We start from the raw sequence: 140,883 nt of genomic DNA on the forward strand, positions 1-140,883 counted from the left end.
AAAAAAGAATAAAAGAACTGAGAGAGAGACAAGGAGAGACGTGTGGTGTGTGAGAAAACGCATAAGAATTGTTGGCTCTGACGAACCTGGTCACCGCCCCACTGTTCTTCCTGTTCTTCTTTCCCTACACTGGTGCCAAAACCCAGGACGGAAAGCAGGAGACATCGCCATGGAGGCACCAGACATTGCAATTTCCTACTCATACTTCACAGTTATTAAATGTAAGCTGTACTGAGTGACGCAGGACACTCGTACCAGATTGTGTGTAGATTGTGTGAACCCGCCGGCCATCCCAAAAGCGCCTTTGTGCCCAATACCCTTAATTATTAATTACCCTTAAAACCCTAAAAATTAATGGACCCTGTCGGGCCATTAGAGTACATCACTTTGGGTTAGTTTTGGTGGACTACGCAACGTGATAACCGGAAGCAGTGCCTCACGTCAACATCTCAGCACATAGTGTTGCGGAGGCACTCTTCTGTGTATTGTACATACCTTAGGCCAACTAACACATGACAGGGGCACGCAGCTGCAAAACCTTTCACCAGGAGATAAAGTCTTCACATTATTCTAAACTACTTGCAAAGTGGCAAGGACCCTTTGAGGTTTCAGGGCAAGTTAATGTCGATGCACAGATAAAAGCAATGTCCTTCAAGTGTACCACATCGACCTCCTGAAACCATGGAGGGGGCAGTGCCTGTGTCTCTAGTAATAGTGGTTCCCGAGAGGGAGGAGCTGGGATCGGGGTTAAGGCCAAAATCCACGTCAGATTTTATCCCAGTCCCCTGTGAAGACCACCTCTCGCTGTTGCAGAATGTACAGGTGGGGAGGTTGCAAAAACAGTTTGCAGATGTATTTTTGCACACTGTGGTGGATCGCTTTTGCATTCTCCTGACTTCTCTCTCCCCTTTGTTTTGCAGACAGATGAATCGGACAGAGGGCTAGGGGCCGTGTTGTCCCAGGTGGTGGAGGGGGAGGAGCACCCCGGGAAAAGCCAGTACATCACCATAGAAAACGAGTGCCAGGCCATCAGGGGGGCGGTCCTCACTCTCCGATACTATATGTTGGAACGGGCCTTCACTCTATGTTTTGACCATGCCCCACTCCAATTGCTCCATCACATGAAAGACACCAATGGGCAAATCACTCTGTGGTATCTGGCATTTCAGCCGTTTAAATTCTAGGTGGTCCACAGATGGCTGTGTCCGATTTCCTCTCATGCCGGGGGGTGGGAGTCAGTTGCAGGCCGGATGGCTTTCTGGCCTGAGTCAGGCTTTGGGGGTATGTGGCAGCGGGGGCGTGGCCAAACCCCGGCTTGCAAATGGAGGGCAAGGCTGGAGGAGACAAGTGGTAAAAATCAAAAACCTGGTGTAATTTGTCTAATCGAGATAGAGAGACATGAACAGACATTTGGTTTGTGTATGTGAGAAAGCGCATAAGAATAAAGTAATAAAGTTGCCTCTGCCAAACCTGGTCGCCAACCCACTGTTCTACCTTATTTGCATTATAATAAACATCAGAGACATATTAATTAGCATTAGAGATGTATTCAGAAATTAATTGCTTTAATGAGCGACTAGCATACTACTAGTACAGAAAACCGACTTTCTTAGAATATGAGTGGTTAAAAATATGACAGTATTGTGTGCCAGGTATGATGAGAGAGTTTACTATAAAACTTTGTACAGTATATAGCAGCAATAGTATATAGAAGCAATAGTGTGTGCAACATATACAGATAATGTGATGACTGAATGAATGTGATGACTGACAGTTCTGTGCAGTACTCATAGATGTGAACAGGGAATATAATTATAGTCAGTTGTTAGTGAGGGTGATTGCTTGGGGAAAGAAACTGTTCCGGTGTCTGGCAGTTTTAGTGAACAAAGTTCTGTAGCGCCTGCCAGAAGGGAGGAGCTGAAAGATGTTGTGTCCAGGGTGTGAAGGGTCATTAATGATTTTTCCTGCCTGGTTTCTGGTTCTTGTATGGTACAAGTCCTGGAGAGTGGGCAGGGGGGCACCAATGATTTTTTCTGCTGTTTTAACAGTTTTCTGCAGTCTGTTTCTGTCCTGTTTTGTTGCTGCTCCAAACCAGATGGTGATTGATGAGCACAGGACAGATTCAATGACTGCAGTGTAGAACTGTATCAACAGCTCCTGTGGCAGACTGTACTTCCTTAATTGCCTTAGAAAGTACATCCTCTGCTGGGCCTTTTTCAGAATCAAGTTTATGTTTGATTCCCATTTCAGGTCTTGGGAAATGGTAGTGCCCAGAAACTTGAAGTTCTCCACAGGTGACACAGGGATGTTGGATATTGTGAGGGGGAGTAGTGTTGAAGGATGTTTCCTAAAGTCCACTATCATCTCCACAGTTTTGAGTGTGTTTAGCTCAAGGTTGTTCTGACTGCACCATAGCACCAGCTGCTTCACCTCCTGCTTATATGCAGACTCATCACTATCTTGGATTAGTCCAATGAGCGTGGTGTCATCTGCAAATTTCAGGAGTTTGACAGTTGGGTCACTTGATATGCAGTCATTCGTATAAAGGGAGAATAGCAGTGGGGAAAGGACACACCCCTGAGGAGCACCAGTGCTGACTGTCCGAATACCGGAGGTAACACCTCCCAGTCTCACCTGTTGTTTCCTGCCTGTCAGGAAGCTGGTGATCCATTGACAGATGGCAGGGGGTATAGTAAGGTTTAGGAGTTTGGAGTGGAATATTATTGGAAGTTTGGAATATTATATTTGGTTTAGATCTGAATTTGTGTAAAGTTGTTTTGGGATGTCAAAAGCTCTATCTATTGTAGGCTACATAAAACTAAATTTAATTGAATCATCTGCACTGCCTCCCTCTAATAACGTCACAACCACAGTATCCTCAAATCTTCTCTTGCAACAGAACAGGAAAACTTGTTAAGGAAAATTTAATGATGTGTTGATTAACCTAATCATTAATTATGTATCAACTAGAGAAACTTTATGCAAATATATATTTAGCTGTTAAACTGTAGGTACGTTTATATTTTGTCCACCAATTTATGTTTCCAATGTTTATGTTATTGTCCATGATTTTTGTCATGCTATCTTCTATTTAGTATATGGTATAATGTATTTTTACTCATCTAGCATGTCTATCATGTCTCCAGACAGTAAAAAGCATTTCATTGTATATCAATTCAATTCAGTTAAAATCAGTTATTTTTAATTCAATTCAATTCATTTTATTTGTATAGCACTTTTAACAGTAGACATTGTCTCAAGGCAGCTTTACACAGATAAAGCAGTAATAAAATAATGTTTGTTTGTTATTTATAATTGGAAGTTTGTCTCTAATGAGCAAGACAATGGCGATTGTGGCAAGGAAAAACTCCCTGAGATGACATGAGGAAAAAACTCTAAGAGGCACTGGACTCCAAAGCAGAGGTGGCAAAAGCATACACATCGTTTATACAGATATGTTGTGTGTTCAGGAGACCAAGTGGAAAGGGAGTAAGGCCAGGAACATTTGAGGTGGGTTCAAACTGTTCTTTCATGGTGTGGATGGAAAGAGAAATGGTGTAGGGGTGATTCTGAAGGAAGAGTACAATAAGAGTGTGGTGGAGGTGAAAAAAGTTTCTGATAGAGTGATGATCGTGAAGCTGGAAGTTAAAGGGGTGATGATAAATGTCATCGGTGCTTATGCTCCACAAGTTGGTTGTGAGATGGAGGAGAAGGAAAAAAGTTCATGTGAGTTGGATGAAGTGGTAGAAGGTGTACCTAGGAATGAAAGATTGCTGATTGGGGCGGATTTCAATGGGCATGTAGGTGAAGGGAACAGAGGTGATGAGGAGGTGATGGGTAAGAATGGCTTTAAGGAGATTAATGTGGAAGGGCAGATGGTGGTAGATTTTGCTAAAAGGATGGAAATGGCAGTGATGAACACTTATTTTAAGAAGAAGGAGGATCATAGGGTGACATAAAGGAGTGGAGGAAGATGCACACAGGTGGACTATGTTCTATGTAGGAGATGCAACCTGAAGGACATTGGAGACTGTAAGGTGTTAGCAGGGGAAACCATCAGAGACAGAGAGAGAGAGAGAGAGAGAGAGAGAGAGAGAGAGAGAGAGAGAGAGCTAAACAGCATCTGATGGTGGTCTGTAGGATGGTTTTGGAGGTGAAGAAGAAGAGAAGGAGAGTGAGGACTGAAAGAAGAATAAGATGGTGGAAACTGAAGGAGGAAGACTGTAGTGTGAGGTTCAGGGAAGAGGTCAGACAGGGGCTTGGTGGTGGTGAAGAGGTGCTGGATGATTGGGCAACTACTGCAGAAGTGATAAGGGAGGCTGCTAGAAAGGTACTTGGTTTAACATCTGGAAATAGTAAGAAAGACAAAGAGACATGGTTGTGGAATGAGGAAGTGCAGGAGAGCATAAGGGAAAAAAAAGTTGGCAAAGCATAATTGGGATCAACAGAGTGATGAGAAAAGTAGGCAGGAGTACAAGGATATGCGACAGCAGGTGAAGAGGGATGTGGCAAAAGACAAGGAAAAGGCATATGAGCTCCTCATATGCCTTTTCCTTCTCTTTGTATGTATAAAAGTTGGACACTAAGGAAGGAGAAGCCTTGGCCAGGCAGAGGGACCGAGCTGGGAAGGATGTACTGCAAGTTAGAGCAATAAATGATGGAGATGGAAATGTGTTGACTCGTGAGGAGAGTTGAGAAGGTGGAGGGAGTATTTTGAGCAGCTGATGAATGAGGAAAATGACAGAGAGAGAAGGTTGAATGGTGCGGAGATGGTGAAGCTGGAGGTGGATAGGATTAGTAAGGAGGAAGTGAGAGCAGTGATTAAGAGGATGAAGAGTAAAAAGTCAGTTGGACAAGATGACATACCGGTAGAAGAATGGAGATGTTTAGGAGAAATGGCAATGAAGTTTAAGGAGGATTTTGGAAGGTGAAAGGATGCCTGAGGAATGAAGAAGGAGTGTGCTGGTACCAATCTTTAAGAACAAGTGCAGGTAGTTGGGTTGAAAGAGGCAGATATAAAGGACAGAGGGGTAGAAATAATAAATAATACTAAAAGTAACGAGGCTGGTTTGAAAATGTAAGAAGTAGAAAGTACAGATATCTGTGTAAAAATGTAATGAATGAAAGTCCAAAGTTGTCCAAAAAATGAATAGTGGAGTAAAGTACTGATACCAGACAAATCAACTTAAGTACAGTAACAAAGTATTTGTACAGTGGAACCTTGGGTTACGAATTTAATTCGTTCCAGTACTTTATTCGTAACCTGAAAAGTTCGTATCCCGATACAAATTTCCCCATAATAATGAACAGAAACTTCGGTAATTCGTTCTGGACAACCAAAAATATTACTTAAATAAAAATAAAGCCAATATTCACTAATATTATTTACTTTTAACATGTTATATTAAAATCATACCACATAAAAACATACAAAAGAGGAAAAGATCTTTACCGGTACTTTCCTTTGAGAAGACTCGCTGCAGGAGACGACGTCAGAGAAGGGGAGGAGGGAGAGTTATTGTTTGAAGGAGAATCTTATTATATTATATTATTTATATATTATTATATATTATATTATAGAATATTAAAGACAGTGTTATTAACACGAACGCTGAGACAATTGTTGCATTAGAGGAAAATGAGAGCTGTTTCTTTAAGGCTACTATCAGTTGGTATTGAAGTCCAGAGTGAAATTCATTATGGGTATTGTACTGGAAAAGACTGTAACCCTGCTAATCTATCTTCATAAAAACAAGTAAAGTGGTTATGCATCGGCTAATGTTGTCCATCTCATCATTCCACGAGCATCAACTAACGAGTTGTTACGCTGCTGCCGGGAAAAGTTCAAGCGGATAAGTAACACGATGCTCTCGCTAGGGACACAGGACGCTAACTGATGTGACGAGCTGCGTGGATAGAGCAAAAACAACCAACTTGCCTGCGATTTTTTGGTGAGCGACGTTCGTATCCCGATATATTGTTCGTAACCAGGGGCAAAAATTTTGATGAACTGCGATTCGTAACCTGAATTATACGTATGCCGGGGCGTTCGTAACCCGAGGTTCCACTGTACTTCATTACTTTCCACCTCTGCTCCAAAGGGAACCTATCCTCATCTGGGTGGCACCAAATGTCCATACATTACAGTTTATTGTTATTAAGGTATGAAGTGATAGGTGATTAAATGCAACTTGTGGTCCTGAGCCATTGTAGTAGACTGTTTAACTACATTAACTACAGTCTAAATCTATCCTTGAAGCTCCCATCTTGCTCCGTAATTTCATAGATCCCCAGGCCGTAGATGCAAAACCATCTCCAGCTACACATAGTGGGCGGGAGGAAAGGAAAAGGTACCTCAGGAACACGTTTAACTCGACAGAGAGATAGATAGATAGAGAGAGAGAGAGAGAGAGAGAGAGAGAGAGAGAGAGAGAGAGAGAGAGAGAGAGAGAGAGAGAGACTCAAGCAGAAATAGCCATGGCAGAATAACTAAAAGGGAGAACCAAAGGCATAACAAAGACATAAGGGATCTCTGGGACAAGTGAATATGTCCTACCTACTGTGTATGGTTATATGACCAATAAGAACTTGTGTTCTTTTTAGCTAGATAGAGCGATACATACATATAGAGCACTCACTGTTCCCAAAAATATTACAATTTAGACACAAATGTCTTTTATAATTTATCTATGAATTTTGTTGCATATGAAAACACTAGCTTACAGTAGCTCACAAAATCCCTGGTGGTCTAGTGGTTAGGATTCGGTGCTCTCACCGCTGCAGCCCGCATTCGATTCCCGGTCAGGGAACCGAACCCAGCCCTTAGGGTTGCACAGGCCAGTGCACTCTTAGTGCTGGTCCCAAGCCCGGATAAATGGGGAGGGTTGCGTTAGGAAGGGCATCCAGCGTAAAACATGCCAAATAGAACATGTGGATCACGAATGCGGATGATCCGCTGTGGCGACCCCTAATGGGAGAAGCCGAAAGAAAGTTCTACAGTAGCTCACAAAAGTGAGGACCCCCCTCACTTTGCAGAAACTATTTTATTATATGTTCTCATTGGACAATACAATAGAAATGTGCAGCTTGTATGGCAGTACAGATTTACTGTCCTATCAAAGTAACTCAACATACAGCCATTAGTGTCTAAATAATGGCCATGGTTTCCCGCAACGAACAGCAGCCCCAGACCATGACGCTACCGCCACCATGCTTGACTGTAGGCAAGACAAAATTTCCTTGAAAATCCTTGCCAGGGAGTCGCCACACATGGTGAACACCATCTGAGCCAGGTGGTTTATTTTATGGTTTATTTCGGTTATCTCATTAGACCACAGGACATGGTTCTAGTAATTCATGCTCTTGGACAGGTCGTCTTCAGCAAACTGTTTAAAGTCTTTCTTGTGAGCCAGCTTCAGAAAAGGCTTCCTTCTGGGACAATGGCCATGCAAACCGACTTGTTGCAGTGTGCAGCGTATGGTCTGAGCACTGACAAGCAAACCTTCCACTTCTGCAACCTATAAAACAGTGCTGGCAGCACTTATGCATCTGTTTTTTGAAGCCAGCTTTTGCACCTGGCACACAGCTCGAGGATTCAACTTCTTTGATCAACCCTTGTGAGGCCTGTTTCGAGAGAAATCCGTCTTGGAAAACCTCTGTATGACCCTGGCCATTGTATTGTAACTTAGTTTCTTCTTATATCCGAGGCCATTATCGTAGAGAGCAAAAATTTAAATTCTCAAATCCTCAAAATCCTCCAGTGGTCAGTATAAAAGAATTGTACTCAAAGCACCAAGTTTTAACTGCTTTAATAAAAGATACACAAATTTGGATGGTCCTGTGAACCAGACAAAAACATGAACATGATGAATAGGACATGTGGCTTTGCATTGTAAAATTATGTAGAGTTGTTTTTACTTATGGTGTACTCATTTTATTTGGCAGATTTTGACAATAATGGCTGTATGTTCAGTTATTTTCAGAGGACAGTGAATCTATACTGCTATAGTAGTAGTTTATTTTCATTTCTATAGTATTGTCCCTTGAAAAAAATATATTAAAATGGTTGCCTAAATGTGAGGGGTGTACTTACTTTTGTGAGATACTGTATATGTAACTAACATGATAAATGCGCTTTGTCTTTGCATGAATTTAAAAGCAAAAACATTAATGTTAATTTGCTTGTTAGGATAAGAGTGGAATTGTATTATGTTTATGCTGTAGTCTGGTTGTCACAGGTATTTTCTTAACAACTGCTGCACCAGTAGGCATTAACAGCTGCCCGGTGTCAGGCCTGTCATATACAGTGTGTATAGCTGCATGGACCAGCTGAGGGCTTAAGATGACACCTTTTTTGCTCCAAAACAAGGGTTTTGAAATACAAATAACACCTTATTTCTTCCATGGGCTGTGTTTCAGCCCCCACTATTTTTTAAGTGTACTGTGATAAGCATCTCAAGCATGATAGCCTGCAACAGAAACTGATAAAAACATAGATAGCATATTAGCTTTATACTATTCATGCTGTTTATGTAGATGGTGGTTCTAATAATATGTTTTTATTTTTTACATTCCTTTTTATTGGGCCTCTCAATGTAGCGACAATGTAGGAGACCCATACGCTAATATGTGGTTGTGAATATTAACATGTGGTAAACTGTAATTCTTCAAAAGATGCACTAATACTGACAATAAATGAATTGCCTTCGCTCAAAATGTGAGCAAGTTAAAAAAAAAGTAATACTTGTCCGCAGTACTTTTCTCTTAAAAACTTAATATAATGCATTTACAGAGGATAAATGAATTTTTTTTTTATTTTGGATTTTTTTTATATTACAATGATTAGAAGAGAATTAATCTCAGACTGGGTCACCAGTCCATCACAGGGCATGCATACACACATTTGTTTAATCAGCAAAAGGAAACCACGCAAACATGAGGAGAACTAGACTCCACGGAACCTGACAATAACCTGAGTTCAGGATCGAAACAGGGATGGAGCTGTGAGGCGGAATATAGTCACGAGATGTAATCTATTGATTCGTGTTAATAGACATGAATTTTTTTCTCTTTTTTCATGTCCGTGTGTATGACTTTCTATGTAATGTATTTCAATAGGAAGCATTTTTGGTGTCTCTGCCAAGGTTTACTTTCTGCCACTGGATACCACAGATGCTGTGTTGTTTTATCTGATTTGTTATTGATTTTTTATCCTGCAAGCACTATTCCCCAAAATTAAGCAGTAGATTTTATCCTTGTTTTTGTTGCTTTATATTCTGTAAGCTTATTGCTATTATAAACCATCGTCAGTGGTTTCTTCCAGTCAAAATACTGTCAATATATTCTCCTGGTTAATTAAGGAGCCTGTGTTAATTAGAGACACACACATTTATTACAGTATAACCCTAACTGTATATTGTCTGCATTATTCTCGGATAGAGATTAGGCATAAATTAGGCATTTCTGTCAGCATTTCCCATGATCCTTTGCCTCCATTGCTGAGACAGTCATGCTAAGTGACATGAAAAAATAGGAAAATGTGTGTCCATGAACACGAATCAATAGATTAAAGTTTGTGACAATATCACAAAATGCTGTGAGACTGTGTTGGGCAGTAAAACAGTAAACTCTCTATTTTAGTGTAGAGAACACAATAATGCAGACAAACAAGGTACTACGTTTCATACTGTATGTGCTGGAGATTTTAATAATCCATTAGGATATGTGGATTATACCAGCAGAGGGTAAAAAAACCACACACACACCCTTAAGTCCACTAAAAAATCTATATTTAAGAGTAGTTTAAATGAAAAAAAAAATCTAAGCAAAGACTAAAACATGCAGAGGTCATTCAAGAACACTCTTTTTACAAAGGCAAGAACTCACATATTGTGCAAAGATATCAGTGACAGTAAAACATGGAGTGGCAGTTATTACTCAGGGGAGGGTCCTCTGCTGGCCTGGGTATGTCATCACACTAGTTGATGTTACATATAAAATGAATAAGTACTGTATATTTGTTCAGCGCTACTCTCTTCTCTCAGCTATTTATTAATGGATTGCTGATGCATGTTTTAAGTGCATAATGCTGCCTAGTCTATCTAAGAGCTTGAACCTGTGTTTTATTGGCACATTTTTCGTGCCACATAAATGGTGAATTGCAAGCTGTAAAAAAAAACAAAAAAACGGTTGTTTCTTTTGGTAAATTTCACACATGGTTTATGCATCTTCTAGACCTGGTCAGTATTAATTTATAATCGTAGCATTTCTGCAACCTTCTATTTGTTAAAAGTTTGTGAACACTTGCCCATAAGATCCATATGTGCTTTTTGAACATTCGATTCCACATTTAGCTTCCTTCTGCTGTTATAATAACCTCCTCTCTTCTGGGAAGATGTTCCTCTAGATTTAGGAATGTGCCATTCAATATCTTGTACATGTAGAGTAAAGCATATCTTCATGGAGTTCACATTGTGCACAGGGGCACTGTCATGCTGGAATACTGCTGTCATGCTGCAAAATGCAAATTAAGACTACATAAACTGTACCAATTGTGCTCTTACCTTGAGCAGCTTGAATTAAATCTCAGTGCAAAATTGTGGTTGTTATGTACATGAAGGATGATTCTCTGCTAGATGATGAAAATCTTATTCAGGATAGAGAAAGAACCTTCACACAATGAAGAAACTCATAGTGTTTATTATCCTGCACAAGTGATGGCATTTGCCATTGTTTGCATGTATATTTGCAACTGGACATTGTTTTTGTCATTTTCTGATACTGATGCACTGATACTGATTAGTATGAATAAATTAGTCAGTGAAATCTATTTTTACCATTAAAAAAGCTTCCCAGGTCTGCCCAGTGGCACTGAATTTTGTTAAATTGCACTGAGCTAGCTTGTATGTCCAGTTCTTCAAACATGCTTCCAGTATCAAAAAAAATAATTGTACAGGTTAGACTTGATGAGGCTTGTCCACTTTTACTGAAATTAAAGCTAAAAGCAGCACAGGCAATCACCGAATATTCCATTTTGCTCTCCTTGTAACACAAATTAACTGTATCTTTCCAGAACAATTTGACTGCGTTTTTCCAAGACCAACTACAGCTGTTTTTTTCATCTGCAAGAATGCCATATTTAACACGAATGTTAGTTGTGCTATCTAATATCAATATAAAACTTTATTATTAAATTTTTTTGTGTTCCCAGTCTGGCCCAACAGGTCATGCTTTAACAATGCATAGACATGCATTGAACTCTAAATGCTATGAAATTGTCATGTCAAACAGAGCAGTTTGTTTCTCAAGCTGCAAAAATGTTACTGTTTATTAATCAGTGGCATTAACAATGATTATACATTGAGAGGATACACATTATGCATAAATGTGCATCATTAAGGGCGACACATGGTCATTTTATGCAGTTTCTGTGTGGATTTTTCTTTTATTTACGGTCATTCTGTAAAATGTCATAGCATTGTTTTCTGTATTATGTAAAGATCATTTTAACATAAACAGTCATAATGAGAACATTTCTGTAGCATGTGTTGACAATGAAATCGTAATGACTATTGGAGGAATATGGCTAACCTTCTGCATTGTTTATAGACACGATATAATTCCTTAAGGATTTCTGAGAAAGAAAGAAAATACTACTGGGGTTAAAGGGGAAATGGAACCTATGGAACAATTTTGAGAATGAATTTAGAGTACAGGGTGTCTTCGTACTCAGAGGGAACTAACACTTTTTAGCTAAATGGCACTTTTTAGCACTTTTGGCTGGAATTGGGAAGCTGATGCAAGGTTTCAATAAACTTTAACAGGGAATGTGGCAAGCACATCACACACAACTTTGCTGCCAAACTGGGAGCCAAAGTTTTGTAGAAACGACTCTGTGGGTGTCAACAAAGAAATAGCAATCACATAGAGGATGTTTTGTAAATAAAGTTACATTTTGTTAAAAAATGTTAATTTTCACTGTGTGGACACTTGTGGTGTATATATATATATATATATGCGCATATAAAGAGTCAAGAGAGTCAAGAGGCTTTTTTATACACAGTGGTACACAGTACACAGTAAAAACAAGACAACATTCCTCCAGAACCCTGGTGCTACACTAAACAACATAGAGCTACAACACACAACATAAAGCTACATAAAGTGCAATCGAGTGCAAACAGTGCAGACAAAAAACAGTACAGACAGACAACACAAGACAGTGTGGGACAATACACATAACACAAAATAGTGCCGACCAGTAAACCTACTGTATACTCTAACCATACAGTACTGTGCAAAGATGACTATAAAGACTATAAAAACTATAACCAAAAGTATATGTAAACAAACACAATGCAGTGCAAAAACAGCAGCAGCAGCAGTCAAGAGGTGCAAAAAACTGCATGTAAACGGTATAATATGGTTAAGTATAAATAATAAATACATGGTGGTGGAATGGATTGAGATGGGTAATGAGTGTGTGTTGAGTGTGTGTTAAGTTCAGGTTGTACAGTTCAGTAAGACACAGTTGGGTGAGTGTGTGTGTCTATGAGTTTCAGTTTAGTTCTGTGTATTGAGGAGCCTGATGGCTTGAGGGAAAAACCTGTTGCACAGTCTGGATGTGACGGCCTGAATGCTTCGGGAACTGCTTTTCTGATGGCAGGAGGGTGAAGAGTGTGTGTGAGGGGTGTGTGGGGTCATCCACAATGCTGTTGTCTTTGCGGATGTAGCGTGTCATGTAAATGTCCATGAGGTGAGAGAGACTCTGATGATCTTCTCAGCTGTCCTCACTATCCTCTGTATCCTGTGTCTTGCAATCCGAAATAGTAGTCACTAAATAAAAATCTGAGAGACCTGATTTTAGGCTGCAAAGACTAAAATATGAACCTACAAACTAAGAACAGCATTAAAACTAGTTCATTAGTTTAAGATTCACATTCTACTGTCTGTTTCATTAGAAATAAATTTACACTATACATCTGCTTACAATATTAGCACACCAAAAACAACCATTGAAAATACTTTAGACACATTTGTTTGTGTTTACCGTAGTATGTTTGACTTCTCTTTATTTATTCCCAGTTTTTCCAAGATGCCTTCAATGTTCTTGAAACTGGCCTTGGCTTGTAAACAGAAACCCCTTTGTGCACCATTGGCAAGCCCCTTGCTCCTAATAGCTGCCATTGTGACCTTCAAATTAAAATTGTAAAAAGCAAATTCTTAAGTTAACAACGTATCCAAATGTAAAGTGAAAATGAGGTGTGTGATTAGTAATAGGTTAATTTTGAGATTCATTTGGATGGCCAACTATAGTGACAGTCCAGTGCAAAAGGAACTTTTAGAAGGACAGTGGCCAGCTCCCTCCATATTTAAAGTTTCAGGATAGAAGCCTGTCTTCAATTCATTTTTGCCATTTGGTTTCAGTTGTCTTTTGGTCAGGACCAAATATACAACTCTACTATTTTGCCTTTGTTTATTCACAGTTTGGAGATGGCTTGCATTTTCTTCGTTTTTTTTATTGTATTTTGTTCTGTATTCCACAATGAACATTAGAGGATAAATGTGATAGATGCAGGATTTGGGTAATAGTGCTGAAATAAGAGCCAGTCTGAAGAAGCCAGATGCAGACACAAAGAGTTATATTAGTGGTTTGCGTGTGAGGAATGAGACGGGGTGGGTGGGGGTGGGGGGATGTAGAGTGTCAGAGATAAATGATTTTGAGGGTTAGAGATCCATCACAATTGGAGAGCCTCAGTTTAATCACACTCACAGTTTTTTTTTTTGCACTACTAAATACTTGTTATATCTTGTGGATTACTTTCTACTAAAAAACAGCTTTTAAAATATGTTTTAAATATGTTGTATTTAAAAAGAAGTGAGGTGGAATGTGTACATTTTTGAGGAGACTACAATCTTTCAGATGAAAACCTGTATATCAACTTCATATATGTGTGAACTGGGGAAAGTACTTGGGTTGTCACTTTCAGTATGAACTGTATCATCACCCCCCTCAGGGCTCTGTACTCTCCAGGAAGGTTGAATTAGTGAGAGGATAACAACATGTGGCCTGTTCTGAATTAGCTGGTGTGAAAACAAGACCCATTTTCAGGAGTTTTCCTTCAGTATGTGAGCTCTGTGTGTGGGTGTGTGTGTGTGGGTGTGTGAGAGGCAGATGAAACTTTAAATAAGTATATTTCTGATTAATGATCATATAACGAATAATGATAATTACAACACAGTATTTTGTGCTATCTTGGCATTTTGTTTAGTTTGACAGAATAAACTGTAACGGTTTAATAAAATGTAATTAATATGAAATATTATTACATTTTAATAATAATACAAATATTTGAGTATAAGAAGTATGTTTAAAAAATGTTCTGTTAATGCATGTGTCAGGAAGAGTAGACAGAAGCAGATTTTTAGAAAAAAAAATATTCCCAAACTGATCTAAAATGTAACTAAAGGATGTAAACAGGAAACTGGCAACATATCAGGTGATTAGCAAACCAACAAACAAACAAACAACCAATAAACAGGTAGAAAGACACGAGGAAAAACCTCTCTGTTAGCAGGAAAACAACAAGAACAGTTGTTTTATCCAGGGTGTGTACCATATTTGAACACATTATTGTGTAAGTAAGGTACAAGCCTTCGGTATAAAGATGAAAACAAAGCACATTGAGGTGGAAAAAGGGACAAAGCAGCAAATAATGTGCTCTAATGCAGTACAGCACATTCATATATAATAAAAATATTCATATATAAAAAAATAACAATGTTTAAGAAACATCAGTCAATCAAGCATTTTTTTAAATAGTAATTTATGAAATGTTGTTGCACCAACGCACAAATAAAAATATTTTTTTAATTAAATTATGTTAGCAAAACAAGGGCTAACAATGAGGTCCGAGATTGCAAAAACTGAAAAATCTAAAAGTAACTTTCTATTATCATATTTTGATAACACAGGGATTTTGCTCATCTGCCCAAAAATCAGTACACAGAATTTTAACCTCCGTTTAGAAGGCTGTACTGTAAATACTAGTTCAACAGTAAAAGACCTGGGAGTGATTTTAGACAGCGACTTGTCTTTTGAAAATCATATCAACCATATTACAAAAACAACCTTCTTCCACCTTAGAAATATTTCTAAGCTAAGAAACATGTTGTCTATATCTGATGCAGAGAAGCTCATCCATGCATTCATGACCTCCAGACTGGATGCATCACTAGCTGGTTGTCCTGCATCATTAGGGCATTAGTTTCTCATCAAAGCCTTGGGGTTCCATGAAATTACTCAGGACTACAGTTTGCTTCTGATCACCGTCACTGCACCCCGCAACATTGTTTATCTCTAATAAATGGACATTTGGTGCACCTCAGATGGGGATGGGTTCCCTCTTGAGTCTGATTTCTCATAAGGTTTCTTCTCTTTGCCATCTCAGTTAATTTTTCCTTGCCACAGTCGCCACCGGTTCGCTCATTAGGGACAAACCAACACTTATAAAAAAACATCTTAGTCATTCTTAATCACCACATTATCAGTGTAAAGCGGCTTGGATGACAATGTTCATTGTTAAAAGTGCTATACAAATTAAAATGTATTTAATTCAATTGAAATAATAAACAAGCTACAGTTAGTCCAGAATGGAGCAGCCAGAGTTCTTACAAGGTCGAGAAAATAAGACCATATAACCCCAATCTTATTATCCCTTTTAAGCTACCTGTTAAGTTTCAACTCGACTACAAACTGTTGCTACTTACTTACAAAACACTAAATGGTTTATCTCCCATGTATCTATCCAGTCTTCTAACACACTACAATTCATCACGCTCCCTGAAATCTCAAAACTCCAGACTTCTAGTGGTTTCTAGAATAGCAAAGTCCACTAAAGGTGGTAAAACATTCTGACATTTAGCTCATAAACTTTGCAATAGTTTTCCTGACAGTGTTCAGAGCTCAGACAAACTCTCCCAGTTTAAGTGCAGATAACACATATCACATCATGACCTTGTGCTTCAGTACATCTGATCAAATGCACATTATCAACTTGTGCTTGTTAATATCATGAACAGCAGCTATGCTAATTCCTCTCCACTGCTTCTCTTTCTCTCCGCATCCCATCCATAACCTCAAATGACTGTATAAGACTGTAGAAAGGACATTACTCACAATCACACACACATGTTAGTTCTCACTCTCTGGTGTTTGTATTGTTTTAAAGATTTATAATCACACTCTTGATATCACCAAATGAGGATGGATTCCTCTTTTGAGTTTGGTTTCTCTCAAGGTTTCTTCCTCATAACATCTAAGGGAGATTTTCCTTGCCAATGGTCACACCAGGCTGCTCATGAGGGTTAAACAGACATCATTCACCTTAATTCTTAAATTCTGTAACGCTGCTTTGAGACAATGTCCATTGTAAAAAGCGCTATAAAACAAACTTAACTTAAATGCACCAGGTTTGTGTACAAATAACATTCGATTAAATACTAACATTTGGATTTGATACAAAAAAATAGTCAGAATTCCACAGTTTAAAGCTATTTTAGATCATTAACTTTTCTCTTTTAAAATCTGCCTCAGTCATTGCATAAGTACATCGCTGCTTTACCGTGTTAAGTGTACATTCATGTCAACTACTGCAGGGAGTTTTATCAATAATCTTCCGACATAAATCGCCCGTAATTAGATCTCCGTCGGACCCCACAGAGCTCGAGTGGGACTCCGAATGCCTGGATTCAATGTTCTAATATACTCTAGATGTAGCTAAACTAAAAATGCTTAAACAAAAATGATTAAGACATCAAACCAAATTCACAGTATTTCAAATAGCATGGAAGGAGAGCCTCCTGAGTTATAAAAAAGCTCTTAGTGCTGCTAGATCAGCATATTTCTTAACCCTGATAGAAAATAACAAGCAGAATCCAAGATTCTTATACAATACGATAGCAAAATTAATAGAAAAACTAAAATACTGCACTTACATGCACAGTATCTATAGTTAATAATGATTTCATGAACTTTTTCAATAATAAAATTGCAAACATCACACTGTAAAAAAATTTTTCTTGTAAATTAACAGTAAAATACTGTCAGCTCTTAAACTGACTGCACTTAAATTGGCCAATAGCCATTTGTTTAAAAACTAAAATCTAAGAAATGTGAGCATAATTAAGTCCATGACAAAAAGTTGCAGAATTACAGTATGTAAAATCACTGAAAGTATCAATTCAACACACAAATTGATTCAATTGTAGTTGGTGAAGAGATTGTCACCACATCAGTAACCACACCGCTACTGCTTTAATATAAAGCGACATACAGAATAACTTTAATAGCACTCTGTCTGCCCTTGACTTAAACTGAGGCTCTACTCTCCTACACAATGGTGACCCACAAAAAAACCAAAACTAAACATTTTGACTGTTTGGTTTTCAGTATTTAGCTGTTTCTAGATTTTATGGTAAAATACTGGCAGCAGGGTTACCAGTAATCTACTCTTTGTTTACAGTTTCTTCTTTTTTCGGCTGCTCCCATTAGGGGTCGCCACAGCGGATCATCCGTCTCCATACCACCCTGTCCTCTACATCTGCCTCTTTTACACCAACTACCTGCATGTCTTCCCTCACCACATCCATGAACCTCCTCCTTGGCCTTCCTCTTTTCCTCCTACCTGGTGGCTCCATCCTCAGCATTCTTCTACTAATATAATTCATGTCCCTTCTCTGCACATGTCCAAACCATCTCAATCTCACCTCCCTCACCTTGTCACCAAAACATCCTACATGCGCTGTCCCTCTAATAAACTCATTTCTAATCTTATCCATCCTCGTGACTCCCAACGAAAACCTCAACATCTTCAGCTCTGCTACCTCCAGCTCCACCTCCTGTCTTTTACTCAATGCCACTGTCTCTAAACCATACAACATCGCAGGTCTCACCACAGTCCTATAAACTTTCCCTTTCATTTTGCAGATACCCTACTATCACAAATCACTCCTGTCACTCTTCTCCACCCACTCCACCCTGCCTGCACTCTTTTCTTCACTTCTCTAACACACTCTCCATTACTTTGCACTGTTGACCCCAGGTACCTGAATTCCTCCACCTTCTCCAGCTCTTCTCCTGCAACTGCACCACTCCACTGCCCTCTCTCTCATTCACACACATGTATTCTGTCTTACTCCTAGTGAGTTTCATTCCCCTTCTCTCCAGTGCATATCTCCACCTCTCCAGGCTCTTCTCAACCTGCTCCCTACTCACAACAAATCACAATATCATCCGCAAACATCATAGTCCAGGAGACTCCTGTCTGACCTCGTCCGTCAACCTGTCCATCACCACTGCAAACAGGAAAGGGCTCAGGGCCGATCCTTGATGCAGCCCAACCTTCACCCTGAACCAGTCTGTCGTACCTACTGCACACTTCACTGCCGTCACACTGTCCTCATACATGTCCTGCACCACCCTTACATACTTCTCTGACACACCAGACTTCCTCATACAATACCACAACTCCTCTCTTGGCACTTTGTCGTACGCTTTCTGTAAATCCACAAATACACAATGCAATTCCTTCTGTCCTTCTCTATACTTCTCCATCAACATTCTCAAAGCAAATAAGGCATCTGTGGTGCTCTTCCTCGGCATGAAACCATACTGTTGCTCACAGATGGTCACCTCTTCTCTCAGCCTGGCTTCCACTACTCTTCCCATAACTTCATGGTGTGACTGATCAACTTAATTCCCCTGTAGTTACTGCAGGTCTGCACATCTCCTTTATGCTTAAAGATCGGTACCAGCACACTTCTTCTCCATTCCTCAGGCATCTTCTCACCTTCCAAAATCCTGTTAAACAATCTGGTCAAAAACTCCACTGCCATCTCTCCTAAACATCTCCACATACCGGTATGTCATCTGGTCCAACCGACTTTCCACTCTTCATCCTCTTAATCGCTGCTCTCACTTCCTCCTTACTAATCCTATCTACATCCTGCTTCACCAACTCCACATCATCCAACCTTCTCTCTCTGATTTTCCTCATTCATCAGCTGCTCAAAATACTCCTCCACCTTCTCAACACACTCTCCTCACTAGTCAACACATTTCCTCTCCATCCTTTACTGCTCTAACTTGCAGTACATCCTTCCCAGCTCGGTCCCTCTGTCTGGCCAATCGGTATAAATCCTTTTCTCCTTCCTTAGTGTCCAACCTCTCATACAGCTCCTCATATGCCTTTTCCTTGGCTTTCGCCACATCCTCTTAACCTGCTGCCGCATCTCCTTGTACTCCTGCCTACTTTTCTCATCACTCTGTCTATCCCACTTCTGTTTTGCCAACCTCTTTCTCCTTATGCTCTCCTGCACTTCCTCATTCCACCACCACGTCTCCTTGTCTTGCTTTCTATTTCCAGATGTCACACCAAGTACTTTTCTAGCTGCCTCCTCATCACTCCTGCAGTAGTTGCCCAATCATCCAACACCTCCTTAACACCACTGAGCCTCTGTCTGACCTCTTCCCTGAACCTCACGCTACACTCTTCCTCCTTCAGTTTCCACAATCTTATTCTTCTTTCAGTCCTCACTCTCCTCCTCTTCCTCTTCGCCTCCAAAACCATCCTACAGACCACCATCCGATGCTGTCTAGCTACACTGTCCCCTGCCAACACGTTACAGTCTCCAATCTCCTTCAGGTTGCATCTCCTGCATAGCACATTGTCCACCTGTGTGCACCTACCTCCACTCTTATACGTCACCCTATGATCCTCCTTCTACTTAAAATAAGTATTCACCACTGCCATTTCCATCTTTTTAGCAAAATCTACCACCATCTGCCCTTCCACATTCCTCTCCTTAAAACCATACCTACCCATCACCTCCTCATCACCTCTGTTCCCTTCACCTACATGCCCATTAAAGTCTGCCCCAATCACCAATCGTTCTTTCCTAGGTACACCATCTACCACTTCATCTAATTCACTCCAGAATCTTTCCTTCTCCTCCATCTCACAGCCAACTTGTGGAGCATAGGCACTGATGACATTTATCATCATCCCTTCAACTCTCTTCACCTCCACTACACTCTTCCTTCAGAATCACCCCTACACCATTTCTCTTTCCATCCACACCATGATAAAACAGTTTAAATCCACCTCCAATGTTCCTGGCCTTACTCCTTTCCACTTGGTCTCCTGAACACACAGCATATCTACCTTTCTCCTCTCCATCATATCAGCTACCTCTCTCCCTTTACCCGTCATAGTACCAACATTTAAAGTACCAACCCGAACCTCCACTCTCCTGCACTGCTCCTTTCCCTGCCGTCTCTGTAGACGTCTTCCTCCTCTCCTTCTCCTCCTTCGGCCAACAGTAGCCCAATTTCCACGGTACCCTGTCGGCTAACGATACCTGTGGCGGTCGTTGTTAACCCGGGCCTCGACCGATCCGGTATGAAATTCTTATTTGTGATCCGCATATTTGATTTGGCACATGTTTTACGCTGGATGCCCTTCCTAACGCAACCCTCCCTATTTACCCGGCACTAAGAGTGCACTGGCTTGTGCATCCATAATGGCTGGGTTATTTGTTTACAGTTTGCTTCTGTAAATTACATTTTACAGTGGATTACTGTTAAACTACATTTCATATTGTTTTTTTTATTTCACACATTTAAACTTTTTATCCCACAGCAAAAAATTTTTTTAAAAGCACTTATGTGTGTCCACACAACAGAGTATTGAAGTAACAGTGAAGCAGTGATGAAAATACTGAGATAATGAAGTGACTATTTAAATGAGGATTGCGTGTTAGTGATAAACACCTGTGAACAAGCAGGGTCACTAAAAGAAAAAAAAACAAGAGCAAACACAACTTACAGCCAAAAGATGAAATAAACTGAAAATGAAACACATTTAATCTCTCAAAATTTCAGCAGAGGATGATTAAACACCCCCAAAACAGCTTTACCAGCTTCACTTATTATTAAACATTGTAACTTTATTTATGTCATATGTGTCCAAAAGCTCTGATTTAATTTTTTAGCTGTTTAGGTGTACTTTCATTTGAAGTCACCATAATGGAGATCAGTGTTTACTTTAGTGTTGCTATTGAACCTTGACCTTTTACAATTTGTTTTTTTAAACAATAGTATTGAACAAAACAAAACAAACAGCAACAAACAAACAAACAAAAAGATGAACTGTGATCACCCTGAAACAATCCAGTAAAAAATCATAAATCAAGTAAAATCAGAATAAAACCAAGTGTAGAAAGTAGTAAGACTATTCAACTGGATAATTTGTTTGTGCTCCAATGCATTTTGGGAGTTTTGTACTATTCTGGCACCCAGCATGCATTGCAGCATGAAAGTTTGTTAATCGCCATTCTTGAGTTTCATGTGCTGATTATTGATGTCTGTGTATCTAAATAGAGGTATAGCTCTAAATGTTTTGTGCAAAAGATGTTTTAATCCTTTTATTAAATTAAAACAGTTTGTCACATTATCTTGAGATCATAAAAAATAGATTACTTAATAAAAAACAAGATAAGTGCATTAGGTGATAGCATATCAAAATCAAATTATGACTTTTCTTGTAATAATAAATATGCATTACAAGCACAGTTATACCTGCCAAAGAAAAGCTAATGTTAAAGAGCCGAGGGCCAAGAGCCTACCTAAAGCAACCACTGATCTTAAAAATGGTGAGGTCAAACATAACAGTTTGAGTGTGTGGACAGGTGTCTTTTTTTTTTTTTACAGGTTAACGAGTTAAAATAGGTGGAATTAATATATGTGATGAGTGGAGGATAGGAGGGATTCTTAAAGACAAACTACAGGTGTGTGAGACATAGTATTCTTGCTGGTTGGTAGGTGATCAAATACATATTTCATGCAATAAAAAGGAAATTAATTATTTAAAAAACAAACAATGTGATTTTCTGGATTTCTGTTTAGATTCTGTCTCTCACAGTTGAGAAGTACCTACAATAAAAATTGCAGATCTCTCCGTTCTTTGTAAGTGGGAAAACTTGAAAAATCGTCAGTGTATCGAATACTTATTTGCCCCACTGTATTTAGACTGCCACACGCTTTTCACTATACTTTGCTTTCACCTTATAATTTTTGCTCAACGCTTCTAACAGATCTATTGTAATTCAGTCAGGTTTGCATGTTAAATTTAAGTTAAACTTCAGTCTTCCTTTTTTGTGCTGGTCTTGGAGTATGAACTTCTTGCTTGCATGACTTCTAGGCCACCACATCATGGTATTCTCTTCATGGTGGACATACATACTTTGGTGCATGATGCTTCCAGATCCATCACCAGTTCAAGTGTTGGGGTCATAGGGTTCAATAAAAGCTTTCAAAGTTTATTGGTGGTAGGTAACCTCTTTGTGTCTGTTTTGTGAATGCACAGTCTGTGTGGTTCCAATTCTTTTTTTTATTTTTACCGACAGGAAATTGACAATCTTTCTGGGGTGGCTGAGTTGGCATCAAGGTACCAACAAAACACTTTCTTTAAAGTAGACACTTTTACAGCCACAGTTGCACTCTCATTTAACCTTAAATTATTAAAATTGGCCTAACAATTATTACATAAATTCTGGAATCTACCAGGTTTAAAGAGTCAGTCAACTTGGTGTATGTCAATTAAAATTTACTGATTTAAAGCAACAATGTAAATTAAATTTAGTTAAAGTATGTCTCTAAACGATTGTATTACATCTCCCCAAACAGTACAGCTAGGGCCAAAAGTTTATTTCATTTACTATATCATGAAAATGTTTGGTATAATGCAAATTTCATCTATAAATGCATATTAAGTTTTCTAGAGGTCTAACAAGATTGAACACTTGTGGCACTACTTGTTATCTGGCTTGGCTTACTGTCTGTTTTATTAGTCTGCTCCTGAAACTGCTCCTTGACAATCACATCAACCACCTTATGTGATTACTGTTTACTGTACATAAGCATACCTTGTATCCATAAGCATACCCTGTATATACACATTTTTTTCATATATATCTTTATATCTTTATTTATTTTATATTTTACACAGTTTATTCTCTTTATTTATCTGCCTTCTTTTTTCTTTGTTTTATTTCTTCTCCCCATCCTATTCCCTCATGCCGGACAGTCGTACAAAGCATTTCACTGCATGTCGTACTCTGTATGTATGTGTATGTGACAAATAAAATTTGATTTGACACTTTTTTTTTTGCAAGGCTGGATATATGGCAGGAAGTGTAACATTTGGTGTAGTGCAGTAGAGATTTTGTAAACCTGAACGAAACTCTGGCAATCCCACTTTATTCCACTGCACATTCTGTCACATTGATGATAATCTCTAAACCAAATGTTTAGGGCAAATGATTAATGATTTTTTTTTTATATAATTTATTAGTCAGATATACATTAGAGCATAGGGAAGTTCTTTAAATTCCAGCTTGCTCAGAAGCTGGGGTCAGAGGGTCAAGGGCCTTGCTCAAGGGCCCAAGAGTGGCAGCATGGCAATACCGGGGCTTGAACCCCAGACCTTTTGATCAGTAACCCAGCACCTTAATCACTGAGCTACCACTCCTCAGGATGATTAATGATTAATTTCAGGGCTTCTGTCACAGTGTAATTTACTAAGTAAATGTTTCTGCTTTTATTTTTTCTGATTGTTACTTGGTTTTTGTGACTTAAAACGTTAGATATTTCTATTTAAATGGCCATGACAGCTGCTTTTTAAAGTGAAGGAGAAGACTCACAGACATTGTTGATGCAGAAGAACATGAAGGAGAAGATAATAACTGGATAATTTGTCTGTCCACTCTATTCATTTATGATGTTATTTCACAGCAAATTCTCTCCCTGACAGTGCTATGCTTTTAGATAAGAAGTTGTAAATAAAACAGCTGGAAACAAATAGGGATTAAATCATTGTATCATCTACCTAGAGGATAGAAAAAAAGCATATAAGGGCCTTTCAGGTACAAACTACTCCTTTTCATTGTTTTAAAAAGAAATGCCATGTTATTTATTTATTTATTGATTCATTAATTTTTAGTGACAGCTTTGTTTGCGGTGGATCTGGAGTATATGCTGAGAACAATTTGTACAAAGAAAGCACATTAGATGTCCCAGCCTGTCACTACGCATCACACACACTTATACACTATTAAAATTATATTCCCATAGGCGACTGTAAATGTAATGTAACCCTTTATATATTGACTTTTGGGAGAGAATAAATAAACAGAGATAAGAAAACTAACCACTTAGACAGTAACCGGAGTTCCAGACAGAGCTCTGGTCCTTGGAATAATTATCTGATTGTTTGATCATGCTACTGTACCTCATGTAATTTCTACATGCATCAAAACATGATTAAGTGCCAACTTTATTTAAGATATCAGCCATAGTAACCAAGGTACTCTAGCATTGCTTCTATTTGTTGTGCAAATTCATGGGCATATGCAATCTACTAGAGATCTAAATACACATTACTGTAGTCTTTTCCCCTATGCATATGACATGGCATAGAATGTGAAGATACACCGATCAGGCAAAACATTATAACATTATGACATTATATCATTATGACCGGTGAAGTGAATAACACTGATTATCTTTTCATCATGGCACCTGTTAGTGTGTAGGACATATTAGGCAGAAAGTGAACAATTAGTCCTCATAGTTGATGTGTTACAAGCAGGAAAAATGGGCATGCGTAAGGATTTGAGCGAATTTGACAAAGACCAAATTGTGATGGGTATGCTGAAGAAGTTAATGCTGTTAATGTACGACAGGTCAGGATGTTTTGGCAGCAAAAGAGGGACCAACACAATATTAGGCATGTGGTCATAATGTTATGTCTGATCAGTGGCCATAAAGTTATGCCTGGTCGGTGTATTTTGTCATTAGCTTAATAATAGTAATTCTAGGCAATCATATTTATATGCAAAATGGGGTCTAATATATCTGAGAATATGTTCAGTATATACAGTACTGTACAATGACTAGAATGTTTTTTCTGAAATGTTTAATGTATACGATGACAGAAATTGTGCAATAGTTTAGTTTGTTATAGACCAGTCATACAGCATTACTAATAAAGAAAAAAATAGAATATGATTTCATGGCACAACTGCTTGCTCATAATAAGCCCTGGAAAGCTTGAAAATTTGTAGCTGATGAAGTAACACAACATGAATAAGCGCAACATTAATCCTGACATGAAAATTTAGACAAAACAGAGAAATGCTTTAAACATGGTTTAAAGTTGTTGCCTTTATTAAATTCACTTAAAAAATAGCTTATTAAATCATCAGTAATTATGAAGAAAGAAAATAAATCAATGAATAATTAATATTTATTTTTCATTGTTTTCTTTCTTGGTTTCAAAACAGCTGAAAGATTTTATCAATACATGCAAATATTAATTAATGGCATCATGAATAATTTCCTATAAACCAGTGTGAGTTTTTGTTTGTAATGACAGGTAAAAACAGGATTTGGAAGTAAAGTAGTAAATAAATCCACTTGGCAAAAATCTCATGGTCACAAAAGAATATTCAATTTAATTTATCCCAGTGATGCAATATCTCACTTACTGCATGAAAACTACTAGATTATGACTTTCTTACTAACTACACATTGTCAAGTTATTTATTTTTGCAATCTGGATACAGTAGATGGCTTTACATATAAGGTAGATAAAAAATAACTGAAATACATCAGTTATGAGTATTCATAATCAATATTTATACAATTATTTATACACAATATGAACCAAAAGGAGAACCAATTAATAAGTACATGTTTTAATGACTTTGCTGAAAGATGTTATTTATTTAGCTTATGATGTTTAGACAGGATGATGAATACATAATATAAAATATACAGATTGGATCTATGGCATCTAAACTTTCTTAGTTTCATACAATATAATGACCTTTTTTTCATTAATTAAAAATTCACCTTGCCTAAAAAGGTGTGAATGATCTTTAAATATTAAATATACAATAATGGTTAATGTTTGTTTATTAATACTCACTCTTATGTGGAATATATTTGAAAATGTATCAGTCCTTCATTGTTTTGATTCATAAAACTTGCTGCAAAGTCATTCTTTAATTTATGCTGGCGACACAAGGCCAAGGAGTTTCCCTCTTAGATTGGCAGCAACTGTAAATTTGACAGGCTTCAGTGCTAATCCGTATGAGCAGTCCATAGTAAGAGTCTGTGAGGGGTTGCTCTTGAATGTGCACTGATGCAAAAGAATGGCTAAGAACAAGAAGATCTCTGTCTTGGCAATCTGGTCACCAATACACCTTCTTTTACCTGTGGAGAAGATCATTACACTGTTGGTCAGGTCCTTGTTAAGGGCTCCATTTTCATCCAAAAACCTTGAGGGATTGAAGATGTGGGGGTCCTGCCACTTCTGTGGGTCATGGTTCACCGACCACTGGTTGATGAACACCACTGTGTCTTTGGGGATGTGGAAACCCTCAATGGTGACGTCTGTGGTAGTTGAGTGGGGGATAGTGACAGGCACAAAGCTGGTGTAGCGCATGGTCTCATAGATGAAGGCTTCCAGGTAGGCCAGGTTGATCTTGTCCTCAATTGATGGCAGTCTGTCACGGCCAACCACTTTATCAATCTGCTCCTGGAGCTTGGTCTGCATAGCTGGATGCTTCACTAACAGTAGCAACATCCACTGCATAACTGTTGATACAGTGTCCTGTCCTGCTCCGATGAGATCTGTCACAGTTCCCTCCACAAAATCTTTAGACAACATGTTATTTTTTCCATGTTCAATCACACCAATGATTGCATCGCTCATGTCTCGAGTTACATCCGGGTCATATGTGTCTCTGTGCTGCACTACTTTGTCTTTCACATAAGCGAAGAACTCCTTATTGATAGTCTTAAAGTTCTGGTAAACGCTTCGCACTGGGTTAGGGAAAGACTGAAGCCAAGGCATGACATCTACTAAGCTCCCAGCACCCACTGTCTCTCCAAACTTATCTACCCTACCCAGAAGTGTCCTGAACTCAGGGTCATCATGCCCATAACGTTTTCCAAAGCAAAGCGCACAAATGACGTTAGCAGCAGCGACTGTAAATTCATGTGAAGGATTAAAATAACATCTATCTGCACTCAGCCTGAGAAAGTTCTGAATCATATCCATGGCCTCTGCCACAATGTGTTGTTCAAAGGCCTTCTTGGTCTGGCTGTTTGCAGATGAGAAAGCTCTTAAGGTAGATTGAGCTACTCTTCGGTGTGCCTTCCACTGTTCACTGTAACTGCTGAATGTCATACTTTTCCCCCCAGATATAATTTGAAAAGAGTTGAAGTTTGGTCTCCCTGCAAACTCTGTGCTATGTTGAATAAGAGCTTGTCGTATGGCTGTGTATCCGTTCAGCACCACAATGTCATTGCAGCCCAGTCGGATCTGGTAGACATTGCCATACTTCTTTGCAAGTCTGGAGAAGGTAATGTGCGGCATTTGGCCTAGCTGCATGGCATTTCCAACCAGCGGCCATGCAAAAGGGCCTGGAAGCCTTTTCTTGAGAGCAAGGTTGCGGATCCACAGACAGGCCTCCAGGCAGAAGAGAAAAATGAAGGAAATAATGAGGGCTGGTTGGACTTGTCCACTCCATTCTTTTATTACGCTGCTTCCCTTCATGCCAAACTCACTCTCTGATAATGCCATCTCTTGTCTCTAGTGTAAAGATCCAACACTTATTTGAACAACCGAAAATCAAATGTATGTTTCAAAACATTATTCCTCAGTAGATTGTTTAGGAAAGCAGTCAGTTCAAAAAAAAGGTACATGTAAAAACAAACAAACAAACAAACAAAAAATCCCAATGGATGAAATCTCTCCTTCTTCGTCCCTTTCCAAGTAAAAAGGTCCAGTCTAACAAAACTAGACAAATCTTGCTAATATTCAAAACAATTTAATGAATATGCCTTGTGTTTTAATGTCTAGTCAATGAAAGTTACTCTGTCCGAGCTGGAAAACCAGCGTGTATTTATATATACTTCCAGCACAGGGGCCGGGCTCCATGCGGTTCTCTTCACTCCTCCCTCAATACGCATGGAGAGCTGCCTGTGTTACCTTTGCGCACAAGTAAACTCCCAACACTAGAGAAGAGGAGATACCGAGCAGATAAGTGATGCTCTTTGTGGAACGCTCTGGAATATTTTAATATACAAAACTCTACATGTCTTTGGATAGTTTTAGAGTTTTTTTTGGCCAAAAACAATTCGGACCTGGTGGAAGTTCTCCTTTCGTATGAAATGCGCACACGGTTTGTTTCGGTCATTCGCACCTTTTAGTACTTCATACATTTTACAGATATATAATAAAAAATCTTCTTGCCACAAAATGTTTACATTTTTAAAAGCTATTTTGTTTTAAAAAGAAGTAAAAAAAAACCCCTGACCAATCCGACTGAATAAACTGTACAATTTCTACAATATATGCGCATATTTTTTTTCTCAATCGCTATAAATCGATATTAATTTCTCTATACCTACAGTACTACTTGTGATCATCCTCAGTGACATTTTTTTCCATCTGAGCAAATTGAATTACAGATTTCCCAATATGTGTATAAGTTCGATGTTAAGGGCTCAGAGAAAAAAAAAGGAAAAAAGAAAAAGATTTGTGGTGGGTATGACATAATTCAGAATGTGCCTCATGGGCAATAAACTGTCCTGAGCTGAATGCCTATTTGTAATAAACACGCAAAAAGTATTTACTCTCGTTTTCCCCTATAATCATTTGGGCATTTTACTAGTTGGACGTATTTAACTGCACGATGTTGCACGCGCAACCAAAGAAAAATGATTCACTGATCAAGTTTGACATTTTATCATCTGCTTAATTACACGAATGTCCTGTATATACCCCAAAAACATATTTGTTACAATATAAAAAAAAATAAACAGCATAAATAAAGAGCATAAAAGCAAAATAAACTGATGCATTAAATCCAGTGCACGGAGAGGAAGTCAAATCTAGGAGTTGTATTAAAAGATTGAATGTACAGTATATACTTCATATTCTGCATCAATCCATGTCCTGATGTTTACTAAGGTTTCTCTAGAACCCTTTATGTTATTTTTTGTAAAGGTTGTTTTTGCCCTGTGTTCATCCCTGTTAAGACATAAGCCTGCCATGTTTTTTTGTTTCTCCCCAGATGTTGAGTTTATATTTGTATGTAGTCAATAGCTGTAATTGTGGATACTAAAACATTAACAGAGTGGGCCAGTAAGTTAATTGAAGACATCTAAGAAACTTGGTTCCTAAACCATAAACATAGTATTTAAACTAATCTGTTTTAGAGAGCTATGACAAACAGAGCACCAATTTGTTCATAACTAAAGTGCAGTTGTAACCATACACCAGAAACAGCACGTCTCATTTTCCTAAAAGCATCACTGGGTAAAATCTCATCATTTTGTTAGTTTTCAAGTGGAATTTGCTAGAATGGCCTGCATTAAATGTTATGTACATGTACTTACAAAACTTGATCTAAGGTTTGTTACATTATCAGATGATTGAGAAGCTTTTGATAAGCTGCTTGAGAAGCATTGTAGTAAGTTATGTAAGTTAGTAAGTTATGCATGAACACATCACACACACACACACACACACACACACACACACACACACACACACACACAGATTTTACTTCTGTGAAATAGTATAAATAATGATATATAAATATAAACATAAAATATTGTGGTATTCTCTTTTTTTTCTACTACATAAGATAGATAGATAGATAGATGATAGATAGATAGATAGATAGATAGATAGATAGATAGATAGATAGATAGATAGATAGATAGATAGATAGATAGATAGATGTTGCTTCATACAGTGTTTCCTTCTGGCACAAGTCCCTTTTCTAGGGAATCCTCAATGTAGCATAACACTCTTCTGCTCCATTCCCATTCTGTGCACACATGGCCTCTCATGTTGTCATTGAGACTAATGAGTGCCAGACATGCCGTGCGTGAATGTGTGCATATGCATCCATATATCTTCCATGTGGCTGCCATGCTTGCCTTTTCCCCTGTAACCTGGCTGTGAACAACGGGTACTAACCCCAGGCTGACTCTCCTAAGGAAGCGGGAAGGAGGGCAAAAATCTTGATGTGTTCAGACAGGTTGCATGGTGGACACAGCCGGTCCAGCTCTGGAGCTAATTATGGTTTACTAGTCTCATTTCCACTTCCCAGTGAGTTACTGTCTAAAAGAAAGCTGTTTTAAACTTGAATTTTAATCTTTATGTTTAGATCTTTTTTGATACAATCAAAGCAATTATAAAACAATTTCCATTATTAGTGAGACTTTGGCTTTATATGTTTTAAATAAGTCTGCACATAATGTCATGTGTGGTGATATACAATATACTATGAATTCTTATCAACAATAAAAAAAAAACAATGCTAATTGTGCTTATAGTTATTATGCATATCTCTTCTGATCCTGGTTTAAACAAATCAACTGCTTTATTTTTTAGCTAGTGCTACTCAGATTATGCTATCTGAAATAAAGTTTGGTTTAAACAAGTTTGAAATGAAATTTAAAGGCAGAATAATTTTAAATAGTAAAAGTGGTTTCATATGTGCATATGGATAGGATATAATTTCCTTCCATTTCACACTACTGGAAATCATTTGCCCATAGTGGTAGAAAAATGTGTAATTATGTATTCATGGCTAAATTGATTTGTTCCTATCACACTTGTGACCCTACAGATCATATTGGTGTTCTGCCACATATTTTAGATTTATTTATTTATTTATTTATTTTCAGATTTATTTTTGAAGGCAGATTTTATATTTACAAATCATGAACCAAATAAACACACATCAAGCATTCACATCACACATTTTATTTACCAATAGGTAAGGTTAAAAGATAAACATAATGATGATTTTTTTTCCAAAAATTGGAATAGTAATAATAGAAAATTTGCATACTGGCAGTTCTTATGCACAAATTTATAAATTCTATTCACTTTTGGTTTGACTCTGAGGTTGGGTTAGCCTTGATTTCAACATCTTCAAGCAAGTCAGAGATGCTTCATGAGCACTGCCTTCATATACACTAGGGGGCAGTGTCACACGTACCAAGACAAAATGACAAAATAACATTAAAATAGATCATTAAAAACAAAACAAAACAAAACAAAACACACACACACACACACACACACACACACACACACACACACACACACACACAGAAAAATAGTTCTGTGTTTTGCTATAGGAATGAGAGATTGAAGACTGTATTGGTGGTTTGTAAAGAACTGGGTATAAAAATGATGGAGCAAAAAAGAGGCAAAAGATTTTCTAAATTATTTTTTTTATCAGTAAAAAATCTTCACTGGCCAGGACGTTTGATGGTTCGTACATCCAGAGAAATAGCAGAGGTTGGAAGCCTAGCACGCACTGGAATCTTAATTAGATACTCACAGCAGTGCTCAGCAACAGTAATTGTGTAAGATGTGGTGATTAGGATTACTTGCTGATGTTTACTAATATACAGTCTCTTGTATATAGGTTTTGCTCTTTCACAGTCGTAATAGTCAATCATAATAATGTGAAAAAAAAGTTATTTTATGTTTGGACAAAACAGCCTGTTTAGTAACACACTAAACAATAATAAAAACTAGTTAGTATGCATTGTTGCTTTGGGAAACCTGGAATTCATACTTCATTCTTAGCTGGGATAAATCTCTGTGGTGAAGTACCTCAACATGTTAGAAAATATAACGTTTTTTTGGCATTTCCATATGGTTAAGAAGCTGCTAAAAAATAACTGCATGGTGCATGTTCTAACATTTAAACTTACTTCATAAATGTAATAATAATGTATTCATGTTTCATGATCAAATCCAATCTTAGTGTTTGTTTAAAAAAATCTATTTGTATGTGTTGTTTCTTTTTCCAAATTATTGACTTACTATTCTACTATACTACCAACCAGATGCTGCAATAGAGAACAATGTGGTGCCCACATCTGTGCAGAACAATTACATTAAAACATTATTTTAATTACAAGAAATGTCTTTAGTTGGGGTTTCTCACTTTCTCTATATAGTCTATTTTCTTCTTTTCAGCCTCTGTAACATTTCTATATGGTATGATGCACTGCAGAAGCATCCTGCCTCAGTATCTATACATACTCTCCTGTTGGTGCTGAGAGCTGTTCTCGCGTGCAGGGCTGAATTTGCGTGCCATGGAGGTCTATAGCGTGTACAGCTCCCGTTCACTGCGCTCCGACCTCCCTGGGGAGCTTCAGGGAGGAGATTCTGCCAAGAGATTAAAATGGGATGGAGAGACAAGGGGGGGAACAAACACTACCCAGTGAAATGGCTTCCAGATGACCCTGATTTAACTGAGTTTAACTCATTTTGGAAGCTGCGCAAGCAACAATCAGAAATATACAAACCTTATTAAATAGTCAGAATTGAGGTTTACACAAAATAACAAGTGATCCTAAAGCCAGTGACCTCCAGGAAAAATGCTCCCCTTTAAACTTTCACTTCTTTTATTAAGGCTTTAATGTTCCTATTATAATCCGTAAATCATTCAGGCTGTTTTTATCAACGATATTTATTGAAATTAAGTGACTTGAAAGATTCATTATTACAACAATCTAATTATTATTACTACAACACTAAACTAGATAAACAGGGAACATAAATCACCTTTTTTTTTTACTTTCTGATTTTCTCCTGAGCTGCTCTGTGGAGCCTCACGCACGCGCAGTAGTTTCCAGGGCGCAAATTATTTTCTCCTTGCATTATTTATTTTTTTATTTTTTTATTTTTTTTACTCAGTAATGTGATTTGAAATGTACCAAAGTACAATACCTCAAACAAAACATACTTAAGTAAAACTAAAATTACAGATTTTAAAAACAACTTTCAAAAGTAGAAGTGCATAAAAATCTACTCTTTTACAGAAACACAAGTAAATGTAATTCATTACTTTCCACCTTTACTCAGTACTTAGGTAACAATTAACACTTTTGGTAACAATAACAGCCTCGGTATGACACAACAAGCTTGGATTGGGGGTTTTCCTTTTGGCAAATCCTCTTTTATCATGATTGGTTTGGGCAGATGATGAGGGGTGCCTGATTTGCTCCAAACATAATGTTTAGAATTAAGGGCAGTTTAATATTGGTTTAATCTGACCAGAAGGTTTTGTTCCACACAGACTGGGAGCCCTTCAGGTACCAGTTGGCAAACTCCAAGACACTTGACCATGGGTTTTGCACTGAGGAGAGGCTAGCCAAGGCCTGTATCAGTGGAGCACTGCAGTGAAGGTAGTCTTCTGGAACTTTGTCCCATCTCCACACAGGATCTCTGGAGCTCAGTCAGGGTGACCATCAGGTTCTTGGTCACCTCTTTTACTAATGCCTTTCTCTCCCAATTGCTGAGTTTGGCTGGCCGACATGCTCTTGAAAGAGTCTTGGTTGTATCACACTTCCTCAGACTTCTGTTTGAGAAATATGGATGCCACTGTGATCTTCAGCGCAGCTACAATTTTTTGTAGACTTACCTAGATCAGTGCCTCAGAACAATCCTGTCTCTGGGCTCTGCAGGCAGTTCCTTTGACCTCATAGCTTAGTTTTTGCTCTAATATTCAGTGTCAGCTGTGAGGTGTGTGCCTTTTCTCCTGTCAAGGAACATCTCATAAACATTCAAGAGAATTAAGAGGCACCTGATCTAATTTTCAAGTATTGGTGCAAAGGGTCAGAATACTTATGTCCATGTGATATAATTTTTTTTTTTCAATAATAAAAAAGAAATTACAGACTTTTCTAGATCTTAACTTTGTCATTATGTAGTACTGATTGTAGTGAGGAAAGAAAAAACGAACCACTGTAGATTTAAACTGCAACATAACAAAATTGAAAAAAAAAGTGAAGGGGGTCTGAATAATTTCGGAATGTTATGCACATAAAAATGTCTTTACATAGACAGGTTGGGCATTGTTTTACAGCTTCTTAATTAATGTTAAAGTATATGGACAACTGTTTATTTGTGCTTTGCTTGAGCTGTTAAAATGAACCATTTGTGGTATTTGTGTTGTCTTCTCAAATCATTAACAGTGTGGAGAGAAAAATGTGGTGAGTGACATCATGGGCCATTGAATGTGAGGCAAAAACTTTACAGAAATAATATGGCACAAACACAGCACAAATGAACAGAAATGCTCTGTTTATTGTCTCCTCTAAAAGTACACCAACTTCTGAGGTATTTGTTGGCCCCTATGGCCTTAACTACCTGTTAAAAAAAAATCAAAATGAATTTACAGGGAATATACAAAAGAGAAGTCATCAACTGCCAACTAGAATCTAGCATTTACACTAACAAAGTCTCTCACATGAACAAGATTTCACAACACTCCACCACTTTACTCGTCTCAACATTTTCCTTCTGCTTCAGTGATTGGGCTTTAACTCTAAAAGCTTTGCCTTTTCTTAGGACATCAGAATCAGATTGGCGTCTGTAAACTGCACCTGTAATTAGGAAAGAGAACACATGAGGGAGAAAGAGAGAGCAAAAAAGAAATAAGACTGCATGCTTCTGCCACACCTAATACATAATTCACATGAAACATTTTCAAATCAGTGTTGCACTGTGTTTTTTGCATTGCACTGTCGGAAAAACACAGATATCTTTACCACCACATCTTTACCACCAGCACATTTGAAGAATATACAACAATTTAAGAATATAGAGTAAATTATTTACCTGGGCAACATAAAAACATTAATTTGAGGACATGTCAAGCAAATAAAGCAGCACATGGCAGCATTGCATGATGCTTGTGATGTGAAAGATAGAATATTGGATTGCAAGCGTTAAGATAAACAGTTTAAAAAGAAAAATAATCAGTAAAGCACATATGTGCACATGACAGACCGACTTATAATCACAATTATACCAGTATATAGTATGGAATCATCTGTTATGTTAACTATTTCTTTAACTGAATCACCATGAACTTTTGTTACCTACTGCAGTGAACTTTTGTAGACTGGGTAGACTGGGGAGGATCAAAGTATGCAAAACTCCTCAAATTAGCACAGTGGCCAGAGGAAACCAAAATATGGTCATGCCAAGTGGAATTACAACACTGTTCGAAATTCACACCAGTGACACTATGCATAGCTTGTTCAAAATGACAGTTGATGAACTGCCAACAATAGTACACCAACTGGAATTAAAATGATAATTTCCCTTGCATTCATAGCCTACATCATTTCCCCTGCTCTTGATGGTTAAGTAAAAACAAGATTTTTCTGAATGGACTGCTAGCCAATGGCCAGAGCACCAACAGAGTGCCAAGGGTTCTCTCAGTTGGTTTTTTGATTTTTTGGAAGGGCAGTGCAGTACTTAACTCATCACTCAAGTAACAGTGATTTTCCAAACAGAGGCTGGAAACAATTTAGAAATGAAATATGTTTTTATGTACAGCATTTAAAGACAACAACCTTAAAATGGATATCTTGCCAATGTCAGGAAAATTTTAGTTACTCTGTGCATGATGTAATAACCTGATTTATTAAGTGATGCTGTATAGCAGGGGTGGCCAACCCGCGGCTCGCGAGCCGCATGCGGCTCTTTGGCCGGTTTCATGCGGCTCTTACGTTCATATCGATTTTTGTGTGTTTGATTTTTAATGTGCGTGTTCGCTTTGCTTAAGTTCAATACGGTATTTTTAAGACTTAAATGAGCTTGCCCCTACTGGGAAACTTTGCGGTATATCAGACCTTGGCATGAGGCCAATCATAAATTACAGGGATGCACCGAGAATTTTCGGAAATACCTAAATCACCGAAACACCACGGCAGAAACATAATTGTAATGACGCAATAAAAAAGCGCAGCCAGCAGACGGTTATCTGGATAAGAGCAACATGTCTGCGGTGTGCGGATAGCGATTTGCAAAATATGCAATGCTGAAATTTCAAGAGGGGGTGTATCTGCAAAGAGTTTCCCCAAGTCGGGTTTAATTTATCACCTGTAATCCAAACATCCAGATTGCCTGGATATGAGAAGAACGCGGCGCAGAAAAGTAGTCAATCCGAGCATGCGCACTCCGTCTGTAGTGGACGTTTTTGAAAAGGCAGGACAGTTTTCCAGTGATGGTGCCAAGGCAAAAGGTATAACACAAAAAATTATGGATTTCATTGCCATTTGAATTGAATTTTCATTTCGGTGCATCCCTAAATTATTATCGTTGGTGTGGCCCTCTGACACAATTCAGGTTTCTCGTGTGGCCCCTTGTAAAAATTAATTGCCACCCCTGCGGTATATTCATCTCACGCATATGCGCATTTGACAAAAATACCGTATTGAACTCAGGCGAAGTGAACACACGCATAAAAAAAACCCCACCAAGTCCTTGTTTTCTACCCTGAAACACGTGAAATCAAAGCATCTGTTCTGACTGACACCCATGTGAAAGAATTGCTTCGAGTGGCAACAACGGAATACGAGGCAGATTTGAAGGGGCTTGTTCAAGGCAAGGAATGCCAAAAGTCCCACCAAGTAACATGCATAGTAAAAGAAAAACGCTATTGTAAATTATTATATTTTTGTTTGTGGACTTGGTTAAACTAAGAGTTTGTGTGTGTGAGACAGTGCACACAATGTTCTTTGTTGAAAATGACTGGCCTGTCCTGAACTGTAGCAGTCAATTTCTGTCATTATGTTGGTGTGTGACATTTACAATAAATCTGGCTGAGCAGAGGTGTGTGTGTGTGTGTGTGTGTGTGTGTGTGTGTGTGTGTGTGTGTATGTGAGAGGAAGGGATGGGTGATGTTCATGTGTGCCCATGTGTATGATGTGGCTCTTTGCAGTAACACGGTCAAAAATGTGGCTCTCGGTCTCTGACTGGTTGGCCACCCCTGCTGTATAGCTTCCCCAACTCCCTCTGCTTCTTGCCTATAGATTGAAAGGTTTATTATTATGATTCTTTTTTAACACTACCTTTAGTAAGCATTATGGTTTTGTCCACAGCAAGGCATTAACAGCATTATACTGCACCAGTAATGCATGTAATACAACAGAATAAAAAATGTCTATTGTACCACAATGATCTATACGTCTGGCCAAAACGCAGAATCATGGCATATTTGGTCAGAATGTGACTGTTTGCTTACTCTCATTGTGCTACAGTAGCACATAAATGTTGTAGTTGTTGATATATATTGACTATAGTGTAGTAACATCTCCAGGCCCAAACCGTCTGTCTTATTTTTGTCTGTGAAAAACACTGAACAATGATTTGTCTGTTCACCCGAGGTGGAAAAGTACACAGATCCTTTACTCAAATAGAAGTACAGAAACTCATGTTTTAAAAAGTAAAAGTTGTTACCACAGTAAATTTCTGCTTGGGGCACCCATTTGGCCAGCAGCAGCATGGTCCTAGTGCTTCAACATGTAGGATCAAGAAGTGTGTCTGGTGCAACACCTTCTGGGATTGTGCTAACAACACATATTTGACCAGATATAGAAGTAAATAAACACCCTGGATGTTAAAGCTAAGTCAGAGAGCTGACGCTATTCATCCACTGCAAATGATACATAACACAGCTGCATCATTTGGACAATCTGTCCTCCCACACCACCACACTGCTGCACTTCCTTCACTGGCTTCCTGTAGTTGCACACATAGGATTCCAAACACTGATGCTTGCCTACAAAGGCAAAAACGGACGAGCACCCTCTTTCCTCGTAGACCTGATCACTCCTCACACTGCACCATGGTACCTGAGATCTTCTAGCGCTGCTTGACTGGTCCCACCTTCTTTCATGGGTAGAGGTGGATATACATCAATATCTGCTAAATGCCTTCGATAAAAATGTAAAGAGAAGTACCCTACACTGGTATGTCAGTGTAAAAACAGAGAAATTGTCTGTTTCAAAAAACATTAAGATTAGGATTTTTTTGTACATTTACATAAATGCAATTTGGCAGATGCCCTTATCCAGAGTGACTTACAACCAAGTAGTTAAGTAACCACTTAACTACTTGGTTGTAAGTCACTCTGGATAAGGGCATCTGCCAAACAAATCTGTTGAGCTACCACATCCTGTATTTTCTAATTCTATGTGCATTTTTGTTTGATCACCACAAACTTTGTAGCTGTTATGCATAGCACATGAAATGACAGCTGCTTTAAAATGGCATTTCAATTTCATAGATCAAAATTGAGGATTCTGTCTCTTTTTGTGTATTTGCTGTTTCCTGTTTTTCTTGATGCAATGATGTATGACCAGTTGGCATGGCTCTCTCACCTTCACTGGTGGACTCATGTTTGTTTGTGATTGATGGTAAAATTGTAAATGAAACCTCACATACAGTGCACTCTGCTAATAAATAAAAAAAATATATACAATTATTAAGTCAAAATTAAATCAAATCAAAGATGGAGAGAGGGATAGTACTAGATCCTGTGTGTTTCCTGGTTTAAACTCCGAAAGGCCTGCAGGAAGAAGCTCCTCCTCATTCTCTCCGTGTTTGCTTTCAAGGAGTGGAAGCGCTTCCCTGAAAGCAACAATGAAAAGAGTCCATTGTTTGGATGGCTGAGGTCCTTCACAATCTTCCTGGCCCTGGTCTGGCACCACGTGCTGTAGATGTCCTGCAGGTCAGGGAGCTTGGTGTGGATGGTACGTTCAGCTGACCGCACCACCCTCTGGAGGGCTCGCCTGTCCTGCATAGTGCTGTTCCTGAACCAGGAAGTGGTGCTACCCTTCAGGATGCCCTTAATGCTGTAGTTGTAGAAGGGAGAGGAAAGTTTAAAATCCTTTAAGCGTCTCAGATGGTACAGATGCTGCCGGGCCTTCTTCACCAACTCCTTAGTCTTGCTGAAGTTCAGGAGAAGGTTATTCTCCTGGCACCATCTTTCCAGGTTTTTAGACTCTGTAGGTAGGCCATCTCGTCATTGTTGGAGATCAGCAAACTTGATGGTGGTGGAGTTGGAAGTGGTCACACAGTCATATGTGTAAAGTGAGTACAGCAGGGGGCTCAGAACACAACCCTGGGGAGCTCCAGGGCTGAGGGTGAGGGTGGATGAGGTGCGGTACGCGAACTGTAGAGGATCCAGTTTGTCTAGTAGTGTCGCATTGATGAAGTCTCTGACCAGTCTTTCAAAGCACTTCATCACTACTGAGGTCAGGGCTACAGGGCGGTGGTCTAAGTAAATTTACATGTAAATTTTGTCTTCCTAGGCTTGATAGCAGTTATAAAACTAAGTAAATTTACATGTTCAATTTAACAGGTTATTGAATATCTCCAATATGAGTAAATTTAAAAAGTAAATTTACTTAGTTTTATAACTGCTATCAAGCCTAGGAGGACATAATATTTCCATTTAGATTTAGATTTTGTACCTCAGTTCTTTATGAGAGAGCAATTTACTCTTACTATAATAGGCTTATTGGGAGAATAAATCAGGCAAATCATTGTTAAAGTGAATAAAATTGTCTGAATATCACATAATGGTCTTTGTTGGAATAGGTTCAGATAAAAAGAAAAAACTCTAGACTCCTGCGTGACACATCTTGAACCAGTTGTGGAAGCCGATGTGTTTGGGTTACTGAGTCCCTCCCTTTTGTCACCTCCTGGTCTCCTCCTACTGTGCTAATCCCTGACCATTTACAGTACATGCCTTTAAGCTGCATGCTGCTGGTTTAATTGTTTTGGCTCACTGCCCACATGTGAGCTGTTTTTAAACAACCAAGGAGCAACTTGGGGCACAAGGCAGTTTGAAAGACACAAGGAAATAATAAGGTAGTAATAAAAATAGAAGCTGGAGGGGAACACAAAAGTACAGTGCTGGTCAAAATTTTGGACACACCTTCTCTTGTTTTATTTATTTTTTTTATGATTCCCAACATTAAATTAATAATGATGACAAAAAAAAAAACACATATGGAATTATGTAGTTAACAAAAAAGTGTTAAACAACTCAAAATATGTTTTAGATTGTCCAAAGTAGCTACATTCAACTTTGATGAAGCTTGCAACACTCATACATTCTCTCATCAGATTCATGAGGTTGTCCAATTAAATTGTCTTCATTTCACAGTTGTGCCTTTTCAAGAGTTAATTTGAAATAATAATTTTCTTCTTAATGTGCTTTTGACCATCTGTTGTCTTGTGCAGAAGAAGGGTGAGTATAGATTCAATAGCCCTATGATAGTCATTAACTCTGTCCTGTGCTCATCAATCACCATCTGGTTTGGAGCAGTAACAAAACGGGACAGAGACTAGGGCTGGGACGATTCACTAATCTGGCGATTCAAACTATCCCGATACTTTTGTGCTGATTCAATACATATTGCAATTCTGTAGCTATTGCGATTCATTGTTTAAATTGTGATTTTTGTTTGCTTAATAAAGATAAGACAATGGCAAATACTTGATCATACCCTTAAAAAGACTGTATATGAGTTATATTAACAAAAATAATGCATCACATCTTTCTGAATTTTTATTTCAGGAGCATACACATACATAGTGCATAAAGAACCTTAAACCATAAAACTTTCAAGTACCAAAAACTTGAATATAATATTCAAATGTGCAACAAATAACTAAAAACAATACTCTCTAAAATAAAATAAAAGTGCCGTTAAACTGTTCCAATGTCCAACTCAGTCAAGGTGCTAATATACTTCTTTCTCTTCCTCACCTCAGGTGAGAGCTATTATGCCATCTCGTTGAAACGTCTGTTATAAGTTTGTGCACAGGGAGCTCCAGTAACTTTTGTTTTTCCTGCAAAACATGAAGTCCTGCAGCACTTCTATGGAAATATCCAGTGATGCGTCGTAATCATCCGAGTAACTTCGCGACGGAGGGCAGCTTCAGGGCGCGCTGTGAGGCCAGATTATGAGTGTGCGCCTAGCACTTAATATGGAGAAAGCCTTTTAATTATGCAGCGATAACCATATTAGACACATTGTCTGTGACTAAAGCAGGATCTTTATCCGTTAAACAATTCTCAAAGAGGTTTGCTCCCCTGACTTAGCCTTGGTTTTGCTTTCTCGCACCAACTTAAAACGGAAACAACGTCATCTAATAAAGACAATGACAAAATACGTTTCGCCCTCTGTTGGAATAAAAGCGGTAACATCTTCCTACCACCTCTCTAGAAAAGTAAAATAATTAAATATATATCGATTCTGAGGTAAACAAATCGATCTCAAAATCGTTTTAAAAAAGAATCGCAATAGTTTGGTGAATCCATTTTTTCTCCCACCCCTAACAGAGACAGACTGCAGAAAACAGTTAAAACAGCAGAAAAAATCATTGGTGCTCCCCTGCCCACTCTCCAGGACTTGTACCATACAAGAACCAGAAACCGGGCAGAAAAAATCATTAATGACCCTTCACACACTGGACACAACATCTTTCAGCTCCTCCCTTCTGGCAGGCGCTACAGAACTTTGTTCACTAAAACTGCCAGACACAGGAACAGTTTCTTTTCCCAAGCAATCACCCTCACTAACAACTGACCATAATTATAGTCCCTGCTCATATCTATTTAAGTACTGCACAGAGCTGTCAGTTATCACATTATCTGTATATGTTGCACACACTATGGCTGCTATATATTGTACAAAGTTCTATAGTAAACTCTCTATTCATACCTGGCACACAATACTATCATTTGCACTACCATGCACTCTTACACTTTATGTACATTACTGATCTGTATCCCTATTTATTACCCACACTGTCTATACTGTCTCATATTGTTTGTATTGTCTTGTATTGTCTTGTATAGTCTGTTTTTGTCTTGTCTGTTTTGTCATGTATAGGTTTTATTTATGTCTGTACTTTTGAGAGTCACAAACAGCTGGAACCAAATTCCTTGTATGTGTCAACACACTTGGCCAATAAACCTGATTCTGAATCTGATGATTGCTACTACTGTACAAATTGATATCATGGCAAGAAAAACTTAAGTTAAGAAAAAAGACAGTCCATCATTACATTAAGAAATACAGATCAGCCATTACAAAAAATCCCAAGAACTTTAAATGTATCCCTAAATGCAGTTTCAGAACTTCGGGATTTACGAGAGTGGTAGCTCAGTGGTTAAGGTGTTGGATTACTGATCATAATGTCGAGGGTTCAAGCCAAGGTATTGCCAAGCTACCACCCTTGGGCCCTTTAACAAGCCCCTTAACCCTCTGTACTCTAGGGTGTATATCATGACCCTGTGCTCTGTGAAGAAATAATTTCTCTGTGCAGTAATGTCTGTATATACGACAAATAAAGTCTATACTATTCTATTCAAAAGTGACAAACACTATAATGGTACAGGCTTTTTGAGGACTTCCCCAGAAAAGGAAAACCAAGAGCTGCTCTACTGCAGAAGATAACTTTAATAAAATTGGCAGTCTAAAAAACTCTGAGTTCTATATATTATTACCAAATTCTATATATTATAGAATTAGAGTTCTATTATTAAGAAATATATTATTTTCTATTGAAAGTTTCTGACTTGTCCTATTTGCATTGAGTGATGATTAAAGGATATTACTTTATTTAGGTATGTGTGATGTTGAATGTGCATTTCCATGATCATCTTTAGGGCTTCAGCAGTACATACTTAATTAACTATCAGCAACCACAAATCACATGGAGTTCCCAAAACCATTTTTTGCGCCGCATGACTGCATGCTTAAGGACAATGATTTACAACTTTTTCGTAGCCACATTAAAATTACATTGTTAAATGACAAACGAGAGGCTACTATAATAGAATAAAACCACTACTAGGCTATGCTCCATCCCCCCACTTCCTCCTTCTTCCTTCTTTAACAAATTGACTCTAATCACTAACCTCAGTGGTGGTCTTTCAAACAAGCTTTTAACTCTGAATCTCAACAAACTAGAAACAGCACTTGGATATTGGTAAAAAAAAATGGATAGCTTGTTAAAAAAAGGGAATCATTTAGTGTCTAATTTGATTTAAGTTTGATTGACTTCACACAAAAATGCTGTTCAGCTATCATGTGAAACATATTGGGTCTGTCAAAATTAATGCAAATTCATTGTAATGGCACAAATTTTATTAATGAGTGATTATTGTAACTTGCATTACTAGTATAGTCCACTTGACAAAGTGAATGAAAACAAATGAGTAAATTCAGATACTGATGAACACTGCTGTTAACAAGCAGAATCATGATTTGACAATCTTGATTTAAAAAACAAGAAACAAAACTACAATTGACATACAGTTACAGCCTAAGCAACTAATTTACAACTGGATTATTAAACTCCAAAAATGGCATTACCAGCATTTATTTCTGTCAAATATACAAAAATAGACTTAACAGGACTTTATATTTTATTGAAAATGTTTTGTTTGACCTCACCATTTTGGAGATCAGTTGTTGCTTAAGTTGGGCCTTGACTTTTAAATTTTATTTTATTTTTTTTAGTTTTTTCTCTGACTGTTATAACTGTGTTTGTGAAACACAGTTTTGATTAAAAAAAAAAGTAATGAGAAATTGTAATTCAGTGTTTTTTTATTAGCTATACATGGTAATGTACTCATCACCTAATGACATATTTTGTGGTTGATTTATTGATTATATATATTAGATATGATAGTAATATTAAGAGAACTTGGAAACTTATTACTAAGAACTAAGAAAACCTTTTATGCACAAACCTTTAAAGCGACAGCACTATTTAGACACACACAAAGAATCAGCACATGAAACTCAACAATAGCAGATATTAACAAGCTTTAATGCTGCAATGCATGCTGGGTGCCAGAATAGAACAAAAGTCCCAACATGCATTGCCACATGAATTATTTACCCTGCTGAACATCTTTACTATTTTCTTTTTTTTATTTTATTTTGGAGTTGTGTGGATTGCTGTGACACTTCACTAGACTGTTTTGCAGTGTTAATCTGTGTTTTTTTCTTTCTAAACTTTTTTTTTTATGTCAAGGTTCAAGAGCCAAGCAAACACTGATCTCTATTATGGTGACTTCAAATTAAAGTACAACACCTAAAATCTCAGTTAGAGCTTTTGGACACATATGACAGAAATAAAGTCAAACCAGTTAGTAATAAGTGATGCTGGCAATGCCGTTTTTAATCATCCTCTGCGTTCATGAGAGATTTAATGTGTTTTATTTTTAGTTTATTTAATCTTTGGCTTTGGCCGGAAGTTTCTCTGCTCTTGTTTCTCGTTCCTTTAGTGATCCTGCTTGATTACAGGTGCTCATCCTCTTCTTCTTCTTCTTCTTCTTTCAGCTTCTCCCATTAGGGGTCGCCACATCATCTGTCTCCATAACCCCCACTGTCCTCTACATCTGCCTCTTTTAAACCAACTGCCTGCAAGTCTTCACTCACCACATCCATAAACCTCATTCTTTGCCTTCCTCTTTTCCTTCTTCCTGGTGGTTCCATTCACAGCATTCTCCTACCGATATACGCCATGTCCCTCCTCTGCACATGTCCAAATCATCTCAATCGGGCCTCTTCCACTTTGTCCCCAATATGTCCTACATGCGCGGTTCCTCTAATAAATTCGTTTCTAATCCTGTCCATCCTCATCACTCCTAATGAAAATCTCAACATCTTCAACTTTGCTACCTCCAGCTCCATCTCCTGTCTTTTACTCAACGCCACTGTCTCTAAACCATACAACATAGCAGGCCTCACCACAGTCCTATAAAATTTCCTTTTACTCTTGCAGATACCATTCTATCACACATCACTCCTGCTATCACTGTTCTCCACCCACTCCACCCTGCCTGTACTCTTTTCTTCACTTTTTTAACACACTCTTCATTACTTTCCACTGTTGACCCCAGATACCTGAACTCATCCACCTTCTCCTCCTCTTCTCCCTGTAACCGCACCACTCCACTGTCCTCCCTCTCATTCACACACATGTACTCTGTCTTACTCCTACTGACTTTAATTCCCCTTCTCTCCAGCACATACCTCCACCTCTCCAGGCTCTTCTCAACCTGCTCCCTACTCTCACCACAAATCACAATATCATCACCAAACATCATAGTCCATGGAGGCTCCTGTCTGACCTCATCCGCCAACCTGTCCATCACCACTGCAAACAGGAAAGAACTCAGAGCCGATCCTTGATGCAGTCAAACTTCTACCTTGAACCAGTCTGTGGTTCCTACTGCACACTTCACTGCTGTCACACTGTCCTCATACATGTCCTGCACCACCCTCACATACTTCTCTGACACACCTGACTTTCCTCATACAATACCACAATGCCTCTCTCAGCACCCTGTCATACCTTTTCTCTAAATCCACAAACACACAATGCAACTCTTTCTGACCATTACTGTAGTCCACAATATCATTCTTCTTTTAGTCCTTACTTTCCTCATCTTTTTTTACCACCAAAACCATTTTACAGACCACCATCTGATGCTGTCTAGTTACACTGTCCCCTGCCGACACTTTACAGTCTCCAATCTCCTACAGGTTGCATCTCCTACATAGAACATAGTCCACCTGTGTGCACCTTTCTCCACTCTTATTCGTCACCCTATGCTCCTCCTTCTTCTTAAAATAAGTGTTCACCACTGCCATTTCAATCCTTTTAGCAAAATCTACCACCATCTGCCCTTCCACACTCCTCTCCATTAAAGCCATACCTACCCATCACCTTCTCATCACCTCTGTTTCTTTCACCTACATGCCCATTGACGTCTGCCCCAATCACCAATCGTTCTTTCCTAGGTACACCATCTACCACTTCATCTAATTCACTCCAGAATCTTTCCTTCTCCTCCATCTCACAGCCCACTTGTGGAGCATAGGCACTGATGACATTTATCATCATCCCTTCAACTTCCACCTTCACGATCATCACTCTATCAGAAACTCTCTGCACCTCCACTACACTCTTACTGTACTCTTCCTTCAGGATCACCACTACACCATTTCTCTTTCCATCCACACCATGAACGAACAGTTTAAACCCACCTCCAATGTTCCTCGCCTTACTCCCTTTCCACTTGGTCTCCTGAACACACAACATATCTACCTTTCTCCTCTGCATCAAATCAGCTACCTCTCTTATGTGAGGTTAAAGTGCCCACCCAAACCTCCACTCTCCTCCACTTCTCCTTTTTCTGCTGTCTCTGTAGTCATCTTCTTCCTCTCCTTATCCTGCTTCGGTTAAAAGTAGCCCAATTTCCACCAGTACCATGTTGGATTAACAATACCTTTGGCGGTCGTTGATTATCTGGGCCTCAATCGATCCGGTATGAATTTCTGATTCGTTATCCACATATTTGATTTGGCACATGTTTTACGCTGGATGCCCTTCCTAACGAAACCCTCCCCATTTATCTGGGACTGTATCTGGGACTGTGACTGTGTAGCTACTGATTCAGTGAGAATCTTCACTAATTTCAATTGCACATGAATTTGTGCTGCTATTATCTGCAAGAGATTTAACTTGAGTTAATAATTTTAATGAATTCGCATAATTTTTTGTTATTTGTCATGAACTTAAATAAAATACATTCTCAGAACTAATACGCTCACATTACTTTATTATTATAAATATTAGTTTATAAACAAATGGCTGTTGGCCAATTTAAATGCATTCAGTTTCTGCAAATAAAATGAGTTGACAGTATTTTACCATTAATTTACAGGACAATCCTTTACACTGTAACATACCAGTTAAATACCATTTTCTATGCTAGATTTTTGGCGACCACAGCTGCCAATTTTTTACCGTAAATTTTACAGGAGTTTTTTTTATAATGTAGCAAAAGTTCTGTTTCTTCGTGTCCTAATGATTTACGTAATTTAAACCACCAGAATTACATTTAAACATTTGCAAGAATATTGTGTCATGTTCTATGTTGAATTTGGTTTCACTAATAACATTTGAATAAAGCATCCATATTTGTCCATGTCCATGTTGATTAGAGTATTAAAAAACTTAATAGAACAGATTAAAATGTTCGATTGAGTTGCGATTATTTACGTGTTTACTCATGACAATCATGCGATTAATCGTGATTAAATATTTTAATCGATCGACATCCCTAATATATATATATACACAAATTTCAATATTAGACAGCCACTTTTTGCCACAGCAAACCCAAATATACTGGACATAAGGGGGTTTATCTCCTGAATTAGAAATAGAGCCACGAAAGATATGATAATTAGGAAGTAACTGCAATTAAAATGCTTTAATGGTAATATCACAGATGTTTTTTAAAAGACGAATAAACATTTGACATACTGTATCTTTAACAATGAAAGCCTTAGCTTCAAGACCATCATTAAAAGCTCTATACTGTCATTGTTGGGGTGCTGGACTATGATGATGATCGGGATCATCTTGTTGCAATTCATTGAATTATTATAGACAGTGGCACATTTGCTCAGGTGTGTGTAAGTGCAAGGTTTTAAAGTGGTAGTATGAATATACATTCAGTTCTTTTTGTATAGGGGTCTGAACTTTAAATGAATGGACAGGAAAAAAAATTTCATTCATACACACACGCACGCACGGCAGGAATACCTTACTCTCCAAAGGGTTCAAGATCTGCATCAATTTCATGAGTATAGTTACTGGGGAATAAATCTTTTCAGAAATTAGAGAAGGAAACTGAGGGGAAGGTCATGTGGGTCCTGAAAAAGCTGGAGAACAGGACTGCTTTGGCCTGCTTCTGATTATCATATTTCTGTTATTGATAGAGATGGGATGGGAGATTTTGACTTCTATGTCTAATTTAATTCACACAAAAATATTGTAAATTGGTTAGATAAGTTTGAAGCAGTGCACCGATGTATGCAATTTCTCTGAAATGATAAATATAGAGATTTATCCTATTAAAGTCTAAATAAGTCTAAATAAGATATGGAGGATATATATGAGGTTTTTATTACCTTTCACTTGTTATCATTTTTTATACTTGGAACCCCATGGAATATGGTCATCTGACATTGTTTTATTAAAAATACATTGATTCTGGATCAGCAATAACATTAAAACCACCTGCCAAATATTGTGCAGGCCTCCCTTGTGCTGCCAAAACAGTTCGGACCCATTGAGGCATAAACTCCAGAGCTCAGAAGGTGTGACGTTGTTTCTTCAAGATGTTAGCAGCAGATCCTTTAAGTATGGTATGTTGTGAGGCTAGGACCCTATGGAATGGACTTTTTGCCCATCACTTCCCACAGATATTTGATTAAATTGTATTTAAGGAATGTAAAACCAAAGCTGACACATTTAACTTTTTGTCATTTTCCTTAAACCATTCCTGACATTCTTTGCAGTGTGGCAGGAAGCATAATCCTGCTGAAAGTGGCCAAAAAGGAATGCCATTAGGGAATACTGTTGCCCTGAAGGTCTGTACATGGTTGGAAACAGTGTTTAATTACTTGGTTTAACATATACTTTGTGTCTGCCAGTGTCCAGAGAAGAATGCACTTCAATCACTCCCCAAGGTCATAGCAACAAGTTTATGTCCCACTAAAACTTAGTACCTGAAAGGAATGATTATTCCTACCCATGATAACATTACGTGACCCATATACGTATTTAGTATATTATCATATCCAGATATGTTAAACTTCATTTAAAAATAGAGTGACCACAACAGAATAGAATAGAAGAAAGCATCACACTATCTTCTGCTGGCTTGTCATCTTCCCATAGTACCCTTTATTAATCTCTTCCTTAAGGTAGCAATAGCATGATGTAAAAGAAATCGTCATCAGAAAAGACTACCCGCTTCCATTGCTCCATGGTCCAGTTCTAATGCTCAAATGTCCATTAGTGGTGCTTTTAATAGTGGACCGACAGTGTGTGACTAAGCAGTCCCATATGTAACAAGCTGTGATGCACTGCATGTTCTGACACCTGTTTCTCTTCAGGGCACAGCAAGTCTTATTAGTTGTAACAGCTGTTATACTGCCATGATTTCACAATTTAACTAAAATATTTTTCAAACACACAGTGGCATTGATACATGACTCAAGACTAGAGCCATGAGATGCATCACTAATTATGTCTCTTAACTAAGAATTACTGTATACATTATTATTTTTAAAGAATCTCTGAAAGACATAAATAGAAGTCCACTAAAAGGAAGATCGTACCAGAATACATGAGATTCTGCAACAGATGCTATGATGTGACATTGGCAAATACTTTTGCACAACACCATTTAGTTTAATGGTGTTAGACTAGCAGAATAATTTGAGATTATTACCATTACTGAATGGTTGAGTCTTTCAGCTAGCCTGCAATGCACATGGCTCCACCCACCATGGCTTCACCAGAGTACTGGAAATTAACATGGTTTGCATGCCCATCATGTGTTTTGGATTCAGTAAAATAGAGCTTAGCCAATGCTGCATCAATTATCCAATGACTAAACAAAACAAAAAAGGAATAGCTAATGAGACAATGGATATGGACCTGTGGTTGTACTGTGAAGACCTTATGCACAAGCAAAAGCTAGTGTTTTGCATAGTCTAACCTATATGCCATTCATCAAAAGGCAGTTGTCAGTCGATGCACAAACATATAAAGTCTCATTATTAAATGTATATTTTAACATACAATATAATTTAGCAGCTCCATAATTTATTCCTTAAAATGGGTGCATGTCATTACTATGAACAATAGGCAGCTGTAAAATACAGTATTGGAAAAGAACTCATTTGTGAGAATATGGGGTTAAAACTGCTGAAATAATTTGGTTGGAATTAAACAATTATAATCAATTAAGCCTGCAAAATTATTTTGATTGCTCTTTTGTTAAGTAGCTTTGTTCTTTCTTTTGGCGATTTATAGAGCATTTAGTGTTTACTTCATCACACAAAATGCTTGCTCAAGATCGACCGTTACCTTTAATACCTATGATAAAATCAGTGCTGTACTACGCTGGGTAAACATATTAGTAGAGACAATAATTTTTTTTTAAAAGCCATTTTTTTTTTCATCTAATGAGGCACATTCTCTTCAATTCTGAATTATTATATATATATATATATATATATATATATATATATATATATATATATATATATATATATAAATCTGTAATCATACAAATAAGAACACATAAAAGCCTATTTCATGTTTTTAATTTATTTTATGAGTTGAAAGACATTACAACCCAATAGCTCATTGTATGTCTATTTCTTTTGCAGCTGAATAGATGAGGTTAGAGTCCTTCATTGTTCAGAGTGTAAAATTGTATTTAGACACAGCATATCTAAAGCTAGTCAGAAAAAAAATGGTGCTCTGTATTGTTCCTTAAGGATTCACACCTTTCCTTATTCTGAGTTTTGATTTTAACATTAATAGAAGCTCTTGACTCATATCTTCTTATTTCTATGTGTCACTCCTGTCATATAATTGCATATTTTCATAAATCTCCAGATGTAGAGGCACTCCTAATAAATAAGTAGTAATTTACATTGATTTGTATACTTAACTTATTTTGCTTGTTTTTAATTATCTACAGAAAAAGTATGATTTCCCTTCAGGCAACTTAGCACCACAGGTAACCATGAGATCATCTTCTAGAAGCTTGTTAACACACACTAGCCTGAAGGCAATTATATGTAGACACGCCAGCTCTTCGCGCGCGTGTGTGTGTGTGTGTGTGTGTGTGTGTGTGTGTGTTGGCTTCAGGTCTATTCAGCTGTGCATCAGAATGGCTCACTATACATCAACTAGTGTAGACATTATTCATTTTGATTCTCCGACACCTATTTGCCACTTCTTCAGTGGTGCATATCTTGCATAAGTATCATCTATGGGGAAATTAAGATAAACTGACTCACTGCGAATTAGAGCCACACAATGAGGAAACACTAAATCATTTAAGATGGTTGAAATGAATCAGGCTACTTTGTCATTATAAATCATTGCCACACATGGTACTCACATTTTGTAATTTATAAAAGCTTTCTCGCTTCTTCTTTCTTCTAGAGAAAACTTACACTGCCCTCTGGTGCTCATTTAAAACTTAAACGTCGAAACAATTGACTTTTAACAACTGATGACATAATCACAATTCTTTCATTAAATTGAAACCTTATACACCTTTAAACAGCTTAGACTTACCCCATAATATACCCACACATATCATATACAGTGTCTGTCAAAAGTTTGGAAACACATTTGTATGGTTTTTGAGATTAATGCATGTTAATTTTGTTTATATGCAGCAAATTAGGTGAAAGACTAGACATTCCAAATTATAAATTTTTTGCAGAAGTAAGAACAGAAGAACTAAGATCATGTAAGATGTAAAACAGGAGATATGTTACTAGACTACCTCACCAAAGATGGAGATGGAAGCTTAATGGGTTGAGGTTGTTTTGGAGCAGGGAAGGTTGGTGACTTATTCTGAGTCAAAGGAATATAGAACCAACATGGCTTGTGCCTATATTATATTTCCATACTGCGATGTTTGACAGGCATAGATAATGATAGATAGCTCAGACCTCCAGGATATGTGGAACACCTCTGCTAAGGCTAACACTTCAGAAGAAGGCCTCAGAGAGCTGGAGGTCCAGTGAGAGGAGATCCGTGGAAAAATATCCACCAAATGTTTTTTGAGATATCATTTTATCAGACCGACAGACAGACAGACAGACAGACAGACAGACAGACAGATTTCTTTATTGCCATTGCACAGGGTACAATGAAATTAAGTTTCAGTCTTTAAAGTCCATAAAATAGAACATAATAAATTATTACAAATGGAAACATTAGTGATCTGTTATAATATGAAGGTACTGCACGTTCAATAGGGTATTGCACATTTAAATATTAAGGTATTGCACATTCAAAGTCTTTATGCAGATTGTGGTTGGAAATAAATAACTACGAGGTAGAAGTTTGTGAAGTGTATAAATGCACTGATGGACTTGGTGCACTTGGTGTTCAGCTCTCTAAAGGCTCTGGGGTAAAAATTGTTCCTGAGTCTGTTTGTGTGTGATGTGATGGACCTAAAGCGTCTACCCAAGTATAAAAGGTCAAACAGATGGTGTCCCCAGGGTCCTTCAGTGGTTTTCTTTACTTTTTATTTTCAACATTGTACATTAATACGGAAGGCATTCAAACCAAACGATAAAAGAATGTGGAATTATGTAGCAAACAAAAAAATTTAAACAACCCTTAATAGGCTTCATATTTTTAATTTTCAAAAGTATCTACCTTAAACTTTGATGACAACAAAATTGAAGGCACACTTAACCAGCGCGGGCACAGCACAGCACAGCATTTTGCAGTGGCATGCCACCACATCTGGTTTGTACTTGAGACCAGTGAGACCGTCATTTGTTTTACAACAGGACAATGACCCCAAACACACTGCTAGGTTATGTAAGAGATATTTGTTTTTACTGTTGTTGTAAAAGCAATGGAGTGCTGCATCAGATGACCTCACCTGGCCTCCACAATCACCTGATCTAAATCCAAGTTAAAAGGTTTGGAATGAGTTGGACTGGAGAGTAAAGAAAAAGCCAGCCAACAAGCACTTAACAATTTTGGGAACTGTTTAAGATTGTTGGAAACCATTCCAGGTGACTACCTGAGGTTGACTGAGAGAATGCCAAGAGTGTGCAAACGGTCATAAAATTAAAAAGGTCACTACTTTGAAGACTCAAAAATACAAAACATATTTTGGGTTTAACAATGTTTTGTTTACTATACAATAAAAAAAAAAAAAAAAAACGCTGATGGAGAAGGTGTTTCCAAAGTTTTGACTAGTCCTGTATGTCATCACACAAACAAATTAGCAAACAAGCCAAAAGATTTTTATTACAAAGTTTTTTTATATTCTAAAACTGAAAGTTGCTGTACAACAGGCCTACAACAGCAAACATACAAACATGTTATATAACAGAAGAGAAAGTAGATTAAAGTTTATGAGATTATTTTTTATTGAGAAATGGGAAGTATTTTGAAATAACATGAAACATTTGTATTTGTTGTAATAAAAAGCCATCTGTACAGTGTTATTTTATTTGTCATCAAACATGAAATGTTTATAAATAATTAATTAATTCTTCTGAATTTGGTTCTGTTTTCATGCTTCTCTTTAATAGCAGTTAAGTTACATAACAAGATTCCCAGAACTCTCTGTTAACCAGGGCTGCAAAAACTAATCGCTAAAATTGATAATAATCGATAATGAAAATCGTTGTCAACGAATTTCGTTATCCATTAGTTGGGCTGCTTAAGTTACAGGTTAATGTGATGGCATTTTGAATGAAGGCGAAACATCAGCACTGTAAACAAAAAATCCACAGTTTAATGAAGTGCTATTGTGTGAATTGTAACTTCGGGACAGTCACTGTATCTGTTCTGTCGTGACTCGGGAGCATCAGGTTGCGCAATCAACTCGCTCGTGACATAGTGATGAATTCAATTAAAACGGTGCAAACTAACACTAAATCTAATAGCAGCAAATAACAGCAGCAGTAAACAATTACATTTTTAGTCACTGTTGTGGTTTTCAGTGAATGCTTATGCATTTGTACACCAATGCATATATTTTCCTTTCTTTTTAAGCCCGTTAGCTCGCTGTGTTTCTCCGTTCCATTCTCTTTTTTATAGCATTTGTTTACAACAGTAACTTCTCTGTTTTCAAACATGATTTATACAAAATGTCTGTGTATTATTTAAAGCATGGTTCTCAACTTGCCATCTGCAATACAAATGTTTATTTACACAATTTACACTTTGCATACTCAAATGCCTTTTTTACAGAAAGAAACAACCCAGCATGAGTGAATTTGTTTGAAGGAGAAATGCGCTCCTCAACAAGCTTTAAGCTTTAAAATTGTCACAATTTAAGATAGTTAAACTCAATATCTGGATTTTGCATTTTCTAAAGTACTCTTTAATACATAAATACCCTCAATTATTGTTCTATATAGTTATAATAAACAAAACAAGCTTATTTATTTTTGTTTATCTGATCAATGGATTGATTGAAGAAAAAATAAGCAGATTATCAAAATAATCGTTATTTGCAGCCCAACTGTTAACCAATCATACATTATGTCAGAGTTAGTTTAAGAAAGGATCAGTAATGTGTTTACTGCTGTGATAGTGGCTCTCAGAGATACTCGCCTTCTATAACAGTAGTTTTGTGTTTCAAGTAGTTTTTAAGATCTGTGATTTTACTTCATTTCAATAGGTACTGATCAAATAAATGAAATTGAAAAAAAAAAAAAATTGATAAATGTCTATAAAAATGCAAGGTAAAATCTTGCCCTGGAAGAGCAACATAAGTAGATTTCACTGTTTGATTGAGTGGTTAGAGACACACTGTATATGGCGTAGACGCCTCATTGGCCACTTTGGTCCATCGCTGCAGTACGTCAATGCATCCGCCTTCTTAGTGGCAGCCAAACAGTGGCAGCCAAACAGAAGAGCTGTGGTTTTCTGGATTAAAATAAAACAATGTTTGTAATTATCAACTGATATCAGTGGTTTATGCTCTACATAAAGGGCCACAAAATCCAGTTACTTAAAATCCCAAAAGTTAGATAGTTAGACAGAACATTATTTAATTGATAGGAATTATGACAGCGCTAACTCTAGCTTCTTTTTATACCCCATTTGTGTATGTTTTCAAGTTTTAATTAATTTATAAAATGCATTTAAAGTGGGAGGCAGAGACTAAACAAACGCATTTTTCCACGTTTTAACTATGTTCTGCACATATATTATGGCTATGTTAACGAATTAATGCAAATTCATTTTAAATGGAATTCATTTTTATTAAGGCACGATTAATGCAGCATGTATTTATGTTATTCTGCTTTTCTAAAAAAAACATTGGTTTTACTGCTGTGCCATGTCTGAAATCAAGCACCAAAACTGTCATGATACACACATCTGGCAAAAAAAAAACGCATGTGTGAAAACATAATAAAAGTTCCGTTTGGTGTCCTGATGATTCACCTAATTTTAAACACCATAATTACTTTTTTATTTACAATAATATTTTGTTTCATGCTCTATGCTGAATATGGTTTCACTAAAAATAAACATACATTTACATAAAGCATCCATATTTGTCTATGCCATGTTGATGCGTATAAAAAAAAAAAAAGTATTAATTGTAGGTAGATTTAGAACAGATAAAATGTGCGATTCAGTTGCAATTAACTGTCAGATCCTTCATGACAATCATGCGATTAATCATGATTAAATATTCTAATATATATATATATATATATATATATATATATATATATATATGTGTGTGTGTGTGTGTGTGTGTGTGTGTGTGTATGTATGTTATGATTCCTATTTTTATTAAACGATTTGCTATTGTTATTATATTATTATGTTAGACTGATAGTATTTTTATTGTTATTGTGTGTATTCTGCAAATGATAGCTAAAGATTTTTTTGCAACATAAACCACTGATAACAGTTGATAAATACAAACGTTGTAACGTAGCATTTGTTTCAAGGATCTCGGGAATTGTTTGTTTGGACCAAGATGGCGGAAATGTTGACGTACAATTCAGCGGCGAATGGGGCGTCTTTTTTATATATATCTACAGTATGGGAGAGACCTCACCTTTATAACGTTAACTAAGTCACGTTTACTATGAGTATGAGTACATTTTTACTTTAGTCGAAAATGTATTTGTAAAGGAGTAAAACCCCATTAAAGTAATAGTACTTTTCTTGATTAGAATAGTTGAGTACGCTTTCTATCTCTTGTGAATTTATACTGTCCTAGGCGGGGATTTCGAACAACCTGGCAACGTTTGTTGCGCTTGGATACCGCATCGTAAACAAAAGACGGGCTGTGTGGACTTTGCTGACAGAGAGAGAGAGGCCGAGAGAAAGATTGAGTATCCGCTATCTACAAATTTTATCAATACTTATTATTTATTATTTAGGAACGATTATAGAAGATGGACATTACAAAGGGCAGCCTGGATGACATATCTCGACCAGCTTCCACTGAGCGCTGCCGGCCTGGGAGCCGAGTGTCCACTGTAGTCCTTTCCGAGGGGGTGAAACTAAATCAGGACAGGACTGGTTTCCTTGAGGTCCTTAGCGCTGAGATACTCGACGTTCAGGTGGCACAGACCTCCTCTCTGCCTTCTAATATTGTAGTTTTACATAGTGATAGTGGTGTGACTTTATCTTAGTGTTAGCAGAGGCGTGTGGTTTAACCATGACTAGAGAATGTGCAGTAACTCCACTTTCAACAAGTGATAAACATGTCACTGTACTAGGGGATATTAAAGATATAATTAGACATCAGAATATTATCAAGACAGAGAAGTCATGCTAATTAGATATATTTAGTATATAACATTTGTAAGTTCATAATGTAATTACAAATTTTTCTTTATGTTTCTTTTATGCCTTTTTGTCCCATTATTGTCACAGTTATTTGTTTATAAAAAGCTAAAGCTTAATAAACTGTTTTTGATGCTTTCTTTATATTAGGATCCACCGAATATAGAGGAGGATAACTTGGACTGCCCATCACTAAGCTTTGGCCCTGACCAGGGTAAGGAAATGCTGATAAACAATAGAAATCTTCACTGTATTTAATTAAGAGAATCTATAGAGAAAGTCTGGTAGAGTTTCCTCCTTTTGGTGATATTTTGATTAAAATCACCTCGTAAAATCAATCATCTTTTAAATCTGTGTACAGTGCCCATGCATTTAAAGGTTTATTTTTCATTTTGAATGTAATTCTGAATGGAGCATATTGAGCACATTTTTAAACAGTGTGTTGGTTTGACTTTGTTCACCAGCAAATTGCATTTGAAAGTGGAAGACATACACATTACACTGGTATAATAATTCTTTTTATTATTTTAAAAAGCTTTTTTCAAAAATTCAGTCCCATATGACTGTTAGCAAGTAAACGATTGGCTAGTTGCCAACCACCTATCCTTTTTTTTTTTTAATAAAATTCTAGGTAAAAGTTAAAGTAAAGTAGCTTCAACAGATTGGAGTAGCTGTTTATCGCTGTAGATACGAGCTTCGAATCAGAAAGACACAGCTTATTAAGAAACATGCCTGATTGAGTTATTCATTATGTATCATTTGAGGCTAGATGCATAGACATAAGACAGAGAATTGTTTTGAGCTTGCAGAGAATTTATAATTTTCATTTTGAGTTGTTTGTTAAAATATCAAACTGGTCTTTTTTTCTTTTTCCTATAATGTTTATTAATAGATGTATTTGGGCTGGAGAGGGCCATCATGAAACTGAAAAGACTGGACGCAATACTGGCTAGCAAGCTCTTTAATGAAAAAGAAGTTAAAAAGCAGGGAAGAGAGCTCCATCAAAAACTCTGGAAGGAATTTAAGGTATGATTAAATGCAAATCTGTAAAAATGTGTTTTCTTCCGTACACATGCATGTAGTGGGATACATTATTTTAAAATTCTTTGCAGGATCACAAGCATGAAAGTAGTTCAGAGTGCACTGATGAAGCAGAAAATACCAGGATGTTCCTAGCACTTACCCCCAATACCTGTAAGTATGAAGTATGAAATGATTTGTGAAGAGATGTCTATGCTACGTCAATTGCTTTCTTTAGAACTAGTTGAGTATTCCAGAAGTAGTAGAGTAGTGAAGTGTGCTGAGTAGCAAAGCACTCATTATCTGACTGTGCCTGCATTTTGGTTAGCCCTTATAAGCTCAAAATCACATTTGTTCTCTGGCCATTCTTGTTAGCCTGATAGATTAGTGTGAACTGGTCTTAGGCATAGAGCCTTGGTTAGATATATATTGTTTTATTATAATTCTTTAAATGCATGTGTGGTTTCATTTGGAGTAAAGACAGCATATCAATCTTCATTGTCATGCTTGTTTATAATACGTCTATAGTGCATTTCACCATAAACTGACAGTATATACAGTAAATAGTGCTGACAGCATACAATACTTCACTGAGGATGAGTATAGTTTACAATTTTAGTATTGATGTTTATCAATGAAAAATATCAACAATATTGCCCATATAAAAAATAATTATTCTTTAATCTGTTAAAATCTGGTAACATAGATGAGACCCTGTGAGGTCCTTACTATATCATAGTTGGTGAGTGACATATTAATTAGCTATCAGAACCCTCATTGATCATGGGGCTGGCATTTACACACTGTTATAGAATATCAATATGCTGCTGCACCAATATCTTTATTAGGAATGCCAGTTTTGGCCACAATATGACATAATTGATTCTTATCAGATTTGCACGTGTTAATCAGCACAGTCTCGGAGACAAGAACTCAACATTCCAGTGGTTGGAGACCATTTTAATTATGACCCCAATTCTAAAGACAATGGCAGAAAATGTCAAATAAGTAAATGGAAATAAAAACTGAATGCAATTTTTTGCAAAGCTCATTAACGTTAAAATATTAAAAGTTCATGCATTCAGCAACAAACTGTGTGCTACTTCCTATTGAACAGAGTATGTTAATTTTTGGGGTTTATGTTGAATGATTTCAGTATAGTTACTTAAACCACCTTCTGTCATAAAATCTAAAATTGTACACTAAAATACTAGCTTCCAGTAAGCAAAAGCTTTTGACAGTTTTAATGTGGAAATATTAAAACTGCTTTAAAAATGATATCGCTGAAATTTTAGACCAGTCTTGTTTGCTCACTACACACATTAGTTCTGGTATGCATAGACAATGGAATCACAGTTGTAAGAAGACCTTTAGATAGTATTGTGCAATCTAAAGGTAGAGCTGATTTTTCCTTTTCTGGAATCCTGAAAACATCTTGAAAAGAACATCATCAGGCACTTTGGTCCTGATGCACTATTTTCTTCTTGACGACACTTCTGCAGTAAGTTTAATGAGCTGGGCTCTAAATGCTTTCAGGTATTAAGGCTTTGATATAATTTAATGAAGCTAAAGGTAAACCTAAATGCATCTCAAGTGTTAGGTAATGTGTAATATTAGTGTTCTCTGAGACTTGGTTCTGAGTTTGTAAAATCAAAACTTTCCTTCTGACTTGTGTTAACAGATCCAGTTTAAATGTTAGATTGGCCCAGTGCTCTGCATTTTATTACCCTATTCCATGGTTTCTACAGTAACAGCACTTGAATTTCGAACACAAACAGTCAAGATAAAAGCATACCTACATAAATTTGTTGTGATTTTCCCTCTGGATTTCTCTTTTTTTACAAGAAAGAATGCACAGGAAGACACAAATGGTGTAAAAGAAATCTTGTAATAATGTTAATCTTGTCCTCAGTTAAAATATTTTCTATTAATGAAGATAAGTTGTAAAATATATATATATATTTAATTATCTGAGAAAAACACTTACTGTTTTACACATGAACTTGATTCACTCTAGCCAAGGATTGCAGTGAAATGGTGGACTATGTAGCTGTGTTTGGAACCCAAGTCCCAGATCAAGAGCTAAGCTGCAAACCTGGAAATAAAGGCAAGATATATTTAGTCTGTACATTATAGTGAGCTTCAATGCTTAATACATTCATAGTGCTCCTAAACTGGCTTTACAATGGTTTTGCTCAATTGCTGCACTAGAGGGCCTACTAACATTACAAATTATTCTCACGGGTAAGACTTATCTTTTCATTTGTATTAGAATTTTGGGCACATTTAATATTGTAGTGTATAGTACAGATAAAGTTTACCTTTAAAGTGGAAAATGTTATAACCAAATTAGAGGGCAGATTATATGCAATAAAAATGGTACCTTTCAGAATTGCTCAGAAAGATAATACTTTAGCATACACGGGCATTTTAATGAATTAGTTATATATTTATACAACAACGCCTGGGGTATAAAACTAGAGCAAACACAGCGTGACCATGGCTACTCACTCCGTACTGAAAATCCTTTTTGCGCCAAAATACGATTTGTGATGCATTGTAAAACCTTTGTTTTGCGCATGCGTGAAATCGTGGCCACTTCCGGTTTTATGACGGCAATATGAATTAATAAACGTTTGCTTGAAGAATTTCTCTTAAAAGAAGAAAATCCTGACAATTTTGCATATCGAGGAAGTGAATGAATGAAGGATTAAAAAAATAAAGACATTAGTTAAAAGTATACTAAAAAATAAGTAGAACCGATCTTTAGAAAATGAAATATTAAATGTAAAACACCCGAGCGCACGCACGCACACACACACACACACACACACACACACACACACACACACACACACTTGACCAAATGAGGTTGTGCTAATTTAATCAATACTTACATTTAATGAAAAAACTAAAAAGTATTGCATTAATCTTATATATATATATATATATATATATATATATATATATATATATATATAACATTTTTTTTTTATAAAAATAGTATTTTAAATATTTAAACAAGCAGGCATTTTTGTTAAAATTGTTTTGAAAATGTAAACTGTTCATGTTCAAAAATGTTATTAACAATAAACTACACTGCTTTGTGGAATGTTCCTTGTACTAGTTTTTGGATCAGAAGTCAGAGGAAATGGCAAGTCTTCAAGCTCTGTTAAGGTGGGTCCAGAAATAAAAGACGTCAAGCAGACAGAAAGCAGGCAGAGTGTGATAGACAAGAGCAAGCACAGACAAGATTTCATCAAGAAGAACATTGAGGTATGTTGACATCACATTTGTGCAGGGGCAAAATGTATGACTGAACAAGACATTCATGACTAACATACTTAAAAATTTTAAACGGCCATGGCAGTGTAACTGGAAAATCACAGATGAGTCAATTTGCTTAAATTGTGTAAATCATCATGGTCTGTTCATTATTTAATTAACTGACCCCAGCAAACTACTGCTGATGTGAAAATACAAATCAAATAGCAGCAAACTATTGAAAATAATTTAAACTGTCCATGTGGAAACAGCAAAAGTTCCATTTAGTGTCCTGCTGATGTATGTAATTTAAAACACCATAATTACATAATTACATAAGGTACATTTAGCGCAGATAAAAATGTGCAATTAAATAACATAAAATCATTTATAATTGCTTATATATATATATATATATATATATATATATATATATATATATATATATATATATATATATATATATATATATATATATATATATATATATATATATATATATATATATATATATAATTTTAATGGGTCTGGACAGGACATACAGTAATAAGCCTTTATGGTTAATTTCTATTCCAGAAAGACCATAATTACCAAAATTAGTGAATTGAGTCACAAGTTAAACGTTTTAGAGTTGAATTATTGTGTTTTGTTTGTCTCAGCATGCTCTCTCAGCAAATCTTCTTAGCTTGGTCCATTCAGAATGTGTTGTGTATGTGTAAATGCAGCTAGCCAGTAATGCAGGAAGCTTATGGCCAATGACACAGGAAGAGAAAGAGCGATTAGAAGAACTCCTCAAGGATATTGATGGAGAGGAAATTAATTTGGATCCAACTGTCAAACCAGAGGTACATACATGCAAACACACATATGCATGCACACACACAAACACACACATTTTATCCAATCTATCTCAGGCAGCACATCATCTGGGTGGTGAACAACATTTTTTTATAATTTAATGATATATCTCTGGATGTTCTCACATATTTTTGCACACATAGGGCTAAGCCACACTTTTTCCACAATTTCCTTTTTATACTGCACAGTGTCATTCCTCAGGAGGTTCTTTTAGCTGCATTAATGGTGTGCTTCTCCTGCATTTATGGTCTGAAATAGGTTTGTCACTATGCATGGCAATCAAATAGAGGAGAGCAGATACTCAGAGGCCTTCAAAAGGGCCAGGCTAAAAGACTTCCTGTTATTGTGAGACCGTACTATTGTGCAAAGTGTAGACAATGTTATGTCTTTGGCTCATCGAAATCATGGGAATGTGAATGACCAGATGCAGAAAAACTGGCCGGTTCTGATATGACATCATGATTAAACACAGATGCTTTGTTTTAGTCTACATTTATTATCCTGTGTCTGTGGTATTGGGTCCCCAAATTTATAAAATGTAAATTCTACTGCAAATTCTACTGCCCTCAGGCTGCTAATTAGAATCATATTACTGATATCGAACTCTGACATCACAAGCCATACAATGTGTGGCCAAATGTTTGTGTATACCTGAACATTACATCAATACAGTATGTGTTGTTATAATGTTATAGCAATCTCTATTTTTTCATGAAGACTTTCTAGTAGATTCTGGAATATAGTTATTGGCTTCATTCTGCTACAAGAGAATTGTGCCACTTATGTTGGTGAGGAGGCCTGGGTTGCAGTTACAATTCCAGTTGATTGTTCTTTGGGGTTTATTTGAGGGCTGTGTGCAGGCTACTCAGGTTCTTCCACTCCACCCTTGGCAAATATGTCTGCATAGACTTTCCTTTGGGCACATCAGCATTGTCAAGCTGGAACATATTTGTTCTGAATTTTGCAGTTCCTGTGAAGGAAAATGATATACCGAGGTGTACTAAGACATGTGCTTCAAACTTTGTCAGAAGTCAGAGGAAATGGCAAGTCTTCAAGCTCTGTTAAGGTGGGTCCAGAAATAAAAGACGTCAAGCAGACAGAAAGCAGGCAGAGTGTGATAGACAAGAGCAAGCACAGACAAGATTTCATCAAGAAGAACATTGAGGTATGTTGACATCACATTTGTGCAGGGGCAAAATGTATGACTGAACAAGACATTCATGACTAACATACTTAAAAATTTTAAACGGCCATGGCAGTGTAACTGGAAAATCACAGATGAGTCAATTTGCTTAAATTGTGTAAATCATCATGGTCTGTTCATTATTTAATTAACTGACCCCAGCAAACTACTGCTGATGTGAAAATACAAATCAAATAGCAGCAAACTATTGAAAATAATTTAAACTGTCCATGTGGAAACAGCAAAAGTTCCATTTAGTGTCCTGCTGATGTATGTAATTTAAAACACCATAATTACATAATTACATAAGGTACATTTAGCGCAGATAAAAATGTGCAATTAAATAACATAAAATCATTTATAATTGCTTATATATATATATATATATATATATATATATATATATATATATATATATATATATATATATATATATATATATATATATATATATATATATATATATAATTTTAATGGGTCTGGACAGGACATACAGTAATAAGCCTTTATGGTTAATTTCTATTCCAGAAAGACCATAATTACCAAAATTAGTGAATTGAGTCACAAGTTAAACGTTTTAGAGTTGAATTATTGTGTTTTGTTTGTCTCAGCATGCTCTCTCAGCAAATCTTCTTAGCTTGGTCCATTCAGAATGTGTTGTGTATGTGTAAATGCAGCTAGCCAGTAATGCAGGAAGCTTATGGCCAATGACACAGGAAGAGAAAGAGCGATTAGAAGAACTCCTCAAGGATATTGATGGAGAGGAAATTAATTTGGATCCAACTGTCAAACCAGAGGTACATACATGCAAACACACATATGCATGCACACACACAAACACACACATTTTATCCAATCTATCTCAGGCAGCACATCATCTGGGTGGTGAACAACATTTTTTTTATAATTTAATGATATATCTCTGGATGTTCTCACATATTTTTGCACACATAGGGCTAAGCCACACTTTTTCCACAATTTCCTTTTTATACTGCACAGTGTCATTCCTCAGGAGGTTCTTTTAGCTGCATTAATGGTGTGCTTCTCCTGCATTTATGGTCTGAAATAGGTTTGTCACTATGCATGGCAATCAAATAGAGGAGAGCAGATACTCAGAGGCCTTCAAAAGGGCCAGGCTAAAAGACTTCCTGTTATTGTGAGACCGTGCTATTGTGCAAAGTGTAGACAATGTTATGTCTTTGGCTCATCGAAATCATGGGAATGTGAATGACCAGATGCAGAAAAACTGGCCGGTTCTGATATGACATCATGATTAAACGCAGATGCTTTGTTTTAGTCTACATTTATTATCCTGTGTCTGTGGTATTGGGTCCCCAAATTTATAAAATGTAAATTCTACTGCAAATTCTACTGCCCTCAGGCTGCTAATTAGAATCATATTACTGATATCGAACTCTGACATCACAAGCCATACAATGTGTGGCCAAATGTTTGTGTATACCTGAACATTACATCAATACAGTATGTGTTGTTATAATGTTATAGCAATCTCTATTTTTTCATGAAGACTTTCTAGTAGATTCTGGAATATAGTTATTGGCTTCATTCTGCTACAAGAGAATTGTGCCACTTATGTTGGTGAGGAGGCCTGGGTTGCAGTTACAATTCCAGTTGATTGTTCTTTGGGGTTTATTTGAGGGCTGTGTGCAGGCTACTCAGGTTCTTCCACTCCACCCTTGGCAAATATGTCTGCATAGACTTTCCTTTGGGCACATCAGCATTGTCAAGCTGGAACATATTTGTTCTGAATTTTGCAGTTCCTGTGAAGGGAAAATGATATACCGAGGTGTACTAAGACATGTGCTTCAAACTTTGTCACAACAGACTGGGAAAGGCCAATTTATGATGGTCAAGTCTCAAAATGTTGGCCGCATATTAATCCCCTAAATTCTCTCAATACTGAAGATGCACTGGCTGTCAGAACTATTTTAAAACACTAACAGGACTAAATCATAAATGGTTCACATAAAACAATGCTCCAAGCTGAGTTAACAGGTAATTTCATAAATCTTTTTTTTTTTTTTTTCATTTGATTTCATTTGAAACACAGGTTCTTCCAGTGTAACCATTGTCCAATCCATCCAAATCTGAAATTAAACCAGACACAGCAATACCACTCTAATAAAATTATAGATAAAGGACACATAGATAGAACCTTATAGACATGATTAGATACTAGAGTTCATCCTATATTTGTAGTGCATCTATTTACTTTTTTAATTCAATATTTTACCAAATGTTAATTTCTCTGTGTTGTCATTTAGAATTCATCTGTAATGTAGGAAAAATATTTGTATTTTTGTATTTAAATATATATTTTCTTAAACAAAAAAATCCACTTAATCTCTGCCACTTTTTACTAACGATTTATTATTCTTCCCAGATTGTATGTGGTACCTGTGTATGTTACTATCAAGACTTCGAAATTCAAAATCTAAAAATTATTTGTATAATAATAATATGATTATGATGAGGACAATGATAATTATTACTATTACCATTATTATTATTATTATTATTATTATTATTAATTATTATTACTATTATTATTACTATTTTATTACTATTTATATGGCACAGAAAATATAATGGAGAGTCTTTGCAGATGAGTGAAGTTTATTATAACAGCAAAGAGGGGATTAATCTGAATCATATATTTAACACACACATATGCCCTTGACATTCAGGTGTCCACAAACATTTGACCATATGGAAAATAAGAAATAAGTAAAATATATTTTCTACCAGCTGATTATTACAACTTGGAATGAACCTGCCTTGTCTAAGTGAAGTGCTCAGGACTTACTATCCTCATTCAGGAGTTTAGTAAGGTACAACAGAGATAATCTGCTTAAAACAGTTCAAAACAATCTAAGAAGAATTTTGTAGCAAGTGTGTAACTTAATAGGCAGCCAGCATAGTTTACATTAACCTGGATTATTGTGCTCTGATTTTGTTTGTTAATAAAGACTAAAAAATATCTTTAACTGGATGATAGCTATTTACTTAAAAAATGTTTTGTTAATGACATTATTCTGTCTTCTTTATAGGCAGACGTTTCCATGTGTTTTGTGTCAGGGACACCGGGTGAGGGTTATACACCTGACGCAGCTGAACTTGAAAAACTCTTACAAATTGATGCTAAACTGCAGCTTCTTCCTGTGAGGGGATTTCTGTCTGTGCAAAGCTCCTATGGTTACTGCTTTTCCCAGGTTAGTGTCATATTCCGATGCACTTGGATTTGCCACACTTAGGAATTTTGTGTTTTTAGAGGCCCCTCAAACTATCATGCTATGTTTATTAGTTAATCTTGTTTTGAAAGAATAATACAATACAATTAGTACAATAGTTTCTTTTGGTAAAATATAGCTAACCTCCACAAATTCCTGCATCTCCAATTTGTTCTAGTCCGGTAAATGTGATATTCAGCCTACATGATATCAGTCCATTTAGTGATTTATTAACATTAGTTTGGCTTGTGAGGACACCGCCATAAATTAATCCCAGAAAGAGCCATGTGCATGTTTGACTTATAAAACTTTATATGAGAACAATATCTTAAACACAAAGGGAACAAAACTGTTCTCATTTTCCATACTTAACTCTTTCCTACTAATATAACATCTGTTGTGTTTTCACAGTGACATCATGATAAAAAAATATATGTATGTTACCACTTTTTGCTGTGCCACTTTCTCTGTGCTTTTCATGGTTTCATAATGTGGGCATAAATTATGTAAAAATAGTAAAAAATATGTCATAGTCCTGTATTCCATGCAAGTCAGAAATTCAGAATCAGATACTAGTGCACACTTTACAACCCAATCTAATATTGTTTACAGGTAGTAAAGTGTACTAGTCTTTTTATGTAAAAAAAAATACTCTTTTCTCTTTTTTTGGAATTAGCCTAAAGATTAACATATGATGATCAAACCCAGATTTAAAATGGAAAGAGTTATGTAACATTGCTATAACCTGGGAGTTACATAACAGTGGCTTAATATTCAAAAAGGCTTTCTGACATTCTTTGGTCTACACACAATGTTTGAAAATGTGTTAGTCTTTAGAGGTGAAGCTCTATTAGAGTTTACTAGTTTAATAGAGATACTAATGTAATATCATTTGATGTAAAGTTGTCAGTTTTTTTGTATTAATACATTCCTGTAAGTAAAAAGTAGGTTGTTAGAGATCATCAACTTTGCTCATATGTTTTCCCTGTGGCTAGTACTGGTCATAAGTGTTGTTACATTGCTAGTTAACATTTTACCAAATCCACATCATCATTCACACAGCTTTCGTTAAAAAGTATAGCATTTTGAAACAGCCTCATGCAATAAAATCTAGAGAACATTAACACAATGAAAAAACATTAAAAAGAAACTGGTGCTAACCTTGCAATAACTCATAGAAAATTCACAAGTATTGCTTTAATTAACCTTTGAGGTGCCAAATGAAAATATATAATTACAGCAAACGCACTTTAATGTCATGTCTCAATTAGAATAGATTTTTCAAAATGGAATTCTCCCAAACTTGTGGAGTTTTCTCACGCAAATGTTTCCTAGCCTAGTGCAGTAGCAAAACCTTATGACAGTTTTTTTGGTCTCACTTGGGTAAACTTTGACACTCCTCCTGTTTCTCCATCCTTAAGTCAAGTCAAGTAAAGAAGCTTTAATTTTCATTTCAACCATACAGGGAGTGCAGAATTATTAGGCAAATGAGTATTTTGACCACATCATCCTCGTTATGCATGTTGTCTTACTCCAAGCTGTATAGGCTGGAAAGCCTACTACCAATTAAGCATATTAGGTGATGTGCATCTCTGTAATGAGAAGGGGTGTGGTCTAATGACATCAACACCCTATATCAGGTGTGCATAATTATTAGGCAACTTCCTTTCCTTTGGCAAAATGGGTCAAAAGAAGGACTTGACAGGCTCAGAAAAGTCAAAAATAGTGAGATATATTGCAGAGGGATGCAGCAGTCTTAAAATAGCCAAGCTTCTGAAGCGTGATCATCGAACAATCAAGCGTTTCATTCAAAATAGTCGACAGGGTCGCAAGAAGCGCGTGGAAAACCAAGGCGCAAAATAACTGCCCGTGAACTGAGAAAAGTCAAGCGTGCAGCTGCCAAGATGCCACTTGCCACCAGTTTGGCCATATTTCAGAGCTGCAACATCACTGAGTGCCCAAAAGCACAAGGTGTGCAATACTCAGAGACATGGCCAAGGTAAGAAAGGCAGAAAGTCGACCACCACTGAACAAGACACACAAGCTGAAACGTCAAGACTGGGCCAAGAAATATCTCAAGACTGATTTTTCTAAGGTTTTATGGACTGATGAAATGAGAGTGAGTCTTGATGGGCCAGATGGATGGGCCCGTGGCTGGATTGGTAAAGGGCAGAGAGCTCCAGTCCGACTCAGACGCCAGCAAGGTGGAGGTGGAGTACTGGTTTGGGCTGGTATCATCAAAGATGAGCTTGTGGGGCCTTTTCGGGTTGAGGATGGAGTCAAGCTGAACTCCCAGTCCTACTGCCAGTTTCTGGAAGACACCTTCTTCAAGCAGTGGTACAGGAAGAAGTCTGCATCCTTCAAGAAAACATGATTTTCATGCAGGACAATGCTCCATCACACACGCCCAAGTACTCCACAGCGTGGCTGGCAAGAAAGGGTATAAAAGAAGAAAATCTAATGATATGGCCTCCTTGTTCACCTGATCTGAACCCCATTGAGAACCTGTGGTCCATCATCAAATGTGCGATTTACAAGGAGGGAAAACAGTACACCTCTCTGAACAGTGTCTGGGAGGCTGTGGTTGCTGCTGCACGCAATGTTGATGGTGAACAGATCAAAACACTGACAGAATCCATGGATGGCAGGCTTTTGAGTGTCCTTGCAAAGAAAGGTGGCTATATTGGTCACTGATTTGTTTTTGTTTGGTTTTTGAATGTCAGAAATGTATATTTGTGAATGTTGAGATGTTATATTGGTTTCACTGGTAAAAATAAATAATTGAAATGGGTATGAATTTGTTTTTGTTGTTGCCTAATAATTATGCACAGTAATAGTCACCTGCACACACAGATATCCCCCTAAAATAGCTAAAACTAAAAACTACTTCCAAAAATATTCAGCTTTGATATTAATGAGTTTTTTGTGTTCATTGAGAACATGGTTGTTGTTCAAATTAAATCCTCAAATAAAATTAATCCTCAAAAATACAACTTGCCTAATAATTCTGCACTCCCTGTATGTAGCTGATGCAGAACACAGCGATATAAACGTTCCTCCAGAACCCTGGTGTTACATTAAACAACATAAAACTACATAACAGAAAACACAGAGCTAATGACTAGTAAGTATCCTTGCCACATAAAGTGCATCATGTGCAACTTGTATGTCTTAATGTTCCTAACTGTAGTTACTGAATTACTGAGATTTTTGCCACTGCCCCAGAAATCAGTATATCAAGACAGAGTTGTCAAGTTGTCAAGACGTGATGGAGTTGGAAATGGACATAACCAATTCCCAAGTTGCTTGCAAGCATGTCATCTTTGACAAATGCAAAACTTCAGTATAATGTAAATTTTGATAGTGTACGTTGCAGGCTATGGAACATTTACAGCATGTTGAGAAACTTTTTTTAAGGTTGCAGTAGGGAGTAAAGCTTCAACTTATGTGACTACATTGCTTGCCAGGAAAAAGAAGGCAAGCTTCTTTGTATTGCCAGCAAAAAAAAAAAAAAACAGCAGTTGACACGGGGTTAATTTCTCAGCCCCATTGAGAGGAGAAAGTAAGTGCCCTTAGGGGTGTATAAACATAGAGTAACTGGCAGCATCCATGGACGCAATGCAAGATCTGTTAGCAGGAATGCAACAGTGCTGCTTCAAATCTAGAAACAGACTCATTATTTATTTGGCCATTCTCTAAGATTCAGTGTGCCCAGTGCACATCTTACATGAAAGCCAATGTAACAAAGCATAGCATCGGAATTCAGTGATCTATGACATAAATGAGCAGGCAAGCTTAGCTGGCTCAGATCCCACTGTCAGAGTCTACACCATTCAGCATCAACTGTAAAGTTCTAAATTAAAGACTTGCACTGTTGCATAGCAAAGGTCTTGGTTTCCAAATTTATTCATCTAAAACAACTTATTGTTAATTATTCCTCATTGCCAGACATTAGAAGAACATCCTTGACACATTGGTCAGATACAGATGATTATGTATTCTGCCACACACAATAACTCCCAGAGTTCCTTTCCATGAGACTCTGACAGATGCAGAGGAGGACATCTCACGCATTCTTTTGCATGGTGTATTTCTACAGAAACATACAGGGGGCAAACAGCTCCAACCCCGCAAGTCCACTTATTTTCCACTTATGGAGTCCACTTATTTCCAAACTCAGCATTTTAAGTGTATACTTACATCTACTCCACCACTTCTAGGCTTGCTGTTATGTGTGGTAACCCTTTAAAAAACATAAGTAGTCCCAGGTACAATTTCTGCAATTAAATAATGAATGGCTGCTCCATTTTACTGAGAATCTTGGAGAATCTGCCACAGGTCCTCTGGAAACTTTGACTGTCACACTTGCTTCTTTTTGTGCAGGCAAAACCCAGCAGCCTTAATGTTTGTTTTTCTTGTTGTCTGAAAATGTAATTAAATTAACCATAGACATTATCTCAAAGCAGCTTTACAGAGACAAAGAGGTTATACGCCTCTTTTTTCCTTATAATTTGTAGTTATCTTTTAAGTGATCTGTTGCCTAATATGTGTGAAAACCAAGATATATAAGACATGGTTTGCTACAAATGGTGTTGGAGAACCACTAAAAACTTCCTCACTTGACATCAATGCCTATTTTCACCAATTTTCCACCAATGGACTTCATCCATCCATGCCCCAAATTCTAGTAGACAACAGAGATAGAAAGTAATGAAGTACAAATACTTTGTTACTGTATTTAAGTAGACTTTCTGGTATCAGTAATTTACTTGACTATTTATTTTTCTTTTTAGGTTTATTCATTAAATTTTTTTTTTTTACACAAATAACTGTACTGTCTACTTCTTATATTTTCCAACCAGACTCGTTACTTTAGTTGTAAACTATTTGGTGAAATTACCCTTCTTTTCTTTTAATTGCATGCCGTTTTCAACACAATAACCTATTTCCTGTCTTTGTGTGTTTTTTTAACCAATCACTGGCATATCATTTTCTGGCTATTATGCACCACAGACGAAGGCTAGTTTACGAAGCTAATGTTTATGATTTTCAGCCTGAATACATTCATTAGATAACAAAATTGTGAAATTTGTTTTGTATTATTTGTTTTGTAAAAAAAAAAGGAAAAAGAAGGAGGTACCAAGATGGCAGCGTGATTGGATGCAGCGGCCCCTCTCTTTCCGACATCGGTGTTTACTTTGCATTTTCGGATGCTATTCGTTCATGTTTTTGCATACTTTACGCCATCTTTGTCCCATGCAAAATACTGTCGCTATTTTCTTTTGGAAATCGAAACAAGGACAAAAAAAAACATATCTTTGACAACACAAAACTTGCGAGAGGAAGCAGAAGCGAGGCAGATGCAGAGGCATCTGGGCTAGGCTAACAGCTAGCCCACACAGACCCACGATACTATTTTTTATACTAGCAAACAAAAGATCACTGGATAATAAAGTGGACCACATACAACCTATAAGATATGTGTAGCGTGAGGTGAGAGAATGCTGTGTTTTCATCTTTACCTAGACGTGGTTAAATGACAACATACCGCTCCACTATCCAGCTAGCTGGGATAACATGCTACCGCTGACAGTGTCTGTGTTGAGGGAGGTAAGACTCGTGGCGGGGGTGTGTTTCTGTTTATATCAGCGATGCTCGGTGCCAAAATGCTGCTGTTGCTTCTACCTTCCCGAGGGTAATCACAGTGATTTTACTCGTTGCTGTTACATCCCCCCACTGCTAACAACAGCAACCAAAAGAAGGCACTCAGTGAACTATAACAGACTATCACCGAGCAACAGACAGATTTCAAATCACTGCTGGGGCTTTAATCGCGCAGATTTAAAGTATTTTCTACCAAAACATCATCAGCACATAGAGTTTCTCACAAGGGGCAAAATACATTTGACTTCGCATACACAAACAACAAAAGAGCATACAAAGCCTCCCCCTCCCCGAACTTTGCCTCTCTGACCACATCACCATCATGCTCAGACCTGTGTACAGACTGAAGGTGAGAGTTACCAGACCAACCAAGAAGGAGGTACGTGTGGCCAGAGGGGACGCAGTCCACCCTTAAAGACTATTTTGACACAACAGAATGGGACATCTTCAAAGAAGCAGCAACTTACAATGACCACACAGACATAGAGAAATATACTGAGGCTGTTACTGCTTACATCTCAAAGAGCACTGATGACGTTACACACAGGAAAATCCTGACTATTCGGCCTAACCAGAAACCATGACTAACAAGAGAAGTACACAAGCTTCTGAGGGTTCAGGATGAAGTCTTTAGAGCCGGTGACACTGCAGACCTAGCAACATCAAGAGCTAACTTGTCCCATGTAATCAGGAAAGCAAATCACCAATACAGCAATAAAATCTCTGGACATTTCAGCAACATCAGAGACACACAGAGTCTCTGGCAAAGCATCCGAACTTGCCAGAGACTATAAACCCCTACCATTGGATCTGTGACAGTGACATATCTCTGCTTAACAACCTCAACGAATTCTTTGGCCAATGTGACATTCAAAACACCACACAGGCACAGAAGATCCCACCTTTCCCACAGGAGCAGGCTTTGTGTTTGTCCCTAGTCAGCGTGAGAAAGACCCTCATGAAGATCAACCCACACAAGGTAGCCGGACCAGACAACATACCTGGGCAGGTTCTAAAGGACTGTGCTAAAAAACTTAAGGATGTACTAACTGACATCTTTAACATTTAACTGAGTCTAAACAGTCGTTCCAAAGTGTTTCAAGGCCACCACAATAATTCCAGTCCCAAAGAAGCCCCTATCCATATCTAGCCACAATGACTACCGGCCCGTTGCACTGACCCACATCATTATGAAGTGGAGTGACTGATAATGCAGAACATAAAATCCATTGTTCCTCCCTCCCACAACCCATTCCAGTTTGCAAATAGAACCAACAGGTCCACGAAGGATGCCATCTCAGCTGCTCCCCATCCAGCCTTTACACACCTGGACTCCAATGAGTTCTATGTGAGAATGCTGTTCTTGGATTTTAGTTCAGCATTCAACACAATTAGCCCCAGCAGCTAATAAACAAATTGAATCACCTGGGACTTAACTCCCCTCTCTGTAATTAAGTGCTGGACTTCTTATCAAAGAGACCACAAAATGTACAGGTCAGCGGAAAAACATCTAATACCCTCACGCTAAGCACAGGGGAACTACAAGTGTGCGTGCTCAGCCTGCTGCTCTTCACCCTGTTGACCCATGATTGTGTATTCAGTTACAGCACCAACCACATTGCCAAGTTCAATTAAATTCAATTCATTTTTATTTGTATAGCGCTTTTAACAATGAACATTGTCTCAAAGCAGCTTTACACAGATAATGTGGTGATAAAAAAATTCATATGTTCTTTATAAGTAAGTTTGTCCCTGATAAGCAAGCCGGTGGCGACTATGGCAAGGAAAACTCCCTGAGATGGCATAAGGAAGAATCCTTGAAAGGAACCAGACTTAAGAGGGAACCCATCCTCCTCTGAGTTGCACCGGGGTGCAGTGGTGATGATCAGAAGCAAACTGTAGTCCTAAGTCAATGTAGCAGACTATTGACATTACCTACAGTCCAAATCCATCCTCAAAGCTTCCGTTCTTACTCTGGAATTACATGGAACCACCCAAGGCGTTGATGAGAAACCGTCCCCAGCTGCACAGAGTGGCCTCCAATCGAAGAGAACACTATCCAGGCAGGCCTGGACGAAGTGGGAAGATCCACGGAGGGAAAGGAACAGGAACAGTCACTGGAACCTCAGGAGCATGTTAAACTCGACCGAGAGAGAGAGGGAGAGAGAGAGAGAGAGATAGAAGAGGGGTGACAGGAAGTAAAGGATATGAATTATTATGTGTCCCTATTGTTGCATGAAAGATAAGGACACTGTGCAGTTTGGACTTGCTATGGCAGCATAGCTAAAATGGAGAACCAGAAGGTAACACCGACATTAGGAATCTCTGGGATAAGAGACGACCCACCACACCACCTTCAACAAACCTTGGTGAACGTGTGAGAGTGAGGGAACGATAGCATACAAATATCCCAGTTCACCAAACACTCTATATCCATGTTCCTTCCAGATCTGCTCCTTTACCTAAGAAAATCTACTGATAAAAGGCTTGACTAAATAAATACGTCTGCTGACGAATCACACCCATCAAACCTCCACTTCAGCCTCCTGCCTTCAGGAAGAAGTTACCAGAGCCTCCAGGCTCATTCCACAAGACTTTCAAACATCTATCAGGCTGTCAGGATGCTGAACTCTGTCTATTACCTACTCCTGAACTCTAAGCATAAACAGCTCACACCACAATCCTTCATTGCACATAAGACACTTTATACTCTCTGCAAAATTCTGCACAAATGGACATGTTGACAAACAAATATTTAAAAACTGTTACATGTACAAATTCTTTTAAATCTGACACTGTTGCACTATTACACATTACAGGCTTTTTGTACTTCTGTCAAACCACTGCTATCTGTCTTGCTCCTTACAAACACCTTTATACTCAGTACTTTTTTTTTTTTTACTAGGATGTACATTTGCAACTTACACATTCAGATATTTACGAGATATATTTGTTACAAGTTTGCTGCACTTTCCTCATACAAAATCTGTTCTATATTGCGCTGACTGCTTATACAAACTTTATATATTGCATTGACAATGGAAACACTTGATAAGAGAGAAAAGAAACGGTATTTCGATTTCCCTGTATGTCTGTACATATGGTGGCATTGACAAAAAAACAAACTTGACCCTTGAACCTTGATATGATGTGAGGTCCAGTTACCAGCATGACACTAAAACAGGTAGTTGTAATGGCTACTTTTTATTTAAGCACATATCAAAGCCCAAACTTTTTTACTTTAACTTCAGTAATAAAAAGTGAAGTCAGTACTTTAAAAAAAACAATTTTAGTCTTTTAAAACATGACTATCTGTACTTCTACTTGAGTGAAGGCTGTGCGTACTTTTGCCACCTCTGTTAGACAGCATTTCCTAAAAATGTGGAGGCTGTTATCATGCAGATGCAAGCACCAGTGTTTTTAATCTGATACGTGCAGCTACTGAAAGCCAGTGAAGGGAGCGCAGCAGTGGGTGGTGTGGGAGAACTTCTTTCCAGTGGTTCTTTCCAGCACATACCTCCACCTCTCCAGGCCATTCTCATTTTGCTCCCTACTCTTGCCACAAATAACAATTTCATCAGCAAACATCAAAGTCCACAGAGACTCCTGTCTTACCTCGTCCGTCAGCCTGTCCATCACCACTGCAAATAGGTAACTGCTCAGAGCCAATCCGTAATGAAGTCTCATCTCCATTTTGAACCAGTCTGTTGTTTCTACTGCACACTTCACTGCAGTCACACTGTCCTCATCCATGTCCTGCACCACCCTTACATACTTCTCTGCTACACCTGACTTCCTCATACAATACCACAACTCCTCTTTTAGCACCCTGTTGTACGCTTTCTCTAAATCCACAAACACACAATGCAACTTTTTCTGACCTTCTCTATACTTCTCCATCAACATTTTTAAAGCAAATATTGCATCCGTGGTGCTCTTCTTCTGCATCAAACCATACTGTTGCTCACAAATGGTCACCTCTTCCCTCAGCCTGGCTTCCACTACTCTTTCCTATAATTTCATGGTGTGACTGATCAACTTAATTCCCCTGTAGTTACTGCGGGTCTACACGCCTCCCTTATTCTTAAAAATCGGTACCAGCACACTCCTTCTCCATTAATTAGGCATCCTTTTACCTTCCAAAATTTTGTTGAACAATCTGGTTAAAAACTCCACTGTTATCTCTCCTAAACATCTCCACGCTTCTACTGGTATGTCATCTTGTCCAACCAACTTTTCACTCTTTATCCTCTTAATAGCTACTCTCAATTCCTCCTTACTAATCCTATGCTCCTCCTTCTTCTTAAAACAAGTATTTACCACCGCCATTTCAATAGAATTCATTTCATTTTTATTTGTATAGCGCTTAAATCTACCATCATCTGCCCTTTCACATTCCTCAACTTACGGCCATCTCTACTCATAACCTCCTCATCACCTCTGTTCCCTACACCAACATGGCCATTGCTGACTTGGCCACTCAAGGCTTACTCATGAGTTTCTACTGATGGGTGAAGCTCACTTCTTATGTCTCTCATGTCAAGATCTCTTGACTAATAAACACATCTTGCTGGACTGTTTTTTTTTGTTTGTTTGTTTTTTAAGATAGTGCTAGGAAATATATATAAAATAATTTATTGTAGTGTAGAAATGACTCATGTGTAAAAGGCAGGAAAGCATGTGGCATGAAGGCATGTGGACTTCCAGTAAGGAATGTGGACAGGAAATCTAACAGCAGGAGGCACTCTACTGTCTACATCAACAGAGCTGAAGTAGAGCTGATCTTCAGCTTTAAGTTCTTGGGAGTCCACATCTCTGTTCTGTCCTGGCACCAGAACATTTCAGTTTTTGTTAAGAAGGTGCATCAGTGTCTACTCTTCTTGAGGAGACTTAAGAAAGTTTATCTGTCCTTGGGATTTTAACTAGATTTTATTGCTTCCTCATTGAAAGCATCCTAACTAACTCCATCATATTTTTGTATGGCAGTTCCACAGTGTGTGAATTGATAGCTCTTCAATGTGTGGTCAAAACTGCCCAATGTATCACTGGCCCCCAAATACCTGCCACTGACCACCTCCACCTGTCAGTGATTTTTGCAGGAACGTGGTACATGGCCAGATTAGTCTGTCAGAAATCTCTTGTGGGTGACTAGGTGAGTGAGGACACAAATGCAGGATGCACACAGGTAGTAAGGAAAACAGGCTTTAATGGGGCACAGGCAAAAACAGTTCAATAAACAGTCCAGGGTCAAAAACACAGGCAAACAGGACAAGGCAGGGAGAATCAAAACCAAATTCTGAAAACGATCCAAAAAATCCAAAAGCCAGCAAACTAAGCAAAAGGGCAGAGCAAAAACACAAACCACAAAACCAGTCCAAGGTTCAAAACCAGAGGCAGGGCAGAACAGGGGTCAGGGTCAGGGTCAGGATCAGGAACAGGAACAGAATCCAGAGCAGGCCGGGTGGCAAAAATAATCCCAGGGACTATAGGAAGCCAGTGAGATAATCTGGTGCTGAGCTAAAGTCTTTGAAGTCCTTAAATACCAGGAGGCGCAGGAAAAATGACAAGATGAACGCCGACCCGGAAGTTCTTCCCCTGAAATTGATCTGTCTGTCTGCCTGTCTGCCTGTCTACCTGTCTATCTATCTATCTATCTATCTATCTATCTATCTATCTATCTATCTATCTATCTATCTATCTATCTATCTATCTATCTATCTATCCTCTCCATAGATGATTAAAACCATTTGAGTAACCTAGTGAACCCTTGCTGTCTCTTTCACTGGCCAGAAGTACATTTCTGGGCTGTTCCATCATTGCACGTTACTTCCAGAAAATCTGACGGAATTGCTTTTGGAATGGTTTGGTTAGATTTGTTTCAGACAATGGAAACATTTAAAATGCTTTCTAGCTTAACTCTTCTCAAGATTTCTGTCAGATTTTAACCCTACCATATGTTGTCAGTCAGACGTGTGAGGCCGAAGCCATGTTTCCATGCTCTTGTAAAGGAACACAGCTAGAGTTTCTTCTGCCTGGAACAAAAGAGCATGTCTGGGCTTGAAGTAAATTTTCCAAAGTCATTCAATTAAATAAGAAACTTGAAATGCAGTTAGCACATTCCGAAAAGAGAAATCCAATAAAACCACTATTGCACAGGATTTTTTTAGTATATTGGTCTAGTATTAATTATGTTGCATTTTGAGCTAGTCAGCATTTGCTGAGAGCATCAAATTTAACAGATTGTAAAATAAAGTAAGCAATATTTCTTTTGAAATAGAAATACAGTATGAAAATTTCTTTTTCGAGGAAAGGTGTAAATGCTAACCAAAAAAATACTTTGGCTAAAGTATGAAAAACTGATGTATGAAAAACACAGAAAGAAAGATAAACTGCAAAGAATATAAAAAAACTGTATAAGGGAAAAAAAAAGCAAAACTATTATTAAATAGTGCATTTATTTAAATTCATTCCATTTAATTAAGCAAAATTAAAGAATATAAACATAAAAAACTAAAGTAAGAAGCATCAAGAAAGATCGATTAGAACCTTATCAGAACCTTATTAGAACCTTCTTTATTACCGCAATATCTGTTTAAACCTGCTTTGCATTATTAAAAGTGCTATACAAATACAAAACAAAAAGTAGGAAAAACTACCTAGTCATTAGAATATTAAGCGTACTATGCAGCTAACTTGTACTTGGCAATGTCTACAGTGCATCCGGAAAGTGTTCACAGCGCTTTACTTTTTCCACATTTTGTTATGTTACAGCCTTATTCAAAATTAATTAAATTCATTATTTTTTTCAAAATTCTGCAAACTTTACCCCATAATGACAACGTGATGTGTGTTTTAGAATGTTTTAAAATAAACAAAATTTTAAAAAAGCTTGCTGCTTTAAACCTTGTTGAAGCACATTTGACACCAATTACAGCCTCAAGTCTTTTTGAGTATGATGCTACAAGCTTTGCACACCTATTTTTGGGCAGTTTCTCTTGTTCTTCTTTGCAGAACCTCTATCATGTTCCTTTTACTGAGGAGTGGCTTCCGTTTGGCCACTCTACCATACATGCCTGATTGGTAAAGTGCTGCAGAGGTTCTTCTGTAAGGTTCTCCTCTCTTCACAGAGAAATGCTGGAGGTCTTTCAGAGTGTCCATTGGGTTCACCTCCATGACTTATGCTTTTCTCCCCTGATCGCTTAGTTTGGCTGGGTGGCCCGCTCTGGAAAGAGTCATGGTATTTCCAAACTTCTTCCATTTATGGGTGATGGAGGCCACTGTACTCATTGGGACCTTCAGTGCTGCACAAATATTTTTCGGTATCCTTCCCCAGATCTGTGCCTTGATACAATCCTGTCTCTGAGGTCTACAGACAATTCCTTAGACTTTATGGCTTGGTTTGTGCCCTAACATGCACTGTTAACTCTGGGACCTTATGTAGACAGGTGTGTGCCTTTCCAAATCATGTCCAATCAACTGAATTTACCAAAAGTGGACACCAGTCAAGTTGCAGAAACATCTCAAGGATGATTTGTGGAAACAGGATGCACCTAAACTCAATTTTGAGTGTCATGGCAAAGGCTATGAATACTTATGCACATGTGGGGAAAATAATTAATTTAATCCATTTTGAAATAAGGTTGTAACATAACAAAATATGGAAAAAGTGAGGTAGTATGAATACTTTCCACATGCATTCTATGCCAATGGCTAACTTGTACTTGAATGACAGTTGAGAGGCAAGTTGTTATAAATAAAAGCTGGAAAATGACTAAAACAAGGCAGTATTTATAGACATATGTAGCATACATATATAACTGACATAACCTGACCAGGGGAAATTAGTTGACTATTCACCTAGACAAGAGTTTCTCAGAATAGTGTAATCAAGCTTATTAAAGGGAGTAAGACTAGATTTGATACTGTATATATATCCAATGTATACTGTATATATAAGCAGCTGAGTTACCAAAGACTTTACATTTACAAGGCACCGTTTAGCCTTCTGTCCTTGTTGTTACACCTCTTACAATTTAGATGAATTAGCTGCTTATTATGGTTAACTTTGCAGTTGCAAATGTAAATGCAGTGGATGAGTCTTAAATGAAAGAATAGCTTACTATTTCCCAACCTTGTCAGTTAGCCATGTATAACATGTGCCATGGAGCTCTGTTACTGCTGTTGTAGCATTTCGGTGAAGCCGTAGCATGCCAGGAACTCTGACTTGGAAAACACTCTTCTGACCGTCAGCATATGGTCACCACATGGGCAGAGACTTAAAGAGGGGCTTGTTTTGGTGGTGAAAAAGAACTGGCTTATCTCCTTCTTTATTGTAAAAAAACGTCTGACAATTCTGGTGAATTCATTAAAAGCACACTTGTGTTTTGCATAAGTGGTATAACAACAACAAAACAACCATCTTTATTTATTTTGGATTTTCTTTAAATGTCTCCTTTGTTATTAGTTTATCATTTGCTTTATTCTGTAAGTGTGATGTTTCAACTAAACAGAGACATATAACAGTAATTGTAGCACAAAAGCCAGATTTTTAGTATGCCATAATGTGATCCCATATCAATTCAGGATTATAATTAATGTAGAATTTCGTAAAACACAAATTAAATTACATGTTCTAAAATATTTAAGTACTCTGTAGTATTCTCTATATATTCAAAAATATTAAAGTACTGTTAAGTGTTCAGATATATCTACCAGAGCCTATAATTATTATTATAATTTTTTTATTTATGGAAATTGTCCATGTATATATATATATATATATATATATATATATATATATATATATATATGTGTGTGTGTGTGTGTGTATGTGTGTATTAATACATAAAGAGCTGAAGAATAAAGCTCAATATGTTCTGTGATTCGTACAAAACAAATGTTAGGATTATTTATGCAAACATAATTTAGAAACCAAGTAAGATTTCGGTGCAGGTTAATGACCATGTTTACAGATTAAAGAGATGTAGAAATATATGTATATAAGTATGATATCCTTATTACATTACCGTTCTTTCAAAAAAAATTATAAGGTATTTTGTTGAATTTTGCTTAGCCAGTGAGATGTTGAAACATAGGTCATAAATCTTACATTTATTTTTGGATTGAAGAATGTGCAGTTGAGTGGGTTTATTTGCGCTTTTGTGTTTTCCACATGCTTTGTGTGTTTTTGGGTTTTTGTTTTTGCTATCCCTCTGGTTTTGATCTGTTAAAAAGATGTGCTTATCCAGACTAACCTCAATCTCCAAAAGCAGTTACAATGCCCAAGCTGATATTCTAATACTCCAGTAATATTTGGCCATCACAGTACCATCTGTGATTGAGATTTGTGAGCACTGTTTATTTATTTATTGTGAGGAAACCCTTTAGCTGTTAATTTCTACAATACTTCCCAGCATTTTCAGTAACCATTTTATCCTGGTCAGGGTCATAGTGGATCTATAACAGTCGGTATGAGGTAGAAATACTTAAATAGGACACCTCTTGTTACACACACACACACACACACACACACACACACACACACACACACACACACACACACACAGACATTTGCTTACAAGTAGTAGCTTGTATAAACTACAATAAACTGTTTAAATTTGACTGTTTATATATCAACCTAAGTTTGTGTCATCAGCTGTATGTAGTGTTTCCTTTCTGTTGCAGTTAGTGTTGAAGTTTTGTATAGGATATCAATGCTGGATTCCACAGCTTTAGTATAGCCACTGGAAAGGATTGTATGTAGAAGAGTTTTGGGTGAGATCCTCCTTCCACGTGGCAGTAAGTGAAAGCCCAGAAGTGGAGGGGCAGACTATATGACTCATTCTGCCTCTGTTTTTGTTAGAGCTATGCCAAACTTCCAGAGCTCAGTTTACATAGTCTGATTGTGGGGGCACATGGCACTCCATAGTTCTTTGCTATAAAGTTCAAACAACAGTTTTTCACACTGTTACTGCTTTAATGACCACAATATCCATAGCTTCACATTGTTTTGTACAAAACATCTAATATTATAATTATTTTGTTGCATAATATCTAGAAGTCTTCTAGAAGGTCTTCTAAAATGCATCTTATGGTGTTTGCAGTAAAGAACACACTGAAATGTTATATTTGATAAATAGTTCCTCCTCACAGAGCATAATATTTGTAGCTAGTAAATGTTTTGATGTTTTGATTTGATGTTTTAGTATTATTAGTGACAGTTTTGATTATCCTTTTTAAATAATAATTCAATTTACTACAATCATCGGTAGATGCACTTCTTTGAGTCTTTGAATCTTTTAGATATTTATTTGTTGTGTTAAATTATAAAATATTAGAAATTGTTGTGCAACAAACATGTATACTGTGCCGCATTTGTAACATATGTATTAACACCTAGTGCTAACATTAGTGGCTAGAATCATGATCTAACACATGTCAGCTGAGATGCAGATTTGCAAAGATGTTAACAATGTGTTATCTCCTCCTAACATCATGCAATATCAGACACTGTCTAGAATGCACTGCCTGTTATGCTTGGGGAAAAGCAACAGGAAGTTACTTTGAAGTGCTCTTATTTTAATTTATTTGTCTCTTACAGCACATGTGTAAGCAGTAAAACAAAGTAAAACACTTGCGGTTAGATAGTTGTTTGGAGTACATTATACACCCCATTTTGGAATCTGGGTCATGCAGTTAGGCGTGCAATCAAATATAAATCTGATCTCTGTTATTCTTTTTTAATATCTTTAGCCAAAATGTAAGTAAAACTGAGACAATACAATGGAAACATTGAAAAGCTAGAAATAAGCAATCAAAGGTTGCTTTTTGATCCAAAATTTGCTATATGCTGGTTCCATATTTAAGTTCACAATATTCTGATCAATACATACTGTGTTCTGCCTGGTTTTGCTTTTCATGAGAGAGCCATTTGAACTTGATAACTTGAGTGCTAGAAGAAGTGCCTAATGTAATTCACTTTAAATTTTTTAGTGGAAAGAAGCTGTAACAGCCTCAGCTAGTATTCCTACTATAAAACTGCAATAAGCCTAATATAAGATTTTTTATTCAATTCTTGAAAGTTTTTCTTTTGTATTGATAATTTTAGGCCTTAAAATGTATTATGTTTATTAATGACCAAAATGATCTGCCACTAGAACAAGGCTATAACAGGTTTGAATTTAATACAAGTTACTAGAATTTACTATAGGATATTATAATCGGAAAAGGTCTTCTTTTCCGATTTTTTAAGAAACACTAAGTTCTGAACTATTTTTAAAAGCGTTAAAGGGTTTAACATATTTAAACTTTAAACACCTTTATTTTAAAGGATTACAGAATGCTAAAGCATTACAACAGGAACTAATATATTAAGAATGTGTTTTGTAAAAGCAGCTTCAAGTAAATTTATTTAAATTATTTTTATAAAGTAATCTTGAATGTTTATGTTGGCATGGCCTCTTTGTACATGGGAAAATTTTTATAAAGCATATATTACACAGGATTCTTGTAAATTTTAGGTTAAGGTTTAAATTTAGACATCTTACCCTTGCTTTATGAGACAATAAATTGCCACAAGGCCTCTTTAAATATGGGTGTTGAATAAGAAACATTACATTACAGCCAGCTATATAAAGAGAATGGGTTAGGGTTTCATTGTTTACTTAATCATTTTGGATTTTTTTTTTACTTTGTAAAACAGCATATTAGTAGCCCAATACATAACAGCCCCAGTAAGTAACACTTTACTTGATATTAATATTTTGGTTGCATATCACTTACCTGGCATTAACTGCATGTAACTGGTAACCTATTGCATTCTTCTACTGTGATGTTTTTACAACATTGTATTCCAGCTTCTTTCAGTTGTTGTTTTCACAGTTTTTCTCCCCTGCAAAAACTGTTTGTGGCAATAGTGGTCTGAAGCAATTACGACAGAAATGTTTATATTAATTGCAATCCAAACCCAAATGCATGTTGGTTTTGTTACTGTCTGATAATTGACACGACAAGTATAAAACTGTCCTTTTTTCTGGACCGTGTCCTTTGTTAGGTTTGTACAGTGTGTTTTGGGCCATTGTCATGCTGCATGATAAAGTTCCTTCCAATTTAACTGAATCCGAATTCATTCTGTTGCTACCATATAAAGACATCACCAATAAAGATTAGTGAGCCTGTTCCAGGTCTACCTATTCTAAGCAATCCATCACTTTCCATCACTTTGGTAAAAGTTCATCTTGGTTCCAGAGCTTTTGTGGCTCATCTGTTTGTTTGTTTTTTCAAATATAAACGTTGCCTCCAGCACTTACTTATCAGAAGTGGTTTGCATCTTGTAATATAGCCTCTATATTTATGACATGGATGTCTTATTCGAGTGGTATTTTGTGATTCCTTCACCCAAAGGATGTTATTAGTGATGTCAATGCCGGTTTTTCACAGATCTCACAATCATTGCTATTTCTTGACTGACTTCTTCAATGTCTGGATGTTAGTATGCAAGTGACAAGTACACAGTGTCATGCAATGGCTCTAATTGTTTTTTTCTCAGCTTCTTTTTTTTTTTTTTTTAAACTTTACAAGCAAAATCCAGTTCTTAAAACATCAGAAATATTTATTGTAGATGCAACCAAGAAACACCTGTCAACAAACAAACAAACAAATGTATACAATTACATTCTAATTACATTATGTGGGTTGAATCACTTGCTCGTCTTGGCAGACATTGGGTTTGGAAACAGCATAAACTGCTTGTAGCCACTCAAATACTCTAGATTTAAACCCTTTTATACCAGTGTCTGACGATGAACTAAAGGAAAAACATCGGTTCATTCAAACTTTTGTTTGATCTTAGTAAATACTTTGATGTCAATTAATGTAACAATTTTAACTGATGTCATGAATAGGCTATATATTTGAACTTTGTGCTCGTTTGATTTCTTGCAGGTCCTGCTTTATAGTATGTATATATATATATATATATATATATATATATATATATATATATATATATATATATATATACATACAGTATAATGATTAATTCTGATATTAGATTCTGATTTTAGGACAAAAACGCTGGAGAACTGGGCGAGAGGGTCCTGCAGGACATGAAGGAGTTGAGAGAACAGAAGGTGGTTCTGTGTGAAATCCAACAGCAGCTGCAGCTCCACACAGAAAGACAACACCCATATGTGAGTTCAGAGAGGATTTGCTTCCATCAAACTAGGGGAAACACACACAGAGCCACACCAGACACTTGCACTGTTAACATGTGATAAATTGTAATTAAATTGTTTATTTCCTTAGTGTAGTTGTAAGACAAAATGCGGATATAGGTTTTATTCTTATATAGATAAAGAATATCAAAGCTGACAGTCGGCCGTCGGAAAATGTTGGGGGGTTTTGAGCGTTGATCAGCTTTAGTTTTTTCCACATTGTTGGTTCTAGACGGATGGCGTTGTCGTGGCTAATTCAAACAAGAACAAATATATTCAGTAAAAGGAAGAATACTCTAATTAAAAACAAAAGACTGAGTACAGAATCCAGGGTTGTGATGTCAAAGTTTCAGGCTTTATTCCCACAGAAACAAAGTAGACCATCACTTCCAAGGTTACAGCACAAATACAGCCTGTACGATACTTTCTCTTTTAATGATCTAATGGTGGCTGAGACCTTTCCTCTTTCTTTAAAAAAAAAGATAATCAGCAGAAACAGAATATGAATGTAATATTATAAACAGAAACTGTGAATGTGAAATGTGATACATTTACTTTCTTTCAGCTTCTCCCATTAGGGGTCGCCACAGCGGACCATCCGCATGTTTGATTTGGCACGTTTTTACGCTGGATGCCCTTCCTAACGCAACCCTTCCCATTTATCCGGGCTTGGGACCTGCACTAAGGCTTGTGCAACCCTAATGGCTGGGGGTGAAATGTGATACATTAATAAGACTAAAATGAAATAAACAAAATGAGATAAAAACATAACCATGTAAAATGAGATAACAATACAATTACAAAACAATTACAAAAAATAAGAGAACTCCCGACTGGCATTTTAGCGAATAAGTATACAAGAACAAAATGGAACACGCTTGTTGTCATTCTTGTTCTTGTCTTTGCAACATAGCAGACATGATTGAAAAATGCTACATGAATCTGTTAGTAGTGATCATTGACATCAGTTGTCATGGCTACTTGATACTTCATACACTATTTGTAAAATGTGTACACTGTGTGTGCAAATGCGTCTACTTCTTCATCACTTTGGTTGGTATCAGATGCACCTAATGAAAATAAAGTTGCAGCACAATTCATTAAATAAAGCCAAAAATGAACCCTCTACTGTCTACACATGTTTTACCACTAGTGGAACTGCTGGTAGGCTGAAAAGGCCCTAATTTACACCAGATTTTCAAATCAAAATGTAATCCACTCGGCCTCGGGCTGAACACAGACACAGGAAAGCTTAAATTGAGTTTAAAGTGTCTTTTATTTGGGACCAGAAGTGAGGGTAAAGGAAAAGAGGAATAATGGTTAAGGGGAATAGTTTCTGGTGAGAAAAGGAGGTGAGGAGTTTCCGTAGCGGGAGAAGGAGCGGAGCGTTCCCACCACGCTCCGATGCCTCAGGTCCCGTCGGGCGGCTGGCTCTGGGGGTCAGGGTCTTCCTGCCGCATGGCTGAGGAGTCATTCCTCACTGACTAGGCGTTGCGCGGGTCCGGCGGGAATTCCTCTTCCGGATCTTTGGTCTGTAGTCTGTAGTGAGAGAAAGAGGGGGTGAGAGCCGGCATTAATCGGGAGCCCGAGGTTCTCAAACTCACTGTCCTTCCAGCTGCCTTTTATGCGCTTTACCTGCTTTGAAGACAGTGATGACCCGCCACTCCAATTGAGCTCCAGCTCCAGTGTCTTGTAAGGATGCCACGCCTCCTTGTTTGCTGCAAGGGTCTGTGTGGTCACTTTCATGTTGGAAAACTGCTGTTCTTCCCAGTTTATGAAGAGAGGGCATTAATTTTTTTTGGGAGCGGGACAGAACCTTGCAGAAGTGGGACTGAAAAGTCAGGTCTTTCTAATAAGCCTGGCATTATATAACAGTCAGACAAAGCTTCTCTAACTAAACATGCCTTAAAGCCTACTTAATTCAGTTGTTCCTGCAAATTATACATGTACATTCTGATATACCTGTAGTGTGCAAATATTAACTGTGGATTGACTCAACATAGACTTTACTGAATGATAAAACACTTGAATTTTAAGGACAATTTTATGTATTGGCAAGTCTTATTGTAGATAATGGCATTATTGTCCAAAGCCATGCTTGGGAAAACAGCCTTAAACATGGTCTCTAATCGTGTCATGTTTATAGGCTTCAAAGCATTATTATTCCCTATTTGTTTGTTAATGAATTAGAAAATATAATTTTTGGTTTAATTTTATTTGTATAGTACTTTAATAAAAGAAATCATCAGACAGCAGTTTACAGAAATGAATTAAGAATATACATTATAAATTTATAAATGTCCCCATTAGTTTATCCCAAATGAGTGTGTGTGTGTGTGTGTGTGTGTGTGTGTGTGTGTGTGTGTGTGTGTGTGTGTGTGTGTGTGTGTGTGTTTTTACAAAATTACACCAGACTTGTGAGCTTCTTCAATTTGCATAGGTCACAGTTTGGTTCACTTGGAAGCAATCTTAGTTTATATGCACCAACCCCAACCAGGCAGTTTCTCTGAGCATTGTTGATAGTTTCAACCCCAGCAAAACAGAACTGCTGGTCATCCCAGGTGATTCATCTCCAGGTCAAGATCTCCAAATAACTCTTCATGACTCTCTGCTCTCCCCTTCAGCCGCTGCTCGTAACCTTGGGGTTACTATGGACAATGAACTGTCCTTCTTCCCACATGTCGCTAATGTTGCTTGTTCTTGTCGATTTCTTCTCTATAACATCCGAAGGATTCGACCATTTCTGTCCATACAGGCTGCCCAGGTGCTTGTTCAGTCTCTTGTCATTTCAAGACTTGACTACTGCAACTCTCTGCTGGCAGGTCTTCCCCTGAACGCTATTCATCCACTGCAAATGATCCAAAATGCAACTGCACGACTAAGTTCTCCCACACCACCCCACTGCTGCACTCCCTTCACTGGCTTCCAGTAGCTGCACGTATCAGATTCAAAACACTGATGCTTGCCTACAAGGCCAAAAATGGACCAGCACCATCTTACGTCAGTGACCTCATCACATCTTGCACTGCACCATGCTGTCTGAGATCCTCCAGCACTGCTCGATTGGTACCACCTTCTCTCAGAATGAGTGGTAAGTACACTTCAAGGCTCTTCTCTGTTCTGGCACCAAGGTGGTGGAATAAACTTCCCCTAGATGCCGGTACAGCAGAGTCCCTGACTATCTTCAAGCGACGACTGAAGACCTACCTCTTCCTGAAAAACTTAAATTAGCACTTTCCATGTTTGTAGAATTCAAGGGTTATATTTATATTTAGTTTGTAATCTTGTGTACCAGTGTAGATTTATTCATTACTAGAGACTCAAAGCACTTTTGTACGTCGCTCTGGAAAAGGGCGTCTGCTAAATGCCGCAAATGTAGTTTAGTTACAGAAGAGCCTAGCCTTATCTTATAATCCTAATCACACACAGAGAGTCAAAAGCTTTGTACTTTTCAGCTGGTTATATAGTCAGACTTTTTTTTTTTTTTTTTTACAATCTAATAGAGGCAACCTTTTTAAAAGGTGTTTGTTAAAAGCAAAGCAAAGACATTTAAGTTAGTTTCAACATGAATCCCAATAAGAGGAACATTTATCAATATTATATTATTATATTTCAACTTTACAATAAAAGTAGGGCTACCATTGACTTGATTCTGTTGTTCTAAAGGTCACTTGCTTTATTTAAACAGTATATAGGTGACATTATCATCCTGGAATATGGGACCATTATCAGGAAATTGTGGTAGCTTGGGCTAGTAAAATTGTCTCATGTTTGTTGGCTGTTGATCATGCAAAGCAATCACTTGATGTAATACTTTCCATAATATGGCTGCCCATTTCATTATGAATCCCCTGTGTACAGACTGACTGAAATCTGAGAACCTTAGTGCAAGTGGCCAGAAGAAACCTACTTTCAAAAAGGCCATATTACAGCCCTAATTCCAAAAATGTTGGGACGCTGTTTAAGATTTTCATCTCATAAACTTGTATTTTATTCACAGTAGAACATTGAAAACATATAATATGTTTAAACCGATTAAATATACATTTTTATGGTCAAAATAATGTCATTCTGAATTTGATGGCTGCTACACATCACAGTAAAGTTGGGAGAGGGGCAACAATAAGCTGGAAACGCAAGTTTTACTAAAGTGAAAAAGCTGGAGAAACATTTTGCAACTAATTAGGTTAAATTAAAACAGGTGAGGGTAAAGTAAATCTTTGAGAGGCAGAGTCTCTCAAAAGCGAAGATCGGCAGAGGATTACTAATCTGCAAAAAACTGCATCTACAAATTGTTGAACAATTTAGAATAAGGTTCCCTTTTTTATCTCATTACCCAGGACTTTTGAGCAGGTAGAATCCTGTGTCAGACACAAATAGTACAACATTCCCTTCCTAAAACTATAGAAACTGGTCTTCAGATTTTCCATGGTCTTTATTTAATACTAAATTTTAAATGAGCATTTCTATAGGGAATCCAAAGCACTAAAGTTGCACTAAATAGTAATTTTTACCAGCATAATGGTGTTTGCTATAAGCTGTACATGTAAATAAACATTATAAAATAATTTAAACTAAAACTTTACTTTTTTTGTGCATGAATAATGTGCACACTGTAAACCTGTTACCTGAAATTTCTAAAAATAAACAAATGACCAAATATTTATTTGGTAACATGTTTTATATATATATATAAAAAATATTTTTCTGAAACCTGCCAACCATCATCAGCCTTCTTCTATCTGGATCTATCCTGTAAAGTTCAACATTAAAGTAAAAAAAAATAAACCATGAACACAATTTTTGTTTTTGGAAGTAAGTTATATGAATACAAAAATGATGGCAGTTGAATGTTTTGTGCTTTATTTTATGCCACATTTTATTTTACATGCTTGATTTTAGACCCAATGTCTCAAATTGTTTTTTGGGACACTGTGTAAAATGTAAATTAAAAGAGAATGAAATAATTTATAATTTCATAAACCCATATTTCTGCCACAATATAACATAGAAAGCATCAAATGTGTAAATTATATGTGAAATGTGTAAAATATAAAGTAATTTAAAATTGACAGCTGCAATATATTTTATCAAATACATCATAAAAGTTGTGACAGGGCCATATTTACCAGTGTTTAGCAAGTTTTAGTTTTAAAGATTTTTTTCTTTTTTATTTACATTTACAGCTTGTATAAACACCATTATTTAGTGCAACTTATGAAAGTGCTTCGGAGTCTTTAAAAAGGCTCATTCTAGTTCACTAGGTCAGGGACTACAAAAAGGTTAGCATTAAATAAATTCCGTGAAAAATAAAACCAGCACAAACCCATAAATTAAGAAAATGAAAATTGCATTGGATACTGTCCTCCTTCCATGGCAAGGAGCACACAATGCAGCAAACACCTACTTGCAGCATGTTTTGCAGGCTATTAAATCTTTCCTCTATAGCCAGCTTGTTCTGCTAGGTTGGGTTGATTGAAGTCATTGGGTGGGTGTGATTGGTTATTGTGGATAATCTTTGAACCTTCTCTAGAGGATCTATATTTTTCTGCTCATTTAAATTTATGTAAAGGTCTTTGAGTTTGTCAGTGATGTCCCAACAGCATTCCTCTGGGTTATAACTGGCATGGCAGTGGCTCTGGTTAGGGGATTCCTCCATTGCCTCAGTTTCATGTTATAAAGGAGCAACAGTAGAGAAGTGAAAGTAGAAAAGTGGCCACTATACAGTAACTGGATAAAATGTAGTCACTCTGATTCAATCCATATACTAGTAGAATGATATATGATTCTCCAGTACAGAGATTACACTACTTTCATATAGTTTATTCTCTGTACTGGAGAATCATATATCATTCTACTAGTGGGTGGGCAGTCAGGGCCTGCAAAGCCTTCTCTGCTGGCCTAAACACTATCAGAATCACTGACCTACATTTGCAGCCTAAATTCTAGTATGTGTTCCATGAATTTGTATTAATTTATTACCAACAGTTTATTTTCTTCATTTCGTATCGTTTTTCTTGGCTGCCCTGCTTCCAGTAAGTGTATGTGGATGTTAGATTTTTTGTCCAATCAGATTTCAGCCTGTGTGTGCTGCCATGTCAAGCTAATCTGCCCAGGGCCTTTAAAGTCAATACTGCTGGCGTTTTTTACCACAGTCTTCTAAAGAAATAGCTCTGGTTCTTTAACCAATCAGATTTCATATTCGACTCAAAAGGCCAGCTAGCTGGCCCAGAATAGCTTCAGCATTTTTCCATCCTCTGATTGGTTGGTCAGAGGGAAACTGTTACAGCCAAGTTCGACTGGCAAAACACGTCTGCACACATTAATACATCTGAGTTAGACTTTTTGCTAGACATAGACTTACAGCCTCTGAGGAGTGCTGCAAATTATAAGTTTGCATCTCTGCTGAGTAGTTTGTGTTTTATTATTTATGTTTTTGTCATGTTATTAGACAAATATTAGGATCCGCTGTGGCGACCCCTAACGGGAGAAGCCGAAAGAAAGTTTATTAGACAAATACCAATTCTGAACTGCTCCAGATGATGTAGGTGGCACAGTTGCAGTTGTATTGTAGAGGTTTGGAGCTTGCTTTAGTAAAATGGTATTCACCCTCATATTGCGTTTTTGTATAGTATTGATTGTTTCTATAATTGCAACATGATTGTGGTGGTATTAAGAGATGGATTAAGTCGTGTAAGTCACCACTGAAGGCCCAGGTACCAAATGAATTATATATGATGTGAATATATGTTTGAAGGGCAAAGTGTAATATGGTATTTAACAGAGAGGCAGTATGTTATTGATGGTCCTAACAACCTGTGTAAATAAGCTGTTATGGAATCTCAACCTGGTTTGGATACTTTAGTTTTTTTTTTTCAAATGGCATAGGAACAAAGAATTTACTGGTGGGGTGGGAGATGGACTGCTGGCTTTACTGGGGCTGCACAATGATGTTCTGTACAGGAGGCAAACAGACGCCTTTGATGTTCTCCCTGATGATGTGATTTGCTATGCAGTCTATTTCTAAGATACCAAATTCACTGAAGAAGCAATAACAAGAATTGACTACAACAATGTAATCTGCTCACCAGGCTACATTTACTAATGCAGAAACATAAAGTTATAAAGGGTGAAACTGTCTTGTGTCATCTAAAGTAGTGCATATAAAGTGATTGGAAAGATGAATTATGTAATACGTATTTTGTATAATATGTATTACCCCTTTTTATTTAAGATGCCTCAAGTGCATATAGCCACTTTAAATGTACTCATATAATGCATTTTGCCATAAAAGTAGTCATAAGATTCAAATGAAATTGATAGGGAAGATTTCTTGGCCATATTAGTATTTCATAACAAGCTGGGATTTTTGTTTGTTTGATCTGACTAGAGTATTCAGTCATGGGAAAAAGAATATATGCCTTTATTCAAGTCTAAGCATGTTTTGTACAAGGTCAGGTTATTTAATTTCTAGAGTTATAAAGAAAAACCCAAGAGCTACATAATGTGGTCTACAGGTCTCTGTGAAAATATAAAAAGTTGATGTTCATCTGATGCACATAATCATAAGAGACTGAACAAGTATGTTTTTATTGAACAATGGTTAGGAAACAGCACATGATTTCCAAAAAGAATATGGCACCACAGCTTAGTTTTGAAAAAAATCATCTGAACAAACCACAAAAGTTAAAGATATTTGGTCATTGAGTAACTACTGGCTTTCTTACCTTCGCTTGAGATCATCACGGTGTTGTAAAATCTATATAAATTTAGAATTTGCACATTACATTTAAATTCATAGCATATATACATATTTGACTTTAGGAAGGTGTGGAGCCTGGTGGTAGGAATATGCAACACCATGCATCAGCTTTAGATTAATTCCTAAGTACTGCCACGTTTCCCTTCTCCCTCAAAATTGCAATTAAACATGCAGGTGGTAAGCTCCTTTGAAGTGCCAGCATTCTGTTTCATAACAGTTTTTTCACAACGTAGAAGATAAACTCTGCCTTTTTAGAGTGGAAACTGAAGCAGGCATAGAATGAAAAGATGGCTTTGATTAATGCCCCAGATAAAAGCCCATGCTTTTTGTCCAGAATAGTGTTTCAATTAAAGCTCTGTGTTTAAATTCACAAAACATGACTTTAAATATGATTTAAACATAGGTTCTTATATCTGGATTTAGAATAGAGCACTTAGTATTTATTAAAGGCAATGTTTATTAAAGGTAGCATTGATAGTCCAGCTGAGGTTGCTGGCAGTACCTCAGTAAAATGTATATATATATATATATATATATATAAATTATGTATCATAGTAATGTTTTCCTTTTATTATGCAAAGTGTTTAACAAGGTAAATACATCAAACATCAAAACCTAATCTTTTAGCAGAATACTTTTTAAAGAAAAAGTATTTATCTGATTATGCTATAATTTAAAATTGCCCATACTTACTTCTAACTATGGTTGTTTTTATTGTACAGTCCAATATTATGTCTGGAGAAATGGGCACCCACTGAAAGCACAAAACTTTGTTATAAGCTGTGATCTAGAATATTTACACCAGTGTCTAGTATTTAACATGCCCATGCAATTCCTGTACAGCTTGCAGAGGTGGACCAGGAGTTTGTGCAACTGTTTTAAGTTTGAGCTTGTTCAAGCACATAAATCCCTGATCCAAGGCATGTTTTCCCCAGGCCAACATAAGATTCCAGCAGCAGAAAGTCAGTGTAAAATCCTGACCACTGACCTACTTTTGCATTTTTCAAAAGTCTTTTTCATTACAGTATAATGGAATCGATCATAGTTTCCCAATCGTCATGGATTGATTCTGTCTAAATGTAAAAGAGATCTGCTGTTATAATGGCTAGATGTTTCTTTTAATAAGAAAAGACTACTATTTGGTATATGCCTCTCTTTGATAAATGCTCCCTTTAAACAAGCCAAGGAGGAGGTTAAAGTCAAGTTTAAAAGCATATGTCAAGTTTGTGGAGCCTGTGTTGACAGTTTAAGGGAAAATATTAACATAAATGAACTATAGAAATAATCTGAGGAGGAATTTTAGTGATTCTGGTTTTACAAACAGAATACTGTTTATAATCATCATGTAAGGCACAAACAGCATGTGATGCGTTGCGACAGTTGACGTCAGAGTGAAATATTTGACATAGTGTAGATCCTATGGGAACTCAGATACTGTTGTGTATGTATGATTCATAGTAATGGGATATTACAGGATGAAGGTACAGCATACAAACTTGATTTCCACCAAATCAAAAGTGTGTCATGTTAAAACAAAAGTGTGTATGTTAAAACATAATCAAAAACCATTTTTATCAGGGGACCTGCATCGGTTTTGTTTTAACAGTGGAAATATAGCTATTTTTCAGGCTGTAGTTGCATCTGGAGATTTTTAAATATTGGTGCTCTTGTTTGATTAACTAGCTCCTTTTTCCCATAGTCTTTTTTAATTCATTGGAACATAATTGTTAGAAAATACAGCAAATATGAATCTCATTAAACAAACAAACAAACAAACAAACAAACAAACAAAACCATGTTATTTGATTAGTTAGTTAGTAAATAGTTAGTAGATAGTAATAGTAGTTAGTAAATGTGTTATTAGGTCATGTAGTATTACAACATTAAATAAACTACCATATCTACAGCAAATAATAAAGGTTAAAGGGGTTGTCAGAAGTTAAAGATTTTTTTTTTTCACTTATCTTACTAAACTTACTAGTAGATACTAGAATCTGTTTGTGTTCCATGCAGATTTTGTGTTTATCTAATCTGTAATGTTTGCACCCACAGAGTTTAACTAAAGAGCAGATGAAGTGTTTGCTGGTGGAATGTTCTGATAAAGGTACAGAATATTTATCAGAGTCCAAACCCTGTTGTAGTTAAGAAGAGCAACTGATGTCTCTTCAGACCTGCACACCCAATCTATCCAGTTCTGATGCAGCAGGAAGATTGTTAACCTCCAAAACCAGTCCTGTAATGAATGGGCATTAGGTGCCACCCAGATAAGGGTGGGTTTTCTTTTGCAACAGTAGTAACAGCAAATATAGAGTCATTAGGGTGCAGAAAATTATTTTATGTCATATTATGAACATTGTGGGTTTTTTTTTTATCTTTCCTAAAATGTGCAAAATATTGGTAATGCCATGCTAGCACAGGATCTTTATTAACCATTACTTTATAAATAAATTATACTTAATCCAATGTTACATTAAAATATGAGCAAAAAGTAATGATTTATGGGGAGAAAACATTCTAATTATGTTTGCCCCTGAGAGCTGAATTTATTCGGTCTTCTTTTATGTTCCCTTTTCTTTTTTCTTTATTAAATTGTATTTTTGTTCACATTTTGCAGATACTCTTTTTCAGAGCAGCTTACTGTTATACAATTATCTTATTTATACTAATACCAGGTTAAGTATGGTTAAGGGCCTTGCTCAAGTGTCCAGTGGTAGTAGCTTTTGAAAACATCACTGAACTACTGTACCACTTCCCTCAATTCTCGACATATGTTGTAGTAATTGTAGTAGTACAAGTGTACTGTGTCTGTGTGTGTTAATTGACAGGTCAAGATATTTTTGTCTTCATTACAAATATCAGTAAGAAGGAAAGATGTTGTTAGTGTCAGATGGGCTGGTTTGGTTATATCAGTAAATGTTGAGCTATTAGGAAATTTCCAAGTGTTTACCCAAAATGATGCAAAAAACGAAACACAATTTGTTGATGACAAAGGTGATCCAGTTGGTGGGGATTTTTTGGACTAAATAGAATATAAAAGGTTGTGCACCTTGAATTGCACAATTTGTACAATATCAGTGTGTTTGATTCATTTAGATTATGTTATGCACACATGGAGGGGAAAAGACAAAACAAAATTGTTATTTTTTCAGCTGTATGATTAAAACCTTAAATGGAATTATTTTGGTTGCTGCAGGGGCTAATTCAAAACATAGCACAAAAACCCAGATAAAACTGAAAACACCAGTTTAATCTGTAACTGTTTATTATTGGTTTGTTCTTTTAAAAAATAATGTGTAAAAACACCATTTCTGTAGAAGAGACTTTACATTAAAAAATATAAGGCAACCATCATAGTACAAGGCAATCCTCCATGGACTTTTTTTTTGGGGGGGGGATGGTTCAAATAAAAGCAACAACAACAATGACAATAAAAAAAAGACAATAAAAACATTCTCAAATTACTGTGCAAACTGTTTATACATACAGAACACTTCCAAAAGACATGTCACACTTCCTGATAAATTAATTAAATAGCACATATCTACAAACATGAAACTACATCTTCAAATACAAACATCAATAATAACTTATATAAAAATGCATAATTCATTCACTTAGAACATAAAAAAATGTATTTATGCCCTGTTAGGGTATTTTATTTGGCAAATATTTTGTATTATATACATTTTGGAAACATACATTTGTACTACACTTGTTTAACTAAATACAAAAATGTAAATGATTTATTTATATTCTAATATGAGGTATTATTTGTATATTGTCTTTCCTTGCTGATTAGAATGCAGAGTGTTGTACAAGCTTGGCTAAAAACTTGGATTTTGGAGAAAGAAAATTTTATGATTAAATATATAATAAAAGAAATTCTACTAAAAATTATCCAGTTTGTTTTATTAATATAAATTAATACAATGTAACAGCTTAAATGTCTATTTGCCTGTTACATAGTAGCAGGCAATAATCAATTTCCTATTTTGATATGGTAAGTAAATAACTTTGTGGTACATACTGTTTTATTTTGAAACATTGATGACAAAGGTCCCTTTAACCCTGAGAACATCAGTATATATTTCATGCCTCCAGAAAAGGGCAAGTGGCTTTTTATTTAGCACACAACCATAAAGTGGGGTCTTTCTGACAAACATTCATACAGAAAAAAAACTCATTTGCTTGAAGCACACAGCCTTTTTCTGTGCATTAAAAGCACAAAGAATGGCTATATTACTTCAAATTTTAAGAAGTTTCTTTCTCTCAGGAGCATAGTCCACAGCAGATCTGTACAATTAAATTATAAACAATAGCTCTTTTTTCAATCTTTACTAACAGGAGACAAGTTTAGGAAAGTCTTTTTATTTCCCTGTTCCATGCAGAGATGGTGATTTACCTGCTTTTCTGCAGGTGTATGCTCGTCATCCAGTTGGTTTTGTTTTGAAAGTCACATGACCTCGTAACTTTTTCTTCTGTTGCCTTTGTTCCACCATAATAGAGTTTGGTAGCCTTGTCTTATAACACAAAATTTTTACATCTTGGTCGAAAACAAAAATAAGTGATGGCAACTTCTTTAAAAATCATCCTGTTAGACATCTGGAAGAAAAGAGGAGCAAAAAATATATTAGAACAACCAATCTCCAAAGTGCTTAAATCTGTAATATAAACATATTGTAATGTATTTTACCTCTACATTCATATTTGAGGTCTGAGAAGAACACCATCTCCTGAGAGAAGACAAAGAGGCCAAGTCTTCCACCAGCAAATGTTTTGTCATATATATTTCCTGAATCTGCCATGACTTTCTTGCCTTCATACATGATAACTCTAGAAAAAAAGAAACAGAGAGATGATCAGGTGTGATCTATTACCTTTCAGTTTTTGTTATAAAAAGAAAAAGATAGCCACTAACCTGATAAGTCCAGTTTTGGGTCTATGGATCAACTGCCATCTGTAAGCAGTGAAATCCTTCCAGCCAATTTTCTTGGGGTCATGCCATAAAGTGCGCACCTTAAATTAAGATGTTCAAAATTAAATGTGTATAACACAGTCTGCAATAAAGTTTCTGACCTGCTTTTTTTTTTCAGAACAGTACTTTTAAGGTCAAAATGCTATTTACCTGTCCTACTGTATCTCCTGTATGCCACAAAGCATTTCTAAGGTGTTCTCCAGGACCTGTGGTGGAATTAACCACTTTTATGGACAGTCCAGAGTAACCCTGAGCTTTTGTAGGTGTCTGGGACCAGTAGGACTGTGTGATCTGTTTCCACATCACCACATAGAAGCGAGAACTGGACTGATAGCCAAACACAAAGCCAGCATAATCATCGTCTCTGTCTGTATTGATGAAGAAGGTTCCACTGAAATCCACGGCATTAAACTCATCATATCCTGAGAGACAAAAGACGACAATGACAATTACATTTTGCTCATATGTATGTTAAAACTCAGTATTGTTGTTCTACTAAATTATCCAGTGCTTACCAACAGCAATGCCAGGGTCACAGTTGACTGTCTGAAGAAGCTCTTTACCCTGATGACGCACCACCCAGTTAGGGTCAATTTGGGAAGTTCCTGTAGGGTCTAGAGGAACCATCTGGAACCTACGGAAATCTGTTTCACTAATGGCAAAGTTCTCAGGGCAAACATCCATAATATCAGGAATGTTGTCTTGGTCGAAGTCATCTTTGCAAACATCACCACGTCCATCACCTAGAAGAAAAGTATTGTTTAGGTCAAATAATAAAAAAGAAAACTGACTAAAAATCAAGTTATACATTTTGCTACTATTGTATTTTATGCTTACCATCAGAGTCTAACTGATCTGGATTAGCAGCCAGTCTACAGTTGTCTTTGTCATCAGGGATACCATCATTGTCATCATCGTGGTCACATGCATCACCCAGCCCATCCTTGTCATGATCAGCCTGGTTAGCATTAGGAATGTATGGGCAGTTGTCCAGATTGTTCTGGTGGCCATCGTCATCAATGTCCTGATTGCTGTCACATTTGTCACCCACGTTATCTGAATCAGAGTCAATCTGTAGGAGGAAAATAATGAATGAAGCTGTTGTGCATAGCACCACTGTGAAATGATGCTAATTAATTTTGCAACAAAAATTCAATAGATATTTTCCTGAAATATCATTCTCTGTCTTTACTCCCACATGAATATGGGTGCATTCATGGCTCATGATAGAATACCACAACAAAAATGCTGCCTATTTAACTTAGATTGTAAATTCTACCTTTGTTCAGTTCTTTCTCCTCAGACATACTCAAACACAGGTTGTGCAAGTACAACTCTGGTCATTATAAATATGTAAGGAATACAGAGTGACTTACCTGATCTGGATTGTGCTCCAATGGACAGTTGTCACAGTGGTCTCCAACTCCATCTCGGTCAGTATCCCTCTGGTCGACATTGTAGACATACGGGCAGTTGTCATTTTCGTTTAAAATACCTGCCCAAAAAATAATTTCATTAGCAAAGAAATGTTTTTGACTGTTCCCTTTATGCTTTTTTGCCAAGCTTGACTCTTACCATCACCATCAATATCAATTGCACAAGCATCGCCTTCTCCATTTTTGTCTGTATCAATCTGGTCTGGATTGCTGTTATAGGGGCAGTTATCACAGTGGTCACCGACTTCATCTTGGTCTTGGTCATTTTGCTCTGCGTTATAGATGAATGGGCAGTTGTCCTGTTTCACACAAAAATGCATTTAATACTGAGCACATTAGTGCAGACAATGTAATGTCAAAGAGACATAGAGTCAAAATCAACCATCTGGGGCCCATTTTTCCACATCAACATGAATACTACATTAACAGAGCTGCACACCACAGACTGAAGACTCAAAATCCATCTGTGCTGGTATTTAAGATCTGGCTCTGGAGAAGGTGCTATTTATTTATCCAGTTCATTTTCCCCAAAATAGAGCTTTAAATTATACATATAAAACCAAAGGTTTTAAATCACCGACTTTATGCCTATTATTGTTATTGCTGGTAGACCAGTTCATGCCTCAGTTTTTCTTGAATTCATGCAGTACTTTGTATAAATAAGCATTGCACAGGAGTGGAAAAAGTTTCTTTAACTCACCCTATCATCAGGGATTCTATCATTATCATCATCATGATCACAAGCATCCCCAATTCCATCTTTGTCATAGTCCTCTTGCCCAGAGTTGGGAAGGTCTGGGCAGTTGTCCTAAAAGATTTAATTGAAATTAAGGGGTTGCAACCTCAATGTGATAGGCTTATAAACAAACAATTAAAGTAGTTACCTTCTTGCAATGGTAAGTGGCATTCTCAACACAGTGAAGATCAGCATTGGGCCAGCCATCCAAATCAGGATCCTCTCCACATATATGACCATTACCAGCATAGCCTGGCTTGCATTCACATCGAAACATGATGTCAGAGAAAATGCCCAAATAAATACAATTGGCCCTTTTGTTACAGCCATGGGTGCCATCCTGACACGGATTCCTTGGTGCACACACCTAGAAAAGATGATATGACTGAATTTTCTCTACACAAAAAATTAACAGCATGAAACTATAATTTGTTCTTGATCTAATTTTAACCATTACTCAAAAAGACTTAATTAATCTATAGCCAAAATACAACTGTATAATATTTGAATTAAACAGACCTACTAATAGATTCTCGACTTTTAGGTCTGAAGAACAAATTCATAGAACTTCATCAGAAGATCTCTTACCTGTTTGTTAGCTACAGCTTGCTCACTGCCCCTGCCAAAAGGCTGAGGTCCAGAGTAGCGAGGAGGGCATGGTAGGCAGTTATAACCCGGATTTGTATTCTCACAACGATGGACTCCATTAAGTGTAAAGCAGGCATCAGGAACTGTTTTGCACTGTAGGAAAAATGTTGCACTATTAACAAAGCCCAGTATTATCATTTGTGACATAGGTATTATGTTTTATTTAACAATCTTTGTACCTCATCAATGTCTTGACAATTAATTCCATTTCCAGTATACCCAAGTGGACACTCTCCACACTTCCAGGAGCCATCAGGAAAGCTGGTACACTTAGAACCAGCAAAGCAAGGGTTGGAAAGACAGCCATCTTTGATGGAAAAAAAAAAAGAACTTGTTTGCTGGACAATTTTGGGAAATAGAAGACAAATTAACAGGTAAAACAAAATAGTTTTGCTTACCAATGGGACAGTCTTGAGAGTTGCACAAGCGGGTACCTTTGGTATCACCTATGCACTCTTTTCCACCATATTTGGGCACAGGACTGTTACAAAGGCGATGTCTGCCCTGCAGTCCACCACCACAAGTGACAGAGCAAGAGTCCCAAGGTGACCATGGTCCCCAGCCTCCATTGACTAAACCACAGATCCGGAGGGAAACAAAGATTGGGTTTTTATTAGCCATTTGTGTGTGTCAGATTAACTTTTGTTAAATACCTTGTCATTTTGTGCTAAAAGAAATCTTGTTTCCTTTAGTATATATATATATATATATATATATATATATATATATATATATATATATATATATATATATATATATATATATATATATATATATATACACATATAATATATAAGCGACTTAAATATTTAATCATGATTAATCGCATGATTTTCGAGTGATTAATCGCAACTTAATTCGAAATTTTTATTTGCTCTAAAATGTACCTTAAATTAATACTTCCTAGTTTTTATAACTCTAATCAACATGGGCATGGACAAATATGGATGCTTTATGCAAATGTTAATTATTGGTGAAACCATACTCAACAAAGAGCATGAAAACTACACGTTTCAAGAACTTGTTCATGTTTATTAGACACAATTCAAAAAGAACATACCAGGTTCCCATTACTGCTATTTCTTTGCATTGAGCAAGATTACATTTTCAGATGACAGGGCAGCTCGTAAAAATAAAAATTTTTAATTTCATACATCATCAGGACACCAAACTGAACTTTTGCTATGTTTTCATACGGACTTGGTGCATCAGTATGTTTAGTGTTTAAACATTTTTTTCAGTGGATTTTTATTTTTATATCTAAATAAAGAAAGGGTGTTTTGTGAATTAATGTGTGCTGCGTTGAAGGTTTTAATTTCGCTTCTTATATACTTATTTATTTATATTTTTATTTAAAAATTATCCAAAAGAAATGCGCACTGCATTAATAGTGTTAATAAAATATGTGCCGTTAAAATGAATTTGCGTTAATGCGTCATTAATGTGTTCATTGTGACAGCCATAATATAATATAATAATTATATATATATATATATATATATATATATATATATATATATATATATATATATATATATATATATATATATATATATATATATATGTGTGTGTGTGTGTGTGTGTGTGTGTGTGTGTGTGTACAGAGCTAGCAATAATAACAATTTATTTGATAAAAATATGAATATTTCTTACTTGGACAAGGGGCCATATTGCATGGTTCTGTCTTTCTGCCTTCTCCTTGACAGTCTTTGCCTCCCATTTGTGGGGTGGGTGAATTACAGAGGCGGATGCGAGTGATGACACCCATGCCACAGGTCACTGAACAGGAGGACCAGGGAGACCAGTGGCTCCATCCTCCATCTTGCTTGACTGCAATGCATTTTAAACTCAGTCAACGTTGCTTTTAATTTGATCAAATTTGCATGTTGTATACAGATAATAAAATGTTTTTTTTTTTAATTAAAGAAACATTGTGTAGAAATTTGTACAGATTAGTAAATATTAGACCTGGATTTTCAAGTTCTCATATGCATTATGACTTACAGCGTTTGTCACATTCCTGCAGGTAGCAGTCTCTGGTCTGCACTGAGGTACCCTCACAGTTGCTGTTGATGCGATCACATGAGCGCCCACGCTGCTGGATGCCTCGGCCACAGGTCACTGAGCAGTGGGTCCATTCAGACCAGGGAGACCAGCCATCATCAGCATGGTCATTTTCTGAGGACAGAGTGGTGGAGAAGAGTGTTGTTTAGAGCAGATCAAAGCTGTTTTAAATAATAATAATGCTAGACATATTATTGAGTTGAAAGAAATGCAGCCATATTATGGAACAATAAATTGGCAACATTGAAAGAAATGTCCAACTTACGTGTTCCACAACGTGGGCAGCATTCACCATCAGGGACTGTGGCGTTAGCACAAGGCATGAGCGGGCAGGAGATTTCCCGGCAAATAGTGGCAGAGTTCTATGGAAAGTAAAAAAAAAAAAAAGTTATGTAGTAGTTGTAGAATATCAGATATAGTAATTGTACTTGGTACTTGAAACATTGTCTGGTGAACACATGGGGTGAGGTGTTTATATGTGGTGGAGAGCAGAGTGTAGACAGATTGTGCACATATGATAAAATAGAAACGAGAGTATACAGCTTTTATTTCGGTGTGTAACTGCAGCCAGATATTATTATCATGAGTGATGATTTTTTTTCATTATCCTAACAAGACACCAGACTGATTCTGCACAGATAATACAACTACAAGTTTCCATTTGCAACTGATTACGACTCCTGTGTTCTATCTTCATATTTTGTATTGGTTATTAAGCAACAATAAAATATGTTTGATTGGGGCAACTGTTAATAACTCTCAGCTTACCTGACAGGTGCAGTGGGTACAGCTGTCAACTGTCCACTCATCATTGTCTTTGTAGGTAATTCCATTATGCAGGCACACCCCACTATAACTCTTAATTTGATCCTTTATATGTTTATTATCTGCATTCTGAAAGTACACCAAATAAATGTTTATTTTAGTACAGATACTGCATTGAGGTCAAAAGCAGAATTTTGGAACAAGTGGCATATGAAAGAGTAATAGCAAATTGTTGTTATTTGCATGAGGCTAATACTTACCACTTTGTGGATCTGATTTGAAAGTTGTTTAACAACCACACCAAGCCCCTTGAGCTCCTTAAACATGCCTGCCAAGTCTTCACAAGAGAAGCCACAGATGTCCTGGAGATCTGAATGAAAGGAAGATAGAAATACATGTTTTTTTCTGAAACTCTACAGGTTAGTAAATAGTGCAGAGTACAAAGAATCAAAGAATGTACAAAAGCCTACTTTTAGTCTTGTGTCCAGTGTACTCTGTGCGTATAGCTGGCCTGGAGCCATTCACTGGGTTGTCAAGGGTCACGACATCAATGATGTAGGAGGCTGTCCGGAAAGCAAACACTGATGTTGGTACTGTTTCTCTAGCTTTGTCCAAAAATGATTCATTTCAGAAATATGTGGTGGTTTTCATGATTAAATAATTACTTACAGCTCTCACATCCCATGTTACGAAGGATTGTTTTCAAAGTCGTTCTAAATACAAAGCGTGCATTCTGGAGCACTCCCTGTAGAGAAAATTAGAAAAAGTTTGAACGGGTAAAAGAATGTAGGGTTTCCTGTATAAGTATCAGAAAGAGAGATTTTAAAGCAATGTGTTTTTATCAACATGAGTAGCAGGGCCCTCCAGGCAGTCCACATTTTTACTTTCTAACCGCATTTAACATACCTAGAAAAGATATCATGATGTGTTGAAAGGTGTGTGTGTGTGTGTGTGTGTGTGTGTGTGTGTGTGTGTGTGTGTGTGTGTGTGTGTGTGTGTGTGTGTGGGGGGTACACAGAAGGCTCTAAAAAACTAAGATACAATACATTTTGATGTTGATTTTGTTTTCACATACATACATATATATATATATATATATATATATATATATATATATATATATATATATATATATATATATATATATATATATATATATATAAAGTAGAAATAGAATTAATCAACATAGAATAAAATTCAAATATTCCAAACAAGGTAATCCTTTTCGTCTGGATAGTTTTGTCTTCAAAGGGGTAAAACAGAAATTCTGTCTAGAAAACAAATAATCAAACACAATTTCAGGAATATTCATTCAAAAGCGCTTACCATAAATCTGCTTTTCACTGCTCCTTTTCCAATCCTAAGAACAGAGACATCAGCCACATCCTGTGTCAGAATCTGGTGGATAGGCACATCAAGTTCGCGTGTGTTTATCTCTTCACAACCAATATACAGCTGCGCGCGGTCTTCCTCCACGAACAGGGTGACGTTCATCCAGCTGCCGCTGGCCAGCCGTGCGTCTTCAAAGGTGATCTCATGGTGGCCACTTGCTGTGTCATAAATGAGGTCTAAAGAATTGGCATCCCCGTTTGAGACAAGCTCAAAAACAGACCCAGAGCCATCTCTCCTTTCCACAGAGAACAGGCTGCCCCTGGTCTTCTTAGCTTGCTTGAGGTTGGCCACAAACAGAAAGCCCCTTTCCTCTTGGATGGAGTAGATGAGATCTTTGAAGAAGCGCTCAGGGATGGCAGGGATCAGGTTGGGGTTGAGGATTTTGTAAGCAGGGCTGTAAGGGTCGGGTCCCTTTACTAGGCTCACTCCATGGTGCTTTTTATTTACCTTTGCGAGCTCGAATAAGTCATATACGCTATTGTCTTCTCGGCTCTCTGTGAAGAACAGAGAATAGACAACAAGCACTGAGTGATCTGTACATTTGAGCCGTATGGACATCTGCGTTACCAGATCATCGCAAATCAGCAAGTGCTTAAAGTGGATGTGAAATAACAAAAAAAGTGTTCTCACCTTCTATTCCGCTGCCTTGTGATTTACACAGCATCAACAGCAAACACAATGCCGTCAACATTGTGGTCTTTCCTCAACAAAGCCGCACTGAGAATAAATCAGATGATTATAGATTGTCTTTGCAGTACTAGGCACCTACCATAATCAGCACGTTTCTGTCTCGTCTTTGTACATTTTGTTTGGAATAACTCACCTGAAAAGCAAATATTCCTAAAAGCTGAATAAAAGTGTGTTGCTTAAATCCTTTTGTTTCTGAAACACGATTTCGAAGTCTAAAATCCAACACGTCTATTTAAATCACACAGTTGACACAGTTAAACCTGATCTGGTAAGCTTTTTAGGCTATTTATTCATACTGCCGTTTCTTTACAAAAGTTTAGATCTTATACCGTTTAATACAGTTTCGGCACAACGCAGTGGCTATTTAACCAATTTCTGGACATTCCTCAAATGCCGCTTCACCCAATTAGAAGCTCAGAACGGGAAAGGGGCCGGACATAGAGCTGACGTCAAGGTGTGGGTAATAAGCGAGGAAAATATGCATTCCGTCGAACTTTCCATCAGCGGATAAATATTTCGAAGACGCACTCAGGCCAAACCCGCGTTTCCTGTGAAGCTTTTCAAAAGAATACAATGTCACTGAAGGTTTTATGGCTGTCCTCAACTTTAGAATTTTCGTTTGGTTTTGTATTTCATTCAAAAGTTGGTGCCATTTATAATGTAAAAATGTATTAAACATTTGTAACCATATATGGAAAAAAATATTTAGACTAAATTCCAATTTTTCAAATCTCTAGCACTGTACAGCTTTTTGTATAATAAAGGATTCGGAAATGTACAGTACAGGGTATGTCCACTAGGGTGTCTTTTGGGTATAAGGTTTTTCTTCGGCAAAAAAGGGAGCTTATAAATCCTTACAAAATAGCATTTATTAAGCTTTACCAAAGTATAATGCTATTATAATTAATATGTTTGCACACCATATAAAGTTTGGTGATTCCACAACCCTGTTACATCAAAATACACAGGCCAGGTCACAGGTTCATCAACTTAACACGTAAATGCAACTTTTGCTAAGACAAATAAATAACAAATTCAATTAAAATACATTTTATTCAGTTCTTGTACTGAAAATACAGTCTGCTCTGGAAGTATTAGGATGGCAAGACTAATTCTTCTCTTTCTGATATATATATATATATATATATATATATATATATATATATATATATATATATATATATATATATATATATTTAATACATTTGGTTATAAGACCAACAGATAAATATGAGGTGGCTTTCCTTTTATGATATTTACTGCTAGATGTGTTAAACAACTAAACCCCACCAATTTCAATATATAAAAAAAAAAATCCTGGTGAAGTAAGATTTAGTTTATATTTTTGTTAAACTTAATAAAGCAACATAAAGACCAGAGAGCTGTCTATGGAAGAAAAGCAAGTAATTCTGAAGATAACAAAAGAGTGAAAATCAATCACAGACATTGCACAAATTAGTCATAGACAATACATATAATATTTTATTTGTCTGACATACTGTCTGACAGACAGAAGTTTGTCAAAGTAGAAGTGGTGTAGTAACAACCAGACATTGAATGAGCTGGCTAAGGAAAAAATGTCAATTGATGACAGAAGAAGATGATGAGAGAGCTATAAAGAACCCAACTCAATCGGTGATATGACCAACAACATACAGAGCAGAGTGGAAGGTATTTTGTAAAAACAAAAACAAAAAACTCATGGACCTCATACCACAAGATTCAAATCACTTATCGGCAGTACGAATGAAAATGTCAGACTGGATGCTCGAAAAATAAATGAAAGGTTCTGGGACCAAGTTAAACATCTTTCAAGTTAATGGAAATGCCAAAATGTGGACAAAGAAAGGAATCTGCTCATGATTTAATCCACATAAATTCATCAATCAAGCAAGGTAGAGAAACTGCCATGGTTTCCTTCTTTATTGAGGAAGTAATGCATGATGGTAGCAGCAGAATGAATTCAGAAATCAACAGAAACATTCCACCTGCCATGCTATAGAAAAGTGTATCTAACCTAATTAGGAAGAACTTTAAACACTGAACATCATCAGGGGCAGTGGTGGTTCTAGCTTGAATGGTGTCCTGGGTGAACAATGTCACGACCCGCCCCCACCCTGCTGCCACCTAAAAAGTAAAAATAACCAACAACAATCTGCACTTACTTTATCTTTTAATAGGAAATTAGGAACATCACAAATTATTGAGCAGTTTATACAAACCAAATAAAAGTTTCACTACAAATGAACTTCATTAAAACCTGACCCTTCTTGCTTTTTTTGATGTAAAGTCATCAATCAATATCATCAAAGCAAAGCTTACCAGCAACTGCATGGCTGATACTAATGACAGAATTCGCTGGTCCTCAGGAATGAATCGATTAGTTTTAGCTTTGAAAAGCCCCAGCTGCTTTAGCAACCATCACTGAAACAGTAAGACATATTCTCAGAGAAGACCACAAATTTCGATACATTTCTGGGAGCACCTTTCATGTATAAATATCAGCAGTTCAAGTAAGGTCATGGACTTTGATGTCAAGTTTTTCAGTTCCTTTAAATATTAAAGTTAACTGAATCAATAAGTGCTTGTTTAACTACAAAGTAGTTAGGTTGTAATTGTTTTGTTGCAAGCTACACGCATTATAATAACCTACATACTATAAATATTAAAAAGTTATATAAGCTAGCTATAAGCTAACATAAAAATAAATATTGTTGTCACTGAAGTGACGTCACTCCAGGTCTTGTAAGTTCTCCCACTGAAAATCCTGAAGGCTGTCAACCAATCCTTTCTTTTCCGAGTATATGATTGAGGACACTTCTCAGGCAGTGGGTGCAGTCCCGAGCAGGTTAATTGATGGTGACATGATATTATAATTGACGTGACACTCCAAATGAGCGGTAAAAAAATGCAAAGGCTTTTCCTTACTGGCCTGTGACCCCCAAAACAATTAATAACTGAAAGAAGCTATGAGAGAGATTCCCAAAAGAGCACAGTTATCTTCCTGCTTGATATTAAATCTAAACACACTCTCCTGCACATCTCCACAGATGAAGATATGTGTGTGTGTGTGTGTGTGTGTGTGTGTGTGTGTGTGTGTGTGTGTGTGTGTGTTCATTTACTGGAAAGCATTGTCACTGTTTCTGGAAAATCACAGTTAAACATAAATGCAAATTACCAAAATCAGGATAGGAGCTCCTTAACTCCTTATTAAACTGGAATATGCAAAGAAAAGAAATTGTATAAACTAAAGGCTGTTTCTAACTAACACTGTATTTCGCCAATAGAAAATAAAAAATATGATGTAGCAGCACTTGAGCATAGCATGTGTTAACTTGCCAGTAAGTAATTTGACTGTGCCAAATTGTACAAATTGTGTTATATGGTGTGTGGGCATGGCACTTGTAGTTATTGTGCATTTCCGCCTCATTCTTAATGCTTAGCCTTTACTTTTCAACAATAGCTACAATAATATTGCTGTTAAAACTAGTGAGTAACTTCCAATGCTGTTTTATTTAAACTGTACAACTTTACAGAGACCAGGGACTGACCTTACAAAATATTAAATTAGTGAACCAGTGTCTAAATGTATTTATTGATAAAGACTTCAAAGCACATTTCATTGTAAATGTCGGTTTATCTTTAGTGCATATTCCATAGAGACTTCCAAGTTTTGCATGAGTAGCACCAGAGTCACAGGTATGACTCTTAGTATAAACAATGAGTGAAAACTGGCTCTGTTGCTCGCTTTATTTTTGTAGGATTCGCCTCATGCCTTAAGGTTATAGGCCTCAATATTATCTGCATTTCCCTCCTGACAGGTGATAACAACCTTTCCCTGTCCTGGGGTTTGGGAGTCTAGATAAATATGATGAGTTATCATCATAACTTCCTAACATGCCTCCTAGGCTCAATGTGTTGTCAAAAGTAGCAGTTTGCATGCCTCGACAAAAGACTGTGTTCCTATGAAATAAATCAGAAATGTAAGTAGGTTTTACACTTTAAGAGCTTGTCTGCAAAGAACAATGACAGTGTGTTGATTTACATTGATTTATTGCAACTAATGCAAGAACTGTTCTCTTAATACATTGTGATTTTTATTTTTGCCTTAAATGGTGCTAGTCTAATGGGGTTGGAAACATGTCACATAAAATATTAGTTCCTGTTTAGTCATAGAGAGAGCAGAGGTAGTGTTAAAGTGTAAAGAAGCAGCAAAAGCACTGAGTGGAACATTGCAATATCAAACAACCATCAAACAGTCAATTCCTTACTAGTATAATCATATGGCTATACATCTGCATTAACCCTTTGTAACAACTGACAAAAATGTTTATACATGTTTATTTAATTCTTTCGGTTTATTTAGAAAATATGTTTTCTGAAAATATTAGACAAGTACCAGATTTCTGGTGTTTTTATATTACTTGCATCTACAAAACATACACTGATGTGCAGGGTCTATGCATATTTTCTCCTGTTAAAACATTGAACTAATGCCAACATAATTCTACATGTTTTTTTCAGAATTTAAATAATGTTGACATTAGCTAAATATTTTAGGTTTAGGATGGTTTAGGATATTGCTAGCGCATTTGTGTTCACAACATGCTTTAGAGAATGCAGTTTGCAGAATTGTATTCTCATTTGGTAAAAACAAAAAATATGTTGTGAATTTTGGATCATTAAGGATCACTTTAATCCTATTGAACTGCTCTGGAATGAAAGTCAGAAATATGCATAGCATCCCTAAACACCCCTAAAACTATATTTTACTTATATTGTGATGAAAACACATGAGGCAGGAGTGAACAAACAGCATACCATTTATTTATCCAGTATAGGACAGTATACAACCTACAGTGCTTCTGTGCTAGATCATGCGACATAGGAGAATGTATAGAAACACAAAAGAGACAATTTGCATTTTGTAAGTACATGACATTAAAAGCTCTTGTCAACTGCAAAAATTACCACTTCAAACAAAAAAAAAAACATCTGCATGCAAAGCACAGCACTACAGATGTGTGTGTGTGTGTGTGTGTGTGTGTATGTGTGTGTGTGTGTGTGTGTGTGTGTGTGTGTATAATGTTGAAAATATGCAACATTATGCAATGTTGCATATATGGAAATGGAGACAGAAATATAGAAAACTTTTGCTGACTTTCCACCCCTGCAGCTCTATGGACTGCTCAGAATAAAAGTTTTCCGTGGGAGACACATGTACGATGCCATCGCAGCGGAGATAGAGAGCAAATTAACAGCTTGTTTGCTTTTTGTGGGAAGATAAACTGCTACGGTCACTGATAATAGCTCAAACTTTGTAAAATGCGTTCAGAATGTTTAAAGTTGATGATGAAGCAGAGAATGATGTAGACGAGGACGAGGTCATATTTACGGAGTTGCACAAAGTTTTACGTGATGACAACGAAAGGTATGTTCTCCCTCCACATCACCGGTGTGCAGCCCACACCCTTAACCTTATATACACGAACGATAGTTACATTTCTGACGGCGAAGGCAGATTGAAAAGCAGTGTACAGAAGTGAGACTGGAAAGTGTTCAGCCTTGTGGTCAAAATTTAGTCGATCATCTTATTGTTCTCAGAAGTTATTAAGCATTTTAATTGTGTGACCAGTACCTGCTAGAAATTTTTGTCCTTCACTGTTGCTGTTGGCCTCTTGGTAACCTCCTTGATAAATCTTTTTAACCGTTCTCTCATCATTTTTGGAGAGTCGTCCTGATCTTTGCAATGTCTCTGGTGCCACATTTTCTCCACTTATTGATGATGGTTTTGGCAGTGTTCATGGTACATTTATTGTTTTCGATATCCTTTATATCTCTCTGCTGATTGGTAAGTTCAACAATTAAGTCCTGCAGTTTCTTTAGCAACACTTTGTGGCTAATGACTCTTAGTAGAATGAAACCCAAAACATTCAAGCTAATACTACAGCTACTGCTAACTTTTGATTTTTATATATATCAATGCCCATAAAATACAGTTGTGTTGATTAAAAAAATATTACGTACATCATGAGAGCAATACATTTTTTTTATATTTTTTATAGCGATTTTAACAATGAACATTGTCTCAAAGCAGCTTTACACAGATGTATTGATAAAAATTAATAATATGTTTTTTATAAGTGTAAGTTTGTCCCTGATGAGCAAGCCGGTGGCAACTGTGGCAAGGTAAACTCCCCGAGATGGCATAATGAAAAAACCTTGAGAGGAACCAGACTCAAAAGTAGAACCCATCCTCATCTAGGTTGCACTGAATGTAATAAAAATGTCTGAATGTTATTACAGATAAACGATGTTGCAGGGTGCAGTGATGGTGATTGGAAGCAAACTGTAGTTCTAAATGAGTCTAAATGCAGCTGACTATTGATATTAACTGCAGTCCAAATCCATCCTCCTGTTCTTACTATGTAATTTCATGGATCCCCAGGGGATTGATGAGAAACCATCCACAGCCGCACAGAGTAGCCTGCAATCAAAGAGAACACCATCCAGAGGCAGGCCAGGACAAAGCATTACAATAGTTTTTAGAGTAAATATTGTCTTCTAAATCACTTTCTTAGAAAGTGAAAGAACAGAATTTTTTTTTTATGCCAATAGAAACGCAATTTTTCCTAATATTCAAAATTTTATATTATTTAAATAATAATTTATAGGAAAAAAAACCCATATAAATAAAATATTAGCTTATATTTTATTATATATTGGCTTATATATTCTTATAATAAATACAAATATTGAATTTTACAATTTGGATAAATATGTTATTACAGTATTTAATTGCATTTAAATAAATAATAACATCTGAGCTTGTGCTGGCTGTATAAAAATAAAATCTGCTTAATAAAGTCTTTATCAGCTTTGTAGAACAAACAGGAAATATGGAAATAACTCCATTCTGGTCTTGCCTATAAAGGCAGAACCACAACATACATTACATGTACAAAAGTTTGTGGACACCTGATCATCACACGCTTATGGGGATCTTCCACAAACTGTTGCCACAGTTGTATAGGCTGTGGTATTACAATTTCCCTTGCCTGGAACTAAGCCTACTTGTGTTTTAATTTCATTTACATTTACATTTTTGGCATTTAGCAGACGCTTTTGTCCAGATCAATGTACAAAAGAGCTTTGAGTCTCTGTCAATTAATAGATCTACACTGGTACGCTATATTACAAACTTTGGATAACTCAGCCTACAACTCAGTTGAGAGGATTTTTTTAATATTTTGGAACAAAGCAAACCTGGCTAGTCTTCCTGAAGTGTTTCAGGAAGAGGTAGGTCTTCACCCATTACTTGAAGAAGTGACTCCGCTGTTCGGAAATCTCTGGGAAGTTCATTCCACCACCTCTGTGCCAGAACAGAGAAGAGACTTGAAGTATACTTACCTCTTACCCTGAGAGAAGGTGGGACCAGTCGAGCAGTGCTGGAGGATCTCAGTCAGTGTGGTGCAGTGTGAGGAGTGACGAGGTCTTTGAGGTAAGAGGGTGATAGTTAATTTTTTGCTTTGTAGGCAAGCATCAGTGTTTTGAATCTGATGCATGCAACTACCAGAAGCCAGTGGAGAGAGCACAGCAGTAGGGTGTTGTGGGAGAACTTGGGGAGGTTGCACAGCTGCGTTTTGGATTATTGGAATAGCGTTCAGAGGTAGACCTGCAGGGAAATAGTTGCAGTAGTCCAGTCTCGGAATGAAAAAGTTTGAACAAGCACCTGAACAACCTGTGTGGACAGAAATGGTTGAATCCAAAGTAACCGACAAGAACAAGCCACATTAGCAACATGTGCGAAGAAGGACAGTTCATTGTCCATAGTTACTCCAAGGTTGCGAGCGGTGGATGAAGGGGAGAGTAGGGAGTTCTGAGGAGTTATTCTGAGATCCTGACCTGGAGATTAATCACCTGGGATGACCAGCAGTTCGGTTTTGCTAGGATTAAGTTTTAGTTGATGAGCACTCATCCATGAAGATATGTCTGCCAAGCATGCCGAGAGCATTTCAGCATGACAATGTCTTTTGCACAAATTGAGCTCAATGAAGTTTCATTTCCTAGACAGTGTAGATTGTAGATTTCCCAGACAGTGTAGAAGAACTCGGGTCCTTGAGTGAGTTCTTGAGTTGTTGACAAAAAGCCCTGACCTCAACCCCACTGAACACCTTGGGGATGAAATGGAATGCTGACTACATGCCAGGCCTCTTTGTTCAACACCACTGCCTGACCTCGCTACAGTATGTTCTAGTAGGTGAATGAGTACAAATCCTTATAGCTACACTCCAAGATCTAGTGAAAAACTTTTCCAGAAGAATGGAAAAATAAGATGTTTGACAAGGGATATATGTGTGTGCGTGTTGGTCAGCTGTTTGGCTGTATAGTTATCTGTATTGCATTACAGTAATCCCTCGGATGAAAAACCGCGATAACTTGACGGGCCCCTATAATGTACTGTGCACAAAAAAATTCTATAAAATATTTTCAGTTAGTTCTTTTGTAAATTTTTTTGCACTTTGCCTGAAGCTGGCCGACATGGCACTCATTATTTCTGCTTCTTTCTACAAATATAGCATACTGTACCCTCATTCACCCCATAATGCTGGCCAACAGCAGCAAAACTTATGCCACTGCTAAGCATGTCCAGAAGTTCAATCTCTTTTTGAAGAGTTGTTATCTTCCTCCTTTGCTGCTTAGTTTCGTTACCAGAAGCTGTTGATGGTGGACACTTTGGACCATTTTACTCTACAGTAAATTCACTACAATAATACAGTAAAGATTTGCTAAACACTGTATCTCTGCAACTGTCAGAGTTATGTTGCATATGAGAACCTAAGATATTGTCAATGCGCAATGTCCGATCCATGATATATCGAGGGATTAGTCACCCCTAATTAAAAGAGACACTACAGGTACACTGTAAGTAATATTAATAATTCCTTCAGTACAGTTTAAACCAAAACTTGCTTTAAAACTATAAAGTATGTTAAATACTGGGGTAATACTGACCAAAGACTTTATCATTTCATTGAGCATTCAAAATGTATTATAATACATATAATATATGTATTATAATAATGCTGCTGTGATATACAGACTTGACAGAAATATCTCTAATGTGATGATTCAAGTCGTCAAAAAATCATTGCCTTTTCAACAATATACAGCTGCATTGCACAGTGAAGTAAAATAATGTTCCTCCAGGGCCAATGCTGCATAGCTACTCTGACAGAACACAGAATTAAAACCTAATATAAAATTCAAATGTAAACATTTGTTTAATTAAATTAATGCAAATGATATTTGTATTTTAATTAAACACACATGTTTAAAAGTATTTGAAAATAGTATATGTCTAGAGGCAACTAGAGGCCATTAACCCTGATAAAAACATGAATACAGAAACAAGGGTAATGTGCAAAATTGAAAAACATAGAATCTTTTAAGAAAACAAAGGAAACAGATAACACAGGAAACATCTGTCAGCCACTTAGGCACTTAACCAGACTCTTTACTGGAAGATGGAAAAACTTGGAATGCTTTGTATTTTTGGCTCACTTTCACCCCCACCAAACAAAAAAAAAAAAAAAAAAAAAGGGAATGCTGTCCAGAATCTCCTCAATTTCTCCATGTGCCTCTATTTTAAATCATGCTTGAAGACAGATGAAAGCATCTGTGTCTGTGCATTTAGGGTAAGGCTACAGTTTTAGGTTGAATCTCAAGAGAGTAACATTTATTTTCATATTACAAACCTAGTTAACTTCCTAATCAGTGTCAAAATGAATCGTAAGCCTACTACACAATTATTCAGGCTTCTATCATAAAAGATATTTTTTAAGTCATAGGTGGATCAGAATACAATTTGGATTTTTACTAAATGTAGTTGCATAAGTAGCTTAACCATGAACTAATATGTAAACGAATAGATGATAAGGAAATATAATGGGTTACTACATGTAAACGTATATGTGTCCAAATTACAATTAAATTTGCCTAAATGCTCATTTGCCTTCTAGAAGCAGGATTGCTTGTGAATTTGTTTTTTCTCCATATTAACCTGTTGGTAATACTAATTAGTCACTTTTGCTCATCAGTAATAAAAAAATGTTGACAAATCTTAAATCTAGTTTTAGCCTTTTTTTCTGTATACCTTTCTTTTGTCACAACCATTTTTGTTAGTGTTTTGTAAAAGAATTAAGCAATATATTCTTAGAACTAGTAAAAGCTGACTTTCAGTGCTTGTTCACTGGTTAGGCATGTGCATGTAAATGTTCCTAGGGTGCTTTCTGTGAAGTGCATTAATCATCACAGACCATGGACTTCTCTGTATTCTTAAGATGAGGATGACTCAACACATTACACTGTGGACTGCAGTACATGCTTGTATGCGATCAAATAGTTTGTACAATAGTGGGTATGAAATAATGCGGTCACCCAAATAATGTGAATAAAGGCTATTATTAGAAATAGAATTAGGTAATTCAAAATTAGTGTTTTATAATTTTTTTCATTAGCAGCAATGCTACACACACACACACACGCACCATTAGCACCAATGCTACACACACACACATACGCACGCACGCATGCACAAACACACACACACACACACACACACACACACACACACACACACACACACATAGTGTTGATTAGTGCCGTCCGAAGAGAAGGCTATGGTAAAAAAATTACCACTCTTTACAAAGATGACGAGCGTTAATTTCATTCAATTCAGTTTTATTTGTATAGTGCCTTTATTTAAATATCCCTTTTTGTCCCAAAGGATCTCTACGGTTATAAAATTGAATTGAATATATATGTTACTTACTAGAAGTTTAGTCCCTATAAGTTTATCCCATTAGACATATGATTTTAACCTTTTATCTCATTAGACAGTTGATGATTGAAAAATAAATTTGGCATCAGAATTTGAACTCAACCACATGGATTCTTAAACACTGTGTTAACAGTTCAGCCTGGTGTCGGTTGTGTAATAGTGAATGTTTACTTGGCACACATTTGACTAAACTTAATAAACTTTTGTTGTTGACCTTGTGCATCCTGTTATGGCAACAATATACCCATTTTCTAATGGTTACTTTAAACATAAGCATGTCACAAAAAACAAGAAGACACAAACTGGCTGCATAACAATAAATTCAAGCCTCAGATCTGAATCCAATGGAGCATTTTTAGGTTGTAGTAAAAACAGAGATTCACAGCATGAATGTGCAGCTGACATATCTGCAGCAATTATATGATGTAATTAGGTCAACAAAAAAAAATTGAAGGAACTTTTCCAACATCTAATGGGATCCATGCAATGAAGAACTGAAAGTCTGGTGATGGGACAGTGGTTAAGACATTTATCTTCTGATTGGAAAGCTGTGAGTTCAAAGTGAGTTCAGAATTGTCACAGCTTGATCAAAGCCCTCAGTTGTATAACGGAAATCATTGTAAGCTGCTCTGGTTAAGGGTGTCTACCAAATGGTTTGAATGTAATTTTAAAAAAGACCTATTTCCATAATTTAATTGATTTTGTTAATTGAGATTTCTTTTGTCAATTATAGTTTTATGTGCTATTTTTATTCTTATTTGTACTATTTATAAAAAATAGTTATTCATGTATTTTGTAATTGTGTAACCATTCTTATACTTAAACAATAAATATGTAAGGGCAGCAAGTTCTTACAGCTCCAGGTTACTGTGTGTGTGTGTGTGTGTGTGTGTGTGTGTGTGTGTGTGTGTGTGTGTGTGTGTGTGTGTGTGTGTGCTTGTGTGCATGCATTTGTGGATTGTTGCCTGTTCTCCACGTGCTTGCATGGATTCCTACTGGTCCTCTGGGTCCTTCCAGAAACGTGTTGGTATTTTAAATAGGAGTAAACGAATGGAGTCTAAATCCTTTTCCACTGCCCAGGATAATGGATTGTTCCTATAGTTTCTTGGAGGAAAAGCAATGCAGAGAGCAGTAAAACATTAGCCAACATGCAAAATGCATAAAACATTTTTTTTGTAAAGGCACATTAGCCGTATGTTACAGACACAAAATAAAGCATTTAAAGAAAAAAAACAGCACTTACTGCTTGCTTTGCTACATCTGGTATGAAAAGTTTGAATCTGTGCACAATAGAATTTCTAGCTTATCTGGAGAGAAACAGTGTATATATATCCTGTCTCAGGATATATATACACACCCTTCAAATTTCAACATTTTAGCAAAGCATTTTATTATTGTTCTCATGGGACAATACTATAGACATGAAACTTGGATATATTTTGAGTAGTCAATGTGCAGCTTGTATAGCAGTACAGATTTGCTGTACTCTAAAAATAACTCAACATACAAACATTATTGTCAAAATAGATGCCAACAAAAGTAAGTACACCCTAAGTGAACAGTGGTGAACACAAAATTGTGTTCAAAGTGTCAATATTTTGTGCAGAGCTGCACAGGTTGTTGCTGAGATCCTCCACTCCTCCATAATGACCTCACAGAGCTACTGGATAGTGCTTCTCCAAGTTCTGCTTGATGATGAAGAACAGGATCTCAATAGGGTTTGGATCAGGAAACATATTTGGCCACTCCATCACCTTCACCTTTAGCTTTCTTTAGCAAAGCGGTTTGTTTAGCGTCGTTATTGCTTTGCAAAACTGCCATTTGACCCAGTTTCTGAAGGGAGGGCATCATGTTCTGCTTCAGAATATCACAGTACATGTTGGAATCGATATTCCCTTATTGAACTGAGGCTCCCCAGGAGCAGCAGCACTCATGCAGCCCCAGACCATGATGCTTTCACCACCATGCTTGACTCTAGGCAAGACACAATTTAGTACTTATTACTGTTCACCAGGGCATCGCCACACATGTTGAACACCATCTGAGCCAAACACATTTATCTTGATCTCATCAGACCACAAAACATGGTTCCAGTAATTTATGCTCTTTACAGGTTGTCTTCAAACTGTTTGCAGGCTTTCGTATGAGTCAGATTCAGAAAATTGTCTCTCTGGGACGACGACCATGCAAACCAAATTGTTGCCCTGTGTGGCGTATGGTCTGAGCACTGACAAGCAGACCTTCTGATTCTGCAACCTCCAAAACAATGCTGGCAGTACTCATGCGTTTTTTAAGATACACAATTTACAAGATACCCAAATTTGTATGGTCCTGTCAAACAGACAAAAACATGAACATGATGAATAGGACATGTGGCTTTTCATGGTTAAAAAAACGTTCATCTGTTATCACTTAGGGTGTACTCACTTTTGTTGCCAGCTATTTTGACAATAATGTAGTTATTTTCAGAGGACAGTAAATCTATACTGCTATACAAGCTGTGAATTGACTTCTTTTAAATATACCCAAGTATAATTTGTTTAGTATTGACCCTTGAGAAGATACACCAAAATGATCGCTGAAATGTGAGGGGTGTACTCACTTTTGTGAGAGACTATATATATATATATACTATAGACTATATATATATATATATATATATATATATATATATATATATATATATATATATATAGACTATATATATATATATATATATATATATACAACCAGACTTTTTCACAAACAGTTCACTGCAACAAAAGTAAAAGATAATATGGTCCAAGATAGCTCCTTTGGAGTGATTTTTCTTTATTTTAAATGTAATTTCAAATTGTATGTTCAGTGTTACAATTTGTATGTTACATTTAATAATCTAACCAAACAGCGAAGGTATTGGAAGCCAACAACCAGTGGCTGATAAATAAATGACAAACTGAGCACTGCCATTGAAGTACAAAAGTCCATATCTTTTTTAACATTCTTATTAAATTAACCTAGTACTGCTGATTTTATTGCACAACAAGCTCCTCTACTCTACTAGGAAGAGGCCTGAATATTGTGCTCATTGGCTGTGTTTATGGAAAAGAGGTAGATTGCAATGGTTTTTGGGCTTTTCTCCCACTGGGAGACACAGCTTTGTACCTCTGATATTTAGTGAGCAAAATGTCAAGTGCTGCCTTCTGCAGAGATATACGTTTTTCCAGGCACAACTGGTGCAATGAGCCAAGATGAACAGAAACAGAAAAAGCAGATGGAGACTGATGATAACATTACCATAGACTGTATGCTAAAACATGACTGCTGTGTACAGCAGATTATTTTGTATATAGAAAGCAGAGAAAATCATGTTAAGCACTAAAAACATTACCATGGTGTGTGTGTGTGTGTGTGTGTGTGTGTGTGTGTGTGTGTGTGTGTGTGTGTGTGTGTGTGTGTGTGTGATTATGTGTTTCTTTTTTTGCTGTACAGTGTTTTTGCTGAATGGTGTTCTTAGAAACTTACATATTTTACAACCAAAAGATATTTTTTCACAGAGACCAGAAAGGACTTTTATGGCTTACTTTGATTAAAGATACCTGTCAATTGCTACAAATGTAACTGTTTTAAAAACAAATCCCTTAGTTCTCTTAATGAGTATGAAAAGGCAAAAGGAAATGGCTTTCTGTTAATCTCACGCAAGGGAAGTGTGTCTGCAAAAATAATTGAGGTTCAGGTTATTCATTGCAGATTCCTTTAGAAAGTGGTTGTTAAAATGATTTTGCCATGTGACCCAGACTCCTTGTTTTTAATCTATTTAAATTAAATCTAATTAAATAAATGTAACTAATGTAAAATCTTACATTTTACATTACAAAAAACATAAACATAAACACTTACATAAACACTGTAAGTGGTGATTGTCATCTACTGGCACACTACTTAGGAGTAATAGATATGAATTATACAAATTACATGAAATAAGATGGCAGCGGCTGCTAACAAAAATAATCCTTAAACTGTTTTTCTTGTATCTTCCTTGAGAGAATGAAACACCAATCACTAAAATATAAGGATTACATTATAAATGGATTACAATTTAATAAAACTCTTAAACGAAAAAAGAAATATACCTAGCAATGCAAATCTTCAACAGTAACACCTGAAATGAAACAAGGTATGCAGGCCAAAGCTACATAATCTCAGGAGTTCTTTTCCCAATCTTTTGTGAAATAAATCAACATGATGGCTTCCAAAAACATTTGCCTTCACAGTTTTTTCCTTCTGTACTAGTAAAGCACAGCAAGTGAAGGACCTAATAGGTCCTGCTAAAACAAATGGCATCCTAAAATCAGGAGATTTGAGAATTTGTTTAGAATAAATAGTGTTTATTTGTACTGATATCTTGTACTTTTGTAATAATACTTTTACTTTTGATAAATACTTTTAATAGTTAAACACTATAAAGCTGTAAACAAAAAAACAAAATATTTTCAGTGTATTCTAAATAAATTAGACAAGCACTTCTCCTAGGTCACTGCCTTTGCTCCACACCTCCTGCACACCGAGGTGTCCAGATCCTGGGGCAGCCCTTATTTGGATCAGGACCTCGGAGGCTAAGATCGGCTTGTTAACCCTGCCACCTCCGATGTTTCAGGGCATAGTGGTCTCCAGCAATTGCCACCGTCTGCTTCCACCCAGAAACGTAGTGGATTTGGGGGGCTTGCTGCCTCCTGGAGCCCCCTAGAACAACTTCAGGGCACCACTCAATACATTTTACAAGGGCACTAACTACATTTTACATTCACAGATTTATCTTCTTTATCTTTTACTTTTTAATTTCATTTATTTCCTGATTAAAATCATCAACCTGCATTCTCCCTTGCCTACAAGTTTCCTCAAACAGATAATTCCAGAGGTAATTGAACCTGTTTTAAAAATATAAACTCTTCCATTAGCACTGGTTATGTACCCAAATCCTTCAAACTGGCAGTTATCAACCCCCCTAATTAAGAAACCTGACCTTGACCCATGTCAGCTGTCCAACTACAGGCCAATATCAAACCTCCCCTTTATATCCAAAATTTTTAGAAAAGGTTGTAGCACAGCGGTTATGCTCACATCTACTTATGAATAACATTTTTTAAATGTATCAGTCAGGGTTTAGGCCTCATCATAGCACAGAGACGGCACTAGTTAAGGTGGTAAATGACCTGTTATTGGCCTCTGATCGGGGTTTTGTCTCTTTACTTGTTTTGTTTGACCTTAGTGCAGCTTTTGACACCATTGATCACACTATACTGCTTGCTAGACTTGAGAAAATTGTTGGAATAAAGGGAACAGCTCTCTCCTGGCTTAGGTCTTATTTGACTGATTGCTATCAGTTTGTTGATGTAAATGGTGAGTTCTCCACACTCTCTGAGGTAAAGTTTGGTGTTCCGCAAGGATCTGTCTTAGGCCCACTGCTTTTCTCTTTATATATGTTGCCTCTGGGTGAAATTATACATAAAACATGGTATTCGCTTCCATTGCTATGCTGATGATACACTGCTGTATATTTGAGCAAAGCCAGATGAGAGAGATCATCTTAACAATGTTGAGGAGTGTGTAAAGGACATTAGACAGTGGATGCTTGATAACTTTCTTCTGTTCAAATCAGATAAGTCGGATGTACTTTTACTAGGACCACACGCAAACTTTCCGATTACGTCGCATCTCTGGATGTTTTTTCTGTTTCAGCGTGTACACCAGTCAAAGACCTTGGTGTGATTATTGACCCTAGTCTTTTCTTTGAGGCTCATGTAAATAATATTACCAGGATCGCCTTTCTCCACCTTAGAAATGTTGCTAAAATTAGAAATATGAGGTCGTTACATGATGCAGAAAAAGTAGTTCATGCTTTTTTTACATCCTGATTAGACTACTGTATTGCTTTACTGTCTGGGTGTGCGAGTAAGCACTTAATGGTCTCACACCACAGTATTTGAGTGAATTTCTGTACCAGTATGATCCTCCACGCCTACTTAGATCGAAAGGTGCAGGCTATTTGTTGGTACCTCAAATAATGAAGACTACAGCAGGGGGCAGATCTTTCTCTTATAAAGCCCCACAGTTATGGAACAACCTTCCAATCAGTGTTCGGGACTCAGACACAGTCTCAGTGTTCAAGTTGAGGTTGAAAATGTATTTATTTAGTCAAGTCTTTCATCAGTAGATTTTTCTTAGGTAAAGGAGCAGATCTGGAGGGAATATGGATATAGAGTGTTTGGTGAACTGGGATATTTGTATGCTGTATTCTCCTCACTCTCACACGTTCACTCAGGTCTGTTGACGGTGGTGTGGTGGGTCGTCTCTTATTCCAAAGATCCCTCATGTTGGTGTTACCTTCCCTTTTAGTTTTGCTGCCATAGTGAGTCTTGCTGGAGTCCAAACTGCACATTAACTTTCATACAACAATAAGGACACAGAATAATCCTTGCCACAGTCGCCACAGGCTTGCTCATCAGGGACAAACTTACTTATAAAGAACATATTCATTTTTTATCACCACATTATCTGTGTAAGCTGCTTTGAGACAATGTTTATTGTTAAAAGCGCTATACAAATAAAAATGATTTGAATTGAATTAAATTGAATTGAATTGAATTTTAGAGTATTATTGTTTGTGTAAAAGAATAACAATGTCATTACATAACAGATTTTTTAGACATTTCAAAATATTTGGATATGATAACCATATTACAAATTGTCTGCCTAAGGATAAGCAAAACCTGAATTAATTATTTTGCATTCATCAACTCATCTGCAGTAAACACTAATCCTAGAAAGGGATGGACTGCATCCGGATGCAATTCCAGGAACTTTGGATGTGAGCTGGGAATGCATTCTGTATGTGAAATTGTCTTAAACAACAAACATTATTTATATATACTTTTTCCATTGATTATAGATCACTAATCAATGGTAAAATTGTAATGTAACTTTTTATAAATAATATATATTTATATTTGTATATATTTATTTATATATACATTTTTATAAAAAAAATTTAATAAAGTGCAATAGTACTAATAGTTATTTAGAAAGTGTACTTTTGATTAAATAAAGATTAAGTAGCAATTCCAAGTCTAATAGTAAAAATAAATAAATAAATAACTATATAAAAGAATTATAATATAAATACAAATACAATATAAAATTTTACTTATTCTACCTCAGAGCATCACTGACTTTCGGTCTAGAGAAAATGTGCTGCAGCCTATCAGACACACTACTCAATCAACATAACTCTTCATAACATGATTAAACCAGTCATGCATGTGCTTCATGTAAAACTTCCATTTCATTATCATTCTTCCCAGCACCACTTTTACTCCATTGTTAAAAAATGGTTTATTTAAGATATCAAAGGTCTTTGCTTGGTTATGTAATTCCAAATTAAGATTAATTATATCACTGTTACATTCAAACCTTCCTAAAGTTATTACTTAATATTAGTGCTAGTGACGTGTTGAACTGTTACACAGAAAAGTAAATCTCAAGTACTTTTCTTTTTTAGTCTAATGAGCAATCTTATTAGCCTTTAGTTGTCTGCATAGCATAATATAGTCTGCAATGTAATTTACCCATAGATTTGGTATTAAATCAGTAAATCAAAACAGTAAACTGATTAAAGTTTTCTAGGCCAGTTTTGTGTATATGTCTGTAGGAAGTTTATGTTTTTGGAACTTAACCATTTTTTAAATTTAATTTATTGTTTAAATTTGACAGTGTTTCAGTAGAGTTTGAAAAAAGCAGAAGGAGGAAGAAACCTCTATTAACACAAAATACAAACAATATGACTAAAAATATGTGGACACCTGATCCTTATTTGCTTTGTTAAATGGTCCCTCCATTGCAATAACAGCATCCATTCTTCTGGCAAAGCTTTTCACTAGATTTTGGAAAATGGCTCTGGGATCTGAGCCTAATCAGCCTCAAGAGCAAATGAGTTTACAGTCATTACTTGCCATTGCTTTAGTTTATCCCAAAGTTACTAAAAGAAAATGTAAGGGCTCTGTGTAGACCACTTAAGTTTGTGCACATCAACCTTGGCAAACCATTTCTTTATTGATGCACAGGGTCAAGTCATTTTAAATATCATCTATACTGACATACTGGAACACGTTTGATCCCTAGGGTTTCCTTATAGAGGTATTAATGTTAAATATGTAAATATGTTCAGGGACAGCTTTTTTCCAGAGCAGTGGGCTCAAAACACAGCCCTGTGGGATGAAAGTGCTCAGAATGAGGGTAGAGGATACCTGGTTGCCCAACCTGACAGATTGAGGTCTGTTGGTGAGAAAGTCCAGAATCCATCTGCAAGTGGAGGTGCAGATACCCAGTTCACTGAGCTTAGTGATCAGTACAGTGGGGAGGACTGTATTGAACGCAAAGCTAAAGTCAACGAACAGCATTCTGATGTTTGTGTTGCTTTTATCCAGGTGGGTGAGAGCAGAATGAAGAGCTGTGGAAACTGCATCCTCTGTTGACCTGTTCGGGCGATAGGCAAACTGGTATGGGTCCAGTGTAGGTGGTAGGCCCGCAGTAAGGTGATTTAGGATCAGTTTCTCAAAGCACTTCATAGTAATAGGGGTGAGTGCAACTGGGCAAAAGTCATTCAGGCATTGAGCAGCTGAGTGCTTAGGCACTGGTATGATAGTAGTGGTCTTCAGGCATGCAGGTACCGTGGCTTGGGCCAGTGACAGGTTGAAAATGTCAGTAAAACCTGTGCCAGTTGTCCAGCGCATGCTCTGAGAACACGTCCCGGTATGCCATCCGGGCCAGCTGCCTTTCGTGCATCCACTCTGCTAAACACTGAATAGACGTCCGTTGTTGAGAGTGAAAGTGGGCTGTAAGCAGTAGAAGAGTCCGTGGTTGTTGTGTAATGTCCTGTGCTTTGGTCAAAACGAGCAAAAAAGTGATTGAGCTCGTCCGGTTGGAAGGCACTGCTGGTTGGTTGAGTTCGAGCTGTAGGTTTGTAGTCTGTGATGGTCTGGATGCCTTTCCACATGCGTCTGGGGTCAGAGTTGTGGAAGTGCTTTTACTATGTGGAGTTTGAATGTGAGTTTTGCTTTCCTGATGCCCCTTTTCAGGTTGGCCCTGGCTCTGTTGTAGTCCTCTGGACTGCCAGATTTAAACGCAGCATCTCTTGCTTTCAGCAGGAGACGGACTTCAGAGTTCATCCACGGCTTCTGATTAGGAAAGCATTTCACGTGTTTGACAGTAGTGACATTCCTAACAAAAAAAAGACTAATATTACAGATTAGGAAAGGACTAAAATACCAGAGATATACCAGTTATACCAATAAAAAACAAAACCTGAAGAGGAAAAAAATCTCTGAAAATAAGCAGGACACTTGGAATTTTAATACACTTGAATGCATAGACATTACTTATTACTTACAATTCCAAAATAAAAAAAGCACAGCTCTAATTATACATTTTCTTTAGTCAATAACAGAAAACCAGGGATATATTTATTGTTATTTTACCATTTCTAGAGTATGTGAATGGTACAGTACAAAGTATTTGCTTTCCTGAGTGGGTTTTCTTCATTTATGATTCAAGGCAAAGTACTCACCTAGTGACATCTCTACAACAGTTCTCCCTCTAGTGGCTAGTATACTTAATGTCTTAGAATTATGCAGATAATAGATGGAGGAAATTATTTAGTAAAAAAATGAGAAAGATGGTATTTTGAACATAGATAATATATAGAACTTGCATTTGTTGCTTATCATTTTAAATTTGTAGTTTTTTAGGCTACTTTCCTAACAGTACAGTCTAACCATTTATCTGTTTTTGAATATCCCTTGGGATTTTTAGAATGGCAGTCACACATGGTTTTGGAGAATTTTTCATTGATCTTGTGAGAGAAGAGAGAAACTTAGTGGGATCTGATCCATTTGATCATGTGAATAATTAGTGGCATGCTTCTTTGCAAACACAGGACTGCAGACAAGAGGTTAGGTTCTGCTAAATCACTTAATGTCACTGGGGGCCCTGGATTCTTTGCGTAGATTTACAACTGTTATGGAGAATACTTTTTACTCTATCCTCTTTTTATCTTTAATAGGGGTTAGAATTGTGCATTTGTAATACCCAAAATTGTCAAATGTCAGGATTATTGTTCTAGGAGAGTCTGGGAGAAAATGTCCATATCATAACGAGAAAGGTATTCTGATTGTCTTTATTCCCAGTTGTAATTTGATGCAAGTTTTCAAAAGATTATAATCAAAATTCTTTGTTCAGCCTAATTATACTTACAGCAATTCATTAGTTGGGGCAAGCTATCTGTAGCTAAAATAGTGTGTCTGAATTTGGAATAAATGTGAACAACCAGCGCTTACTATGAATTCAGTAGGACATTTGAAACTATGTTAGAGTTGGTGACCACAGTTTCTCCAGTGTAGGATTACCTCATGCCCACTGTTGCCAGGATTAGCTCAGGATCCATCATCAGTGATTACTTTAGATGACTCAGTAAAGAAATATTAAATAAAGCATGCTTGTTCACTGGTATAATCATCAAAAGAACAGTTCACTCCTACACTGGGATCTGGAATTTAATTGGTATAATAGCATGTAGTTTAAAAGGAAAAAAAAAATTACAACCATGAATGCAATTACAACCAGACAAAGGTAAACACACCATAGGTTTTTATTTTCATAAATGTATTGTTTTAATCAGTTCCTAATGAATTTTGGAACCTATTGCAAATCATCACAAATGTGTCTGGATTATCCGACATGTTGTCGATGTGTAATGTTTTGGAAAAAAGTTCAGCTCTTCATGCAATTTCTGTTTTTCTGCATGCTGGTTTTTCAGGCAGGTCTTGGCACAGAATGTCTTTTCCATCCCCTGGCTTCCACATAAAAACAGGAGTTGGATGGAACTTGCATTTGGATTCATTCAATGTTTAGCTATGAGATTCTCTTTCAGACAGTGCAAACGTTTTAACATAAAAAAATATTTTACAAATCAGTATTTTAGTCATGAAGAGCAAACATGCTATAAATTAATAATAGAAAAATGGTTAAAAATAAGTGGTGGGCAAATCTAATTTTACTTGATTGCCTGTGCCTCTCTAAGCACACCAGGCATTATGCTCTTTAGATTACTCAAGAAAGGAAATGACGGTAGCAGCCTCAGAATGATAAACAGTTACAGCAGGCCTTTTCGACCTCTTGCCTGACAGATCATAATGGAACCAAATAGCCAAGTTGGCATAGCTTTTTTAAAATAGTATCATGATAGCATAGTGTCCAGGAAAAATACCAAAAAAGTGAAGAATTGCTTTTAGTTTATAATTTGTTCTCCAGCCACAATGAAGGCTGCAAGCACATGATATCCAGCCCTGTTTATAATTTTCCATTCCACTTCTCTCTTAGCATCACAAGGTGTGCATTAAAGTAAAGACAGAAGATAGAGTGGCTAGTATTCATAGCAAACTGTTTCTTACCCATAAATCATGTGGTCTGTTTTGCTGTTAAAAAGCTCTTTTCACCAACAATGTGTTTCTTTTTGGCACAGTACATAGGAGCATGACATCAAGTATAGTAATATCCTTATTACTGTCCAATAGAAGAGACAAGGCCCTGAGCCCCAAGAACGACAGGGTGATATCTGTTCTTGGGAGTGCACCATTGTGAGGAGTGTCATGTAAGGTCAGCCCTATTTAGGTCCTAGGTGCTTGTGGGTGTACCTCTCTCTGACTTCTGCAAATCATTGGAAAATCACTCAGCCACAGTGGCAACTTATAGTCACAAACTGAGTAGTTGACTGGACAAAGGGGAATGTAAAATAGCTGGACATAGTGCAGAGAGACACAGCAAGGAGACTGAGAGAGCTAAAAGTCCTTAGAGTCCTGCATTAAAAAAAAATTAGGTAACTAGCCAAGTCAAGTGGCTTAATTGTCATTTCAAACATTTACAGTTAATACAGAACACAGAAACAAAGTTCCTCCAGGACCTAATGTCATACAACATAACACAGAATCACAGTAGACCACTCAAACTAGAAAACTCAACTTTAACTAAGACGAAGTCCCTAGTGCACATAAATAAATGCGTGCAAACAGTGCACCCATGGTGGTTAAAAAACTGTGGCAGAAACAAGCATCATAATGCTTATAACAAACATTATAATGATTTATAATGCTTTTATAGGGCTTTCTTTTGCAAACTGTGAGAGATTTGTTTTGTGAGTCCACAAACAAATTTGGAATCTACAAATGTTTTTACTTCAAATTCAAGAACATCCCAAGTACTGATATATAATAAATACTATAAATATTGGTCTAACCTAACAAAACCCAATTTATTATTATGAACTGATAGAGAAAACCAGCTGGATAAACCTTGTGAAGTGAGCATTTATGTTCATTTTTCAATTCTTGTCTACATTCAGGCAGGCAGGTTTTTTCACTTGCACAGTTCTTTATGTAATAATATGGTCTATATGCAACTATATATGGGTTCCAGGCTTTAATGTAGACCTGAAATTAGGGTAACAACATATGGATGCTATCCACCTGCAAGAGAAAATGCAGATGTTCTGGAAATTAACATAGCAATACATTAAACACACATAGTAAATTATGACCATATCCAGCGAGCATTGCAATAGTTCGTGTGGGTGTTGTCAAGATTTGTTTTAGAAAAATTTGCTTCCTTTACTTTCAACTACCAGACACAGCTGCTGTATGGTTGGGACCGGTAGCACAGATACACATGACTATAGAAGGAGGAGGAAATCATAGTTTGGCAACTTAATTTAAAATCTGGCAGTGTTTCATAGCTATGTGTCCAATGGTTATCAAATGTAACAAAGGCATTTCCTGTGAGCCCACTCTAATCCATAAAAAAATATTTCACAATTTCTGGGAACTGTACTTATTATTTTTATATTTAATTGGTCAAAGAAATGTAACTACTGATTCCACTGGATCTGAGTCTATTGGATCACTCAGATCCCTACAGCTGAAAATGATTTGAAAGGTTTAAAAAAGGTTGGATGTTTTGCTACACTGGAAATGTAAAAAGAAGAAGGAAATGCATGTCAATATGTTGAAGGAGGTTTGATTCATTTGAGTGATATTTTGATAAATAGTTACAGAACATATGGAAACACATGAACAGAACCTGCATTTTTATTGCACCCGATTATTATTAGCTCTATTTTAGCATAATATGGCACTCAAGTGTATAATAAACATGAACAGGAACCCATAAAATAGAACATTCTACAGATTTGAAGAAATTTCTTAGTGTCCTAAGAGGTTTCTTCTTAAGACACTATTGCAGAAAAATCAACTTGACACATTTTGTTGTGTAACATCGCATCACATCGCTTTTTTTTTTTTAAGTTCTAATATTCTGTGACAAGTCTGTGACTTGGTGAGTTTACCAGAAATGCATAATTTCTCACATTTTTCCAACTTTCATTCCTTCCAATTATTTGAAACAGACAACTTGTGGGGAGGGCTCATGAGAATTACGACAGGCAAAATCTGTATTAACTGATTCAGTGCAAAAACATGCCAAATGTCAACACTATATCTGTTTAGACTTTAATAAATAGTGGGAGTGAGAACTGCATTCCTCCGAGACCATGACTCACTGATTCAGCAGCTGGGTCCTTTCAGGATGCACATGAGGCAAAGGCTCCCAGTCTTAAATGACATCACTTCAGCTTCCTCCCTTTCCTTTTTTAGGCATCCTATACAGCGGAAAAGAAATATATTCTTTTTAGCAGGGTCTCACCTTGTTTTTACACAGTTGAACTTGTAAATGAACATTATTAAATGTAATTTTATTTGTATAGTGCTTTTAACAAGAGTAAATGGTAAACAACAGTGGACAGATTCAATGTAAATGTTTTATTTTATAATATAGTGCATCTGGAAAGTATTCACAGCACTTTACTTTTCCAGATTTTGTTATGTTAGTACCTTATTCCAAAATGGATTAAATTCTTTATTTTCCTCAAAATTCTGCAAAACATTAACCATAATGACAAAGTGAAAGGAGTTCGTTTAAAATCTTTGCACACACACACATTTTATATATATATATATATATATATATATATATATATATATATATATATATATATATATATATATATATAATAAGTATTTGAACACCCTGCTATTTTGCAAGTTCTACCACTTAGAAATCATGGAGGGGTCTGAAATTGTCATCGTAGGTGCATGTCCACTGTGAGAGACATCATCTAAAAAAGAAAAATCCAGAAATCACAATGTATGATTTTTTTTAAACTATTTATTTGTATGATACAGCTGCAAATAAGTATTTGAACACCTTAGAAAGTCAATGTTAATATTTGGTACAGTAGCCTTTGTTTGCAATTAAAGAGGTCAAACGGTTCCTATAGTTTTTCACCAGGTTTGCACACACTGTAGGAGGGATTTTGGCCCACTCCTCCACACAGATCTTCTCTAGATCAGGCAGGTTTCTGGCCTGTCGCTGAGAAACACGGAGTTTGAGCTCCCTCCAAAGATTCTCTATTGGGTTTAGGTCTGGAGACTGACTAGGCCATGCCAGAACCTTGATATGCTTCTTATAGAGCCACTCCTTGGTTATCCTGGCTGTGTGCTTCGGGTCATTGTGATGTTGGAAGACCCAGCCTCGACCCATCTTCAATGCTCTAACTGAGGGAAGGAGGTTGTTCCCCAAAATCTCGCAAGACATGGCCCCGGTCATCCTCTCCCTAATACAGTGCAGTCGCCCTGTCCCATGTGCAGAAAAACACCCCCAAAGCATGATGCTACCACCCCCATGCTTCACAGTAGGGATGGTGTTCTTGGGATGGTACTCATAATTCTTCTTCCTCCAAACACGTTTAGTGGAATTATGACCCAAAAGTTCTATTTTGGTCTCATCTGACCACATTCTCCCATAACTTCTCTGGATCATCCAAATGGTCATTGGCAAACTTAAGACGTGCCTGGACATGTGCTGGTTTAACCTTCCGTGCCATGCGTGATTTCAAACCATGACGTCTTCAATTCAATTCAATTCGATTCGATTCTTTTTTATTTGTATAGCGCTTTTAACAATGAACATTGTCTCAAAGCAGCTTTACACAGATAATGTGGTGATTAAATGTAAATATGCCCTGATGAGCAACTGTGGCAAGGAAAAACTCCCCGAGATGGCATAAGGAAGAAACCTTGAGAGAAACCAGACTCAAGAGGGAACCCATCCTCATCTGGGTTGCACCAAATGTCCATTTAAAGCAGATATACAATGCTTCGGGTACAGTGATGGCGATCAGAAGCAAACTGCACTCCCGAGTCAGTGCAGCAGACCGCCGACACCAACTACAGTCCAATCCGTCCTCAAAGCACCCGTTCTACTCCGGAATTACATGGAACCACCCAAGGTGTTGATGAGAGACCGTCCAAAGCTGCACAGAAGTGTGAAGATCCACGGATGGGAGAGGCGCTGGAACAGTGGTCACTGGAGCCTCAGGAGCATGTTTAACTCGACCGAGAGAGAGAGAGAGAGAGAGAGAGAGAGAGGTGACGGAAGAGAAGGATATGGATTATTAAGTGTCCCTATTGGTGTATGAAAGTTAATGTCACTGTGCAGTTAGGACTCACTATGGCAGCATAACTAAAAGGGAGAACCAGAAGGTAACACAGACACGAGGGATCTCTGGGATAAGAGATGACCCACCACACCACCGTCAACAAACCCGAGTGAACGTGTGAATGTGAGGGGACGACAGCATACAAATATACCAGTTCACCAAACACTCTATATCCTTGTTCCCTCCAGATCTGAGCCTTTACCTAAGAAAAATCTACTGATAAAAGGCTTGACTAAATAAATACGTTTTCAACCTCGACTTGAACACTGAGACTGTGTCTGAGTCCCGAACACTGGTTGGAAGGCTGTTCCATAACTGTGGGGCTTTATAAGAGAAAGATCTGCCCCCTGCTGTAGTCTTCATTATTTGAGGAACCAACAGATAGCCAGCACCTTATAGATAGCGTACACGCTGAAACAGAAACACCATCCAGAGATGCTACGTAATCGGAAAGTTTACTTCTAGCTGCATGTGGTCCTAGTAAAAGTACTTCCGTCTTATCTGAGTTGAGCAGAAGAAAGTTATTAAGCATCCACTGTCTAATGTCCTTTACACACTTCTTAACATTGTTAAGCTGGTCTCGCTCATCTGGCTTTGCTGAAATATACAGCTGTGTGTCATCAGCATAGCAATGGAAGCGAATCCCATGTTTATGAATGATTTCACCAAGAGGCAGCATTTATAAAGAGAAAAGCAGAGGGCCTAAGACAGATCCTTGAGGAACACCAAACTTGACCTCATAGAGTGTGGAGAACTCACCATTTACATCAACAAACTGATAGCGATCAGTCAAATAAGACCTGAGCCAAGAGAGTGCTGTTCCCTTTATTCCAACAACGTTCTCAGTCTAGCAAGCAGTATAGTGTGATCAATGGTGTCAAAAGCTGCACTAAGGTCGAGCAAAACAAGTAAAGAGACAAAACCCTGATCAGAGGCCAATAACAGGTCATTTACCACCTTAACTAGCGCCGTCTCTGTGCTATGATGAGGCCGAAATCCTGACTGATACATTTCAAAAATGTTATTCATAAGTAGGTGTGAGCATAACTGCTGTGCTACAACCTTTTCTAGAATTTTGGATATAAAGGGGAGATTTGATATTGGTCTGTAGTTGGATAACTGACATGGGTCAAGGTCAGGTTTCTTAATAAGGGAGTGGATAACTGCCAGTTTAAAGGATTTGGGTACATAACCAGTGCTAATGGAAGAGTTAATTATTTTTAAAACAGGTTCAATTACCTCTGGAGCTATCTGTTTAAAGAAACTTGAGATCGAGAATGCAGGTTGATGATTTTGATGAGGAGATTAATGAAATTAAGTCATTCTCATGAATAGGAGTGAAGCTTTGTAGTTGATTGTCTGCTATAATGATACTGCTGTCTACAGGGTTACTTGTAAAATAATTTGGATTTATATTAACCGTCTGGATTTCTTGCCTGATGTTTTCAATTTTATTATTAAAAAAGTTCATGAAATCATTACTACCTAATGATGGTGTGCATGTTAGTGCAGTGCTTTTATTTCCTGTTAATTTTGCTACCGTGCTGAATAAAAATCTAGGATTATGCTTGTTATTTTCTATGAGGGTGGAAAAATATGCTGATCTAGCAGCACTAAGAGATTTTCTATAATGTAAGAGGCTCTCCTTCCATGCTATTTGAAATACTGTTAATTTTGTTTGACGCCATTTACGTTCTAATTTTCGAGTGGTCTGTTTTAAGGTGCGCGTATAATCATTATACCACTGTGCTAATTTTTTCTCCCTGATCATTTTGGTCTTAAGGGGCGCTACATCATCTAGAGTGTAACGTAACGTTGTTTCTAGATGTTCAGTGGCCCAGTCGAGCTCTGCGGGGTCTGACGGAGATCTATCTAATATCGTAATTTCGGGAAGATTATTAATAAAACGCGGTGCTGTAGCTGACGTGAAAGTACGCTTAACACGGTAACGTGGTGAGGTAGAAATGCAATGACTGAGGCAAATTTTGAATGAGATTAGATAATGGTCTGAAATAGCTTCAGACTGTGGAATTATGACTACGTTTTTTATTTTTAATCCAAATGTTAACAACAAATCGAGAGTGTGTCCACCACTATGAGTGGGTCCTATAACATTCTGATTAATTCCAACTGACTCTAGAATGGACACAACTGCTGCTCTTAAGGAGTCTTCCTGATTATCAAAATGAATAATAAAGTCACCAACAATTAATGCTTTGTCTAAAGAAGTTGCTAAATTTGTAATGAAATCTGCAAATTCTATCAGAAAATCAGAGTAGGGCCCTGGGAGTCTATAAATAATAATTAGTGGAATTAACTGACTTGACCTGCTTTCAGACACTGAATATTTTATGTTGGTGTAAAGAACTTCAAATGTTTTACATTTTTGTTTAGTTTTTTGTGTGACGTTTAGATTATTATTATAAATAGCGGCGACTCCACCTCCTCTGCCATTTAGACGGGGTTGGTGTATGTAACTATACCCAGGAGGACTCGCCTCATTTAATGCTACATATTCATTCAGTTTAATCCATGTTTCTGTCAAACACATTATATTAAACTCCTGGTCGGTAATAATTTCGTTTAAAGCAAGAGCTTTTGACGTGAGAGATCTAATATTCAACAATCCAATTTTTAGATCAGAGGTGCTGGCTGTGCGTTCAGTCCTATTTAATTTAATGTTAATCAGGTTACTTAAACAGACTTTCTGATAATTCCTATATTTTGGTTTTGCTCGGGGGACAGACACAGTCTCAATATGGTGGATCCTGAGTGACGACTCTGTGCAGCTAGCAGACGGTCGGTTTAGCCAGTCTGTCTGCTCCCTGGCCTTGGCTCTAGACAGTCACTTGTTAACTAGTGCTGTTCTGAGACTATTACCTATACTACAAGAAATGAGAGCAGGACCTTTCCGGGTGGGATGGATACCGTCCCGCCCTAACAGGCCAGCGTTGCCCTCAAAAATGCTCCAATTATTAATGAAGCCCACATTATTTTTGGAGCACCACTCGGACATCCAGCAGTTCAGCGACCATAACCTGCTGTAGGCTACATCGCCACGTCGCATTGGGGGCCAGAGCATATTACAGCATCGGACATTGCCTTTGCTAATTTACACACCTCTATAGTATTACTCTTAGTAACCTCTGACTGTCGAAGGCGTATATCATTAGCTCCTGTGTGAAAAACTATCGTAGAGAACCTGTGCTTTCCTAAGAATCTAAGCTGACCTGCTATGTCCGGCGCCCTGGCTCCCGGTATACACATAACCTGTGCTGCTGGTGCCCCTAAAGGTCTAGCTAATTTCACGTGCCTCAGAATGGAGTCTCCTAAAACCAGAGCTCTTTCAGGTTTCTCAGCGGGTGCTTCACTGAGGAGAGCAAACCTGTTGGACACGCCAAGCGAGAGGAATGGTGCTCCGTGGGCGAGCCTTAGCGTTAGCTTTGGCTTTGCGAGTATGCCGCCGAGTCGTCACCCATTCGCCCCGCCGCGAGGGCTCTAATGCCGGAGTTGGGGGAATATTACCTTCACCTAGGGCATCCAGACTTTCCCCTGCAGAACCTGGACTGCTCTCACACTCACTACTTCTCTCTAGACTCTGGATGCGCTCCTCTAATGCTAAGATTGTCTTAGTGTATTACCAACAGTAACCTTGGAAACGGTGGTCCCAGCTCTTTTCAGGTCATTGATCAGCTCCTCCCGTGTAGTTCTGGGCTGATTTCTCACCTTCCTTAGGATCATTGAGACCCCACGAGGTGAGATCTTGCATGGAGCCCCAGTCCGAGGGAGATTGACAGTCATGTTTAGCTTCTTCCATTTTCTAATGATTGCTCCAACCTTTTATAAGTTATATATATAACTTGACAATAAAAAGTGAGCTTATGTGCATCCTGTTTCCACTGATCATCCTTGAGATGTTTCTACAACTCGATTGGAGTGGAAATTCAGTTGATTGGACATGATTTGGAATGGCACAAATCTGTTTATAGAAAGTCTCACAGTTAATACCAAGCCATGAAATCTAAGGAATTGTCTGTAGACCAGGCAGGTGCCAGTGAGAGAGGAAAGTCAAGTAGGAGGTATATGGATGAAGTGAGGGAAAACTTGTAAGTGGTTGCTTTGAAAGAGGATGTAGAGAACAGATAATCAGGAGCAATCGAAAGAAATAGAGTAGGAAAAGAAGAAGAAGAAGAAGAAGAAGAAGAAGAAGAAGAAGAAGAAGAAGAAGAAGAAGAAGCAGACATATAACTGTGTAGTATCTGGTGAAAAAAACAGGAAATATATTATAGTTTTATCATTGTCTATTTGTTTGAAGTTATCAGCTGCTAGCTAAAGGAGACTTGACTGCAAAACTGTTTGGGCAATTATAGTCCTAACCCATTGTAGCAAAACTGTTCATATTATTTGCAGTTCAAACCCATCTTCATGGTAATCTCACGTATCTTTTTTCTAAGAAGCTTCCAAGTGATAAGAACTCCTTCCAGAAGTAGGTTGTTATAATAGAGGGCCATTGGGATGGCAGGTCCAGAAAGCAAAAGGAGACAGGACCACTGGTATGGAAATATTTTGCCCCCCCAAAAAAGATAAAATAGCTAAAACTGGTAATCTGTCCCAATAACCTTCTTGCTGACTTTTTTGTTCACTTAAGAGTGACCAGGATCCATGAAAGTTATCAAGTGTTTATGGAACCACAGTTCACCACAGGGTATTTTACCCCTGTATAGGCAAGAGCAAAATGTCAGATGAAGCCAAATTACCTTAAGACTGATTGGAACAATTAGATATAGCACCAGGAGAATGATGTTAATATTATAAAATAGAAAAGGGATACTTTACAGATACAAAATGTTCTGATATCCATTATGGATGTCATGTCATGGATCACTGTGCTAAGCAAAAGACTGTCCAGGATCAAATTAAATTCCATCTATGAACTTTGCACAGTGACTGAGTCTGCACAGTCAAGTAAGCAGGTAATAATAGATTAGGGTTAAGCCTGATTTTGGGAAAACAAATAGTAATTAATCTTATTTTACTCCAGCTATGTTGAGAAACTTTATGTGGTTGTTGAGGTCAAAAAATATTATTCAAAAGTATTTTTGTATAAATGTATTTGTACAAAGTACTTGCTGTTGCTGTGATCTTAACATCATGTCTATCAAGAAACCTTTGGCATTTAAACACTATGAATTTCTGAGAAATAACAATTGCTGAGAAAATTAAAACCATCCCTAGATCAACCAGTGTCTTGTTCTGGGACACCTGCACTATATTTGGCCTTTGGATGACTTAACAACCATTTTGGATCAAGTATATATATATCTTCTTTCTGCTCTTTTTTACTTAAATCAGGAAAACAGACAGGATATGCAAATGTCTTTACAGCGTGTTTCTCAATGTCCTTGTATCTGTTAGTGGACCAATATGTTGTCAAGAGTAAGCAAGATGCAACATTCAATTCAATTCACACAATACAGATTGTATGTGTATAGAGCTTCAAACTAAAGACTTTGTGACTGTGACTGTGACTAATGGGATTGTAAATAATTATTCCATATGGTGAAAACATTTGCATTAAAGCATCAGCATTTGTATGGCTACATTACAAGTTTTTTTTATTTAGAAATACATTTACAATTATTACAATTTTCCCATAGCATGAACACAACAATGCTGATACCAGCAAAGCCTAGTGCTTTATGTAAAGATGTAACAAAATTCCAATGTCCATACTTGTTTAACACTTTTAAATAATCATATTTTTTGTCTAGAGTCAGATTTAATACAAACAATCAGAAGTGGCCTAAACTGGAAGAAATTTATTTTTAAAATAAAGAGGTACAGTATGTTTGATCAAATAAACAAAATATTTGGTGACTTCAATTTTTTTTAGACACACCACATAACTACCACAAATAAACACACCACAACTCAAAATGTAGAAGTATTTTGCATACATAAAATATAGAAATTGATATTTGCAGAGAATTTGCTACAATTTCTCCAATTTAACCTTATTGTATTTGTTTTACTCATTAATTGATTAAAATAATAAAACAGCATTTGAGTAATTGAATTGAATTGAATTCAGTTAAAATTGTAAAAATGTACATTGTCTAATAACAGTTTTACAGAAATAAATAGATTATGCCAGTGGTGACAATATCAAGGAAAAACTTTGATGATATGAGGAAGAAAGATAGGAACCAGACTCAAAAGGGAACCCATCCTCGTCTGGGTGATACAGGATGTCCATTCTTTATAGTTACAGATTAGATAATATACCCAGTTCAAATCATACCCATCCTATGTGTGCATGATGCACAAGGTAATTATTTTGCAAAAAAAACGAGGTACTGGAAAACTAATGTGCAGGTGAATCAGCAATGCCAACTCACAACTAGGGCTAAATAAGATCTGTATGTAGTGAGCTAGCTAGCCAAGCTTAATGAGTATAGCTTCACAATGGAACACACATGTCTGAATTGAAGCATCTGTAAAACACAATTTTGTCATCACCTGGTTCTATCACCTGGTATCATCTTTAAAACACTGGCTTCAATTCCATTGTTTGGCACTGCATATGTTGGCCAAATATGATTAAATTGTGACTATTTGCTTCAAAACATGATGTTGGCATGATTAACTAGTGACATTGCTGAGAGAGTATAAGAGAGTAGACCATCTCTCCTACCCAGAGACCGCAGCCAATTTTGGTCCCTTGGTACATTGCATCTCTAGATAACTGACAATATAATTTTTTTCTAACAAAAATAAAATTCCAACTCAGATTTAACAAATCTACATCTTAGAATGCTTTCAATAGCGGTTTAATCTGCCTCATAGAAAAATGTACAGCCAGGAAAGTGTTAAATTACAACCAAACAGGACTTCTGGATTTTCCTCTTTTGTTTTTTTTTAAATTGGAGCCATTTTTTCTCTTCCCCTTGTTTCTTTTCTTTGACAAAGTCACAAAGAGTATCATTTGCATGCCAGGGCCTGTTGCTATTTGCTTAAATTTTGTTCACTCCCTTTGGCCACAGTGAGAACAAAGCAGCATATTGAGGCCACTGCTACCCCTGACAATTGCTTCAGGCTAAACAAATTCTTGAAGAAACTTTTTGTTTTTTTTCTGTCCCAATCTTTATGAAGAACAGATTTCTGTGCTCCAAAAATGTAAGAATTGCAAACCATGTTCAAACACATATTTGGTGCAAATTATGTCCTTATTCTACATAATCTATTTGCTAGGCCTCTCTTTTTGGAATAAGTCACAGCAAAATAAAATTACATGTATAGAGATTTCTTATCTATCATATCCTAGCTCTTATCCTAAGAAAAAATAAAACATTTTCATTTTTCAATCTCATTGTACAATCACCAGTAAATAAACCACATGCAAAGAATTTAACCATTGCAGAGTGGATAAATAGAGAGCATAAAACATTTTATTTAAAAAATAGTGTTGCTACTATATATGAATGAATCCAGAGTTTGCTATTGTGCTTGTTTGATAAATGTTTTGGAGAGATGTTATACTAAATTATATGTTTATACTTTACCTACTTCCCAAACAGCCTTCCTGGGAGATTCCGCTCAGGTGGGATCTTCTGTCTTAGGCAAGGGGTCCTTTGCTTCACCCCCAGCACTTCACATTTAATTAACCTACACATGAAACAATTTTCCACTTTGCCTCAGTCTATTTTAAATAAGTTTTGGGTAAGAGAAGATTTTTAGATCATGTTCAAATATGGCTTCTACTTTGAATGATCTGGCTTTGACCTGCGTTTTGCAGGCCGAACTGTTTTTACAGACAGTGATCTCTGGAGGTGTTTCTGACCTCATGCAGGTATTTTCATTATAGAATCATGCCTTTTTTTAATGCAGTGCCTGAGGGCCATTCTGTGCCTCACGGATATCCAATATTGATATTCGCCCTTGTCCCTTGTGCACAGAGCTATCTCCAAATTTTTTTTGCTCTTTTGTGCTGAGGAACATTATTCTGAAATTATTCCACACTTTTTAGATGCAGTTTTGTTTTTTAAGTTTGATGAACCTCTGCCAATCTTTAGCTTTGAGACTCTCCAAGATACTCAATTTTGTTTAGATTAAGATAAAGAAAATCTGCCAGACCTCCCCAACAATGACTACACAACACAGCCAGCAATCCACTATATCTCTGTCAAACTTTTTAACCTTAACAGAAGATGAGATACTGCAAGTCATCCAATCTTGCAATCCCACCACCTGGCCTCTGGATCCAATCCCTTAAACTATGCTTCAGACCATCACACAAAATCTCCTGCCCTTCATCTCCACAATCATCAACGGGTCATTAACATCTGGCTATGTACCAACTACCTTTAAACAAGCAAGAGTCATTCCCATCTTGAAGAAACCTGCTCTGGATCCATCAGACATCAACAACTACAGACCAGTATCACTTCTCTCCTTTCTTTCTAAATCTCAGGAATGCACTGTTTTTTAACCAACTGTCTGTCTATCTCTCACAGAACAACCTCCATAATCTGAACCAGTCTGGGTTCAAAGCAGCACATTCCACAGAGATGGCCCTTTTGGCTGTTTCTGAGAAACTGCATGCTGCTTGGTCAGCCAAGCTGTCATCTGTACTTATCTTCCTGGACCTTTCAGCAGCATTTGACACAGTCAACCACAAGACTCTTTTGTCAACCCTCAAGAGCCTCGGTATCCACGGAACAGCATGCAAATGGTTTGCTTCCTACCTGGAAGGTCGCTAATACCAGGTAACATGGAGGGGATCCACATCTGCCCCGTGCAGACTCACGACTGGTGTCCCACAAGGCTTGGTACTTGGTCCTTTTCTCCCTCTATACCCACTCCATTGGTGAAGTCATATCCTCACATGGGTTTTCTTACCACTGCTATGCAGATGACACTCAACTAACCTTTTCTTTCCCTCCATCAGTTACCACAGCTTCATCTCTGCATGCTTGACAGATATCTTCGTGGATGAGTGCTCACCAACTAAAACTCAACCCCAGCAAAACAAAACTGCTGGTCATCCCAGGTGATTTACCTCCAGGTCAAGATC

At 37.0% G+C, this 140,883-nt stretch overlaps 3 protein-coding genes and 1 long non-coding RNA gene across 9 annotated transcripts; 1 reads left to right on the forward strand and 3 right to left on the reverse strand.

Moving 5' to 3' along the window:
• Positions 1–25,837: 25,837 nt before the first annotated feature.
• LOC124390635 (cytochrome P450 1B1) lies at positions 25,838–28,000 on the reverse strand. Its single transcript, XM_046856694.1, has one exon. It carries the CDS (start codon positions 27,708–27,710, stop codon positions 26,130–26,132), a length of 1,581 nt encoding a protein of 526 aa, XP_046712650.1. The 5' UTR covers positions 27,711–28,000; the 3' UTR covers positions 25,838–26,129.
• Positions 28,001–52,662: 24,662 nt separating this feature from the next.
• LOC124389726 lies at positions 52,663–60,011 on the reverse strand. 3 transcript variants are annotated; one of them, XR_006926616.1, is made up of 3 exons: positions 59,937–60,011; positions 59,413–59,520; positions 52,663–54,518 (listed from the first exon to the last, which is right to left on the reverse strand). It is a non-coding gene; the product is annotated as an uncharacterized LOC124389726 (long non-coding RNA). The 3 variants fall into 3 exon arrangements; XR_006926615.1 differs by lacking the exon at positions 52,663–54,518 and adding an exon at positions 57,611–58,403; XR_006926617.1 differs by lacking the exon at positions 52,663–54,518 and adding an exon at positions 57,611–59,257.
• fsip1 (fibrous sheath interacting protein 1) lies at positions 55,543–96,031 on the forward strand. Of its 4 annotated transcripts, none has more exons than XM_046855179.1 (11): positions 55,543–56,179; positions 56,556–56,619; positions 57,298–57,431; positions 57,518–57,599; positions 59,443–59,532; positions 60,553–60,606; positions 62,618–62,712; positions 63,408–63,527; positions 65,802–65,963; positions 84,710–84,835; positions 85,438–87,500. In XM_046855179.1, exons 1-11 carry the CDS (start codon positions 56,012–56,014, stop codon positions 85,501–85,503), a joined length of 1,161 nt encoding a protein of 386 aa, XP_046711135.1. In that variant the 5' UTR covers positions 55,543–56,011; the 3' UTR covers positions 85,504–87,500. The 4 variants fall into 4 exon arrangements, with proteins under 4 accessions (XP_046711135.1, XP_046711134.1, XP_046711136.1 ...); XM_046855178.1 differs by lacking the exon at positions 85,438–87,500 and adding an exon at positions 94,674–96,031 and having other exon boundaries at positions 55,544–56,179; XM_046855180.1 differs by having other exon boundaries at positions 55,544–56,179; positions 85,425–87,500.
• On the reverse strand, positions 95,866–105,657 carry LOC124389724 (thrombospondin-1-like). Its single transcript, XM_046855177.1, has 23 exons — positions 105,461–105,657; positions 105,268–105,354; positions 104,572–105,131; positions 103,915–103,990; positions 103,716–103,808; positions 103,506–103,615; positions 103,249–103,374; positions 102,746–102,842; positions 102,421–102,594; positions 102,070–102,246; positions 100,815–100,988; positions 100,596–100,723; positions 100,357–100,509; positions 99,917–100,135; positions 99,733–99,840; positions 99,172–99,331; positions 98,973–99,091; positions 98,434–98,668; positions 98,112–98,339; positions 97,747–98,018; positions 97,540–97,637; positions 97,315–97,454; positions 95,866–97,223 (listed from the first exon to the last, which is right to left on the reverse strand). The coding sequence occupies exons 2-23, from the start codon at positions 105,326–105,328 to the stop codon at positions 97,216–97,218; spliced, it is 3,516 nt and encodes a 1,171-aa protein (XP_046711133.1). The 5' UTR covers positions 105,329–105,354; positions 105,461–105,657; the 3' UTR covers positions 95,866–97,215.
• Between the last annotated feature and the right edge of the window lie 35,226 nt (positions 105,658–140,883).

The sequence above is a fragment of the Silurus meridionalis genome, chromosome 8, assembly GCF_014805685.1.
Source record: "Silurus meridionalis isolate SWU-2019-XX chromosome 8, ASM1480568v1, whole genome shotgun sequence".
Classification (NCBI taxonomy): domain Eukaryota; kingdom Metazoa; phylum Chordata; class Actinopteri; order Siluriformes; family Siluridae; genus Silurus; species Silurus meridionalis.

Excerpts from the sequence above, each read along its gene's own strand:
- LOC124390635 (XM_046856694.1), bottom strand. The coding sequence starts at position 27,710 with ATGGCATTATCAGAGAGTGAGTTTGGCATGAAGGGAAGCAGCGTAATA.
- fsip1 (XM_046855178.1), top strand. The coding sequence starts at position 56,012 with ATGGACATTACAAAGGGCAGCCTGGATGACATATCTCGACCAGCTTCC. Across the intron at positions 60,607-62,617 it reads TTCAAGCTCTGTTAAGGTGG|GTCCAGAAATAAAAGACGTC; the intron begins GTCCAGAAATAA and ends CTGTTAAGGTGG. Across the intron at positions 65,964-84,709 it reads ATGGTTACTGCTTTTCCCAG|GACAAAAACGCTGGAGAACT; the intron begins GTTAGTGTCATA and ends TTCTGATTTTAG.
- LOC124389724 (XM_046855177.1), bottom strand. The coding sequence starts at position 105,328 with ATGTTGACGGCATTGTGTTTGCTGTTGATGCTGTGTAAATCACAAGGC. Across the intron at positions 103,616-103,715 it reads CACTGGACACAAGACTAAAA|ATCTCCAGGACATCTGTGGC; the intron begins GTAGGCTTTTGT and ends CCTTTCATTCAG. Across the intron at positions 100,136-100,356 it reads AAGCTGTAGCTAACAAACAG|GTGTGTGCACCAAGGAATCC; the intron begins GTAAGAGATCTT and ends CATCTTTTCTAG.